This window comes from Euprymna scolopes, chromosome 21, assembly GCF_053919585.1.
Source record: "Euprymna scolopes isolate OS-2025 chromosome 21, ASM5391958v1, whole genome shotgun sequence".
Taxonomy (NCBI): Eukaryota; Metazoa; Mollusca; class Cephalopoda; order Sepiida; family Sepiolidae; genus Euprymna; species Euprymna scolopes.
Genome location: NC_136502.1, coordinates 35,667,477 through 35,811,655, shown reverse-complemented (window position 1 = coordinate 35,811,655; position 144,179 = coordinate 35,667,477). Strand labels below are relative to the sequence as shown.

The 144,179-nt window shown below is 32.6% G+C and overlaps 2 protein-coding genes and 1 long non-coding RNA gene across 3 annotated transcripts in view; 2 read left to right on the top strand and 1 right to left on the bottom strand.

The window, feature by feature from the left end:
- The window catches only part of LOC145242101 (uncharacterized), a 12,192-nt gene extending 474 nt beyond the window's left edge, over positions 1–11,718 (top strand). The window contains exon 2 of the mRNA XM_080105017.1: positions 5,634–11,718. Within this exon, the coding sequence (XP_079961143.1) occupies positions 10,466–11,650 (1,185 nt within the window). The 5' untranslated portion in view covers positions 5,634–10,465 and the 3' untranslated portion in view covers positions 11,651–11,718. The remainder of the gene's footprint in view (positions 1–5,633) is intronic.
- A 20,696-nt stretch (positions 11,719–32,414) lies between these two features.
- LOC145242099 (uncharacterized) lies at positions 32,415–44,704 on the bottom strand. Its single transcript, XM_080105016.1, has 2 exons — positions 44,621–44,704; positions 32,415–33,191 (listed from the first exon to the last, which is right to left on the bottom strand). The coding sequence occupies exon 2, from the start codon at positions 33,092–33,094 to the stop codon at positions 32,519–32,521; it is 576 nt and encodes a 191-aa protein (XP_079961142.1). The 5' UTR covers positions 33,095–33,191; positions 44,621–44,704; the 3' UTR covers positions 32,415–32,518.
- LOC145242100 (uncharacterized) lies at positions 41,785–110,832 on the top strand. Its single transcript, XR_013862654.1, has 3 exons — positions 41,785–42,009; positions 103,410–103,478; positions 109,050–110,832. It is a non-coding gene; the product is annotated as an uncharacterized LOC145242100 (long non-coding RNA).
- Positions 110,833–144,179: the final 33,347 nt, after the last annotated feature.

Below are 144,179 nucleotides of genomic sequence, written 5' to 3'. Positions count from 1 at the left end.
ACGTTCTATTTAGTAACCGATGCGTTCTTGTTTTTGAAGAAAATACATTGTGATTCTAAAATGGGGTGTTACTATAAGGTAGTTAAAGTATTATAAAATGATCCCCCAGTTCTTGACCGGTCTTTCGCTATGTTTATGACATCTTTGTGATGAGTTCAAGGTTCGTCAGGACAAGAGTGTTTTTTTTTTTGGAAACCTTAAAAATGTTTTCTAACATTTTTTACTTTTTAATATTTTTTAACGTTTCGTATTTTTCCCGTTTTGTATTTTTTTTTTTTTTTTTTTTTTACCGTTTTGTCTTTCGAAAGATGAAGAATACTTTTAATTCATTTATTTTTGAAGACGCTCGCATTAGATTATCTTGGAGATAACTGCACACTGCACAGCTTCTAAAAATCTGGGGGTTAAGGTCCGGTAAATGTGAACCCATTCAGAATAACGAATGCCGATGCTCAAAATGTATAAACATTTTGACCTCTCCATTCACTTAAAAATTCACCAAAAATCAGGAAATTAACCAATTTTAATAAAATTTTCAGTATTTATCAAATAATGATCGCGGAATATAATGAACTAATTATCTTTATTTAAATCTTAGTGGAAATGTATTATTTTGTTTAAACAAAAAATACCTTCACCAAAGTTATAATTTTCAGTAGTAAATAAAAAACGAAAGAATTTATTTTTGCTTTTTTTATATTTAACAATAAAAAAAAAAATTTTTTTACAGGAACATTAAAAAAAAAAAAGCCCCCTTAAGTCCGTATTAATGAATTCGATATAACCCGAAGAAAAATTAATTTCTTGAACTACCATTGAATTAAGCGTTGTTTAATATTTTCACACACAAAAAAAAAATTATAATAGCAAAAATATTTCTACATTTTTTTTAAATTACAGATTTCGCATAATTTTTATATGCAAGATTTTAATAATTTCCTTGCTCGTAAGAATGTGAAACTTTCGGCGTAACATAATATTTTATATAATCTCGAACAATAATTAAAAAAAAAAATAATTTTAAAACAGGAACATAAAAAATGATTAAATTAAAAAATGATAAAAATTGATACAAACGTCCAGAATAGGAATGTGTGGATGCACGTCTGGGAAGAAAAAAAAAAGAAATCTGATACCCCCCCCCCTACCTTCTTTTACTATCATGACTTCATTTTGAAATAACGTTTCGATTGGCTGAAGTTTTTGGCCTCCTTATAATCGTGTTTACATTTTTTTTAGTTTGTTGCGTTTTGGGCGAACGGTAAATTACTTGCTTTTTGAGGGCTAATTAATTTTTTTTTTACACAAACAAGGTGGTTTTTTTTTTTAATATTTTATTCAATATCTTAGGACTTTACTTTACTAATTATCTTTGAAATAGACCCAGAAAACTAATATTTATCTTTTAAAGGATTTTTACAATGAATTTATTTAACTTCAAAATTTAGCTGAATTGGTTAGCTCGCCGTGAAAACATTTTTCATAACTTGTTTTTTTTCACGTGTACAAATTTTTTTTCTTTTAGGAAATTAAGTTTAGTCCTTAATCTTTCAAATACAATCAAAAAGTAGTCGGAAACCTACAAAAAAATTATGATAAATCGGCTTTCAAAACTAGGTCCCCCTATTTTTGCCCACATCTAATTGACGAAGACAATCACCAAAATGTCGCTGAAGGTCCTTATTTACTTTGCCTCCCTACGAAGGCAGGGTTAGATACGCGGTCAGTTTTTAATGCCGTGAAAAAGCAGCTCCTCTAAAAACAGTAAAAAAAAATAGCACCAGTCTAAAAGGATTTCTTTCCTTCACTGACAGGAAAGATGAAGTGCAGTTTCAGAATAGATTCTGCACTTTCATCTCAACCAAAAATCACTTAAATAGATTTCTTGAATTAAATTTTATTTATTTACAGCATACTTTTTATTTGTTTTTACATAAGCAATAATATGTTTCTACGAAAGCAAAAACTGCAAACTTTGCTTCTGTATAAGCTGTGTCGCCTGAAGAGATCTCTAGTTACTAATAACTAGCTGACCGAAACATGCTCATGACTGTGTAACAACATATTACTGCTTATGTAAAAACAAATAAAAAGTATATCTTGCTCTACTTCGGTATTGAGCACTCTTGTATTAACCTCATTAAACTTCATTGGTTACTTTATCTCTGGAAAATAATAATCTTGGATTATACATTCATTCAAGTGGTGTTCTGTCTGGTACAGGCATTGACAGCTATGGCTCTTGTGGGGATTGATGAGAGTTGACTGCAAACTGAAGGTGGACACATCCACGGTCGGAGACTGGAGAAGAAGCTTTTCATGCGCACTGGCTGGATGCGGGGCTTCTGATGGAAAAGGAGGGTTTTTGGCACCTTTTTAAGAAAAAAAAAAGAAAAGGACCATCGACTTCCACCGCCGCCAGAGGAGCCCTGGAAAAAAGATGAAAGCTGAAGATTGGACGAACCCGAGAGAGCCATATATTAACAACTTGTTCAGAAAACAAAAGATAAAGAGTTTGTAGGATATGAAAGTTAAAAGACGTCTCCTTTCACACCCCGGTCAACGCCAAGCACAGCTACTTCCACCTGAAGACATACTGATCAAGAAAATACTCTCAGCGGTAAACCTTTCTTACCTCATTATTGCCTTCTTCACTATGACACTATATTAACATTTAACAACCTACACCCAATAGTGTAGGTCAATTAGATGAATACCTTTATTGTTATCTAAAGAAGGGTTTTGTTTTCCTTTCATTTGATGATCCTTTTGTAACAAAATATTATAAGAGTTGATTTTACAATTCATGCAAAGACCAAACCACCACCATACTCTCCATCCATCTCTCCCTCGAGACATTCATGAATTCATTGTTGTTCATCTCTACCGAGCAAGGTGTTCTAATTCAGAAACCTATTCACTCTATTTCTCAAATAGAGTCTTAGCTTTCTTTGCAGTTTTACAGACAATAAGCTGCAGATTCCTTCTGTCTGAGCAGTGCTCATACTAGGTGATTGTCATGACCATTGTACCGAAAGGTATCTGCTGCTCAGCACAATGAAATACAAAACCATGAACAGAATTATTTCTGTTTGCTTCTGTATTACACCAGTCATCTACTTTCCATGAACTCACATTACCCTGCATGAGGGGGAGGGATGGAGGATTGCTAAGTGGGTTCTTGACCTTGTACTTAAAAGGTCATTGATTGATTGAGCTTCACCTCTGGAAAATATTAACATGGAATAATATATATATATATATATATATATATATATATGTGTCTGTCTGTGGAAATAGGATTTTTGTTTTCAATTATATTTCACTTTTTTTTATATACTAATCCTTAATTTATAAAGCTCAATGTAATTACAGAGAATATAACAAACAACAAAAGTCTATATTCCAAATTTCATGATGTTAACCGTCTTACAATTTATTCTTTAATTACATTGTAAATGTCAACGTAATTAAAGGAATGAATTGTAAGATGGTCAACATCATGAAATTTGGAATATAGACTTTTGTCATTTATTATATATATATATATATATATATATATATATATATTATTATTATTATTATTATTAAAAAATAATTAACCTCATTTTAAATATATTAAAAGTTTGCTTTTGTTTGGCAAACCAGAAGAAGGCAAACCAGAAGAATCCCCGATTCAAAGGCAGCAGCAAACAATGTTCGATCAGATCTAGTTCCTGATATTAAACTTCATCTTTAATTTCTGGCAGGAGTTTCAGTTTCACAAATTAATTTTGTTAGTTGAAAGTACAGAATAGTTAACAAAGTCCTCCATCCCATGTTAAGAATAACTATTCTAAATAATAACGTTATTATTTCGGTTGGATCTGTAAACCGCAGAAGATTGTTTAGAAAGCCCTTCTCAACATGTGGAGTAGGAGTTTTGTTAACTATTCTGTGCATTCAGGGCCCTGTCGGTGGGGCATTAGAATATGCCGACTGCCCCCCTGCAGAGAGTAAAAGGGGATGAGGGATTGGAGCTCAGACGAGCACCTGCCATGGAAATAACGATAAAACAAAGACAGGCTCGCAACGTCTCTTCTATGAAAGAGAGGTTGCAGGGAAGAGAAAAGGACATCCCCCACTAAACCACAAAGTCTATTTTGTACTCTGTCAAGGCAGGATAGGCTGTTTTTAACAGCTCCTGCCCAGATGTGGCAGCAGTACTCCATCCTTGGATGTACTTGGCTTTTATACATTAGTTAAATAAAGGGTTCTGTTTTAAATTTCATGCAGATCCCACAGTTCAACAAGATATACCTGAAGAAGGTCGAAGGTTACCTCAAGTCAAAACACTGTGAGAATAACAGCCAAGATCAGAACAGTAGTCGGCAATCATGAAGAAAGACCTGTTCGTCTAAGGGACGTAACTCTGCTTTTACTATGGACATTCGAGTAAATGCAAGAAAAAATGTAAAATATAAAATTAGCTTTTTCAAACAAAAAAATGTTTTTTTCAACTGCTTTATGTAAAACGGTGAATAAAATAGATAATTTTTTTTTACATTTATTTATTTATTTATTCGAATGTTCTTAGTAATCGTAGAGTTACGTTCTTTAAGCAAACAGATATTTCTTCATGATTGCCTAAATGCAACTAATACAAGCTATCAATTCCCATCTTGAAAATTCTGCTGAAAAATGTCAATTGTGAACTATGACTTTGTGCAGTATGACCACGGACATTGGAATCTCGACTTGGCTAGAATAAGAAAATGAAAACGGAAAAAATATGACACATTTGTTCCTATCTACTTGCGTCCCCGCGTGGGCAGGTAGATACAAGATCAGTTTTTAATGTGGGGAAATCTGGCTCCCCAAAAAGGTGCACTCAGGATAGGAACTAGAATAAAAATTGTCTCAGTCATGAAGGATATCTTCTCCACTGACTGAGGACAGAAAAGGTGAAGTGTAGCATCAGATCAGATACTACACTGTGATCTTGGCCCGAAAGCCTTGGGGTAAAGAGCACTAAAGCAGTCACTCAAGGTAAGCTTCGTAGATTTAAGGAAGTATTTCTTATTAAGAAGTTGCCAATGGTTTGGGCACACCTTTTGTTTTCCACCAATGAAAAATAACTTTTTTTCAACTGATTTATTTGATGTAACAAAAAAATATGTAATATCTGGCCTTCGGGTCAAGATCAAAGTGTAGTATCTGTTCTTCAGATCTACACTTCAATTTCTTGTTCTCTGTCAGTGGAGGAGAAATCCTTCATGACTGAGACAATTTTAATTTTTGTTCCTTTTCTCCACATTAAAAAACGACCCTGGTGTCTAACTCTGTCCCGTGGGGAGGCATTGTAAATAGGAACAAAAAAATATGTAAATATAAATAGATAATTTTATTTATTTTTTGTTTGTTTGTACGTTTCTTTTGACATTTACTCGAATGTTCTTAGTAAAAGTAGAGTTACGTCCCTTAGACGAACAGGTCATTCTTCATGATTGCTCAGTAGTCTAAATAATATAGCTATTACAAACTACCAATACTCATCTCGAAAATTCTGAAAAATAATTCTTTTGTATATGTCCACCATTATTCTAAGACAAATTATTTTTAGTAACATGCATTTTTTTTTCTATTTCTTTCAGCTAACAACGACGCCACTGACGTTGTGGCGCATCATGCATACAATTTGTGAAGCAAAAACATCGACAACAAAATCTGCATTGAAAACAAAATTAAGGAATTGTGACCAGAATTATGAAAGTTTAAAAATTTTGAATACATTTGTTATTTCATCAGATAATCGCAAAGATTTCAAGATGGTCGGAAGGAAGACAGGGATAATTCTAATCTGAGACAATTCTGATATCACCATCATTGATTTGTGTCTTGTTACAAAACAATGTTTTCTCAAAGATTTTGTGATACAATTTGTTAGAATTTTTTGTTGTTATTGCTTGTGTGTGGTTTACAACTTCGATGACGTAATATAATATCAGATCTATGATATGGAATTGAACAATTAGCGGTAAAAGAATTATTGCCAAAAAAAGCAGAAGTCACAAAAAAATCTGTTTTCAAATTATTTTTCTAATAGCTAGAACAACAAAAATAACAATATTAATAGCAATAACATTGCTAAGTAGGGATTAAGGGCTGAACACATTAACTTCATTAAAATATATAAGTTTTATTTGAATATTTTTTTTTATCTTTGTTATCATATAACATAAAAATATTCAACAAAGTTATGCAAACATGTTTAATGTGAATTTTATGTAAAGAATTCTTCTCCTTAGCTGATTTTTCATTTTAGGTGTTCATTTAAGAATGCCCAAGTATTAGCAAACTAACAAACCAAATTACATATTTTCTTAAATTAATTGCTACAAAGTAATTTTTAGCAATAATAAGTAAATAATAAAAACTTTAAAAATAAATAATAAATAAATATAATAAAAAATAAATAATAATAAATTGCAGGAACATTTATTGCCAATAACATGGTACAAAAATAACAAATCAAAATTGGCTAACCAAAACCAAAGTTTACTTTGTCAGCTTAAATACTATTTAAGTCTAACTGTTTTAAAAAAAAACATCTTACATAATTTAATATATTAGAAGACAATAGAAGATATGTTTATGAAAACATAGAAATGATAGATAAATTAATTATATATATACTAGCCTACATGCCAAACGTTGGATTAACTCTTGTATAACCATTTGCATAATTCTATGGAGCAACTGCTATTTATCTATCTTAGTTTGTGGGTTGTTGGTTCTCATGATACTTAAATGTGAGATTTCATGATTTCGTTGGTTTCTCTCCCAAGATTCTCACCTTGAACACCCTCAGAATATAATAATAATAATATTCTGTGGAGACTTGTCATTCAGATTCATAGGAACACTAGTTGATTACTGATGATTAACCATGTGAGAATCCCTATCGGGTAAGTGATATATCATCACAGGCTAGATCCAAATAAAAAAAGCTTACATATTTGAAGATTCTTATATGCATAAAGAAGAATCCATTGTATTTGGCAAAGGTATGAACCCATCCCCCTCCCTCTAGCTAGAGATGTAATACTAATAGAAAGGATTGGCAGGGCAACTAATCATCATCATCATCATCATCATCATCATATTCGGTTTAATGTCTGTTTTACATGCTGGCATGTGTTGGACGGCTTCTACAAATTGACTTTCAAATTAACCTATCTCTGGCCAGGTCTTTATTTATATTTTCTCTTAAGTCAATCTTTATTGTTTCTTCCCATATTTTCCCTTAGACTTCCCCTGTGGGCTGACCTTGTTACCTCAACTGTTCTACATCTCTGATGTATCGTTATTTTCATGGAAAGTGTTCGACTAAGCTTCAATCTATGGTCCCCCCTCGCCAAACTTTCACAAGAAACACTCGTCTAGCTGTAAACACTATCAATAATTCCCCCCCACTCTTTATCTGTGCCTAAACCTCAACGTAGATTCCATGAACAAAGCTTCTTTCTTAGAACTGCACGCCTGTGGAATTGTCTTCCGTTTTCCTGCTTTCCGGCTGACTACAATATGGTTGTGTTCAAGTCTAACGTAAATAAGTTCTTGATGAGCCGTTCCATATAAGTTATCAAATTTACCAAATTTTCATTACTAATGGTTACTATATTGTCCAATTTCTAGTGTACACTCTTTAACCCTTATCCTTGAGTGGCCTCTTGGCCTTGATAATGTGGTGATGCCTATGTAAAAAAAAAAAGAAGCGTAGTAAAGCTTGTCAATCAAGCGTCAAAAGCACAAAAATTGATATTAACAACATAGGGGAAAGTAACTGTCCGAAGAAAAGAATAGCATACGTACGACCAAAACAACAACTAGAATTATAATAACACGCTGCAAACTGTTATCGTTATAATTGTTTTTATTTTTGTTCATCATATCTTTTTCCAATTATTAGAATCCAGTTTTATTATTTAAAGGAAATTAATATTACTGCCGTTAGAATTTTTACAAAAAAATTATTATTTGATTAATCAAGCATTTACATCTTTAATAATTAATATTATCATTCTGTATTAATAAATTAACATTACTATTATTGTAAACATTAAAAACAATTATTCTTTTAATATTAATCAAAAGTTTACCTCTAATTAATGTTATTGTTCTGTTAAAGTTTATAACTACTTATATTTTTCTATTTGTATATTTATAGATAATATTTTATGTTATTTGTATGTCCGTCCTGACAGTAAGAAGAGCATTTTACCAAGTTTAATGAAAAAAAAAAATTAATTTTAAATGAGTTTTTTTGTGCCACTAAAATATTATCTGCTGGTAGCTTAAAAAAATGCATTTTTGTCAGAAAATAAATAAATAAATTTTAATTTTAAATGAGTTTTTTTTTTTTTTTTTTGTGCCACTAAAATATTATCTGCTAGTGGCTTAAAAAAATGCATCTTTCTCAGAAAAGATAACATTTTTATCAATAGTTGTTTCATGATTTAACAATTAATTTAATATTACTGATTATTTAGAAACTATTTATTATTACTTGCAATTCAAAAAGTGTTTACTAATTTTTATTTGTTTGCATATTTTTTAACTTATACAGAAGAAGAAATAAAATTTTAGTTGTAAGGTAGACACTTCTTTTTTGATTAAATATATGAGTTATTTCCCTTGCTGTTTTTTTTTTAGTTTTAATTGATTATTTAAAAATGTTTCATATTATCAATCGTCTGGATTGCACTAAATAATTTTTTTAAAATAAATTTTAATAAAGTGTGTTATCTTATTGTTAATAACTTTAATAGTGAAAATTGATTAGGCAGAAACAACGTTCGACTCGCCAACATAAATACTATTAAACTTTCAAAATTCAACAAGATAAATTTGTATGTGAGATACAAAGTTATTATAATCAATAATAATTGCTTTTCAAAGTTAGAATAAAACTATCCATAAATTTTCCCAGTTTATCTAATATTTTAGGTAAATTTTACGCCATTACATAAATGTTGGTATTATTGTAAATGCCTTTTAGATTTGATTATCTCCCTTAAGAAAGTCAAAATCTTATCCGCAAAACGAGATATTTCACTATGTTTTGTTGAATTTGATCCGTTCTTTTAGTGATTAGCTTTGTTGAAAACACAACAGTTTTGCTAGTTTGCAATTGATTCATAAAGTTCTTAAAATACATGAAAAAAAAGTTTTAAACGATAAACATTTCATTGCTGTAAAGACAAACACTTTCTCATTTTATTCGCATCGATAAGTCGATATTAACATTTTGGTAATTTTGGCATAAATTTATTTATCTTTTAAATGTGACCGTAAAGAAAAGAAAGAAAAAAAAAAGGAAATCAATTTACTTGGGCAATAGTGAATGTGTGGAAGTGGTTTATTTTTAACTTACTATTTATAAATATACAACTTGTTAAAAAAACAAAGTCGGTTGCTACAAAGAACAGGCTGGAAAGGAATGCAATAGTTGTGCATAAACAACAATCCTACCATCATAATCAAGACGGAGAACTCATCATCGTTGGAATTTCTGAATTCTATATATTCTATTGATTTGCTAAACAATTTGTTCACGAAATATTACAATATTATTTCTAAACAACTATTTTTTATTAAAATCAAAACAATCATTAAATCAAGGATAAAAATAACAAATTATAGTTAATTAATAAGATATTTTTTGCAAAGCAGTATGCAAATTAGTTAACCTTACTATCGAGATCATAGTATATAAAACAGGTAGGGTGCTGCTATTTTAATTTTCTGATCCGTGTACATACTACAATTCGCTTGCACAGTTCTTAGTGGATTACTTTTCCCACCCATTCACATCGACTATTTTGTGTTCTGCATTTTTCTTGTGTTAGTTTCGCACTGTGGTCTGTGAATTTTGGAAATTTGGTCAACCTGCTTTTTTGTCCATGTAGATATAAAAAATACAAAAAAACCTAAGTAGTTATCAAATTTTTTGTTTAACTTTGATGAAATCTATGATAATCCAAATGGATAAATATCATCTAAATGAATATGTCTTTTTCACTAAATTATCACATATTCTATATTAACATCAAAACGACTCACCGTTATTTTAACTAATAATACAACATGGTCTTTTGAAAATGCTATTCTTATTTTTTCACCAATTACATAAAAACTATAAACATATAAATGTATACGTACATTGAATAATAAACTAATATAGATAAAACTATATATAATAACATAAATAATTATTTCTATTGTTCAGTATTACTTTTATCATGATAAAAAAAATTATAAATAAAATTTTGTTATTGTAAAATGATTCCCTTTAAATTTTATTAAATTTAACTGCCCATTTTTTTTTTTACTTCAATTCATGTCAAAAACTCTTGCAAGCAGTAATTTAAATTTTATTTTCAAAATATTTATTTAAAAAGAAAGAATTTTTTTTCATTACGTCATGAACCATATGATTGTATCCTCAAATATGACCAGTTACGAACTGTCCGAAGCGATCCCATCAGTGGAGCGCTCCCATAGCTGTGATATTTGCGGGAAGGGGTTCACTCGCTACGACAACCTTGAGCGACACAAACTGTCGCACTGTGTCGACAAGCCATTCCGCTGTGAAACCTGCAGTAAATCTTTCTCACAGAAGTCTCACCTCAAGCAGCATACGGTGATTCATACTGGCATTAAGCCGTTCAAGTGTCACCTGTGTGGCGTTGCATTCAGCCAAAATGGGAATCTCACACGTCATATGAAAACCCATGGCGTCATTACGCAAATCGACACACAGCACATTGAGCAAGGTAACCAGGAATATGAACACACCGCGTCGCAGATCTACGCAAAAGAGAAACCATTCAAATGTAATGTCTGTGGAGTTGCCTTTTCTCGAAACGGAGACCTCACGCGTCACTTCCGATCCCACGAAGAATCCCTTCTACCCGAAAACACATCAAATTACACACCAAATTATATTGAAGAATCCGCTGGCAATGTTGATGAAGCCGAAGGAGTCGGGGGCGATGATGGTGGAGGTGGAACAATTAACTATTCGTCTTTAGCGTCGTTCGATGATGACAACAATCCTTTTAACTGTAAGGCATGCTGGAAGGCGTTCACTGAGCGTACGGACGCTGGCCTCCATGAACGTATCCACGCTGCTCTCCTACCCCATCGATGTGACTACTGCGGGAAGGCATTCGCGGAAAATAGTTACCTGATCCGCCACAAGAGATCACATACCCAAGAGAAGCTCTTCACGTGTGAGGTGTGTTCGAAGGCGTTCGGCCAGAAGTCGCACCTGAAAGTGCACCATCGGATTCATACGGGAGAGCGTCCCTACCGATGCGGCTTGTGTGGGTACGCATTCGCGAGGAAGGACCACCTCGAGAGGCATCATCGCAACAACAAGAATGGTGGTAAACTGAGCTGCGTGCCTCGCCGACAGCACGGCATGAACAATACCACAGTGATCACCACAGTGGCATCCACAGAGGAAGATGCTGCTGTGGAGGAAGTACAGGTTCATCCCCCACCAGTCAGTGCTGTGCTTGAGGTGTCGCAGCAACACGACCAAGAGCAGGAAGAGGCCGAAGGTCAACAGGAAACCGATGTTCCCCAGTACATGAACATTTGACCCTGTGAAGAAGTGAAATGCATTCTGGGAAAATGGTCATAGATATAAAAATAAAAATGCTTGTTCAATTCTGTCTTTATCAATTTATTACCAAAAACACACCCATTTATATATATATATATATATATATATATATATATATATATATATATATATATACACACACTTATATATATATATATACACACACACTTATATATATATATATATATATATATATATATATATATACATATATATATATATATATATATACACACACTTCAGAATAAAGTTATCCAACAAATCAACTGGTATAGCAACCTGTGATTATAGGTTGTACAAATTATTACTGGCAGTAATATTCTATAAGGATAATCCCATCTAAATAAAAATTGCTCAATATACAAGATAGAGCAAATAAATCAAATTTTAGTAATTCAATAAATTTAAAATTTATGACATGACATAAAATTCAACATCCTTTTCATTAACTTCTCTTACTCTATGATATTTAAACGCTTAAAACACTTTTAATTGTGATTTTCGATGTCTTACTGGTTTTAGCAAATAAGGTGTAAACCATTATAATTATTTGCTAATATTTTCTCCTCTGAAGAGATGGTAGGCATCGAAATCCTATAGGATAAGGAGATATAATATTTCAAATGTATTCTTTGTCTTACATATAATAATAAAAAAAATTTTGATTTGAAATTTAACCATTTCACGTCATGAATTTTAAATTTATTGAATTACTAAAATTTTATATATATATATATATATACATATATATATATAAATCCTTTTTGATTTGTGCCTGCCTACAATGTGATTACATCAGAAAAAAGTGAGATTTATGTATCGATAAGAAACACTGATACAAATATTGACGTATATAAATTAAATTTATTATTTGGATTTTTTAGATGAGGATTAGTTATTCATATTATTTAGATTCTTAGGACTACTGTTCTCGTCTTTAATGCTATTTTCACATTTCACTCGATGTAACTTTTGACTTTCAGGTGTATTTTGTCAGACTCTAGAATCCAACACAGGAATCTATGCAGAATTTGGAAGGGTTTTCCCCACATGGATCAAGGCTAATTGCTTTAAAGACATCCCAGCATGAGCAGCCGCTGACGCCTTTGCATCGGTAACTTTCACTTTATTTATATGAGAAAGTCGAACAAACACACGACAGAACAAAATAGTGTGAATTTTGTAAAAGTTGCTCAAATAAAAGATATAGACGATCTCTGTTTGCAAATCATAGATATTACAATCTAGGGAGTATATAAAAAGTTCTAAAATATAGTAATATTTAATAAACAGTAGAATTCTCATCTAGAGAATGTTACCCCCATGGATTTTAAGTAAAGGGTTCCATTTTTCCATGCAGATTCCCAAGTTCAACAAGATAGACCTGAAGAAGGTCAAAGGTTACATTGACTGAAACATTGTGAAAATAACACTTAAGATGAGAACACTAGTTCAAAGAATCCCTAAAAATACAAATAATCAATCCTTATCTCAAAAATCCAGAAACGTAAATCAAATGATCGGATTATGAATCTCATTGCTGATCATAATTAACTCTGGAGAAGTTATAAACAAGCCACGACTTTAGTTGTCCAACAGTTAGACGAATGCAGAAATCCGAGGCCCACAGTATCAATGCTAGAATCCCCCAGGGGTCCATCCTGGGCCCAACTCTCTTCCTGATCTACATCAATGATCTCCCAAAACACATACTTAAATCATTCATTGACATCTATGCTGATGACATGACCATCTATGGCAACACATCAAAGACTGTAAATGACAAAGTTCTCTCTGATTCTCTCTCCTCTGATCTTGAGCGTGTGGTACAATGGGGAACGAGGTGGCTGGTCACTTTTCATGCATCCAAAACCAAGCTTCTATCTTTACATCATCAACGCTCTGATCCCCGTCTGGTATGAATTGAAATGGATGGCTCTCGTCTTGGGAAGGCTCCATGTTTTGACAAGCTTCTAGGTTTGACCTTTACTCCTGATATGAAATGGAACACGTACATCAAATCTGTTGCCAGGGACGCTGGGAAAATGGTGGTATCCTTCTACCGCTCCAGAAGATATTTCACTACTAATGCAATTCTCTATCTGTATAAAAGCCAAGTACGTCCAAGGATGGAGTACTGCTGCCACATCTGGGCAGGAGCTGCTAAAAACAGCCTATCCTGCCTTGACAGAGTACAAAATAGACTTTGTTGTTTAGTGGGGGATGCCCTTTCTCTTCTCTGCAACCTCTCTCCCACAGAAGAGACGTTGTGAGCCTGTCTTTGTTTTATCGTTATTTCCATGGCAGGTGCTCGTCTGATCTCCAATCCCTCGTTCCCCCTCGTCAATCTTTCACGAGAAACACCCGTCTGGCTGAAACTACTGTCAATAATTTTCCCCACTCTTTATCTGTCTAAATCCAAACGTAGATTCCATGAGCAAAGCTTCTTTCTTAGAACTGCACGCCAGTGAAACTCTCTGCCGCTTGCCTGTTTCCCACCTGACTACAACTTGGACGTCTTCAAGTCCAACATAAACAAACTCCTGACAAAGTGCCCCCTTAAGTTAGACACTCTATCAAAACCCCCAATACTAATGATTACTACAATACTATCTCATTGATTACTGTACACGCAATAACCCTTATCCCTGAGTGGCCTTCGGGCCTTGATAAGTGGTGACCCCCATGTAAAAAATTAAAAAAAGAAGCTTCATGAGTGTTTCAATATGAAGTGTCATCAACAGTCACGATAAATGTGCTTTAATACGACATTATGAAAATGAAAAGATGGACATACACTGCTTTTTTTTTTTCTTTTTTTTTTTTTCTAAATAACTCTGTCCAGTAGGAAAAGCTGCCAGCGTTTGCATTACCACCTTAGTACTGAAACTGTGTTACTACCTCTGGTTGGCAACTAACAAGAACAGACAATCACACGTATGTTAAAAACAACATATATATATATATATATATATATATATATATATATATATATATATATATATATATATATATATATATATATATAAAAGCAATCAGTAAAGATTAAGTTCAGAAGCCTAAAGATTCTGTAAACTTGGAGTAAATATAAATATTAATATTTATATAGTAATTTCAACCAAATAAAAAAGCTCAATACAACCAAGAAAGGAAATAGAGCTTGTTATAGGAGAATAAAAATTTAAGTATATAAATGGACTCTCCTGTCGATTTTGGCGTATAGGGTTCTGCCACAACTAAGTTGTTCAGAAATCCACACAGATGATTTGTTTATAGTGGTGAAGGTTTTGTGTAGAACCAACCATCTGGGATTACTGCTAATCTATGTAATGGCTGCCACAAGACAAAGTATACAGTAGACTGCAGGTTTATACATCAGAGTTTCCTTCTAGATGCATCTCTTCCAGTGAATTAATGCGCCCCAAATACCAACCTGGAAATTTTTACGACTCAATATGGTACATACAACGCCTGGCCTTCCCAAATGGTCACCCATCTAGTACTGGCCAGGCTCATATATATATATATATTTAGGCAGCATTCTTTCCTTTAGGCATATTTTGGTCAATAACATAGACGATTCCTGTCTATATTGGTTTGGATCCTTTCCAGCCTTCTTATTAATTTTCTTGCTTCAGGCAAGAACTGGCTGATCTAAGTACTTTCGAATCTGTCTGGATCCATCGTCATGCACATCAGCTAGTTTTTACCTGAAGCAAGAAATTTAAATTAATAAAATTAATAAGGTTGGAAAGGATCCAAACCAAAATATGTAGATAAGAATTGTCTATGTTATTTAATCATATATATATGTGTGTGTGTGTGTGTGTGTATGTGTGTGTGTGTGTGTGTGTGTGTGTGTAATTCGGTGTTATATCGAAAATAACATGAGTGCTCAATTACTTGTGCATTACTTTTATTGAATGGACACTGTACAATATTTTGATCATCCATTGGTATCGTCAGTTTCACAGACACACTAGAAATTCAATCCACAGGGTCAAAGATACTAAATACAACCAATTCATCAGGCAATCTATTGATAGTGTGGCTGTAGCTCATGCCATAGATAGATTGGCAGATGAACTGGCCATATTTGGTATCTTTAGCCCTACGGGTAGAATTTTTAGTGTTTCTGTTCTGGAACTCGCGGCAGTTATTCCTCAGAATCTTGCTTTCAGGTACCTAGAATACCGTCCAGCAGTCAAACTTCAGAAAGCGTGCGTTGGGCAGACAAATAAACTCAAATTAACATAATGAAAACAACTATTACGTTGAAAACGCTTTATTAATTAGGTAAAAAAAATCTGAAACAAAAACAAAACAAATAGTTAAAAGGAGAAAGCATAATTAAACAAAAGGAAATAATACATGAAAATAATGATGTTTTGGACAGGCTTCCAAATTAACAGATTCTGGGATATCTTATCTTTTTCAATCAACTGTTAGGTGAAAGTCCGTAACAGTTAGAAAAGTGTCTTTTCTCCATTAAATTGTTAGGTGAAAGTCTGGAGTGGTTAGAAAATGTCTTTTCTTTTTTTTATTAAATCCTTAGGTGAAAGTATGGAGTGGTTAGAAAATGTCTTTTCTTTTTCTACAAAAGTTGTTATTCTAGTACGGCGCATAAACTACACAAGCGCCCACAAAATAAAAATAGGAATAGAAATCTGAGAAAAGATATAAGTTCTGTGCGAGCGAAGAAGGAGAGAATAAATTAGAATTTCTCCAAATTGAATATAGAAGTCACACACTAGATTAATTAAACAGAAATAGGGTTTCAAGTTTTTCAAAGAAGGAATAGGCAGGTAAAGGAATAATGGGATGTTCTGAACGTACCTCATGGTTTAGAACAAGGGAAGCCCAGTTCATGGAGTCGAGTAAAGTCCGTGCGTATCATTTCAAATTCCGCGGTTAAAAAGGAGGAAGGACAGAATCGCAAAATGAGACTAGGACGAGATCGCGTGGGAACTCGGAGTTCTCGAAGGATGGCGACATGAAGTCTTTTCCTTTACCTTATATCCTTTTTTTTTTTGAATGCCTAAACGGTTAAGTTTTTTGGATAAGAAAGATCAGGAAGGGAAGAAATAAGAAAGAAAACTATATAAGAAAAAACTCGCACAGAGATGAATGAGAACGAGGCACGAGGCCCGGTGTTCTTAAAGCGTGTGTCCCTTGTTAAAAAAGAGCCCGGTCTGAAGACAGAACAGTTTCCGTGAAACTGAATTTACTAATGGATTATTAAGATCATGTATACTTGGAATTGAATATATATATATATATATATATATATATATATGGTTGCATCATTTTACCAACTTTTCCAGAAATCTAATAAAAAATCTGAATTCATAAAAAAATCAATAAAAATAATCAGTTAAAAATTCACCACGTGTTGTTTCATTATTAGCCAAAATTTTTACTTACATTTTCTTTTGCTTCTAACTGTTGGTGCCCTCACTTAGCAAAGCCGAGCTACTTGTAGATGAGATTTAATGAAACAAAAATGAATGCCAGCTGAAAGATGAGGAACACCATGACAGTACTAACACTGATCAAAGGTATGAACTGTGGTTTGGTTACTTTTATAACAATCTATGACAAGAATTTGTTGACATGTGAATTTGAAGATGACCAAAACCCATACTGCAAAGAAGGAAAAAAACGTGATGTCTTTGCCGTTGTGTCCATCGCAAAACCAGAAGTGGCGAATGTCAAAATTAAGGCTAGTCAATCGAAAAGAGTGGATGACCTATGAAAATATATGTGGAAAAAAGCGACCCCTCTTTGTAGAAAACTGCCCAGTTGAGAGTGAAGGAATTAATGTTTTTGGCTAATTTTTTTTATATTTGTCCGAAAGTTTGAGGTTTAAAACAATACCATTTTTGTCACGTTCCGACGCGTCTCAAAAGTTTTAGGCAAACATACATACATACATACATTCAAACAGACAGGTGAGATTTATATACTAGATGTCTTACAAAGAGGAATAAAAAATTAGAGCTTAGTCGAGCACCTTCCATCGCCGACTCCCAATGTCGTGTACTGTGGATTTTTTCAGTTCATGGCCGGATCGTCATTTTCTCGCTGGCGACTGTCGGTGGGGACACCCGCGTGGTTTAACAAAAGTACAAATATGAACAAAGAAAGGAAAAACACAAACGCCAATGTTCACGTATAAATTGACTGTTGGACTTGTGAGTGTTTGTGTGTGTCTTCTCCCCGTCCTATTGATGTTACATTTGTCTATCTCTGTTTCAAAGTCAACTCTAAAATTGTCCACGACTCTATTTCACAGTCAATTCTATAACTGTTCAACTGTAGTCGTTATCAACTCCCATACGTCGTCTAGCGCATCCAGATCTCAACTGCCTGTCTCCCCTGTCTTGGTCTCTCAGGTTGCCCACCCCACCTTGGCTACCGGAAGCTGTCCTTTCCTGTTTTATTAGTAGGTTGCTATTGTTATTGTTTGCTATTTCCTATCTATTTTTGATTGTAGGATATTTCCGATTTCTTTGTTTATTCTAAGCTACTTCTCATCTATTGTTGATTGTAGGATGTTTCCGATTTCTTTGTTTATTCTAAGCTACTTCTCATCTATTGTTGATTGTAGGATATTTCCGATTTCTTTGTTTATTCTTAGCTATTTCCTATCTACTGTTGATTGTTGGATATTTCCGATTTCCTTGTTTATTCTAAGCTATTTCCTCTTCCTTTGTCGATTCCCCCACTCTCAGCACTTAGTGGCTCAAATCCACTCCAGGGCCACTTTATAGTAACACACAGGCATGGACATTTATCTCAATTAAAAACTTTTTTTTAATCATGTTATTTGGATTCTTCGGACTACTGTTATCATCTTGAGTGTCATTTTGACAACATTTCGGTCAATGTAATCTCCCGCCTTCTTCAGGTGTATCTTGTCGAACTCAGGAATTTCGAACGGAACCCTTTATTTACTTCACGGAAATAGCATGCTCTTGTTCCATCATCCATGACTGGATAGAGGTCCTAAGTAATTCGTAATTGTATTCTTTGGTCGCCCACGCTGAGAATTGAACCTTTAACCTTCAGGAGAATATTACTTACAATTGATTTTTTTCTAAATACTCTAACTTTTGCGCCACAGGTTTCAAGATGAGAACAGTAGTCCGAAGATTCTAAATAATACGAATAAAGAATCCGCATCTAAAAAATTCAGAAACCTATTTTTTTGCATTCATTTTGTAATAGAAGAAATTTTAATCATCAAGGAAACAGTCCTATCGTATCAGAGTCCATGTGTGTCAGTGGTTGGAAACCTTTGCAAATAAACTCTGTCCATGAAAATTTTGCCTGATACTAGACACATGAAGAGAGAATGGAAAGTTTTGTTTTCATTATGGTAGAAGACGAGTTCTTGCTATGAATGTTTTGCTATGAACTGGCTCTGCTACCTCAACTGTTCTACATCTACAAAACCAGGAAGACCTCTCATCCATTCTTTCAATGTGACCATACGATCAAAGTTTCCCTATGCTGTGCAGATCGGACTTAGTAGATAATCACTTAGAGATGTTTTTTCTTTGTACTAATGAGTCATCGCTTATCAAGGCCCAAAGGCCACTCAAGGATAAGGGTTTGTCAGGTGAATGGTGAAACAACACCTTAAGAATTAGTAACTTGTTTAAACTGGGCAGAATTTGATTTTCAAAAATACAGCTCAACAAGAATTTGTTAACATTGTTAACATTGGACTTGAAAATGACCATGTTATAGTCATCTGGGAAGCAGCCCTGTGGTATTGTGTTCAACAGATGTAGAGTTCTTGGAAAAAACTTTGTTCATGGAAGTTCCGTTTAGTTTAAGATACCCAGAGGAAGAAAGGAAAATTATTTACTGCGATTGTAGACGCGTAGTTGTTGTGAATGGGCAAAACATAGATTAGAGCTCAGTCGAGTACCTTTAATGCTGGTTGACTTTTGGATTTTTGTAGATCCTTGCTTACTTGCCTCCTCAAGAGGGCAGAGTTAGACACAAGGTCGGTTTTAAATGTGGGGAAAATCTGGTATCTCAATATAAACATTAGTCCACATCACTTTACTGGGTCGACGTAAGAAAGGATATCTGATACATAGAAAATCTTGCCTCAACTAAGTAAATGGCTTCCAAATTATGAAAATCAGTCACATTTTGGGCTGTGTAGTTTAAATGCTTGGAGCTTGCATGGAAGATTCAGTGAGATTGTTAAGTTTCTTGAGAGAAGATGTATTGCTCTCTGATATGTCTCGGAAACTCCTGGGACAGGTAAATCTGCTACAAGGCAAAATATAAGCTGTATTGGATTGGAAGTCGTCATCATCATTATATAAATCCAAAGATTCTGTTGTTGGCCTTAGTCTCCCTAATACTTTTCTAGTCAGAATTCTTTCTAGAACAGGGATTTTCAACCTTGCTTGACCCATGCAGCCCTTTCACCATTTGTAAGAAAGTTATTCTACCACCCCCATTTCCTGTCCTTTCCAAGATTGCCTGCCTAAAAAAGTGCACTATTTTGCTATTTCAAGTGCTCTAGTAATTTTTTTGGTTTTCTTCTTTAAAATCTTGTGTTGGAAACAGTTTCATCTTTTTGAGAGCATTTCTATGGTGTTCAAAAAAATTATTTTCTTGTCTTTGTGATGAAGATGAACATTTTGCAAATGTTGCTTCATCTTTGCTGGTTTCATAGAGTCATTTGTGAAAACTTTACTATCAATAACACACTGGGGCGTTTCTTCTCCATTTATAATGATGAATGTGAATCCATATTCAATATATGAATGATCGTATTTTATTTTTATTTTTTTATACTTATGATGGGCTTGGAATTTTGTAAATAAAAACAAGAAAAAGTTAAAACTAAAAATGGGTTGAAATTTCACCTCATGAGAACCTAAAATTCACCTCTGGGGGTGAATTTCACCTCCATTGAAAACCTATGTTCTAGAAAGACAAAAATTTGACCTGAAAGTGTTTCTAAAATGGGAGATCGATTTACTAGAATGTTGGGTTAGAAACTGAGCACCCCTACAAATATTTAAATATTGAGTTTTTTGGGGTGTTTTTTTTTAAATTTCTTTCGATAATCTGGTACATTAGTATCTGTTCGATAATAATCTACTGAAAAAATTGAAAAAAAAAAAAGAAATTTAATAAAATAGAGGGGGTCTGTCCCCTCTCCACAATGAGCACTGAACAAAAATACAAAGTAAAAACCGTAAAATGATGATAAAAAATGGTTACTTGTCTTTGACAAAGTTTTCTTGTTTGTAAATAGAGATCTACAAAAAGCCAAAGGTCAACCAGCCTGTGATTGACTTTAAAAAAGGGCTCTAAATTTTCAATGAACACCGCCTTTAGTGAACGCCATTCATTGCAACAGGGAACATTTTTTTCACATTCAAACTGACTGAATAAATTAAATGTTTACATTGAGCCCAAAATTGTATTGATTTATCAACAAAACAAATCATTTGAATAAGTGGACATGGCTCACTTCACTTTCCAAGATATCCGTAAACAATCTATTGTTTGGAATAACCACTACCCTCTTCCCACCACAGACACAGCACTTAAACACATGATAGACGTTTTGGAGCTTCTGCATTTACCAACCCATGATTTCCACAAAGTTGGCTCAGGCTCGTTCAGCAGCTGACGGGCTCAACCAAAAAAGTCAGCCAAACGTTCCTTAATTTTTAACGAACGCGCTATCTGTTTTTAGCTAATACAAATCTATAAAGGTTACTTTTTATAAATTGGAAGAAATAAAAAATTAATTCTATTCATGCAGTTTAAGGTTGGGATTTAGGGTTAGGATTTAGGGTTAGGATTTAGGGTTGTGACATTGGTTTTTGTCCTTTCATTAAACTTTCAACCTTTTGTTCTTATTTCAAAACAACTTCGTCTTGTTGCTTCACTATTTGTAAAGTTTTTCTTATATGTGGACTATTCAAGCTGCATATTTCTCAAGTTATGTTTTATTCTTTTCTAGATTTTCTGTACGAGCTTCATTTGATAAGTCTTTGGTTGTTTTTCTAAGACAATTGATTTCGAAGAAAGTTCATATGGTACTTTTTTCACTTCTTGAAATTCCAAGGATGGAATACTGCTGCCATATCTGGGCAGTAGCTGCTAAAAACAGCCTATCCTGCCTTGACAGAGTACAAAATAGACTTTGTGGCTTAGTGGGGGATGCCCTTTTCTCTACCCTGCAACCTCTCTCCCACAGAAGAGATGTTGCGAGCCTATCCTTGTTTTATCGTTATTTCCATGGCAGGTGTTCGTCTGATCTCCAATCCCTCGTTCCCCCTCGCCAATCTTTCACAAAAAACACCCGTCTAGCTGAAACTACTGTGAAAAATTTCCCCCACTCTTTATCTGTGCCTAAATCAAAACGTAGATTCCATGAACAAAGCTTTCTCTTAGAACTGCACGCCTGTGGAACTCTGTTCCGTCTGCCTGCTTCCCACCTGACTACAACTTGGATGTCTTCAAGTCCAACGTTAACAAATTCCTAATGAACCGCCCCCTTAAGTAAACACTTCATCAAATCTCCATAATAACGTAATGTACTTGCAATAACCCTTATCCCTGAGTGGCTTCCGGGCCTTGATAAGTGGTGACCACTGTGTAAAAAAAAAAAAAAAAATTTCTGGCAAAACATGTTCATTGGTAAATCTCGAAGATTGAGCTCTTACATTCAGTCTATGCCAAATAAATTGTTGGTAACGTTCAGATTTTCAATTTTTTAGTAATTCCTTTTAACATCATGTAACATTGGCAATAATTTCACCCTTGAATTTAATTTTTGTACCTGTCACTGCTCTGGCGATTTTGTTGGGTTTTATCATGGTTAATTTATTCAACCTTTTCCATGTATGCAAATTAATTATGGAAATGTCAGACCTATTTTTATTCGGGAATTTTACTCATATACACTTTCTTATACTTTTGCTGTCCTGTTCCTCTGTTCTTGTGGATTTAATGAAAGTTTTATTTCCTTTATTTGTTCCGCAATGTGTACTCTTATGTCTAATATTCTTACAAGTTAGACTGGTTTTGAAACAGTAACGGAAATTGAGGTGACTTGTTTTTGTAGGAGAGTGAAAAAAATCTTTCATTTTGTTTGACTTATTTTTGAAAGAGAGTTGCTTTCTGACCTATCCTTCTGATGTGAGCAATGCCTAACTCTTCAATATTTTTAGAGTTTTGTCTGATACTTATAAGATTTTTTTGCAATTTTTAGTTTTGTAATGCTAAATTTGGATCTTTTTCGAACTTGGTTGACATTCTTCATCTAATTTCTGCATCTTTTTCAGATACAAGTTGTAGGGAAAATTTTAGTGTGCATGATTAGTGCGGATGTCATTTGCTTAAGAAAAGAAAGAGAAAAGTGTTAAGCTCAAAACCTGACCGACACAAGACAAAAATGTGCAAATTGAGATGCAGTCGGTTTTGACAATATAAAAAGCTAGTATTTCTTCAGTTGAAGATGATTCTTTTTGGTACGGTGTACTTTGCAATCTGATTTCAGTTGAAGAAAGCTTGCTTTGTTGTAGTGAACTTGGCGATCTCAAAATCGTTCTTCTAATTCGTTAACTCAAACATTCAATGATTAGAGAATTAGCGGTTTCAATCCCACCCAAAGCGTGCCAGAGGTTAATTGGTCAAAATGTGGTGAAACGACAACAACTACGGATGGCAGTGATGGCTGAGAATGCAGTTAGGAGATTTGAAGTTCCTATCCGTCGCGGTTACCACCTGACGAAGGCCAGAGGAATAGTTGGCCGAAACGTTGTGAATAAACAAACCAATCAAAAAACAACTAATAAAGATGAGGACTAATAGTCCGAAATAAAAATAAATTAATTAGAGAAGTCATTGCATAAATATTAAGCATTTAAAGTTGTTTGTGCTAATTTCAGAAACTTTGAACTCTTCAGTGTTTATTAACGATTGATATGAATGTTGAGAAGACTTCATTGTCCTTTCTGATCAAGTTTAGATATTTCCACCTCTTGTGGTACAGGGAAGCTTTAAGACTAAATATTTATTAGAAGTTTAAAAGCTTCAGCAAAAGTTAAGTCGCAAGATTTTTAATTAAAATATAATCCACAAACTTTTTTTCAGTGATCTTTTTTGAAATAGTAGGTGAACTTTTTTAGAGCCCATTTTTCGCAATCTATTTTTATATATATTTTTTTCATCCCTCCTGAAATATCTAGGAAATAAATGAAATCGTCCATTGCCCTCCAAACAGCATTTTGAAGAAAAATAATTTTATTCCCTGTATTTTGACCCATATTCAACAATGTTTGTAGCAATAATTCTTCAAACTTTTACTGTCTTTCTTCGTTTTTTTATTTGTTTGTTTGTTATTGTTCCAATAGTTGTCTTCATTGTTTGCTCCTGTTGCCATAGAAGTTTTTGCAATATTTCTTCGTTTTTCAGTTGTTTCATTTGGTATTTAATCAGTTCTACCATAGTAGGCTTTACGTCTTCAATTTTAAAAGTGCCTTTATAAGTGTCCTTATGGGTTTATAAGTTTTAAGCTTACGCTGTTAATGTAAGAAATGAAACAAGGCATAAAACTTTTTTGCCAAGAAAAAAAATCAATGTTTAGTATGTTTTTTTGTGTAATGATTTTTATTGTTAAACTTTTAGTCAACAGTAAAATAAAAGTTTATAATTTCGACTTAGAAAAAAATTCCTTTCTTGTTAAAAGTTAACACAGTGCCAGAATAAGATAATGAAATCATTTACTACTTCTTTAAGAGAAAAGAGAAAGAATTCATTCTAGCTTAAAAAAACTTAACTTGCTGATATTTATTTTTCAATTGTGCCAATAAAATCTGTTTTTCTAAGACAATTGAGTTATCAGAAAGATTCATCATTTATTTCTCCACGTTTGTTCTTTTTAAGGTTCTCGAATAAAAGTTATGTAATAATCTGTGTTAACCATGCTATGCCATCCTTTGTTAGGTTCCTGAATAAAAGTTTCTTAATATTAGGTTGGTGCAAAAATAATGTTGTTTTTATATATATAGTTGAATGTTAAAAAAAAAACAACATTATTTTTGCCCCAACCTAATAATTTTTGGTGAGGATAGTTATTTTTACATGATACATAAGTATATCGAAGAGTTTTTACTTGGAATGTGATTTTTGCCTGTGCTCCATATTGTATAGGAAATCTCATTAAACAAAGGGAGATAAGTCAGTCTGCTATTTAACCAAGTAATAATGAATGGCAGATCAATTACAGACAATTGATTTTTATCTTTAATCAAAATTCTACTCAACAATTTTTACTATTAAGCTGGTTCAAAAATAATGTCGGTATATATATATATATATATATATATATATATATATATATATATATATATAGTCATCCACATACAGTACTGTTTCGCAGCTCATCAGTGTGGCTAGACAAGCAACTACCTCAAGCCAGGATCGAGACCCGACCACCCAAACAATAGTCGGAGCTTTTAACCGTTGCGCTATTCGGTTGCTGCTATGCGGGCTGTGAATTAACAATGTTTTGACATTGTCCAAATACCTAACACAAACAGCATAGCTTAATATGCTAATGGTAATTTGTATATCATTTCCCAATATGCTCAACACAAGATAGGGAGCATTATATATATATATATATATATATATATATATATATATATATATATATAATATTTAGTAATGTGATTGATGATTTAAAAATCAAATTATAATTAAATTAAAAATCCGTTTCATAAGAAGGAACAACAACAAAATCAATTATTTGTACGATCGTTTCGGAAAACAATGTTTTTATTGTGGTAGACATCAAGTTACGGACAATAATTATTACATATAGTTTTTTATTAAACAAGGTTTCCTCATCAGCAAATATTGGAAAGGGTTTTTATTCATAAGCTGAAAAGCTATAGCAAGCATCTATATGAGTACTTTAACCATAGTTCCTGATTTCAAAAGGCGAAAAATTAAAAGATACATCTGGTTCAAAAATAATTTCGTTATATACTTACTTTAATGCTAGGTTTATTTATGGTGTCTTTTACATTTAATAAAAACCCTTTCCAATATTTGCTGATGAGGAAACCTTGTTTAATAAAAAACTATATGTAATAATTATTGTCCGTAACTTGATGTCTACCACAATAAAAACATTGTTTTCCGAAACGATCGTACAAATAATTGATTTTGTTGTTGTTCCTTCTTATGAAACGGATTTTTAATTTAATTATAATTTGATTTTTAAATTATCAATCGCATTACTAAATATTAAATTAGCTCTAGGATATTTACCTATCGAGCTTATTATATATCTAAATTACAACGAGCACCTTTTCTTTCCCTGTATTTTAATTAAACTAGTAATTTTACTATTACGTGAAAATACTCTTTGCTCTTTAGACTATTGTTCTAATCTCCTTTAAATATATATATATATATATATATATATATATATATATATATATATATATATATATATATATATATATATATATATATAGTTGAACATCAAAAAACGTCATTACTTTTGCACCAACCTAATATATCCTTTAGCACAAGGTTTGTAGACTGGTACGTTTCCAGAAGAAAGACACAAGTCTTCATGTTAGTGGAAACAAAATATTGTGATGAGAAAAGCAACTGCGACAAATTAAGAAAGTGGTTATACATCAGTCCGACTGCCAAGTGTGCATTAACTTTTGTATAATGGCAAGAGACATATTTTCTTGTCTTTTTATGTTATTCATAGGATGGGCACTGCAACAGTTTGTCAAGTAACTAACAGATAATAAAGGATGTTAAGTATCCTTGGTAGAGAACGAGGTATAGTGCTTTTATTCTCGGTACTTTCCCAGGAAAGAGACTGAACTCAGGGATGACTCCTTAAGAGGCTTCTTCATCACCATTCGCTAAATTCTAAAGTGCCATGTTGTGCATGGATTTGTGACCCTTGAAGTATTTCCGATGTGGATGGCTGCACTTTTATTTTGAGGTGATTCTATCTTTCTTTCGCTTTTTGTTATTATGAAACTTAATCATCATTCGTTCATTTTTTTAGCTTCTTCCATTAAGTAGCTTTATCCCTTGTTAGGAGCGATTTCTGTTAAAACATGGTCCCTTATGAGTGCACAGTAAACGAGGCATAAAAAGAATTACTAAGTTCAGCATTTGTCCCCCCCCCCCCGCAATTTAGCCCCAAAAGTCCTCAGGAGACGTCAAATTCTGGTAAAAATGAACAAACAGTGCAGTTTTAGGCCTTAACATATGTAAATTTGAGTTTTGCATCATGCAAAAAAAAGAAATGACTAAGTCCATCATTTACCCCCACCCCCATTTTGCCCCAAAAGTCTCCAAGGCCTTAACATATTTAAATTTGAATTCAGCACCATGCAAAACTGCTAAATAGGCATACACAGGGAAAATTTTTGTCAAATATGGTAAAATAGTCTCAAAAATGGAGTGTTTTTATTAGCTCTAAAAGAGCTTCTGGAGCACATCCAAAAGTTATCGCCAAGTATAGAAAAACAAAATTATACAAAAATCAGTTAGTTACAACTTTTCAGAGAGTTTCATAAAAATCCAAGGCATCAACTTTTTTTTAATAAGCACAATAGTGTCAATTTTAGCCATTTTAACCTGAAACGCACGCCAAGGGGAGCAACCAGAGTTTTCCCGGAAAATCCATTCTGTTACTTTTTACTCATATCATGTCTAATGTTTGTGCAAAATTCCAAAAAATTCCAAGGTGTAGTTATTGAGAAAAGTGTGGACAGACGAACGGGCAAGGGTGAGTTTATAGGTCCACTCTCCTTTTGTCGAGGGACCAAAAATAGTTTCTGGGCTACGTTCACTTAAAATATCCCCAATTTTGTAAGTTTTGGCTTTGGAATTAAATTATCTAAATTCAAACAAGTTGTTCTCCTTGTATCAAGTTAACCTTTCATCTGTTTTTTTTTTGTTTTTGTTTAAAGACTGATTTATTAACACAAAAAACGATCAGAATCTCTAGCAGGCATTCAAGCGATTCTACCTACCTCTTTTTTCTTGTTATTATGCAACTTAATCATCTTTGTTCTGTTTTAGCTTCTTAAATGAAATGGCTTCATGCCTTGTCAGGAGCGATAGGAGCGATTTGTATTTTAAAAAATACTCTATGGGCTACCCCTACTTGAAATATCCCCAAATTTTGTAGGTTTTGGCTTTGAAATTAAATAAAATTATATAAATTCAAGCAAGTTGTTCCCTCGGGGTCAAGGTAACCTTTCATTTTTTTCATAATTTTCCTCTCCCTAATTGACCATTACATATTTTATAGTCTATCTTTCTTGTGGTTTCTTGGTCTATTGGATTCCAGGACAAGAATTCATCTATTCTGGTGGAGTATTCAATTTTATATTGTTATTTGAAGTAACATCGTAAAATTCGTATCTTTATTTATATTTTTATTCATATTTTATTCGTATTTTGATCCATATTTTTATTCATATTTTTATTCATATTTTTATTCATATTTTTAATATTTTTTTATTCATATTTTCATCCATATTTTTATTCATATTTTTATTCATATTTTTATTCGTATTTTTATTTATATTTTTATTCATATTTTTATTAATATTTTTATTCATATTTTTATTCATATTTTTAATCGTATTTTTATTTATATTTTTATTCATATTTTTATTCGTATTTTTATTCATATTTTAAATCGTATTTTTATTTATATTTTTATTCATATTTTTATTCATATTTTATTCATATTTTTATTCATATTTTTATTCATATTTTTAATTAAATTTTTATTTATATTTTTATTCATATTTTTATTCGTATTTTTATTTATATTTTTATTCATATTTTTATTCATATTTTTATTCATACTTTTAATCGGATTTTTATTTATATTTTTATTAATATTTTTATTCATATTTTTATTCGTATTTTTATTCATATTTTTATTGATATTTTTATTGATATTTTTATTCATATTTTTTTTTTCGTATTTTTATTTATATTTTTATTCATATTTTTATTCATACTTTTATTCATATTTTTATTTATATTTTTATTCATATTTTTATTCATATTTTATTCATATTTTTATTCATATTTTTATTCATATTTTTATTCATATTTTTATTCATGTTTTTATTCGTATTTTTATTAATATTTACATCCATATTTTTATTCATATTTTTATTCGTATTTTTATTCATATTTTTATTATTATTTTTATCATTATTTTTATTCATATTTTTATTCACATTTTCATCCATATTTTAATCCATATTTTTATTCATATTTTTATTCATATTTTTATTCGTATTTTTATTATTATTTTTATTCATATTTTTATTTATATTTTTATTGATATTTTTATTGATATTTTTATTCGTATTTTTATTCATATTTTTATTCGTATTTTTATTCATATTTTTATTCATATTTTTATTCGTATTTTCATCCATATTTTTATTCATATTTTTATTTATATTTTTATTCATATTTATAATCGTATTTTTATTCATATTTTTATTCATATTTTTATTCGTATCTTTATTCATGTTTTTATTTTTAATTATATTTTTAATTATATTTTTTATTATATTTTTATTTGTATTTTTATTCATATTTTATTCATATTTTTATTCATATTTTTAATGATATTTTTATTCATTTTTGTATTCATATTTTTATTCATATTTTTAATCGTATTTTTATTCATATTTTTATTGATATTTTTATTCATATTTTTATTCGTATTTTTATTTATATTTTTATTGATATTTTTATTCATATTTTTATTTATATTTTTATTCATATTTTTATTCATATTTTTATTCATATTTTTATTCATATTGTTATTCGTATTTTCATCCATATTTTTATTCATATTTTTATTGAAATTTTTATTCATATTTTTATTCATATTTTTATTCATATTTTTATTCATATTTTTATTCATATTGTTATTCGTATTTTCATCCATATTTTTATTCATATTTTTATTCGTATTTTAATTCATATTTTTATTGAAATTTTTATTCATATTTTTATTCATATTTTTATTCGTATTTTTATTTATATTTTTATTCATATTTTTATTCATATTTTTATTCATACTTTTATTCATATGTTTATTTATATTTTTATTAATAATTTTATTCATATTTTTATTCGTATTTTTATTCATATTTTTATTATTATTTTTATTATTATTTTTATTAATATTTTTATTCATATTTTCATCCATATTTTTATTCAAATTTAATTCGTATTTTTATTATTTTTTTTATACATATTTTTATTCATATTTTTATTCTGTATTTTCATCCATATTTTTATTCATATTTTTATTCATATTTTTATTAATATTTTTATTAATATTTTTAATCGTATTTTTATTTATAATTATATTCATATTTTTATTCATGTTTTAATCGTATTTTTATTCATATGTTTATTCATATTTTCATTCATACTTTTATTCATATTTTTATTCATATTTTTATTCATAATGTTTTCATATTTTTATTCATATTGTTATTCGTATTTTTATTCATATTTTTATTCTAATTTTTATTAATTTTTTTATTCGTATTTTAATTCAGATTTGTATTCAGATTTTAATTCATATTTATTCATATTTTTTTATATTTTTATTCATATTTTTATTTAATATTTTTATTTGTATTTTTATTCATATTTTATACATATTTTTATTCGTATTTTTATTCTTATTTTTAATTATATTTTTATTCGTATTTTTATTCATATTTTTATTCATACCTTTAATTATATTTTTAATTATATTTTTAATTATATTTTTATTCGTAATTTTATTCATATTTTATTCATATTTGATATTATATTTTTAATGATATTTTCATTCATATTTTTATTCATATTTTTATTAATATATTTAATCGTATTTTTATTCATATTTTTTTCATATATTTATTCATATTTTTAATTATATTTTTATTTGTATTTTTAATTATATTTTTATTCGTATTTGTATTCATATTTTTTTCATATTTTTATTTATATTTTTATTTGTATTTTTATTCATATTTTCATTCATATTTTTATTTATATTTTAATTTTTATTTTTAATCATGTTTTTATTCATATTTTTATTAATATTTTATTCATATTTTTATTCATATTTTTATTCGTATTTTTATTCATATTTTTATTCATATTTTTATTCGTATTTTCATTCATATTTTTATTCATTTTTCATTCGTATTTTTGGTCATATTTATATTCACATTTTTAATCATATTGTTATTCATATTTTTATTAATATTTTTATTCGTATTTTTATTCATATTTTTATTCATATGTTTTTAATATTTTTATTCCTATTTTTTTCTTATTCTTCTTCATATTTTTATTCGTATTTTTAATCGTATTTTTAATCGTATTTTTATCGTATTGGATTCTCTAATGGACGCATGCTCTTACTACCAACTTCAACATGTATCCACCGAACACTTTTCTCTTTCAACAGGTTTGTATAATCATCAACGTCTCAATACGGAAACTCTTTCAATGACTAATCCGTTTCATTATTCTTACTCATCAATAAAGTTGCTTTTAAGTGTTAGAATTTTACAAACGACTATATTTTAATTTCTTATTAATTTAATTTCTTATTTTAATTTCTTAATTTAATTTCTTAATTAAATTTCTTATTTTAATTTCTAAATTTTTTATTTTATTTTCTTAATTTAATTTCTTATTTTAATTTCCTGGTTTCTTATTTTAATTTCTTAATTTAATTCCTTATTTTAATTCCTTATTTTAATTTCTTAATTTCATTTCTTAATTTAATTTCTTATTTTAATTTCTTGATTTAAGGATACATGCAAATATCTTATTTCACAATATGCGAATCATATTTTTAATTATCCGTTTGTATTGGCCGAAACATACCAAAGATTAAAAATAAATTAATATCACCTTGCATAGCACTCACTATTATAAGGTCAAGATGAAGGGTAAGTGGAGCAATCCAGATAAAATAGTTGCGCTCTCCCCTACATCTCAGTGTATAGCTAATGAAAAGTGAGTCTTTGGATCGCTCTTAACTATGGTCGATCAATTCATTTATTTATATTTATTGGTCGTTAATCAATAATTATCTTTTGTTCCTTAAACTCACTGGGGCCTATACAGACAGAAACTCTTTCAGTGACTAACTCATTTCATTATTCTTACTGACGAACATAACCAATAAAGTTGTTTTTTAAATGTTAGAATAACACTTTATCATTTCTATTCTACAAAAGCCCCCCTATCTATATAAATAAAACAGTTGATGTCTGTGTCTGTCTGTGTGTAAATATTCAACCGATAAACTCTTAAACTACTGATCAAATAACACTGAAATTAACAGGAAATAGAAATCATACACCAAGGATGGTTTATAATGAGTAAAATCTTTGTTTGGATGGATGAATAATGCATAGACATATATTGGCAAGTTAGAAATGCAAAATGTTCTCAATAGAGAATTTGCTTTTTAATAATAAATGCCAACTCTGCATGAATTAATATATATTTAAGCATATTTTATGAACTGGCAAAGCCAGGTGCTCCTAACTAGTTAAGAATAATTCCTGTTGACAGTGAGAGCTATGGAACAATAGGGTAGAACGATAAAATTGTCGCCTTAAAGAAAACAACACTACAGTTTTATTTTAAAACTTTTAATGAAAAAAATCAATTAAGGTAACTTGATTATGTAGTAGAGCTGACATCTATTCAATGTAGCCGCCTTCAGCTTCAATCACTGCCTCAATACGGGTCCAAAACTGGGAGCATGTTTTTTCCACAAGTACCAACAGGAGCTCGGCGAATACTCGGTGGATGGTGACAATCAGGTTGGTTTTGGTGTTGTGGGAGGTCATGTTGGTGATGTTCTCGATGTATGACCAAATGAAGTAGTCCAGTGGGTTCAGTTTGAAGGAGGAAAGGAGGAGGGCCGTGAGAGACGAGTAGGAAGTCGTAGATCTCCTTCTGATGCCAAACCTGGATCTTCTTGAACTTGTGGGCCAGCCCTGAATCCTGCTGCCATACCCAGGGTCTGCCAGTGGCCACCTGATTGCAGTAGAAAATCACCACATTCTTCAGCACATCCAGGTACACTTTTGTTTTGACTTGTAAGCTAATTTCGATGATGTGAGGTGGCATGATGTGGCTCTCACTTGTAATCACACCAAAGACCATAACCGTGGCTGGAAACTTTGCTTTCATCACCCTGGGAACACCCTCAAGCATAGAACCATGCAGATTTGCATTTTGAAGGTGCTGGCAATGGTCCTGTTGTGATAACTTGGATCGGTAGAAAGCATGAGTTGTCCAACAGCACATCTCTGATCTCACTCGTTGAACAGTGTGTCACTTTCAAACAAGATAGAAAGCTCCTATCGTACACTATTTGTACACAACTGGCCAACTAGTAGATGGTCTGCAACGAAAAAAAAAAAAAAAAAGAAAACCGGCTTTTATCTAATGGAAATGGAATCATGTCGTCTTTTCTATGGCGACGATTTTATCGTTCCACTTTGTAGATATTGGCACAAGAGTAAAATTACCTATGAATGAGTGTTTGAAAAGAAGTTGTTTAACTGAATAAAAATGTAAAAAAATTTGAAAGAGAATAAAATGAATTTTCTGAAAAAAATTGCTTCAGGAATTGGCATAAGTGGCTGGTGGAACGGAATGATGTAATATAGCAATAATAAAGGAAAAGAAGAAATTCAACTCGCTTTTTCAGTTTAAAAAAAAAAAAGCATTTATTCTTTGTATTTCCAACAACATTTTCTTTAGTTTATATCATCTGCCATGTCTTTTTAATACACTCTCATCATCCACGCATCACTCGCTGTTATTTTCCAAACATGTGCTTCTCCATCGCTTCTCCGTCCACATGTGTTCCTTTGTCTCTACTGTGACATCACTTTGCATAGCCGGCTTGGTCATTTGCATATCTTTATGTGGTATACGATTGCTGCTACTGCTGCTGCTGCTGCTGCTAACAATGCTAGTCGCTCTGTTACATTAGTATATTAACTGTTTGATTCAAAAGCTATACTGGGCAATGGAATAGAGGTAAAATTGACTTTACTTTGTTATAAAGATTTTAAAACTGAATCTTACTGCATAGTAAATTTAATTTTTTACTCACGTTCACCACTAGCAATTGCCATTTGGACTACTACAGGGGCAACTAGTTGGGACCATGCCTCGGAAAGATTAACAAGATGTTGGTTTACGTTACATTCAAACTTCTGCATATCAGTACAGTCAGGGAAGCAGGTAGCCTGAAGGGAATTCCATAGTCTAGCTGTTCAACTATTAGAGTAAAAAGCTTTTTGACATTTAGGAACCTCAATAGTGAAGGGGTGTGATTTTGTTGCTAAGCAAGTTTGTTGGAGATATGTACATCGAGGAGGCACAAGTGCAACGAGTTCAACAGAGCACATTCCATTAAAATACTTATAAAACAGGCACAAAGATGCAACATTGTGGCAATGGGACAGAGGTTGGAACAGTTGACACAGTAGAACTTATTAGATTGAAGACCTTTTACAGGAAAGACTGTCCCCTTTCCATGTAAATAAGAAGAACATTAGATAAATGAAAATGAGATTAGGATAAGCCTAGAATCGAACCCTGGAAGCAAGGTTCAGAAATTGGAATGTTAGAAATTAGCTATTGTTAAATTCCATATAAAATAGTTAGATATTGTTTGTATTGTAAAAAGAACTGATTGTTCGTTCTTTTATGAACACTGAATTAAAAATGTCAACTAAAAAGAATGAACAATATAAATTAAAAATATATTGTAAAAAAAATAGGTTACTTGAGAATTCTTTGTTGCAGAAGTGTGTTTTGGACAAACGTGTGCTTAGGCACATGAGTTGGTCACGTTTTGGAACCACACATCTGACATCATAACAAAAAGGGAATTCTCAATATAAGAGCTAGTCAGATGAGAGCATCCGGGCAGTCAAGTTTGAGAGTCAGCAGAGTCGGTTGGAAAAAGCTGACATGGTCAGAGGAGGGTCTCCTTAGAGGCGAAGGAGTAGAAGTTTAACCATGTAGAACAAATGTGAATTCCTGATATCATCATCATCATTTGACCGGTCCAATGAAATAAAGAATCACCATCGATATTTGTAACTGTTGCCTTCGTGTCATCATTCCACAAATTGAAGGTAATGTGTTAATCATCTTAATATGAACTTTATGTAACCCTTACAAGAAATGGTCTTAGATTTGTATATATCCATTCTTCCTTCATGTATATTATAGAATGTTGTATTATCAGCAAATATACCCATCTCAGACACAATATTATTATTAGGGAGGTTGTTAATGAATATGACTAATAATAATGAGAGATGACTATTAAAATAACTGCAGTAGAACGACATTGCCTGAATCCATACTGTTTGTCAGAGAGAAAATTAGTTTTTGCGAGGTAGTATACTAGTGCTTGATTAATTCATTTAATTCATTTTCAAAGATTTTAGTTAAGAGGGGGAGGAGACTGATAGGACGATAACTGAGAATCAGTCCTTTCACCAGAATTCTTGTACACGGGTACCACAGAGGCAATCTTCCAGCTATTAGGGAAGTAAGATTCAGTAAGGTATTTATTGTAAAACATGGAAAGTATGAGGACTAGCTCAGCTGAACATTTCTTAATTAATATAGCAGGGATGACATTATTAGGCTCGCATGCCTTGGAGGTGTCTAAGTTTTTTATGATATTGCGGACATGAGAAAGGGGTGATTTTCATATCATCTAATGAGGCTTCAATCCGCATAGTGAAATTTGGGAGGGAGTTGTCTGTTGGATCTAAGGTTGAGTTGGAGGCGAATTGCCAAGCAAGCAGTTCCACCTTCTCGGTTACCGTGCATGCAACCTTCTGGTTGTTGGATAGTGGGGGAATTACTGATTACTCTTTATTCAGTACACTATTATAAATTTTCCAGAAATCACAAATTCCTATCTTTTGTTATTCTATGTGTTCCCTGGTTATTTCAGCATGCCTTTTTTTGGCTGTAACTGCCACATCTGGGCAGGAGCTGCTAGAAAGGACTTGTCCTGCCTTGATAGAGTTCAAAATAGACTTCCTAGCCTCGTAGGAGATGCCCTTTTCTCTTCCCTGCAACCTCTATCTCACAGAAGAGATGTTGCGAGTTTGTCTCTGATGTATCGTCATTTTCATGGAAAGTGTTCGACTGAGCTTCAGTCTATGGTCCCCCCTCGCCTAACTTTCACAAGAAACACTCGTCTAGCTGAAAACGCTATCAATAATTCCCCCCTACTCTTTATCTGTGCCTAAACTTAAACGTAGATTCCATGAACAAAGCTTCTTTGTTAGAATTGCACGCCTGTGGAATTGTCTTCCGTTTTCCTGCTTTCTGGCTGACTACAGTATGGTTGTGTTCAAGTCTAACGTAAATAAGTTCTTGATGAGCCGTTCCATATAAGTTAACAAATTTACCGAATTTTCATTACTAATAATTACTATATTGTCCAATCTCTACTGTACACTCTTTAACCCTTATCCTTGAGTGGCCTCTTGGCCTTGATAATGTGGTGATGCCTGTGTAACCCCCCCCCCCAAAAAAAAAACCTATTTCTCTCTTACAATGATTTCTAGCATCTATAAATGTTTGCTTATTTATATTTGACTTATGACGTATGAACCAGCAGAATGCATGCTGTCTTTGTGCAATGGCAGCTGCACAATTTATAGTGAACCATGGAGGTGAGGGGGGGGGGGCTTATTATAATCCTTCCGTGTGTGAACATGTGCTTCAATGCTCACTTTGCACCATTCAATTATCTCATTGGAACACTGTTCAGCAGGGAGAGAGAAGATATTAGTCTATGGGACATCTCTGATGTGTTCTCTGATGGCTTCCCAGTCAGCCCTTTTGTAGTATCTCGTCGTTTTCAGTAATTACTCCTTACCTTGGGGTTGAGATTTAAATGTGATGCCCATTAATACCCCTAGGTGGTCTGCGTTTCCAAGTGGACTGTGAACATTAGCCACACAATCCTCCGATACTGTTGTGAGGAATAGGTCTTGAAGTAAAGCCTCCTGGTGTTCGTGATCTGGGAAATGAGTTGAAAACATTACTGACTGTGTGAGGGAAAAGTCTATAAAGAAGCTATAAGTAGAGTGTCCAGCTGCATCTGTGCAACCTGAGAAACCAAGCCAATTTTTATGGTGGACATTAAAGTTACCAAACACATTTATTTGGGTGTTACTATCTAAGGAGAATGCTGCATCTATACTCTCAGAGACATGATCGATTACGGTACAATCCTGACTTGAGGGAGAACGGTAGAGAAAATGTAATTAACGCAGTGATGAAAGGCTAGTAGAAAGCACATAAAAGACTGGTCATCTGATTCAAGACATTGCTCTCTAGTTAAGGGGGAGGGTGCTATGAATATAAACTCCAAGCTCATGCATATATCTATCCAAGTCCTTATGTCAGAGAGGGAGGTATCCTGCCATGTTAAAGTAGTTGGAGGGAATTGAGGAGTATAGGTTTGTTTCATTTAATGCTAAGATATCCGGAGAATTTACTAAAAGGTAAGATCATCATCTAGATTATTTCTAAGCTCAAAGATATTTGCGAATGTAAGCTTCAAGAGAGGAGGCAAATTGGTTTTGTTTGGGTAGTTGTCTGGTTTGATCATGATATTTGTTTGGGTTATCATTTCATTACGCTTTTGTTTAATTTCAGGTTGGGGAGAAGAGTGTTGGGCAAAGTAGGTCAGTTTTGATGACAACTATACACACACAATTTCCTATTTTGCTGAGTCTTGTCTAGAAAGTTGTGGCCTTGTGAAAGCCCACCAGAGATAGCATCAGGGCCCCTTTCCATGCGCAACATGGCACTACAACTATCCCAATGCAACCAAAAAGTTAGGGCTCTTTTATTGTCAGTCATAAACAGCAGCCAGACAAACTGTTAATCAGGTACCCTCAAACTCTCAGACAAGACCGACCCAGCGAGTGAGGACAAGTTGCATGCAAGCAAACCCAATTTGCTCAGTTTGTGAGAGAAAAAAGTTGGGGATAGGGAAACAGCATTCAATGTTCTAGTCAGGAAACAAGGCCACGCACAGGGTGGCTCTGGTGAGTCCTTTGTATTGTACTTCTGTGCCTAGCTATTAGACAAAGAAGGAATGTGAAAGCCTGTGATAGGCAGAGCCTATCTACTCCTTAAGCCTCTTACTAACAAATTACTCATACCATGAGAGATAGTAATTGTCTGTATATTTGAGATGAGATGTTTTCATTGATTGAGATTGTTTTTTTTTTTGTTAGGAGTCTTGAACCCAACCCTTTATTATTATTATGGGGGTACCGTGTTTGGACTCCAGCTAGGCTGTGGGACATAGTTGCTGATTCTGTTTTGAATGTTACTTTTCACTGCCTTCGTTCAGGATTGAACTCAACACCTTTGGGTAACTGTAAACTTTGATACAACGTCTAGGACCACTCGGCCATATGTCACTAGGCCAATTCTTAGTTGGTTTTTGTTAATGTTAAACCTATGTTGTTATTCAAGGTTTTCTCTCTCTATCAGAGGTGTCCAAATTGCATTCAGCTCTATGCTTGGTTTGCTCAGTAGCTTGTTATGTCCGAGCATGTGAGCTGTTTCTTTAAGTTTCCTCACTTTCCAGTGGGTCTCTCTGTTTATTATTTTTACTTCATCCCATAGGGGGCGATGGTCCCCCCTCTCCATCTAGACATGGTTGGCTATACCCGATTTTTCCGTCTCCCCTTTAGTTACCACTTTTCGGTGTTCTTCCACCCTTACTTTAAGGAGCCGGCATGTTTCACCCTTGTAAACCTTTCTGCAACTCCATGGGATGCAGTTCTTGGTCATGTTCTCCTCCATGCGGGGCTTCACTCGTACCAGGTGTCGTCTGAGTGTTGACTCGCTCTTGAATACCATCCTGATGTTGTAGGGGGCACATATTCTCTGAATCTTTTCAAAGGCCGGAGGGCAAAAATGGCCAAAATGTTGTGACTATAACAACCAAGATGAGAAAGTCAGTCCAACAATCTCAACGATGAGAGATATATAATAAATTTTGAAATTTCATTATTTTAATAGTCCCAATTAAGTCATCCATTATCCTTCGTTCTAGTAGTTGGGCAAATTAAGCACTTAGACTCAAAGGGGCTACTATGAATAAGGAAACATGTCGACTTTAAGTGGGGAGTTGAACAGCGAATTGTCTGTTCGCATGACACTTAAATATTTCTATGTTAGTACATTTGGGGAAGCTGGATACAGGGAGGGAATTCTAAAATCTAGCAATTTTAGAGAAGAAAGTTTCAGAGCAGAAAGCTCTCTGACATGCGGAGACTTCAGCAGTGAAAACGTGGGATTTTGCTGCTTGCCGAATTAGTTGACTAGTACTACAAGTTCATCAGAGCACATTCCAATGAAGTACTTGTAAAAAAAAAGTATAACTGACCAATGTTATTACACCCATAGTGTTCCTCAGTTTCAGCTGATAATCATTCTTTAACTCCAAACAAGTCATATTGCCATTTGGAATACATGCGGCTACTATTCGAGATTCTGTCTAACAAGGAACTGAGGGGAGTTGAGCAGCGAGATTTCTGTCCATATCATATTTAAACTTCTGCAAATTAGTATAATCAAGGAAGCAGGAAATATGGGGGTGGGAGAATTCCAAAGTTTAGGGAAGAAACTATTAGAGTAGAAGGCTTTTTCTCAACAATGAAGGGGTGAGATTTTGCTGCCTGCAAGGCTAGTTGGAAATATGTACATCAAGAGGGAACAAACTTGGGATATGTATGCTGACGGGACACAAGTACTATGCGTTATTCTGCATTATTTAACTTTATCCTTGAGTGACTCTTGGCCTTGATATGTGGTGACCCAATATCAAATAAATATTTATGCTTCTTTAATAGCTTAACCTCTTTTCTTTGTAGACCTTTTAATTCTAATATGAGCAGGGAGACCTGGCATTGCCTGGAACTGATTTAGGATCAACAAATGTTCAATACTTCTAATATTTTTATTGTAATCAAAATTGGAGAAATCTCCCCTTTGTCAATCAAATCGATTGATTGCTTGCTCTGTTCAGGAACCCGCCATGGTGCACGGAGCGGAAGCTTAACATGCCTCCCTGCAGTTACTTAGTCTACAATACATTGTAATCTATAGGGTGGAATGATAAAATTGTCACCCTAGAAAAGACAACAGGATTCCATTTCTGTTTGATGAAAACTGTTTTTCTTTTTTTTTTTTGTTGCAGACCATCTACTAGTTGGCCAGTTATGTACAACTCCCAAGAGTGTTAGAAGCCTTCTATCATGTCTGAAGATTGACACCATGTTCAACGAGTGAGGTCGGAGATGCGCCGCTGTACAACTCATGCTCTCTACCAATCCAAGTTATGACAACAAGACCATTGCCAGCACCCTCAAAATGCATCGCTGGATTTCCATGAATAACAGGGACATGTCCAGGGTGATGAAAACAAAGTTTTCAACCACGGTTATGGTCTTTGGTGTGGTTTCAAGTGAGGGCCACATCATGAAACCCTAAATCTTTGAAGTTGGCTTGAAAGTCAACACCAAAGTATACCTGGATGTGCTGAAGAGTGTGGTGATCTCTTGGTGCAATCAGTTGGCCGCTGGCAGAACGAAGGTATGACAGCCACAAGTCCAAAGAGACCCAGCCTTGGCTTCAGAAGAGTGTTACGACTTTGTACCCTTCTATCAATAGCCCTCTCTTCTCTCGACCTGAACCTGCTGGACTACGTCGAGAACATCACCAACATAACCTCCCACAACACCAAAGCCAGCCTGATCGGTGCCATCCGCCGAGTATTTGCCAAGCTCCCACCAGCACTGGTGGAAAAGGTATAATCCTAGTTCCAAACCCGTATTGAAGCAACGATTGAGGCTGAAGGCTGCTACATTGAATAGATGTCAGCTCTACTACATAATCAAGTTACTGGAATTGATTTTTTCAATAAAAGTTTTAAAATAAAGCTGTAGTGTTTGCTTAAGTGCGACACTTTTATCGTTCAACCTTATACATCACGTCGTAGAAAACCTGCTGCTGATGTTATGAAATTATTTTCACATTATGTATTAATGTTTGAAATGCAAAAGTTAAGTACCATAGTTCAATTGTGATCTAAACAGAAATTTTTATTTCAAACACACTTGTCTTACCAAAGAACCTATTTGTTGATTTTATAGTCTGCGACTTTCTGCTTGTACAGTGATAAAACTTCTTAAATGCACTTATGATGTTAGGTTGTATAAAAATGTTAACTTTGGTTAAAATCAGACTGTATCTTACGAATCAAATTTTTTTTCGAATACCAAGTTTCGATACTTATCGACTGTACATATTATTTGGGTTCTTTTGGACTACTGTTCTCATCTTGAGTGTTATTTTCTCAATGTTTCGGTCGATGTAGCCTGCGACTTTATCCAGGTGTATCGTGTCAAACTCGAGAATGTTTCTGTTGACACGCAAGATGAGAACAGTAGTCTGAAGAATACAAATAATACAAATAACCAATCCTCCTCTAAAAAATTTAGAAACATGTTATCGGCTATATTTCGATACAAAACCTATCTAAGAACACCCTCAGACATATAAAGTACATTTATGTGAAATTAAAAAAAATCAGCCCAGCTATTTTGGAGTCCATAGGGAACTCTCTGTCTCTCTCACACACACACACACACACACACACACACACACACACACACACACACACAAAAAGTGCTTTTTATATATAAATAGAGATTAGTTAAAAGTATACTCTTCTGAATTTTTTAATAATATATCATTAAAATGTCTGTCTTTTAATTCAATTTTTATTACTATAAAAAAAGATGATGCGTCTTATTTGATTTTCTGTTGAATAAAAATTGTGATTTATTAATATTTAAAATTTATATATTTTATTTGAATGTTTATACCGCCCACCCACACCCCGCCTCATTCCATTCGCAACAGAAACCCAAATCTCTTGGAAGGAGGGATCTACTAGTCGAGTTCGGAAGTATCCGAGCTCCTCCGTATTGTCTCCCTTACACAAGGAGAAGTGATTCCTTCTCTTGTCATCCATGTAGTGCGTCTCTCTCCGGAGAGAGAGGATGATGGAACTTCTATTTCTCCTATCTATTCGGCGGGGAAAAAAATAGGACTTTATCATGAATCATCATAAAAACTAGGTAAGAAAGCTCCCCACGCGGATTCTTCTTCTTTCGTTGATGTATATGTATATACGCAGGTGCGTCTTTAGGAAGGATAATTGGGACCCCGACGCGGATTTTTTTTTTTTTGCGCGTACACACACACACACACACACACACACACGCACACGCGCGTGCACACACACACACACACACACACACACAAACTCTCTCTGTCCCTTTTTCTCCGCGATTTTAATAATAATAATAATAATAATAATATATTTTTATTAAGTACTTTCGTTTCAAAAATCATAATTCTTTGACATCGGGGTTGTGGGCGCCTTTTGTATTTCTTCGCTCTCTACTCTATAGAATTCATAATAATGGCCCCTTTCGTGTTTACATTACGAAGTGGTCGAAAAGTGGGGGAACGGTCCTCTGTGTATAGCTATATATAGATTGATCACCCACTTTTTGAATTGAGAATGCGGTCACGAATTGGGGGCTGATTTTAGCACATTAAATGCATCAATAATCGGACCCTTATTTTGTGTCCAGTGCTGTCGCAAGGAAAGGGTTATCACACACACACACACACACACACACACACACACACACACACACATATGCAATTTATATATATTTTTTTACGACTTAAAAAAAAATATTTACATATATGTGTTTGTTTATTGGTATATATTGTTGTGATCCATGAAGTATCTTTATGTTGTCCGTGTTTGATGTTTGTTTAAATTTGGCCAATGGTTGCGGGCAAATATCACTCTTGCTGGGAGACCTTTTTTTATTTTGCAGGGAGGTAGATATCTTCCAAAAGAAGGACACGCATGCAATATTTAAATGACAGGTGTAAGAATTATTTATTTATAAAGGGTCTTAAACACAAACATTTATTTTAATATTTGCGTGTTTTAGAGTTTCATTTCATTTCAATAACATTACATTCAAATTAGCGGAATCTTAACAACAGGACTCTTGGATTAGTCCAGGATTTTTGTCCTCCCCCATGAAAAGGTGTCAAAATTGGTCAATTAAAAAAAAAAAAATAATAAATAAATAAATAAAATAAAAAGAAATTAAATATCAAATAAATAAAATTTTTAAAACATTATTTTATTTATAGTACTTTTTTCTTTTCTTTGAATTAATTTCATACTTAAAAAATAATAAAAACCCACTTTCACCCATTAATCAAAATTTGTTTTATTTATTCATTTTTTTCATTTTTAAATACAATTGTACCAGTTATTAAATTATACTATTTATTTCAGCAAATTAATTTTCTATTAAATCAGTTTTTCTTTTTTTTTTTTTTTTTTTTTTTTTTAAGATGTATATTTTCTTCTTTATTCTTTGGTACTATTTATATTTATTTGCCTCCCCTCGAGGGTAGAATTAGACACAAAGTCGGTTTTTAATGTGTGTGTGGGGGGAGGGGGGAATCGAGCTCCCCAAAAAGGAGCAAACTGAATAGAAACAAAAATTTTAAATTGTCTCAGTCATGAAGGATTTCTCCTCCACTGACCGAAGGTGAAGTGTAGAATTAGAACAGATACTACACTGTGATTTTGGCCCGGAGGCCAAGAAAAATTTGTTGAGATGTTGATGGGTTGTTTCATATAATTAATCAATTTAATTTTAATTTCATGTAAAATAAGAAAATAATGTCTTTTTAAACAAGATTTATAATTTCTTAAATTTATTATTTTTTTTTTAATTCTGGGGTAAAACAAAATTATAATTTAACAAATTATAATAAAAAAAATAAAAAATAACATAAACAAATGAAAAGAGTTAAATTAAGTCTGTGACAATAAAAATAAAACGAACAACAGATTTTATCTTAGAATCCAGAAATTCAAAAATGTTTCCCTTTTTAAAATCCCATTTTTAAAACCGATTTACAGCTTTTAAATGTTTCAGAATATCTTTTTAGGTCTTAAGTTGATTTAAACATCGTTTTAAACGTTCATGCCATATACAATATGCGTTTTTATGTTTGAAAAACAGGTTCTTCGATTTCATAATTTATGCGAAAAAAAGGGTCCGTTTTTTGTTTTGTTTTTTAAATGGAAATAAAAATGAGAACAAGGAAGGAAGGATAGGATTTTTAGAAACAAAAAAAGTATATGGGGGGAAAAAACAACCCCTAAAATACATTTTTGCAACATACACACATACATACATGCATATGAAAACATATGTTGTCATATATATATATATATATATATATATATATCATATATATATATATGTATATATGATTCGAATTTTATTCATGGCTTCATTAAAATAAAAAGTAACGAAAAAAAAAATGTTACGCATTTATTTTAAGTTTGATAATTCTGTCTTAGTCATTTTATTTTTAATCTTCAATTTTGTTTCGACTTAAAAAGACGTTTATTTATTTTCCAAAATTTGTTTATTTCGTTTTACGTTTTTATTAAAGAACAGTCTAATGTCCGCGTTTTAGTTTGAAACGTTTTCGGCGAATATTTTCCAAAATAAAATTTGCCGTAAAAAAAAAAAAAAAGGTGTAATTAATTAATTAATTAATTATTGACGCAAACATTATAAACAAAACAAAACATATTGTCAACATTGTTCTACTTTTTTCTTTCTTTTTTACCTCTTAGGAACCGGGTTGGTGATGTTCATTATTAAACACAGTTTTGCTGAGCCTTTTCTTTCTTTCTTTCTTTCTTCTTCACCCTTTTTTTTTTTTTTTTTTTTAAAAAGAGAAAGTTGAAATATACGTGAAGGTGCGCGAAAAAAAAAAACTGTCCGTTTCTATTTTTATAAAAGTGCTGTCGTTCTAATTTAACGAAAATGGTACGAATTATTATTTTTAAATTTGAGATGGGATTTTGGTTTAAGAAAAAAAAAACAATTAAAAAAAGCAAAGAAAATAAATGTTTTCTAATTAGCCGTGCTACTACATAATGTCGACATTTTAATTATTATTGTTGTTATTATTATTACTTCATCAAGAAAGACTTGTTACTATTTAGTAGCATCATTCATTCCATTCAGAGGAGTGAAGAAGAAGAAGAAGAAGAAAAGAAAATGTAGAAGAGAAAGATGAGGAAGAACTAGACGAAAAGAAGAGAGACGAAGAAAGGGCGGGGCGAAAAAAAAGCTAGTAGAAGAAACACAGCAAGAGATAGAAAGAGAAAGAGAGAAGAAAACGAGAAGGAGAGAGAGAGAGAGAGAGAGGGAGAGAGAGAGAGAGAGAGAGAGAGAGATTTTTTCTTCCATCTCAAAAGCAGGTCAATGTGCCCTTTCACGTCAAATAATACTATTGGTCATTCTTAATTTTATGAAAAAATGGTTAATAATATTAATCGTTTTAATCAACATCGTTACAACTACTATTACTACTGTACTTATCCAATGTTCCAGGAATTTAAAATTTCGAATGGTTACCTTTTTTTTTTTAAACTAATAACAAAAGATTATAATGGCTGACTTGTTTGCGTACAAATCGAAATGCATTCTGATGGAATTAATTTTGTAATTAAATTCATTTATTTAATGTTAATTTTGGTACTTTACAATATTGAATTTTTTTAACTTCAATAATTGACTATTGGTAAATAAAAAGGAGTTATGTATAAGTCACGTAAAGGCGAGAAACACAAACATACAGGTAACGATCGCAGCAGTGAGCAGCACAACACAACACAACCACAATCTTTTTGATAAATTTGTACATTAATATTCTCAGTTCCACTTCTAGCCAGTTTTCTTTCTACTTTTTGTAGGCGTTTACATGTGAATATCCTGGAACAACTTGGAGGAAAGACGAAAGAAAAACATTTTAGAATTTAGAGTCGGTGATCATATATACGTTTAGCGTTAAATGATCCCCCATTTCTTGACCATTTAAGGAAAGTTAGTCCATTTTTTTTTTCACTATAAGAGATAAATTATACACGTTTTTGCAATGATCTATCTTTTTAGGCGATCACGTCTTATTTTACAATCTTGCCAGTCAGACGAGGTTAATGGTAAAAAAGAAAAAGAAAGTTTACTGCCCTATAACGGCTTGGAAATTTGGGGTATCATTTTACGTTAAAAAAAGGTAACCATTCGAACTCACTCCCTCCCTCTACAATCTAAGTCAATGATATTGTTTTGTGTTTTTTTTTTTATTCTTTTCGCCAAGCTTTTCATGGTGTTCAGTGTTCACACTAATCGCCTAATTTTTTTTTTTTTTTTTACTTAATGGAGGACTGGAGGAGCATACCCATATTTAAAAATTTTTAAGATAGAGAGACTACTGAAGAGCTGAAGAAAGCATTTGTCCTGAAATGAAAATCTCTTCATCTTTCATTCAATCGCTTTGCGGCCGCCGAAGTCGCCGATAACGGTAACAGTTGGAAGTCGATGTTCAGATCGACTAAATAGAACAGTTTCTATTGTTGCGCTAGAGGGTGGGGGGGGGGGAGAAAAAAAAGAAAAAGAAAATGTGATAGAAACCCCAGCGAGCACCTCATCCACTTCCGGGTCGGTGAGAATTCTTACAATAAGTGATGAATGTTGCTAATCTTTACAACGAAACGGCCTCCATAACATGTCTTATTAAAAATGTTGACGCAGGTCACAGTGCCCTTTCTTACTTATTGCTAAAAAAAAAAAAAAAAACACTGGTACCAAAAAACTATCAGACAAGATCTCGTGTTTGTGTGTGTGTGTGTGTGTGTGTGTTTCCCGCCTATTCGTAACTTATAAATAAATACGCCTATTGAATTATTCGTGGAATTCAATGACCTCAGTTAAATCACTTCAAACGAGGAGATTCTACTTATTTTTAGGTAATTACGTGTGAGCACCTTGAAAAATAATCATCTATTTCCGAATCATTCTAGCGGTTTAGGACAGTTAACCAACATTTTTTTTTTCTTTTTATCTATGGGAGATACATCCTGTGCGTGTTTTTTTTTTTGAGGGGGGGGGGGTCTACCTTTTTATGCGCTTACGTTAAAAAACGACCCTGGTGTCTAACTCTGTCCCGTGGGGAGGCATAGTAAATAGGTACATGTGATTTTACGACCTTGCTACTCGGACTTAGAGTTAGTGGTATAAAAAAAAATTAAATTTAGTCTACTGCCCTATAAGGTTAGAATGGCATGAAAATGGGGAATAACTTTGCGTTAATTTATATATGAAACTGATTCCTTAATTCTAAATTTCTAAAGCTTTTCCTTATTTTATAAAATTCTAAATGTTGTAGCTCGGAAGGGTCATTAAGGAAGACATGGGCACGGATATGAGTTAAAACAAGACACTTGTATTGATAACAAAACAGAACCCTAACCCTAACCCTAACCCCTACACAGTAGAGATCCTTAGATGTAAGAAAACCTTCTACTCTAATAATTTCTTCCCCAGAACTGCTAGACTTTGGAATTCCCTTCTAGGTTCCTGCTTCCTCAACTGTACTGACATGCAGAAGTTCAAGTTTAATGTGAACAGACATCTTGCTGCTCAACTCCCTTCATAGTATCCCTGCAACTTATGTCCCTGATAGTAGCTCCCTACATCAAAGTGGCACTGTGCCTTGTTTGGGGTGAAAATGCAATTAAAAAAAAGAGGGGTGCCTCAAACAACAAGCAATAAACTTGATTCTCAAAAAACTGGGAGGCAAGGCCTGGGAAGGTGGACCTCCTAGGTCTACTAAGAACATTTGCATCAGTGTGATAGCAAAAGGCCATCGAAATGGCGCAGTTTCTGTCGGACTGATTGTTGAGGTTGGAACCTTGACTGGCATACTACGAAGTACACACACCACCTCAAGAGTCGGTATCATTCGGTCTGTTTATACAGTTTGAAAGAGTTCATAACTTGTGCATTGGTGAGTCTCAAACCCCCATCATCGCCACCACCACCAAGTCTTTTTTGCATCGAAAAAAAGCTTGTTAATATCTTTCCCATTTTAGGTCGATAGTCAGTGGGTAGGTGAAATTTCTTTCTGCTTCAACATCACTCAAAAATGGTGTTGATTGGCTCTGCTTCTACTGATAATGTTTCTCTAGTGTCATCTGAGTGAATTTTTTTTTTTTAAATTAGTTTTGGTGTTTATGAGTGTCTTGTACCTTATATGATATACCCGATATTGCTAATCCTTTACAATTTGATATAATGTCCACGTTTCTTTAGTAATATCATTCATTAGTTTCTGAATGACATCTAACTGTATAGTCAAACCATCTTCGTATTTGTCAATCCTACTTACTGCAGGGGGTGGTTTTTGCTTTTTCCTTAACGCTTCAACCTTTTTTGTTTGCGTTTAAACATAACTTCCTTTTTATGTAACTCTGTGGCCCTTTTTGATTCTGTTCACTTTTTAACTGTTGCTGCATTATTTTTTGACGTATTTTTGAATTATATGTAAATTCTTTTTAATGTCTTCTTTGATTTGCTGTATGCAATTTATTTTATAAACAGCTTGGTTTCGAAAGGGATTTCATTCGGTATGTTTTTTTTGTTTCTTTGACTTCATTCAGCTTACATATTTTCTGATTAAAAATGTTAGCTGATAAATTTCAAAGTTTAAAACTGTTCATCCAGTTCAAACCAGATATATTTTTAGATTTTATTTTTAGGACGAACACTTTTAATTTTTAATAGTACTGTTTAAATTTACTGGTAAATATAATTTTCCAATAAAATTAATCTTATTGTCAGTCAAACTGTGGACTGCCTTTAGTGTTTTCTTCAATGCCAGTTTGTTGAGTTTCTTCCACATATGCAAATTTATAATTGCAAGGTCCAACTCAGTGTCCAACTGTAATTTCATAGTTTTATTAAATATCTTGACGATTATGTATTTGTGTAAACTTCATCTGACTTTTTGTTGGATTTTTTGTTTGATTATACTTTTTTGTTTTGTGTTTGAATCTATTTGCCACAATTTTGATAATTTTTATTTAAAAATAGATAGAATTTTTTCCAAAGCACATCATTTTCATGGTCTCAGGGGTAATTTCTTTTGTTTCTACCTGCTCGCTTTGAAAGTGTGGCTAGCCACTTGTTTTTTTTTTTCCTTTTGGAGAGAAGTAATTCTTTGATTTATGCTGAGAATGTGATTAGACATAATTTTTTCTCAGTTTTTAAGGGAATAACATTTAGATGCATACTTTACTTTCCTAACTCGATTCTTCTATGTTTTTGGAATCGCTTCTCATTCTTATAACTCTTTGGCAATCCTCGACCAGTTTCTGTAGAATGAGATTATGTTTGCTTTTGAGTTTAGCTAGCACTCGTCATCTAATCTCAGCATATTTTGCAGACATTAGCCCTTAAGCAAAAATGAGATATTTAAAATCATCTGTTGATAATTCTTCTAGTCTAAAGTCGTTAATATGCTTGTGACATAAACGCTAAATAGTCTTTGTCATCCCACTTAGCTAAATTAAAACATTTCCACCTTTTGTGGAACAGTGACATATTGGGACCAAAAAGTTTTGATAGTCACTTCATGGTTTCTGCAAACTCCAGATCAATGGTCTTTTTTAGATAGGGTGTAGTCTATGTATCTACCACACTCAGCAGTTCCTAACTTTTGTAAAAGCTATCAAACTTTTTCACATCAGACCAATTTTTGCAATTACCTTCTAAAGAAAGCATCAAACGTTTGGTCTTGCTCAAATATTTCCAGTGTGTTCCATATCGTGTTTTGTGAAAATGCTGCGTTACTGTTCATGTTTGGTGTATTGCTCAAGCTTTTGAAAAGTAATTCCTTATTTTTTTGTAGATGTTCTTCCATTTGCGACCATTGTTTTTGTAGTTCTTGTTGCTGTTTGAACATCCTTTCTTCCATTTTCTTTTGTTGTTCTCTAGTTCATGTTGTTGTTATTATTGCAACATCTAAAGAATAATTTGTTTAAAGTTGTCCATCTCGTCGACTTTTTCAAGAGCGAAATTTACTTACTCGAGACAAAAAACGTAATATCACTAACTTATTACTAACACCATTACTAACGGTTACTATATTGTCCAATTTCTACTGCACACTCTTTAACCCTTATCCTCGAGTGGACTCTGGGCCTTGATAAGTGGTGATGCCTATGTAAAAAAAAAAAAAACAAAAAAAAAAAACTATATTTGATTAGTTTCCTGTTTTTGAAACGTTGGTGAATTGGAAATTAAATAGAAACACCTAAGTAAAATATGTTTAGGAAGACACCCAATGCAAAGATTGTTAAACAGACAATATGAAAGAATGTTTATCTAATTTGAATCAATATATTTCAGCAGAATCTCACCTTTATCAAGATGTTTTTCTTATGCCGCATGATGACACTGTTAGGTGGGATAACTTTGTTCAGTGTTGTTCAACTGTTTTTTTTTTATATAAAGTCCAGGAATGCACTTGGCATGTGCTGAAAGGAATATTTGATTAGTTTCCTGTTTTTGAAACGTTGGTGACTTGGAAATTAAATAGAAACATGTATGTAAAATATGTTTAGAAAACTATCCATTATTATTAAACAAACAATAAAAAAAATGTTTATCTAACTTGAATCAATTAGACTCAATATATTTAGGCAGAAACTCACCTTTATCAAGATTTTTTTTACACCACATGGTGACACTCTAAGATGGGATAACTCCGTTCGGTGTTGTTCAACGCTGTAATTACTAATTATAGTTAAACGCTGTATGCTGAAACAGTTTACATTTTTTATGAGAGGAAAATTAAAACAATTTGATTAGAGAAAATCGTGCTTACCGTTTTATTCTTTTTAGTTTTAAATGCAAATGTCTTCAAGCACAGTTTTGAGAACTTATTCAGTATCCCACAAAACCATTCTTTTTATACCATTAATCGAAAGACTTTTGAGATATTTTGTAGTTCCAGTTGAAAGAATATCTTGTTCATTGGGAATCCTACTTCATTGTCTGATAACCTCAGTGTGTAATTACTGATATAGTTTTATATTTTTCCTTTTTTGTTGTTGTTGGTCCTTTCTGAATTTGAATTTTTCATCGCCAAGTTATTGTAAGTATCCCATTTGTGAATTTGAATTTCTTGTCGTCAAGTTGTTGTGGCCTGGAAAGGTCATTAAGGAAAGTCCAGACATAGATATGGGTTAAAACGAGGTATTTGTATTGGGAATAAAACAGAATCTACAGAGAACAACAGTTGTAGCACTTAACATCAAGATGGTGTATCATGAAGTACACAAACTGCCACAAGAGTCAGTATCTCTCAGTCTATTTATGCAGTTCAGAAGAGTTCATATTTTGTGAAGGGGTGAGTCCCCACAACACTAAAACAATCGTGTTTCTTTTTCTTTTTTCTTTTTTTTACATGGAGGTCACCACTTATCAAGGCCTGGAAGCCACTCGGGGATAAGGGTTATTGCATGTACAGCAATTAATGGGATAGTATCGTAGTAATCGTTAGTATTGGAGATTTGATAAAGTGTCTTACTTAAGGGAGCGATTCATCAGGAATTTGTTTATGTTGGACTTGAAGACATCCAAGTTGTAGTCAGATGGGAAACAGGTAAACGGAAGAGAGTTCCACAGGTGTGCACTTCTAAGAAAGAATCTTTGTTCGTGGAATGTACGTTTTGATTTAGGCACAGATAAAGAGTGGGGAAAATTACTGACAGTGGTTTCAGCTAGATGGGTGTTTTTTGTGAAAGATTGGCGAGGGGGGACCAGAGATTGGAGCTCAGACAAGCACTTGTCATGGAAATAACGATAAAATAAAGACAGGCTCGCAATGTCTTTTTATTTTTATTTTTATGACAAGTTTTTTAAAAAGTTTTTGTGCATAATCGTCTAAAAAAGTAGAATCTCATTGTTTTAGTTTTTTTGTGAGGATCCCTATTGACTTGCCTCTCCATGAGGGCAGAGTTAGACATAAGGTCGATTTTTAATGTGGGGGAAAATTTAGCTCTACAAAAAGGAGCACTCTGGATTGGAACCAAAATTAAAATTGCCTCGGTCTAGAAGGATTTCTCCTCCACTGGCCAAGGGCCAAATAGACAAAGTGCAGCATCAGGACAGATACTACACTTTGCTATGACTATATGACATTAACGCTTATAATATAAAAACTGACTTAATCAACGTTTGTTTTCCCAAGGCTTTTTTCCTATATAGTTTAATCACACAAAATACATGTAAAAGCATAATTATTTCCATAGACGATGCTGTAGTTCAAACAAACCACAAAAGCTGCAGACCAGAAATTCGAAACTCGAGTTTTGCTCTCCTTTGAGCTTTCTCTTATATATACATTTAGCGTAAAATGATCCGCAACTTCCTGGCTATTCTAGCATTTAAAGGCAGTTGGGTCCATTTTTTTTTTTTTCATTTAACTCTTATTTCATCAAAGAATGACTTCCACGTCATCCAAGTTGTTTTATGTTGTCTTTCACACAAACGAAAATGGCGTCCCCAGTTTGGAAAATTCATTCAGATTTCTGCTTTTTTTTTGTCATTGTTTAATCATATCGCTGAGTAAATGTTTGGCGAGACTTATTCACTTGGTCTTGTCAGGGTGGAGATTATATTGCTGGTCGGAAAGTTTGTTTTTTTTAGGAAAAATAACTTTGAATGTTCCTGAATTTTTGAGATGAGGATTGATTATGTATAATCTTTGGATTCTTAGGACTACTGTTCTCATCTTGTGTGTTATTTTCTCAACGTTTCGGCTGATGTAAATAAAATTGAATAAAGAGTTCTTTTCAAAATTCCATATAGATTCCCAAGTTCGACAAGAAATACCTGAAGATGATCGGATGTTAGATCAACTGAAATATTGTGAAAATAACACTCAAGATGAGAACAGTAATTTGAATAATCCAAATAATATGAATTATTAATCCTCATCTCTAAACAATTACAAAAGAAAAGTTAAATTAAAATATTTGTAATATGTCGTGATAAGTCATAACAAAACTGTTATTGCAATGTTGTTACAAAAAAAAATAATATTAATGATAATAGTGCCAGAGGAGGGGGGGTATTGTCATTCGGAAGTAGGGTTAGGGCTAGAGTTAAAGATAAGTGTTTTGTAAGAAACAAATAATTAGTGATGGGACGATTCCAAAACTTTTTCTGATTCTGATACAATTACTGATTCTGTTTTAAATTCCCAATTCTGATACACTTACCAATTCCGATTCTTTTAAAATCACTGAATATTTATTTACAGAGTTTTTTTTTCTTTAGATGACTGTAAAAATCCATTATATATATTTTCGTGAACATAAAAAAACACCTGTGTGGGTGATCTATACATTTTAATTTTGTTTGTAGATTAAAACCAGAACACACTCATTTTTTATCTTTAGTAGCAGTAATGAAAAATAAAGTTTTAAACAAAAACAAACCAAATAATAAACAATTACAAGAATTGTTTTGGGCGTCAGAAAGTAGGCATAGTCCCCCCCCCCCCCGATACCTTAAAAAGTTAAGCTTTTCTCAATTTCGATTAATTGTCTGAATACTAATATATATTTATCGTGTTTAACACATTTTGACATGAAATGACGATCAAGTTTGAAATGCTGTTAAAATTAATCAAGTGTGAAGCAAATGTAGTCAGCAATAATTTTTTTTTTCTGAACTTTAAAGCCATGTTCTGACAGTTCTGCAGTCATTGCAGACAGCTCTTGAAAATCTTCCAAGATAAACATTTTAATGGTGTCATATTGAAAGAGATAGTCTGTATTATTTTGTTAAATAAACTTTTTTACTGTATAAATAAAGCACAAAAAATATTAAATTTAAATTAAAAAACAAAAAAAAAACATTTATTTGTAAAAATAGATTTTATTGTGTGAAGTTTATTTTCCCCATTCTTGATTGGACTTGACGCCAGGATTCAATGTTTAGATTAAAAATTCACTTCATCACTGCTTGGATTAGATCTGCTGCCTTCTTGCTAGAATGCAAGAGGTTTTTTTTTTTTTTTGGTTTTTTTTTTTTATACAGTGGTCACCACTTATCAAGGCCCGGAAGCCACTCAGAGATAAGGGTTATTGCAAGTACATTACGTTAGTGTGGAGATTTGATGAAGTGTTTACTTAAGGGGGCGGTTCATTAGAAATTTGTTAACGTTGGATTTGAACACATCCAAGTTGTAGTCAGGTGGGAAGCAGGCAGACGGAACAGAGTTCCACAGGCGCGCAGTTCTAAGAAAGAAGCTTTGTTCATGGAATCCACGTTTTGATTTAGGCACAGATAAAGAGTGGGGGAAATTTTTCACAATGGATTCGGCTAGACGGGTGTTTTTCGTGAAAGATTGGCGAGGGGGGACCAGAGATTGGAGTTCAGACGAGCACCTGCCATGGAAATATTGATAAAACAAGGATATGCTCGCAACGTCTCTTCTGTGGGAGAGAGGTTGCAAGGTAGAGAAAAGGGCATCCCCCACTAAGCCACAAAGTCTATTTTGTACTCTGTCAAGGCAGGATAGGCTGTTTTTAGCAGCTCCTGCCCAGATATGGCAGCAGTATTCCATGCTTCTGTTGTCTGCAGATCATTTCAATTTCATGGTTCTTACCCCGCCACAATGCTTAAATACCGCCTGTGCTGCGTCTGAACAAACCAAACCTGTGATGATATACATTCACAATACCACACCGGTGTTTGTGTTGGTGATCTATACATTTTCATTTTGTTTGTAGCTTAAAACCATTACACATTTACCATTTTATTTTAAGCAGCAGTAATGAAAATAAAGTTTTAAACAATAACAACTAAACAAGTACAAGGCGCAATTTTCTCGAATTTCAATACCTGAAAAGGTTCCGATTTTCTTGATTCTGGTTAATTGTCCCAGCACTATAAATAATAAAACCAAACAATGTCTATCCAAAATTAAATTGAAATGTAACAGATTATACTTGATAATAATGGTATATCCAATATAGAATATCGCTCAAGAAATTGCTTATTATATATATAATGACAAAAAGGAATTCCTTAAAGTGACAATTGAAATTTGCTGTTTTATTTCCTTTCATTGGATGTGTTTTACTAAAAATATACGACCAAAATTATGTCCGATCAATGTACAACTGACTGCTCCTGCTGTTTATCATGTAGAAACAATGTGTAAAGTTGCTTTAATCCGCAGGAACTGAATTGGACATTTAGCTGTGCAGAATTTTAGTAATACATAAGAGCCAGGTACATCCAAGGATGGAGTACTGTTGCCACATTTGGGCAGGAGCTGCTAGAAAGGACTTATCCTGCCTTGATAGAGCTCAAAATAGACTTCGTAGCCTCGTAGAGGATGTCCTTTTCTCTTCCCTGCAACCTCTTTCTCACAGAAGAGATGTTGCGAGTTTGTCTCTGCTTTATTGTTATTTTCATGGCAAGTGCTCGACTGAGCTCCAATCTATGGTCCCCCCCCCTCGCCAAATTTTCACAAGAAACACCCGTCTAGCAAAAAACGCTATCACTAATTTCCCCCACTCTTTATCTGTGCCTAAACCTAAACGTAGATTCCATGAGCAAAGCTTCTTTCTTAGAACTGCACGCATATGGAACTGTCTTCCATTTTCCTGCTTTCTGGCTGACTGCAATATGGTTGTCTTCAAGTCTAACGTAAACAAGTTTTTGGTGAGCTGTTCCATATAAGTTAATAAATTTACCGAATTTCCATTACTAACGATTACTTTATTGTCCAATTTCTACTGTACACTCTTTAACCCTTATTCTCGAGTGGTCTCTTGGCCTTGATAAGTGGTGATGCCTATGAAAAAAAAAAAAAAAGGCACTTTACTAAAATCGTACGACTAAATAATGTACGATTATTTGCTCCTGCTGCTAATTTACTATTAAATCAACTTCGACACTATTGGATTTATCAGCACAAAATATCGTAAAAATCTGTTATAGTATTATTAAAATAATATCGTAAAAATCTGTTATAGTATTATTAAAATAAACAATAAAATGAATTTACTCACAAGTTTCAGTCAAGAGGTTAATTTTTGGGAAAATATATTTTTAGATTCATATAAAAAGTATTTACAAAAAATAAATTATTTTTTATAAATATTCTTTATTAAGGCAGAAAGTAAATGGATGCATAAGTCTTTATTTACATAATGAACTCCTTAAAAACTTATTTTTTTCAATTTTCAGTGCCACTTTTTTCTTTTCTTTTTTTTTTTGTTAAAAATCTAGTTTATTTTTTAGATTAATTGTGCCTTGATTTTACTAATTATGCACGGTTAAAAATTAAACACGGTTTCATGTACGTCTAATTAAATCCTAAAAGACTGGGACAATTATTTGGCACACTGTATAGGAAAAAAATAATTCTCAGTCGTTAAGGGTTTTATTAATTAACGCAAATTTAATTTAAAAAAAAAAACAAGCAATAGTCGATAATAATGATAAGGATTTCTTCTACATTTTACAAAGATTTTCTAGTGTTACATTTTTATTGTGTTACATTTTTATTGTGTTACATTTTTATTGTGTTACAAAATTGAAATTTTAAAGAAAATGATCACTTGTAAAATTTAATTTGCCAAAAAAAAAAAAATTCTCTGCTGAAAGTTGTGACTTTGACTAAATTCGTTTTATTTTTTATTTCAATAATAAAGAAATAAACTTGTTTATTATTATTATTATTATTATTATTATTATTATTATTATTTTATTTTTTTTTGACAAATGGGTGACCCTGGCAAAATTCTGGTTCACGTCCAACCATTTATCACTATGTCTAGTGTTACATCTTCGATCCAGTTTTGAGTATTTGGGTTCATTTCAGTTCTAGCACTCAGACTTGTGATTAGTTTGCTCTGCTCTGGCTTGGTTAAAGACCGGGGAGTTTGCCATCAAAAATGTGCCACCCAACTGTCTCCCATCAAATGTTGGACTCGGGGGGAGGGGAGACTTCCATATGATATTGTTTATTTATTTACTTTTTTTTTAATCAATTTTCACCCCAAACAAGGCACAGTGCCACTTTGAAGTAGGGGGCTACTATCAGGGACATAATAGCAAAATGTTTGTTCACATTACACTTGAATTTCTGCATATCAGTACTGTTGGGAAAGCAGAATCCCGGAAGGGAGTTCCAAAGACCTGCAGTTCTGGGGAAGAAACTATTGGAGTAAAAGGCTTTCTTACACCTAGGGATCTCTACTGTAAAGGGGTGGGACTTAGTTGCTTGTCGGGTTTGTCGGGGGTAGTCACGTCAAGGAGGTATAAGTGCTTGTAGTTCGTCAGAACATTCACCATTAAAGTATTTGTAGATATTGGTTCGGTTATAAGCAAAAGAAAGAAAACAAATACCTGTATCCTCATTAAATCTTCCGTGCACACGGTTAACAACTGAAATGAGAATGGTAAAAGGCTCGGCAGGTTAGCGGAAAGCAGAAAGATTTAACAAAGCGACAAAAATAGAAAGGAGCACATAAAAATCCAGATAATTGAGTTTTATCATTTTTTTCTTTTGGTGGGGGGTGGGGGGCTGTTTTTTTTTATTTTTCTGTAGAACAATTAATAACTGAACGATGCTGTAATAAAGACGTGTAACGAACAGAAATAAATAAAAGAAGCATGCGTCAGAAAAGAGTCCTTCAATATTTCCATTATTGGAAGGCCCGTTGGGGCTTAAAAGACAAGAGGGCTCTTCGGGTTGAATATTCATCAGCAGACCAGTCGGGGCTTGAAACACAAGAAAGCTCCTTGCACTGAATGGTTTCCCGATAAGCTAAACACAATGCAAGAAGGAACACTTTACATGAAGGACGGGGGGGGGGGGGAATCAAAAATATGGCATGAACATATTAGCTGTAAAGTCATTTAAACCCAATTTACAGGTGTCGGGAACAATATCGGGTTTTCTCCGACCATCTGCCTTTCTTCTAGAACAGAGGCAGCGAGAAATAGAAAATCACCTTGACCTTGGGTAGTCCGCAGAGAAGGTTTTAATTCAGGCATACATGTGTAAATAGTTCATAGAAGACAGGCAAATAGAGTTCATCCGACAGCGATCCTCGTGCAAAACATGACATAGCATGTGTCAGCTAACCTTCATGGGAAGGCAAGTTGTTTGTTTTGGGGTGGAACAAATCCAGTCTCATAAGATCCTTCGGATGGAAGACTTTGTCTTGTATATTTGTTTCCATCAACCACTAGTCTTTCCCTCTTAGACAAAGTAAAAAAAAAAGAAAAAAAAAGTCTCCCATTTAATCGATTCCAAACTTTCAACCAAACTCCAACCTTTGTTCTATCGCCAAAATGTTGTTGCCTGTACTTGTTTTACATGTACTTTAAAGGAATGTTCTCTGATGAACTTGTAGGACTTGTGCCCCCCCTAAATGTAAATACCCCCCCCCCCGACTAACTTGGCAAGTAGCAAAATCCTTGTGAGTTAAACACTCCTCCAAATACCAGTCTGGAAATTTCTATGACTCTGTGCAGTACATACAGCATCTAGCTTTCCCAAATGGTCACCCATCTGGTATTGGCCAGGCTCATTGTTGCTTAACTTCAGTGATCTGGCAAGAACTGGTGTGTCACCGTGATTGTTTTGTATATTTATGCTGTATAATTTTGCCGTGATTGCAAGAGTAGATTGGAATTACCAACAGACTGAGAGATGATAACCAGTTTGTGTGCATGTAGCGTAAGACAATGAAGATGGATAAGAACTCAGATGTGGAGAAAGTATATCACTGCTCTTCATGCAACACATTTCCTCAACTTTCACTGGCTAGGTTTCACTTCCATATCACACTGCATACACATGTCAGGTCGTGCGGTGGAATTTGTATATTCGGATGGCGATTATTGGGACTTTTGAAGATGAACCATGATAGGAAGGTTTCTTAGCAAACAAGGTGGAAAGGGTATGTTGAATAAACCCCAAAAAAAAGAAAGAAATATCCGGAAATATTTGGTTAAACGTCCATTTTACATGCTGACATGTACTGGACTGCTTAATCAACTTCCAAAGTAACGTTTCTCTCTTTATTTCAAGTTCATCCTTATTACTTCCTCCCACGTTTTTCTTAGACTTTTCATGTGAACTGACCCTGCTGCCTCAACTGTTCTACATCTAATGACCCAAGAACTCTCATCTGTTCTTTCAACGTGGCCATACCATTGAATTCTTCTGTTCTACACACATCTTTCTATACTGTCCAGATTTAATCTTTCTCTGTGGTCATCAGATCTAAGACAGTCTTTAGGGTTCACATTACACATCCATCGTATCATTCTCATATTATTGCACTCCATGCAACGCATGTCTTCAACCCTCACTGGCCAGGTTTTGCTTATATATCACCCTACGTACACATGTCTAGTTGTGTAATGGAGTTAGTGTTAGGTTGAGAAATGATAACTAGTTTATGTGCAAGAAGTGTAAGATGATGGGGATGGATGCAAACTCAGATGAGGAGAAAGTATATTTGGATGGCAAAGCTATTTTAGATTATCGAGAAGTTTTGTTTCCTTGGTGACATTATTGGAACACAGAGTGGATAAAGTAAGTTCAAAGAACAAAGGAAGAGTCTATCAGGCATGATAATGTATGGAAGTGAAACCTTGGCCAGTGAGGGTTGAGGAAATGCGTTGCATGGAGAGAAATGATATGAAAATGATACAATGGATGTGTAATATGAATGTTAAAGTCACGCGTGGATTTGATGACCTCAAACAGAGATATATTTTGACAGTCTAAGGAGATATATGCAAAACAGTAAACTTTGATGGTATGGCCTCAGAAGAATTAATGAGTTTTTGGCTTAGTAGATGTAGGACAGTTGAAGCAGCAGGAGACAGCCAAGGAAAACATGGGATGAAGTGATAAGAATGGACTTGAGAGAAACAAAGACCTTTTTTTTTTACAGGGAGGTCACCGCTTATCAAGGCCCAGAAGCCACTTGGGGATAAGGGTTATTACGTGTACAGTAATCAATGGGATAGTATCGTAGTAATCGTTAGTATTGGAGATTTGATAAAGTGTCTTACTTAAGGGGGCGGTTCATCAGGAATTTGTTTATGTTGGACTTAAAAACATCCAAGTTGTAGTCAGGTGGGAAACAGGCAAACGGAAGAGAGTTCCACAGGCGTGCACTTCTGAGAAAGAAGCTTTGTTCATGGAATGTACGTTTTGATTTAAGCACAGATAAAGAGTGGGGAAAATTATTGACAGTGGTTTCAGCTAGACGCGTGTTTATTGTGAAAGATTAGCCAGAGATAGTTTAGTCAATTTCTAGAAGTCGTCCCACACCTGTCAGCATGTAAAATGGATGTTAAACCAAATAGTGAACACATGTCAGCCATTTTAACTATTGTGACACTTTATAATTCTTTTATGCACCTAAACATAAACATTAGTCATTACAATACGGGACGATTCTAATATTTTTTTCCGATGCCAATACAATTTTCTGATTCCGATAAAATTATCAATTCTGATGCTGATTCTTTTTGACTCTCTAAATACTTATTTATACAGTTATTTTTTTTATATTTGCATTACCATAAAACCTGTGTAATGTGTAAATATATTTTTTGCAAAAGTAAAACAACACTTGTGGAAGACTGCATATACTGGACAAGTAGGTTTTTTTTTTATCTATTTTATTCTGAAACTAGTAGGGTGGCGGCAACCGGTCTTACTGGATCATAAAATATATTTTAATTCATGCACATTTCACATTTATTATGACAGTGTCAATTTTTTATTGAATATTATATTGTACCTAATGTATAGCACTAGGAGTATCAGAAGGCGCCATTGAAAACTTGAATAAACATCTGATTATAAAGACTGTCTCTGTTTCGAAGCTTATAATCAATATGAAAATGTAATTTCAAACTGTAATTTTTTTTTCAATAAAATGAGGAAAGACCAAATTTTAAAATAATGAAAGGTTTAATCGAAAAAAATACAATTTTTTTTTTCATCGGTATTCTTAAAAAAAGATTTCACGAAATTCAACAAATTTTAACTGATACCAAAATCTATTAAATATATATAAATGCCAAAAAATCACTTACCTGTAAAAAAAACAAATTAAGCAATGGCTGCTTCAATTCTTCATTTATAAGAATTGTCTATATTTATATTTTATATTCCATGTATTTTTTAAATAAAAGGATTTTTTAAAGCAAGGGTCTCAGAAAATTGCATTTTCATAACTTGTTTTGCACCATTAGCTTAAAGCAGTGCTGCTACTAATTTGCAACTTATCAAATACGGATTTGTCAAAGGGACATAATTAATGTCTCTTTTTTATTGCGTGCTGTTAACTAAAATTAGCATTTTTGGACCTCCGTAGGTAAGAAAAGCACATATTCACTCATAAGTTTTTGCCGTTAAACAAAACATCCAGTCAACCAATTTTTTTTTTTAATTCTCTTAATGAAATACACGAGTTTTGGATTATTATATTTTCTTTTTACTTTATTGAGTGAATTTTTTTTTTTAAATATCTAAAAATAGAAAACATTGAATGAAATAGAAAAATTCTCGTCAGCGTCCGGTATTTACTTGACGATATAAGCATAACAATGAGCTTTCGTTAAAAAAAAAAAAAAAAAAAAAAAAAATCAACCTGGTTTTAAAAAGAAAAGGTTTTACACTTTGGACTTTACAGGTGAATTTCCAAAAAACACTTCTTTTTTTTTTGTTTTAAATTAGAATATTTTATTTATTGTTCTTTTATCTTCAATTTGTGATATATAAAACTTTGGTGAGTAAATTAATTATTTAAATTTTAATAGACATTTCAAAATGGGGGGGGGGTTAAAAAAAAACAACGTTTGTCTAAAATATTATATTCGATTTATTGGAAAGAGCATAAAATTTCACATTGACTCTGAAAATATCGTAAAAATTAAACCAATAGAAAAATTTTGATAGATTTTTAAAGTTTAAAAATTGAAAAAATTTTCACTCGTAAAATTCAATTGATTTCGTACGTAAAAAAATTGGCTGGTTGAACGCGCACCACACCGGCACTTTGTAAACACTGTTTGTTTTTTGTTTTTTTAAAATAATATTTCTATTAGTTTTTAAACAACTTTAATAGTTTATTTTGGAAGTATATTCCATAGAGAAAATGAACAACCCACCTTAAAAAGAGAAATTACGAGTTTTTTTAAATATTTTATTCGCAGTTTTCTGTTAGGGGTGTCAAAAATTCCCCCAAACTTCTGATACACCTAGTACAGCACTGATTTTCAGAAGTTTAAAAAAAAGTGACTTGGGTGCCATCAGCTAGAATCCAAAAACCAAAACATTTAGTGCTCCATCCGCGTCTCCTACCGATGTAGGTATTGAGAAATTAAACGATTTGAAAAAAAAAAAAAAAAAAAAATGAATTGAATTCGAGCATTCTCATAAAGAAGTAAATATATGTCGGCAAGTTGAAATGAACATTTTTCATTTCAACTTGCTGATATATTTCTGTGCGTTATTCATCCATCCAAACAAAGATTTTACTCGTTATAAACTACCCTTGATGTATGATAACTATTTCCTGATAATTTCAGTGTTATGTGACCAGTAGTTTAAGAGTTTAATATTCACACACACACACACACACACACACACACACCTATTGTTTTATATAAATAAACAACTTCTGGGCCTGATATAGCATCTATAATAAGGACAATACATCCAGTGTTTTCTAAGAACCATGACAATAGTCAGAAGTTGAACATTTTTACTGTTTACTGTTATTTCATCCCAAATAATAAGGTACAGTCCTCTTTTGACGTAACAGGCTAATATTTGGGACACGATTTGCAGAGATACTATGTAGAGAACTGAGCATTGAGCAGCAAGATGTCTATTCACATTACACTTGAACTTCTGGGTACTTCTGCACTTTAGTGCCCGTTTTTCCATGAATCTTGCTCGGCAACGCCCGGCGAACGATGGGAATCGCTGGATTATAACGAGCGAGCAAAAAGGGACGCAAGCTAGCAGACGATAAAAATTGGAAGAAAAAAAAGAAAGGAAATAAAAGAGTTTAACAGGGGGGAAAAAAAGAGAAAAAGACAGAGTATCATTTTATTGCGCTTCTTCAAGTAAAATAAATAAAAAAAATAACGAACGAAAAATGAATAATTCTAGGCTGGAATTTATTTGTAAATCTCCAAAAACGGTCCTCGCATTTTGTCAGGAAGACCGGCTTTTGGCAACGGAGAGGAGGTGCAGATGCATATCGTCGAAAGCGCACCTTGAAACAACGAAGCGTAACCGACCGTTTCGGATCGGGTCGGATCACACTCTAACTGACTAAAAAAAAACTTCTTGAGGGATATTTGTCAAGACTATTTTCTTAGGAATCTCCGGCAAATAAAAATTTAAAAAAAAGTATACCTGTTTCATTGAAAAAAAAAAAAAAAAAATTATATACCCCTAAACCAAAAATATGTGTGAATACTTTTTCATTACTTTAATGAATACAATATCAAAAAATAACTTTTCCTAAACAAACAAAACAAAAAATATATCTGTTCAACTAATTCAAAGAAACAAAGCTTTTATTATCCCCACCAAATAAAAAAAAAAGAGAAAAAAAATACAGTTGCCATAAAAAATATAAATAAAACAGTAAAATTTATGAAATTATTACGATAGGTTTTTTGTTTTATTTTCTTTGTTTTTGTTTTTTTGTTTTTTTTTTTTGTCTTTTTTTTTTACTTCCGTTTGCTCGTTATATAATCTGGTAGTTTCCGTCATTCGCCGGGGGTTGCCAAGCAAGACTCACGGAAAAACGGGCACTAAAGTGCAGAAGTACCATGATATATTCTGCATATCAGTACAGACAGGGACCCGGAATGGAATTCCAAAGTTTAGAAATTCGAGGGAAGAAGCTATTTGAGTAAAAGGCTTTCCAGCATCGAAAGATCTACAGTTATGAGGTGGGATTTTGCTGCTTGTTGGGTTAGTTAAAAGTATTAACGTTGACGTTGCACAAGTGCTTTGTGTTCGCCGGAGCACATTTCACTGAAATAGTTGTAAATCAGGCACAGAGATGCAACATTTTGGTGATGGGACAAAGGTTGGAGTTTAGTTGCTCATGCGAGACTTATTATTTTAGAACCGTCAATACATTCCTTTATAGACGAATATTTCTGTGTGTTATTCATCCAAACAAAGATTTTACTCGTTTGTATATGTTTTGGAATTTCGGGATTTTTGAGATGAGGATTGTTTATTTGTTTTATTTCATTCAGATTACTGTTCTCATCTTGGACGTTATTGTCACAATGTTTCGACCGTTGCGACCTTCGACCTTCTTAAGGTTTATCTTATCGAACTAAAGAATCTTTATGTCGAACTCGGGAACCTGTACGGGATTTAGAATAGAACCTTTTATTTGATCCACAAGGGTAGCTTGCTCTTGTTCCGTCAGCCAGGACCGGGTACAAGTTTTTAGTCATTCGTAATTGTATTTTTAGGATTGTCCACACTAAGAACTAAACCTTCAACTTCTAGAAGATTTTCACTTAGGTTTTTTTTTTTTTTTTTTTTTACATAGGCGTCACCACTTATCAAGGTCGATTATAGTAATCGATAGTAATGGAAGTTCGGTAAATTTGTTAACAAGTGGAACGGCTCATCAGAAACTTGTTCACGTTGGACTTGAAGACAACCATATTATAGACAGCTGGAAAGCAGGAAAACGGAAGACAATTCCACAGGCGTGCAGTTCTAAGAAAGAAGCTTTGATCATGGAATCTATGTTTAGGTTTAGACACAGATAAAGAGTGGGGAAAATTATTGATAATGTTTTCAGCTAGTCGAGTGTTTTTTGTGAAAGTTTGGCGAGGGGGGACCATAGATTGAAGCTCAGTCAAACACTTTCCATGAAAATAACGATAAAGCAGAGACAAACTCGCAACATGCAAAGACAATTGTAAACATGATATTTTGTATAATTTATATATTAATACGATAACGTGTGTTATTTTCTGTGTCACGCTTACATCCGGGTCATTCAATTGTTATGTACTTCCATTTTTTGTAATAAATAATTTTACCAAAAATTCTTCATAAGTTTTTGGTTTCAGCCATAGATGATGGCACTCAAGTCATTAAATTTTTTTATAAATAATTTTGCTAAGAATTCTTCATAATTTTGGTTTTGATTTCGATTATAGCTGATGGCATTTAAGTCATATATTTTTTTTATAAATAATTTTACCAATAATTTCTCATAAGTTTTGGTTTCGGTTTCGATTATAGCTAATGGTACTCCAATAATCTATTACTTAAAAATAAATAATTTTATCAAAAATTCTTCATAAGTCTTGGTTTTGGTTTCGATTTTAGCTAATGGCACCTTAGTAATCTATTTTTTTTTTTATAAATAATTTTATCAAGAATTCTTCATAAGTTTTGGTTTCAGTTTCGATTATAACTGAAGGAACTAAGTTTGGGATTCAGTTTCGATTCAAGCTGATGAACCCAAGTCATATAGATATATTTTTTATTTTTGAAATCGTAACTTTATAATATATAAAAATCGATAAAACATTAACTCTATAATAATATATATGAAATCTACAAGAATTAAAATATCATATTTAAGCGTATTTTATGACCTGACTATGCACGGCGTCCCTGATAGCTTGGATAAATACTTTTGCAGTTTTAACAAAATAGCTATAATAATATCAGAGCGTCTCCATTTATGCTAAATATCTACAGAATGCTGACATCAATATATTACATATGAATGAGTCCCCTGTGGAATTTCCACAGGTCCTGCTAGTTTGGATTATTCGGACTACTGTTCTCATTGAAGAAACCTCCGACCTTCTTCATGTGTATCTTGTTGAACTTGTGGCACAACGGATAAAATACTGAGTAGAAGGCAGTTCTAAATGACACTCTTCTGGAGGTTGAACATTCAGTCCTGAAATCCGGGTGATACTAAGAACATAACTGCAAATTATTTGAAACTTCTACCTAGTTGTGGCTGATGGAATTAGGGCAGGAAACTCACGTAGATTTAATTATGGGTTTTGTTTAAAATTCCATGCAGATTCCTGAGTTCAACAAGATACTCCTAAAAAAGGTCAAAGGTTACATTGACAAAAACTTGCGGAAATAACATCCAAGATGAGAACAGTAGTTCAAATAATACAAATTATCAATCTATCGTTAACCTGTAAAGCATCCAAAGCAAAAACTCGACTAGCTACAACCACTGTCAATAATTTCCCTTTTACCCCCTGTGTATTTAAAGCCGAACAGAATTTTCATGATTAAAGTTTCTTTACTAGAACTGCCTGTTTGTGGAGCACAAATACTACAAAGGTTTTTTTTTTCAGCTGACTACAACATGGTCGTTTTGAAGTTCAATGTAAACAAATTCTTGCTTACCCGTCATCTTAAATAATCATATTCTGACTAGTTGTAACAAAACATGGATGTATGTATGGCAACAGCAGCTGTACAACAGCCAACATATGCAAATAACTGAGTCGTGTGCGAAAGTGACGTCACAGCAAGGGAGAAGGAAAGAAAAATTATAAAAAGTTTGGTTTGAGAATATATAAAAATGTGGTCCGAGAAGGACAGAAATAGACGTGTTACACACATGGCCCGAGAGCAACAAGGAAAGATGTGTCCTAAACATGTCTGAACAAAGACAGAATATCACATGTTCGACACAGTAGAGTCTTTTAAGCACATTGGAGTACCAGAAAACTTTTGAACAGGAGACAAGGCGTTATTCTGAAAGTACCTGTAAATAAATGTCTGTTGTTCCAGCTGTAAGAAGCGAGTCGAATTCTTTCCTTATCTTTGTTTCCTTGCGACCGTCTTCTCATACTCCAATTAACTCTTTCATACAATGTGTGAGTTCTGAGTGTTGATATGTAACAGCTATGTTATGTAGTTACAACAATCATCACTAATTCTTATAATATTGTCTCATCGTTCATGAGTGGCTTTTGGGCCTTGATAAACAGTGACTCATTAAAAACAAAAATATAGCCCAAGTCCTATATTTAAACAATAGGAGATTAAGGAGTCATCATTTGATTCAGTAATTCATCATAAGGATGAACTTTATCAAGAATAAACATAATCAACAGAGTCATTAGTTATACATTGAATGTTATGGTGAGAATAATGTCCACATCACTAGCAAATTACTACAAAACTTTACAACAATTTCGTGTTGAAACTCACAGTCTTCCCCCTCTCTAAAACGTCTCTTCAACCCTGCTACGTCACATTCTTTATTTCCAACTCTAACGACAGCATCCAGTGCATAAATAATGACTGTTAATTCACCATGTTTTTTTTTATGATAAAGTATATGCTTAAGGTGAAATATTGAATTAAATCATATTATTCTCTTTTTATTCAAATTAGTCTTTCTTTTTCTCTATTTCCATGTTTTTCACCTATATGTTCTGTTGCACTGTCATTCTCTAAATATAGCTCATATATATATATATATATATATATATATATATATATATATATATATATATATATATATATATACACACACACACACACACACACACACACACACACTTTGTTCTATGATTTTCGCCTTTTTTGTGCCCTTTCTTGCCTCCCCTCCATATACTCACTCATCTCCCCCCATTATCTCTGTGAACATAGTCTCCCTTTATTTCTGCTAAGATAATAACCTCATTCACATATATCTCCCACTCCCTCTTTTCCATAAGACACTATTTTTAATTGCTCCCCATTATATCTATTATATCTTACCAATATTCACCTTCATTCTGGCCCCTAGGTACATCTCCTACCTTATCATGAGAAACTTCTATATATTTATCCTATCTCCACACTCCTCAATCTGACTGCAATGCACCCTCTCCCTAATATTATCAACCACCCAGGTCCTTCCCATACCCTCTTGCTGTCCTTTTCCCCCCTATTTTCAAATATTTTAATATTTATTTCCTAATATTTATTTCCTAATATTTATTTCCTAATATTTCCTTCCTAATATTTATTTCCTAATATTTTTTCCTAATATTTATTTCTTAATATTTATTTCCTAATGTAGCCTAAGCTAGATGTTGCATTCCTTCATATGTAACCTAGCTTTGGCATAATCACATCGACACACTGGTTCTCGCCAGATCATCAAAGCTCCCAAACACATTATATTATCAAATACTTGAGTCATGATGTTCGGGAAACAAATATTTAATAATGTCACTTCAGACGTATGTGCATTTCTGAAAAGCACTTATATTAGTAAAACTAGCCTGGATGCCCGGCGTTGCCCTGGTGTTTCGAGGTGTGTGTAGAACAAAAAAAGAAAAAAAGGCAGGCAGGCAGGCTAGAACTCGTACCACAAAGGAGGAAAAGAATGTGAGTAAAAAAAAATGAGATGTCTTTGCCGTTGCACCCATCGCAAAACTGGAAGTGGCGAAGGTTTAAATTAAGGCTAGTCAATCGAAAAGAGGGGATGACATGAAAATATTGGTGACAAAATCGACCTCTCTCTGTAGAAAAGTGCCCAGTTGAGGGTGAAAGAATTAATGTTTTCGGCCAATTTTTCGATATTTGTTGTCCATAAAGTTGAGCTTAAAAGCCAATCTCGTGAAAATCCGTTGCCTTTGTTGAAAGTTTTTGGCAGACATACATACATGATGATTGCAACGTCTTGTCAGACGAGTGCCACTCCCTCAGACACTTAAAGTCCATGAGCCCAAAAACGACTTCCATCACCACAGGACCATTTTAATAGACAAATGCCTAAGGGAGTATCTATACACAGATGGTGTTACAGAGTCTTAGCTTTGTATGACAGCTAAGTCTCTTTCTTGGTTCAAAATGTTGACATCCAGCAACAAGCAAGAGAAAGATAGCCAGCAACAAGTTAAACTGCAGACCAGCTTAATGCGGGTACTGGTCTCCTGCTTTATGGTTTTTTAAATCAGAGATTTGCTTCTCCTAGAAAGGTTTCCTTTATCAAGGCTTACAGGAGCACTCTCCACCCCAACACACACATACATACACACAAACACACACGGTGCTAGTTGGTCGTTGACTCCGAAAAAGGGTTCATTCGCCCTTTGGAAGGTCTTGTTTTTAATCCTTCAAGGAGACTAGCCATCCTCCTCACCAAACAAGTCTGGTGGGGGAACCAGTTTAGTCGCCGGAGACTCGACCATAAGGCAGGTAGTACTGGGTTACATGGTACCAGTAGCATATGACATGACCTGACATGCATACATACATACATGATGATTGATGATTGCAACGTCTTGTCAGACGAGTGCCACTCCCTCAGACATTTAAAATCCATGAGCCCAAATGCCTGAGGGAGTATCTATACAAATATGATGTTACAGAGTCTTAGCTTTGTACGACAGCTAAGTCTCTCTCTCTCTCGGTTCAAAATGTTAAGATCCAGCAACAAGCAAGAGCAAGATAGCCAGCAACAAATTAAACTGCAGACCAGCTTAATGCGGGTAATGGTCTTCCGCTTTATGGTTTTTTAAATCAGAGATTTGCTTCTCCTAGAAAGGCTGCCTTCACCACGGCTTATGGGAGCCCTCTCCACCCCAACATACATACATACATACATACATTTAAACAGACAGGTGAGATTTATATTATAGATTATATGGAAGTATAGTTACAACTAATGATGGTAAAACAGCTGCAAATCAAAGAATTGGTTTAGACTGTCTGCACAAGAAACAAAAGACCGTAACTTCTAAATATGTGCCATACAAAATTATAGCGAAAATCTATAACGCATATGCACTTCCTGTAGTCTGAAAGGACTTGAATGTGTCAACTAGACTGTAAAACTATGTCAGAATCTAAAAGAAAACTAAAATTTCCATTATACACTTTTTTATTGACTAACAGGGTTACCTGGCATTGCCAGGGTCAAAAGTGTAACATATTTGTATTAAAACTTCTATCTCTTTTCCCCTTCAGTTTCCTTCTTCGCCCAGATTATTCCTCTCCCTAGGCATACACACTGGCAATTCTACCTTATATAGATTTCTGGTTATAATCAGCTAACATACTTCCTAACGGTGACAAGGCAAATCAGTTCCGTTGCTTTTTTTCTTTCATGCCTATATTTGCCCTGTACATGTGTACTCTTTTTTATTTTATTACGTTTTTCCGATCATTCTTTTTTTAGTTTTATACTTTCGTAAAAATATATTTATTATATAAATTCAAATAAAAATCTTTTATTTTTAAAATAAAAAAAACAAAATCATTTTCATAATTTTATAAACATATTTCCTATGAAATTTCAAATAAGGTAAAAACTTTTATTTTTTTAATTTTATTATTAAAAGTGCAAATAAAGACTTAATTGTGTTATTTTTATCTTTTTATAATTTTGTTAATTTTTATTTTATACTTTTCAATAATGACCTTTTCTTATATTTTATTTCAATAAATCGCTTCACAATAGAAATACTGAATAACGATAAAAGTGAAAGAACTGATTTGCCGGAAATTAGGAAGTGCATTAGCTGACTATAACCAGGTTTCTCTAGGAATGAGTTGGCATAAGGGAATTAACTCATTGATTAAAATATCAGAGTTACTTTCCTTTAGTTAGTACATAACCTGGCTGGAAAATGAACCTCCTTCCCTTACAAAATCTGCGCTAATTTAGGGTCAAACAATTAATTTTTTTTATATATTTTAGATATTATTCATCCGAGCCAACACCGATCAAAAAAATATTCACTTTGTGGGTGTTTGTTTTCTGATTGTTTAGTTTTAGCCGGGCATAAAAACATGCATACATACACACAGACAACTGCCTTTTATATTATTGATTATAAACTATTTGATCACATTAGTATTGCAGAGTTGCAAAAATTCATTGGCATTCCATCAATGTCCTCGGTAATCAAACGCAAAAGTCTTTGATTGGTCACATTAAGTGTTCCAATGTAAGACTATCCAAAATATGCGTTGGAAACATAATACAGGGAAGGTGATCAAAAGTTAGACAAAAGAAAAGAAACGTTTATGAATGGACGAATATGAACATAAACCAACCAAACATCTTAGCTCAAGATCATAAAACTTGGAGGACACTCAACCATGTTAATGTGTATTCTGCAGTATAGAAAACGTTTAATAATAAAATGACAAAATGTATATGACTTTTCTCATCAGTATAGTAACATTTATCGATTACAATCTTAGGTCGTCGTCGTGTTCTTGTTTGTCTTGAATTAAAAGTTATGTTTAATTTCAGAAGAGTTTTCAACGGCTAGATATTCTGTACAAATTCTGGACTTTATAATTTTGCAGGCAAAGAGCAAAAGATCCTTCCCGTGTTGACACGAAAAATTATGTGCTGAAATGCTAAAAGATTCAATATTTTTATTGAGCAATTCTCGTTTCTGATTGGTTGCTAGCAAAACATGGCTCCATTTGATTGGTCAGTTTCTATCACGATTGTCTATAAAAAGAACCTAACTTTTGGTGATCATACCCTTTTTTTAATTCACTTTTAAACAGAAAATAAATATTTACCCTTTTATTTTTTTAATAAAAAATATTGCAATAGTATGAATCCAAAGATTTTATTGTTGACATTGGTGTCCCTGATATTTTTCTAGTCAGAATTATTTCTTGAAAGAGACATTAGGGATTACGGCAAGAATCACATGAAAGTTGTGAACATCCTAAGAGTTTTGTGGAACGAATTGATTTTTTTTTTTTTTTTTTTTTTTTTGCTAACAGAATAATTTGGTAAAAAATTGCCAGAATTAAGAACAACAATAGCATAGTGGAATCACTGGTAGGTTGAGATAAGATAACCAGTTTATATGCAAATATTGTAACACAAGGGAGATATATGAGAACTTGGCTGTGGAGAAAGTATATCTGGATGGCTATGTTAATGAGGTTGTTGAGAAGTTTTATAACCTTTGTACCATTGTAATGTTGTGACCCTTTGGCTTTGATCACAGCATAGTATCTCTGTTAATTGTGGCAGGCAGTGCCAAGAGTTAAAACATTATTATTGAGTCAAAACATTATTGCTAGATTGATTATTATGATTAGAAAAATAAAAACAATTACATTGGAAAAATGTGAGTGACAGCTGAAATAAAAAATAAAGGCCGCAAAAGAATGTTAACTTGGAAAATAAAGGTGAACAAAGTTCTGGAGGAATTTTAGTTCTTGCAAATGAAATAACTTGATTTAGGTTTACGTCAGTGTTGGGTTTTGAACACGTGAGGATACATAAATTTGAGTAGATTTTAATCAGCCGTTAGCTGAATGCCAGGGAAAACGGACAACTCAAGGGGAAGTTGGTCTATCCTCATTATGCAGGGAGCAAAAGAATGTAAAAACGTTGTAGGATAAGTTTATAAAAGAAGGAAATAGTTTGGCAAACTGTTGATTTTTTTTTTTTTTATTCAAATAAATATCCTTATTTTCACACATTTTTTTAAAGAAAATATATTGCTTTCAAATATAATTAATGAGAACATTTGTAGACATTTTGGTGCTTCTTCGTTATTGTGGAGAAATTCGGAAATCAAAATATTCATTTTCAAGTGAAACCAATAGTATCTACTGAATTGCCATGTCACATCCAAAACTTACAAAAAAAGATAAGGTAGAAATTAATTATTAAAGAAAATAGTTTTTGAAAAAATTAGAAATTTTAGCTATTTCCCTTGTCACGTGACAAAACAAACATAGCCTAAATTATTTTTTCATTGAATCATGGAATTGTGACATAGCAATTAGGTAGATAACGTTGCTTATTGTTGAAATTGACAAAAAATATAAGTAGTTATCGTGTTTTTTTTAATTAAAGATCAATTTTTTTGCATGTTGAATTTCGCTACAATAATGAAGAAGCACCCTTTACAATGAACACCCCATATATATTTTTTGGTACTCTTGCAGAATTTGACTCGAATCCTCAAGATTTTTCATCAATTATTGTTCAGGCTTGACTGGCAGTCACCAGATTAAAGTTGAGCAAAGTAACAGATGCAGACGAATTTCAAAACAAACCAGAAAAAAAAAATACAATAAATAAAAAATAACAAAAACCTACCGTAAATTTATTGAATATATATATTTATTTATTTTCCTCTTATATTGTTTATTTACTTTTATTAATTTTTTTGCAATTTTTTTATCAACAAAAATTTGTTTTTTTCAAGAAAAGATTAATTTTATTGTTAATTGTAAATTGTTAGGTGACAGTTTTTTTTCAAGAAAACTTACATTTCTTTTAAAAGAAAATTGCCAGTAAGCGTTTTTTTTTGTAAACAGAAGTTTTTTTTAAAAGAAAAGATAAATGCTTTTTATGAAAACCTTAAATTGTTAGGTGAAAGTACAGAAATTCTTTTCAAGAAAATTTACAAATTATTTTTTGTCAACAGATGTTAAAAAATAAGCAGAAAAATTACCCTCGATCATCCAAGAAATAATAAAAAAAATGATATTTTTTATACATAAACTACAAAAAAATTCCATTTAGTGTTTCAACATTTGAACAACTCTCGGCTTAATCCAGTAATTGCCGGTTAAGCCCTAACCATAATTGATGGAAAATACCGAGTATCCGGGTCAAATTCTGCAAGAGTACCGTTCTTTTTAATTTCGCTTTTTTTTTCAATTATTTGAGTGGATTATTAGCGATTGCAAACTAACAAATTTAACCAAAATGCAAAAAATTCAATATTTTAAGATTTTGAAGGGGTGCTTAGTTTCTAATACAAAGTTCTAGTAAATCGACCCTCCTTATTGAAAACACTCAAAGGAAACATGAAACCAAATTATTGCTCGTATTATTGGGAGAAGTTCTTTTTGGGTTTTTTTCAATATTTTCAGCAGATTCTGCAAATTTTTCTTTTAAATTCCAAAAATTCAATATTTCAAGATTTTTAGGGTTCGCTCAGTTTCTACTATAACATAAATAGATATAGATGTTTGTGGTGGTTTCACGATGATGCTTGTTATAACTTAGTGTATTAATGTTATTTTTTAAGAAAAAATAATATTTATGTTTGGATATAAATTCCAAAACTCATTTCACCCTAAATAATTTAGATGACTGAAATAGGAATCTCATTAGTCACTGAACAAATATACATCATATTCCATTTGAAACTTTAATTTCCTGAATAATAAAAACATGATCCATAATGGTCGCTTTGCTGCTAATATCAATTTTCGAAGACTAATTAACTGGAAAGTGACCACACGTGGTTAATTTAAATTAAATTTTAATCACATGATTACATTTTCAATAATAACGTGATTAAATTTTACACATTTAAAATTTGTGAAACATTTCTAATATACCCATATTGTTCATTTCATAAATGTAAACAAATTCTGTTTACATAAAGTGAGATAATGATGTTGACTGAAAGAGTTCCTTTTAGTGATTACATGGTTCGAGGATATTTGTACAACTAAATGGTAAATCTGCTTACACAACTAAATAAACATAATAAAAAAAATGGTTTACTGATATTCTGCAGTCATTTATTATTTGTGAAAATTTGCCTGCATATATTCATCCTACAGCCTAAACAAATGTTGTGAAAGTTTAATGGTTTATCGATGTCACATGACTAGTGAATCACCGGCGGTGATATTTCCCCATATAAAAAAAAATGGCAACATCGCTACAAAGAAAACCACCTAATTTATTAAATAAAAATCATATATAGTTAAAAAGAGATATATAAAAACAGGCATGGATATGATTGATCCAGTGGTTATTTAGTCACAAACATACTTTCATATGTATGATAGATAGATAGATAGATAGATAGATCTAATATCATAACACACGATGCAAATATTCTTTGGATGTTTTCGGAGATATGTGATCATACCTATTTCTTTTTATTTTCTTTTTAAAGAATCAGTGCGGAAAATATTCAATATTGACATAATAATTATATGATTGTTTCTGTGCTACGACACAGGTGTTGTTAAAAAGTGGACGCTTTGGCATGTTGAAATAAATAAATGGTAAGATGAATAACATATTGGTATTTGAAATATAGACCTTTTGTCATTTATTTGTATATGCTCTGTAGTTATATTAAACATACATTGAGCTTCATAAAAAAGGATTGGTATAAATTAAACAGTGAAGTATAATTGGAAACTCATATTTACTCCCTCCCCCCATATATATATATATATATATATATATATATATATATATATATTAATGTGATTGATAATTTAAAATTCAAATTAGAATTAAAAATTAAAAATCTGCTTCATAAGAAGGAACAACAACAAAGTCAATAATTTGTACGATCGTTTCGGAAACAATGTTTTTATTGTGGTAAACATTAAGCCACGGACAATAATTATATATATATATATATATATATATATATATATATATATATATATATATAACTACTTAATTTACTCACATAAATTTATATACGAAAGTATAGATTTATGCGTAAACTTTAAGTATTTACTTCAAAAGAAAAGTGCTCAATATGTAGGTAGAGCTAGTTAGTAAGTTGTAAAATGTATATGGCGATTAAGCTACACTGAATATTCCGCGTTTCATCCACCCTGGGACTCTTCAGGCTTATGCGCATAAGCCTGAAGAATCCTAGAGTGGATAAAACGCGGAATATTCAGCGTAACTTAATCGCCATATACATTTTATAACTTACTATATACATATATATATATACACAATTATTTACTATACTAATTATCATATTCCTACAGACACTAGTGTTTCATGCTTTCGGGAATCATCAGTGCAGATTGTTCTGATTAACACTGGCTGATAGATTTGAACCCGGCAACAGAAGCCAACTCTGGCTAAAAAACAAATTGAAAATTTATATATATTATATAATTATAAAACTCAAACGACCTTGTAACAGGTGTTGTAACCCAACATTCGGTTTACGACTTCCAGTTGTGCATGCGTACATAAACATAAACCCATAACAGCATAAGCAAATAAACACAAATCACCGTTTATTTATTTAATTTATTCTCCATTTTTTAATACATCTTTCTTCAAAATATTCATACATTTTCTTCTACTCTACCAACATAAATAAATAACCCCGAAAATATGTTTTTTTTAATTTGCATTACAAATAAATAATCAACACGACAATAAAATGTATTGTTTTACTGTGTACGTTTTCAGTGTCCCAATTTTTTTTCCGCGTTTAAATTATCCAAATAAACAATTGTTAATACTGTCTGCTTTTTTTTCTTTTTACATCGTTCATTTCCACATTGTCTTAATTAGTTTTATTGACGTTATTATTCACATATAAATTAAATATTTGACCCAATGGGTCATGAATGTTTGTTTAAAATAAATGAAAAAGTTACATTTTATTTTCATTTTCTATTTAAAAAGCCATTCTTAACATGGGGAGAGTGTTTTTAACTATTCTGTACTTTCAACTAACAATTTCATTTAAAAAAGATATATCAAAATTTGAATTTAACTTTAAGTATTATAGTATCTGTTCAGTGCACATTTCCCTATTAGTATGGCAAACCACTTACAGGGTGAACAGAAAGTCCTTGGACCAATTCAAAAGTGGTTTATTAATAGAAAATTACAAAAATATAAATTAAACATGAATGAAAATTATAAGTTAGGAAACCAAGAATAAATTCCAATTATTTATTTTCAATGTGATGTCCCTTCCTTTCGATTAGACGTTCAATTCTCTGTCTGAAGTTACCAACCGAGGCACGCAGCGTTTCCTGAGGTATTTTAGCCCATTCACTCAGAAGAGATGTCTTCAAAGCATCAACACTTGGATGAGCAACAGAACAGACCTTTGCCTCCAACAAAGACCACACCGAAAAATCCATGGGATTCAAATCAGGCGACGCAGGAGGCCACATCTCCTTACTCCAGAATCTTGGAAAATGACGTTGGCACCAGTCCTGAGTTTTTCTGGAGGTGTGGGATGATGCTCCATCTTGTTGGAAGGTGAAAGGCTGATCTTTGAAGTGTTTCTTCATCTCTTCAAATGCTAGAAACAAAATATCGTTAATGTAGTGATCTGTGTTGATCTTAACCCCCTGCTCCACGAAAATCAGAGGCGACTTCCAAGATTTGGAGACTGCAGCCCACACCATGAGGGAAGACGGCTTTTGTCGGTGGAAAACTATTCTCATGGAGTCATCAATGTCTGCTGAAGATTTTGCGTAAACTCTGTCGTTCTGATTGTTAACAGTCGCTTCAATTGTGAAGAGTTTTTCATCAGAAAAAACGATCTCTCGCTCTGCCGTGCTAGCCTTCAGTTCTCCAAGAAGAAGCTTTGCTCTTTCAAGTCTCTTGTGCTTTTGGGCAGGTGTGAGGTACTGTCTCTTTTTCATCTTGTAGGGGGACAACTGGAGATCGTTTTTTACGATGGTTCTCATCGGGGTCACGCTCACATTCATGTCTTTAGCCATTTGTCTTGCAGATCTCTTCGGGTTCCTCCTTACCCTCTCTCGGACAACTTTAATCACCTTCTTTGTTCGAGCAGTGCGAGGTCTTCCACTCCTAGGACGGTCTTCAGATGTACCAAGTTCCTTAAATCTGTTCACAGCATGGTACACTGTGGATTTAGCCACTTTCAATAGCCTAATAATCTCTGAGTTTGTTCTTCCCGCGCAATGAAGCTGAATTATGGCCTCTCGTTTGCTCATTTTTCTGAAAGTTTAAATAAAATTATTTTAATATTTTTGTTGAAAATAATTAGATCCATAGTTAGACTAAATACTTACTTTATTCGAAAAGAGAAAAAGCGATTTGAACAATATTTAATTATAAAACTAAAAATGGTCCAAGGACTTTCTGTTCACCCTGTATAATTCAATGGTTGTAATTTTTTTGTTTATAAAATAATCAATTATAATAAACAGAACGACTCATAGAAATCTATCTATATTCTTTTTACATTTTAATATACTTTCATAGAAATGTTTCTGTTATGTCACAAAAAACTATTTTCTTTACATCACAAGTGTCACGCTCACACATTAATTCCATAGCTAATATAACATACTGACCCAACGGGTCACGGGTAGTCTAGTATATATATAAATTTTCAATTATCTATATATCTATAAAAGTGACCTATCTGTGTGTGTGTACATTTCCCTATGCAATAACTCTGTCAATTTTAAGTCTACAGACTCGAAATTTGATATACAGGGTACTGAGATTTGAGAAAATCTTTGTGATCGGTTTTCAGCCCGAAATTTGGCTGTTAAGAGGTCAAAGTTCAACGATTTAACCTTTGAGAACTCTACCAAACTCCTCCGAGAATTTTGGGTCTAAACACTTGAAATTTTAGATATAGTTTCCTTGTACATGGATCTAACTTAATAAATAAAAAAACACTACTACTTTTAATACTTAAAAAACAATAAATTTTAAGGGGTCATAATAGGGGTCAAATTTAAAAAAATTTACCACTTTTTTTTTGCTCATCATACACCTCCAAACACACAGGAAACGCCGGGTACCCATGCTAGTATATATATAATAACACAAAAATAATACACTCGAAAATAAATGTAAAAGTGCTAAAAAATACTTGAAACTATCTACATAAAAGCTCAACAACCTAGGATTAACAATATTGTCTTTCAAACCAGTAATAATATTCTAAATTGCTTGTCATAATATTATTTTGTCCATGACTCAAATTCTGACCACCGGAATATAACTTGTTAATGGTCCTCCCAACACACTGCTACTAAGATTTTATCCTTGTAGCCTACTCCTCCATTTGCCTCCTCACCTGATGATGATTTGATGCGGAATCAGAAACATTTGTGAAACCTATGGAATTTACATTAATTCTTTTTGATTTTCACACCAAAACTATAAGTAAAATAAACAAATTTTTTTTTAATTATAATTAAAGAGAAACTCTGTATTTTTACCAATGTTTGTTTAAATGAAAAAATGCTGTCTAAATATACACAATACACAAATAGTAATGGGACGATTCCAATATTTTTCCCCCCGATTCTGACACAATTACTGATCTCTTTCTAAATTCCAAATTCTGATACCATTACTGATTCTGGTATAAATTCTTTTAAAATATCCAACTATTAAGCGATACGACATAATCACAAAGTTAAGCAATGATGAACCTGGTCAGTACAAAATGGGTGACCATTTGCGACTTCCAAGTGCTGTATGTGCTCTCCACTTATCTCAGAATTGTTACCAGTCGTTCTGGACTTCTCTTAGCCACTGGACTCAAGCAGTGCCGATTCAGGAGAGGTGTGATTGGGGATTGCATAACCCTTGCCTCACAATTATATGCGCAGCTGCCCCTACAAGGGGTATCCTTTGTCTTTTGAGACTGAATGGAGGCATGGATATTAAACGATAGAGTTGCTCTTTTTTTTTTCTAATTATTGTAAAACCTCAAACACACTTGTATGTCCAATATCTATAAGTTATAGTATTACTGGTAGTTTAAAATCAATAACTATTTATCATTAATACAAACAACGGAGGATTAATTTTAATAATGAAAAAAAAAGAAAAAACAATTTAAAAAATTGTTTTTGGCATCAAAAAAGAGACATAAGTCTTTCCAACTCTAATATACATATATACATACACACACACACATTCATATATACATACACACACACATTCATATATTAGGTTGTTGCATAAATTCCCACCATTTTATTTAAAGAAAATCAAAGAATTTTAACAGCAAAAGTAAGTTTGTGTGGAACCCAAGCTCCAAGTTTTTGTGTGAATCCCATTAACTGAAGGTTGTGTGAAATTGTCGTAAAATCACACGTTATCTTTTCACGCAATTCTCGACTTGTCTGATGGCCATCTTCCTTCAAAAGAACCCTAAGTTGGTCTTCGTTTATCTTGATTGATCTTCCGGAACGAGGAGTGTAATTGAGGTCAAAATTTCTGTGTTTGAATCTGGTTAACCAACCCTGAACAGTCCTTTCAGCTATAGCGTTTGCTCCATATATGCCACGAATATCCGTGGTCACTTCACTCGCTTTTTGGCCTCTATTAAAAGCAAAAAGAAGGTGGTGTCAGAAAATGTGATTTTTTATCTACTTGACAATCCATTTGATGGTTCTGAAAAACAAGAAAAATCATATGAACAAAAAACGATGACCATTATAGAACAGAATGCGTGCTTTCTAATGATATTTAGCCGGCACTATATATATATATATATATATATATATATATATATATATATATATATATATATATAGCACAATCATGTTGACACACAAGTTCTTGCCAGATCATCAAAGTTAAGCAACATTGAGCCTGACCAGTACCAGATGGGTAACCATTTGGGAAGGCTAGGCGCTGTATGTACTACACCGTTATAGAAATTTCAAGTTGGTATCTGGGGGGCACATTAATTCACTGGGAGAGATGCACCCCCAGTCTTTGTTAAGACAAGCATCTAGGAGACGGAAACTGATGTAAAAACCTGCGGTCTACTGTATACTCTGCCCTGTTGGAGTCATCTGCACCGACAAAGGTTAGCAGTAATACCAAAAAGTGTGGTTGGTTTTACACAAAACCTTCACTGCTATAAACAAATCGTCTGTGTGGATTTCCGAGTAACTTAGTTGTTGTGGCAGACGCCCCTACATCAAAATCGACAGGAGAGTCCATTATTATATATATATATATATATATATATATATATATATATAAAATAATTTGGAATTTAATACCAACGTTCCATTCTTATTCTATTTGGATACTAAAATCTCATATCCTTTTTTATTTCAACCCTTATTTTCTTTTTCTATGTCCCTTAAAAAAATTTGATCTTTTATATATTTTCTATGTATGTGCTGAATAGCAAAATTATTTTGCTAATGACTTCCCTCTGAGGAGATGAGCCTACATCGAAAATCCATGGATTAAGGAAATTACTTTGAATATTGTATTTTTTGTTCAAATAATAAAGTTTTGTTTTGAAAAATTATATTTTTCTAGATGAAATTTAAATATAAAAACTGTAAATTTTTAATTTGCTCTATCTTGTATATTGAGCAATTTTATTTGGCTGGGATTGTCTTATATAAAAATACTAGCCTGGGTGCCCGGTGTTGCCTGGGTGTATCAAGGTGTGTGTAAGGGAGTCGGTTGAGCAACCAAAGCCCTTAAAAAAAATTAATTAAAACAACTCAAAATAGCAGCAAGTACCAGTGCAAACGCAAAAAGAAAAAATTAGGAATAGTAGGCAGGCTCAAACTTGTAACACAGACGTGGAAAAGGAGGTGAAAAAAAAAAAGCAAACGGTCTTTTCGGTGCACCCACTGCGATTGTGACATCACAGGCATTCAAAATAACCTGTTTTATGTGACGTTGTTCACGTGAGGCTTGAATGACTTACAAAAATGTTGACGAAAAAATTGATTCTCCTTGTAAAAAACAACCCGGTTGACGGTGAAAGAATGAATGTTTTTGGATATTATTTGGCCGAGAAACTGAGCTTTCAAACAATACCAATTTTGTCAGTGTTGGTCGCGTGTGTCGAAAGTTTTAGCGAGACATACAAACATACGTACACACAGACGTTTGAGATTTATATAATAGGCTAGTGGGGGTATCTGGTGTTGCTTGGGTGTAAAAAGGTGGTGTAGTAAGAATACTGAGCAAGGGCCAGGTGTAAAAAAAGAGAACGGCTACTCGATGGAAAAATAAAAGGAATAAAACAATGGGAAAAAATCACATAAATAACCCTGTTTAAACGTTAAAACTTTTTTTAAAAATCAATATATATAGGGTAGAGCACTGTCGTAAATAATCTCACCCACTAGTTAATTGGCTGAAAAATGCAAGGCTCGCTGTTTGTTTGTAAACAAGCGGTTTAAGCACTATAAAAGTGGTGGATTAATGTTTGTTTAATATAGACATTTGTAGAGGTTAATTACGGGCGCCGTTCTTGAGGTGGATAAGTTGAACTGCCGACTGTCAACATGATGGCTAAAGGTTCAATCCTCACTTGGATTTTTTGGGCGCGAACATGATGGAAAAATAAAAGAAGGGAAAATAAAGAAGAAGCAAACGAAAAAAATGGCATAAATAACTCTGTTTAAATGTTAAAACTTTTTTTAAAAAATCGGAAAAAAAAGTACTTTATATGAACGTGAACGTGGACGATGCGGCCCCAATAACCACTGCTCCACGATGTAGTCAGCGAAGTAACGTGTTCTTTTTTTTTTGCTATTCAAATCAATTTAGGAAAGAACATCATTCGCGCATGCTCGCTTGTCTAATCATTATGAAGGAATGAATTTTTGCTACCCTCCCTCATTGCAAACGTCTATTTCTATAGGAAATAATTAACTGATTTTTCTAATTCTCACATATTATTCAACCGATGATATTGGTTTGGACCCGGTCTGATGCCGCTGAGAAAAGTTTTAGTGAGACATACAAACATACATATACATAAACAGACGTTTGAGATTTATATTATAGTACTAACCTGGGTGCCCGGCATTGCTTTGGTGATTGGAAGTGTGTGTCGAGGAAAAAAAAAAAAAGTTGCAGTAGGCAGGCAGGCTCGAACCCGTGACGCGAAGGTGCAAAAGAAAGTGGAGATGTATGTAAGCTTATGTTGGTTGAGAAAAAACAAAGGAAAATTGCAAGCGCAAAAAAAAAAAAATAGGAGTAGCAAGCAGGCTCGAACCTGTAACGCGCCAGAGGAAAAAGAGGTAAAGAAAAATTGTGATGTCACGGGCTGTCGAAATAACGCCTTTTAAACGACGTCGTGAATGCAAGGGTTGAATGACTTGCAAGAAATATTAGCGAAAAAAAATCGACCCTCCCTGTGGAAAACTGCCCAGTTGAGGGTGAAGGAATTAATGTTTTTGGCCAATTTTTCGATATTTGTCGTCCAAAGGGTCAAGCTTCAAAATGATACTAATCTCGTGAAAATCTGTCGCCTCTGTCAAAAGTTCTAGGCAGACATATATACATACATACATACATACATACATACATACATACATACATACATTTAAACAGACAGGTGAGATTTATATTATAGATTACCTCCCAAAAATATTTTTTAAGACTTGATACAAGATTCATCGATCTGTGATCTAAGTCATCATTATTCTGATATCTATCGATCTATCTCTCTCTCTCTCTCTCTCTCTCTATATATATATATATATATATATATATATATATATATATAAATAACCAAGGATAGTGTACGATCGTTTGAGAGAAGACATTGTGTTTATTTAAATATTACAACCTAATTACTTAAAACCTAATTAATTAATTTAAAATCTAATTAATAAGTTTAAACCAAATTAACATGAAATAATTTCAAAGAAAGTATCCAAATAAAAGTACTATGAAAAAAATACAAATAATATATATATATATATATATATATATATATATATATATATATATATATATATATATATATATATATATATATATGTTGTAGTTTGCTTGAAGCATTGTTTATCGAATAAAAGGTGTGTTTGAAGGCTTGTCAATGCAGGAATTATTCAGTCGTTATAAACATAAATAAATAAACAATGATAAATAATTCAATAGTTTTTCAATAAATATTCAGTTATTTACCTGACTGTAGATAGTATATTCCTCAAATATTCTCAAGAGGTAGAAAATGTATATTCACTCTTTACATTGCCACTTTCGGTTTAAACATATATATTAGTATTGGAGTGATTAATCGGAATCTGAAAAATCAGAACTTTTGTGGGTATCAGAATTGAAAAATTTTGTGTCTCTTTTCCGATGTCAAAAGTGATTCTTTTAAATTGCTCATTTTATTTTGGTACTAATGAAAAAATAATAAATATTGATTTTAAAATAAATAAATAAATAAAATTCAAATCTATACATCATCTACCGTTTGTAAAAATAAATGCATATATTATATGCGTTTTACATTAATATAAAAAAATAATAATACTCCCCCTCCCCTAAAAAAAGACAACAACAACTCTACAACTAAATATTTAGAGATATTTAAAAAATCAGAATCGGTAATTGTATCAGGATCAGGAAATATCGGAAGATAGAAGATATAGCAGAAAAACCAAGAAATTAAAAAAAAAAAAAAGGTAAAAAAATCGGTGAAAGTGCACTGGGGGACCACCCGAAGACGATCAATGCATGGTTTCCGCACTGGTTGTTCAATCTGCAAAGGGTGTTTATTCCGAAAGCCGTTCTTAACATGGGGAGGTTGGGGGTATTTATTCCGAAAGGCATTTTCTCATTTTCAACCTCCTCGTAATCAACTTTTTAAAGGTAAATCTTCGGGTGGTCCCACAGTGCACTTTCACCAAAAAATCAAATATACAATAAGTAAATGTTACTGTAGTCAATAAAAGTTACTTTTATACCTAGCTGGTTCATTTTTTTGTGTTTTAATTCAGTTTTTACGAGCGAATTTAAAACAATATGGCGACAAATTCTTGTTGGGAAGGAAGCATCATTTTGAAATTCGTGATTTATATGTTCCTTGTTGGGAGGGGGTCACGTGCAGTTAAACATTCCGAACAAATTCTGTGTTTACATTTTATTATTTTTGTTATCAGAATTTATTTGGAATGTTAAACTATACAAGTGCTAAAATGGAATACTCCTCTCCCGAACCCCAAAATAACAAAATGTAAACACAGAATTTGTTTGGAATGCTAAACTGCACAAGTGCCAAAACTAAATACCATTCTCCCCCCCCCCAAGAAAAACGCACACGTTTGAGATGTAAGAAGAAAAAAAGTTTTTAAAAAAATTCCAAGGAACATAGAAATCGTGAATTTCCAAATGATGCCCCCACCCCCGACAAGAATTTGTCGCCATATTGTCTCATATTCGCTCGCAAACACTGAATTTTTGAGATCAAAGAAAGAGCATAAAAAAAAAAATGACCCAGGTAGGTATAAAAATAACTTTCATTGGCTGCGGTAACATTTATTTATCGTAAATTTTTTGGCTTCTCTGCTAACTACCCGTATTTATGTGTGTGTGTGTGTGTGTGTGTGTGTGTGTGTGTGTGTGTGAGAGAGAGAGAAAAGAGAGGATGAGAGACACCATAATCCCGAAGGTATGCCATCGATTTTCCAAAAAGCCTGTAGTATAGATTTTGCAATTTTGCTGTAAGGCCAAGAACGCCACCTCAATTTTCTTGGCTTTTCTTCTATCCTCAGTGTTCAGATAAAAGAACGCCTCGAATCAATCAATATCTAACGTACTGTCAACGTCCATCCATTAAACAAAAAAGAAAGAGGAAAATGAATGACAACTAAAAAAAAAAAAATGAAAAACACGTGGGAAAGACATCCTTTTTTCTTTTTTTTTTTTTAATTCTAACTTGACTGCTGCAACATTTTCTATGGCGCCCAAGTGAAATGAGCCGAGAGTGAAGCCAATATGGACTCTCAAAATGCCTGAAGGGAAAAGAAGCCTATTCTCATTAGACCACCATGATGACACAGCAGAAAATGACAAAAGGAGAAGGAGGAGGCGGAGATATTGATTTTTATATATTTTAATAAAAGGAGATTAATTTAGAAATGTCTTGAAATGCACCCCCCTTCCTTAATCCAACTCCACTACCATCTCTTTCCATTTTTTCTCTTTTCTTTCCCTTTTCTTCTTCTTCTTCTTCTTCTTCTTCTTCTTCTTCTTCTTCTTCTTCTTCTTCTTCTATCACTATAATGGACAACTTTTTACTGGAGATGAGTAAATGTCCCTGTCTTAACAGACAACAAAACCGACTACAAAATCCTTTGGTGGATGATCCCTTTTCTTCCTTACAATGCCTTTCTCACAGTAGGGACGTAGCTAGTCTCTCTCAACTGTATCCTTATTTCCATTAAAGGTGCTCGACTGAGCTCCAATCTTTGATTCCTCCTCGTAAGTTATTCACAGTAAGAACTAGTATTACTACCACAAGCAAAAAAAAAAAAAAAAAACAATACAAAGCAAAAACAAAAATTTCCTGTCTCCCTTCATGCATCAATCAGGCAGAATTTCCATAAACAGAGCTTTTTCGCCAGTCTCTTTCTACTCTATTTTTATTTCCATGAAAAGTACTCGACTGAGCTACAATCTTTGGTTCTTCATTGTAAGCTATTCACAGTAAGAACTCATATTGCTACCACAATGGAAGAAAAAGACTTTTTCTTCCTGCAGATGCCTAGCATCAGGCGGATTTCCATGGACAGAGTTTCTTTCCTGTCTATGAGACATATTACAACTAGATTGCTTCCCTGCTGATTGCAACTTGGTAAAATCTAATATAAAAAAATTAAGCCATACCATAAGTAATCAAACGTAGTTTATACTATTAATTAATGTTGGTACTTCCATCGTGTTCCTTATCTTTCGGCTGATAATCATCCTATCTTATTAATCCTTATCCTTGAGTCGCTTTTGGTCTTGATACATGATGATTCAATAGTGAAAAAAAAATGTTCAACTGAAACTCAAATACTTTATTATAATATTAGATTAAAATCATTTTAAAATGATTGTGCCTTTCCAACGTTGCCTGGGAGTCTTGTAAATTTTATTTTTGTTTTTAATTACACCATTTTAAAAAATTTTTTTTTTTGTCGTTGTCATTGAATTATTATTTTTTTAAATAGATTTTGGAAATATGTGCATTTTATTAGTGTTGTATACCCAGCATAATCACGTTAACACCAAAGTTAAGCAACATTGAGCCTGGCCAGTACCAGATAAGTAACCATTTGGGAATAGCTGGTGCTGTATTTAGAAGGGCGTCAGCAGCTCCTGCATCTCACTTAAGCTCCAGCTGTCTCAGCTCTATCCTACCGCTGGGTCAGGCTGATTTGGACAATGAGTGGGTCTGACTCTACACAGATCAGTTTCATTTTAAACAAACACCTTGCGCATGTTATCTATCATCCATAGATGGACGAACTGTTATTAGTTTTGCAGATCAATCTAAAAACTCCACACGTGTTTTATATTTTTTCTTCATTTGATTCAAAGCTTGCATTTCATTTCCTTCCATATCAATGTACGATGAATGGATCAGCAGATTATCACGCAATTTGATAATGATACGTGAATATTATTTAAGCATACGCATTTGCTATTAACAAAGAGTTCTCAGCATGTTTAAAGAATTCCACTTTCTTTAAAATTAAAAACAAAAAACAACATATTTTTGCTTAAGTCACTAGAAACTCTGACGGATGTGAGTTCTTCACTTATTAGTCAATTTTTTTTTTTAATGAGAAAAAGTTGATTTCTGTAAAGTCCTTATATTTTTGTTGCTGTTTGACTGGATTCTTTTCTATTTTTCATTCTTTATTTTTTTTTTTTTTTCCTACTTTTTCTCTTTTCCTCTTCTTTGCCTTCTCTTGTCTTGCCTTCCTTTTCCCTCTTATGACAGTTCTCTCTGAAAACTGAAAATGTTAATTTTGCCATGAAGGCTAAGATTTGGTAGTGGAGTAAGATGGCATTTTAATTCATCAAAGAATGAATTCCTTTCTCCTCACCTCCATATACGCACACACAGTGTCTTTCCTTTGATTTCGACTTTCTTCAGAAACATAAGAAAGTCAAAATCAAAATCGAAAGAAAGACACTGTGTGTGCACATATGGACGTGAGGAGACAGGAAGTCATTCTTTGATGAATTAAAATGTCATGTGTCTGCACATGGATTTTGAGATGAGGATTAGTATCATATTGCTTGTATTACTTGGACTACTATTCTCATTCTGAGTATAATTTTCACAATGTTTCAGCCAATGTAACCTCTGACCTTCTCCAGGTGTATCTTGTTGAACTCTGCAGTCTGTACAGAATCTTGAATGCAACTCTTTATTTAATTCTGTTGGGAGTAATTTCGTCAGCCATGTCTGGGTAGAAGTTCTAATGTATTTTTAGTATTGCCTGCACTGAGGATTGAACCTTCAACCTCTAGAAAAATGTATCCTATAACTGAATTTTACCAAGTATTTTATTCTTGCAGGCAATTCTAATGTGACTTTTAAGTACCAGAGACCTATTTTTGTTTTTACATTTCTATTACTTATCACTGTACGTCATTATTTATTAATATTTATGTTACACCCATGGATTAAATAAAGGGTTCTGTTTTAAGTTTTGTGTAGATTTCTAAGTTAGACAAAAAGATTCCCGAGTTCGACAAGATATGTCTGTAGGAGGCTGCATTAACCGAAACGTTGTGAAAATAACATTCAAGATGAGAACTGTGGTCTGAATAATCTAAATAATACAACTTTCTTGTTTTGATATTTTCACTGATTCAACATTTTTCAAATTATCGTAAATGTGTTTTACTAGTTTTCACTAGCACATCATCATCCAAGTTGTTTATAGTTGTATTTTTTTAATGCTGTCTCATCCTAGATACGCAGAAAAAAGGTGTGCTCCCAATGTAGCAACATTTATGACTTTTTTGCTTTATTTGGATTGTTTGGACTATTGTTCTTATCTTGGTTGTTTTTCTCTCAACGTTTCGGCTGATATTATCTCCAATTATATTCAGGTACATTCACACTGGATGTTATTGGTGAATGGGGGAGAAACAAAAAAAAAGAAATAGAGTTGGCGCTATTTGTGTTTTTAATTTCTAATGGCGGTGTTCGTTGGGGAAACCAAAAGTAACAAACAAACATTTTTCACCATTCACTAATAACATCCAGTGTGAATGCACCTGAAGATGGAGGTTACATCGGCCGAAACGTTGTGAGAAAAATAACCAAGATGAGAACAATAGTCCAAATGATCTGAGGAATACAAAAATAATTTTCAATCCTCATCTCAAAAATATACAAACATTTATGGCTTTGTTGCTGTCATATGGTTCTGTTCAGTTCTAGGAGAGCCACTCCTAGGCTTTACTAACTCTTTTGAGAAGGTGCTGACTGTTAAGATCTCCTGTGGAAGAATGACAATGGGGCTGCTCAGACATTTTTTGTGGGCCACAATGTGCTTTAACTAGTGTGTTGGTTTTTCAAAACTTCACCTGACTCTGTGTCACACCTTTCCTGGAGAGATGGTAAGTCAACACTCAGATCCTTGTGTTAGATTTCAGAGAATTAAAATCCGGACAGAACTTATGGGATATATGTGATGCATTTGACGACGAAGTGCGGACGTACATCATAGTATTGCATGCGGCTGCACACGCATTGTGAAGGCAAGGGAAACGGTGACTCTGACATTGCCTGCTGCTTCTTCCTGCAAGAATACAATTTTGAAAGCAGCTCGACATCGTTGTATTGATTAGTCGTAGAACCGTGTTTGTTAAAGATGTCAATAATTGGAAAAAAAAAATAAATAAAATAAAAAAAATAGCAACTTCATTTCTACTGCTTTTGTTACACAACGAAAGACACTGTCCCCTTTCGTCCCCCTTCTCATTCTATTTCTCTCTCTCTCTCTCTCTCTCTCTCTCTCTCTCTCTCTCTCTCTCTCTCTTTATATATATATATATCCCTTCACTCTCTCTATATCACCCCCTCTCTCCCTATGTCACCCTCTCTCTCTGTGCTTCCATCACCTTGTTACAAAACACAACGAAGGACACTGTCCTCGTTGGTCTCCCTTCTCATTCTCTCTATGTCGCCCCCCCCCCACTTTCTCTCTATATATCTGCCCCCACCTCTCTATGTCTCCCCCTTTCTCTCTGTCTCTCATCAACTTTACATCTTTTACAATTAACTGTCTTCATTCTCTTTCTTTCGTCATTGCCTTTTATTAGATCTTGTCGGCTATGGCCTACACAGCATTACCTGCATATCAAATATGCTGAACATTTAAATATTAATAAAACTCAAAGAATACCCGCCTAAGCACGTGTAAAATTATCCAAACTGAACAGTTTTACACCACTTTTATGACAAAAATTAAAATCAAGATATAATGTCTAAAATCCTTATTCCAATTTTTGTCTGAAATCCTTATTCCAATTTTTGTCTAAAATCCTTATTCCAATTTTTGTCTAAAATCCTTAGTCCAATTTTTGTCTTAAATCCTTAGTCCAATTATTGTTTAAAATCTTTAGTCCAATTTTTGTTTAAAATCCTTAATCCAATTTTTGTCTAAAATCCTGAATCCAATTTTTGGTACTTATGCAATATAAGAACTGTTCTATCATCAGAATCGTTTGGTTTATGAAAAAGCCAGAAGGTGCTGAAACACTGAGCACTTTAACCGTAAGATGGCTTTATATTGCGAGTGAAACAGCTGCATTTACGAGTGATTTTCCTAAGTGACAACTAGAAATAATAAAACGCTTATTTTTTAACAATTGTCTTTTTTTTTACCAACAATCTTCCAAAGCTCATTACTGAGTGAAAAAATCATTTCAACCATTATTTTTTTTCTTAATAAAAGGAGAAAAGTCTAATTATTTAAACAATAAAAGGTTTAATAGAACTATATACTCTTTATTTTTTAACGAAGACTGGTTAAAAAACATCTAAAGAAATTTGCATGTTTATACCTTCAAGTTTCAACATAAAATTTGGTGTATATTTAGAACTACAGTTAATTAAAAAAAAAATACAGAAAAATCTTTATGATATATGTACACGTCACAGAACAGAAATGTCATATTCCAAAAATCGTATGGATTTGTCTGGTAACATTTCTATTTGGCTAGTAAGCGAAAATATTTAGTTGTGAAAGGTCAATTAAAGATAAATTTGTTCATAGAGCCTTGCATAACGCAATAATATCATAAAGAAAACGTTTGTTTGCTATTATTTATTATAAAAAGAAATCTAGATACTAGATATTTATCTTGATTTGAACAAAAAAAATTCATAAAAACAAAAAGATCATATAAATAAAAAAAATCAAAGAATTTTTTTTTTGTATCAGTTGTTTATTATTCAAAAAATATTTATTCCTGAAACTTACCTCATAATATGTTTTTTTTTAATTTAAAATTTTTAAAAGTTTAGTAAAAGTTATCCAAGAATATTGTTTTCATTTTTCAATTAATTTTTCCTTGAATAAACTTCATACTGACAGAAATAATTTATTTTTCATTGGTGAGCGTTTGCATGGAGAAAAAAAATTCACAAAACTTTTGTTCGGCACCTTCCAGCATTTTTCGAAAACGGCTTGAACGATTTCACCAATAGCATGGTCCTTATATGGCATAGGTACCCAATGAAATTATAATATATAAATTACATGATTTTGATTCTAAAAAGTCTAAAATGTAAAGCTTAATTTCAAAGGGTCTCATACAGAAATTAAAATTCAGAGAATCTTGTTAAATGGCTAAATGGTTAAATTCAATGCAGATCTGAATTATGGGAATTTTCAAATGAGATTGTCGTATCCCTATTGTAGCTGCTAAAAACCCTTAGAAACAGGAATTTGGAGAATATTTGTTAATGGATATTTCCCCAAATTTGAAGTGACGCTCACCAAGTTTTATAGGAATATTCAGTTCACAAGCGATTCCTAGTTACATGTATATCCTTCACAGGGGAGATGACAATGACAAACTTTTGCAGTTCTTGCAAGGTGGTATTGATGTTTTCTTACATACAGTACATAGTATTCCTAAATGGTCACCCATCTCATACTGGTCAATGTTGCTTAACTACGGTGACCTAATGAGAACTGGTGTGTTAATGTGATTATATTTAACACCTAATGTTAAAATTTCACAAAAACTAGAGGTATCTGAATTTTCATGGAGATGCTTCCCTTTACGTGAAACTAAATGCGTCCTACAATATGACCCTTTATGCCTAGCAGTTGTGTTCCATAATTCATAATGATCGTTAATTAATTTAGAAGATAATCCTATACATGGTAGCTTCTTCCAGTCTTGACAGACAATGGATACCTACAGTAAGGGTGCCTGCACATAAAATTTTTATGGCAAGAGTTGCACAATCTCCAACCACACCTCTCCTGAGTTGGCATTGTTAAATACCAGTGGCAAGTGGAGGTTCAGGACAACTGGAAACAATGCTGAGATAAGCAGAGAGTACATACAGCACCTAGAATTTCTAAATAGTCACCCATCTGGTAATAGCCAGGCTCAGCATTGTTTAACTTAATGATCTGACGAGAACTGGTGTGTCATCGTGATATACTGAACATTGAAACAAATAAACATGTACAAATATCTAACTTTATATGAATAGAGATAATAGTATATTATTCAACTAGTATTTAGTAATTAACTGGTAAAAACTAGATCATCATCATCATCATAGGCCCTTAACGTCGAGGACGACGATTGGCAAGGCGCTTCAGTCTTCTACAGTTCAGGAAGTCTGTGTATTGCTGGCAGGATCTTTTGGCACCAGATCTTATAGCAGCTTGCCACTTTGCTCGGTTGCCGGCAGAGGTTTCCCAAGTGTTGTGAGGGATGCCGAAGACCTGGAGGTCACGTTTCAGGACATCCTTGTAGCGGAGGCGTGGCCTGCCAGCACAGCGAGGGGCATCAGCTATCTCTCCAAAGAGAAGTGCTTTTGGTAGCCGGCTGTCGTCCATGCGGCAGGTGTGGCCAGCCCAACGTAAGCGACGGATGCGCAGCACTGTGTATATCCATAGTAGTTGCCTGAAACGTCAAGCGCCGGGGCAGGGAAGTAGTGGATGAGTGCATGCCCAGAACAGAACATCCACCTCTGGACCCAACATTGCGGACCCCAGCGGAGCACAGGAGTGCGACAGCTGGAGCAGTGGTAGGTTGCCCCGCAGTACCCGCTAACTGGGTGTTGATCCCTGACCGTTGATCGTTCTTGATTCATCCGCTCAGTGATCCGCCATGGGAGACCGGTGGTTGAAAAATATATCAGCTGCGCTCATACCATGACTGCCAACTCCTGCTGCCGAGATGACATTTTGCTATTTGACCACATAGCTGGGGTCTGGATTGGTGTAAGCCAGGGCGTGTCCTCACGCCGGAGGGCCATGCACTCAACACCTCTGGGGCTCCAGACTACTCCGAGATCCCACATACACTTAGCCTGGGGCCGCAAGGTACCCAGTTAAACCGTGATGTACCACGAGGAGGTGGCATGCGAGTCTTGACCAGTGAGACGCTCTAACCACCAGTGGGCAGGGCTTACTAAACTGCCTCCCCTTCACTCTTGCGAGTATAGGTGGCGGTTACAGCTGGAAGCAAGAGGAGCAAAGCACCTGAAAGCCAAGCAGCTAAGCACTCTACACATTCACTAAGCTACAACACTACACGCTCAAAGGCCCTGTGTGCAACACACCACATCACAAAAAACTAGATAATTACGTAAGAACTGCACGCCTGTGGAACTCTGTTCCGTCTGCCTGCTTCCCACCTGACTACAACTTGGATGTCTTTAAGTCCAACGTTAACAAATTCCTAATGAACCGCCCTCTTAAGTAAACACTTCATTAAATCTCCACACTAACGTACTGTACTTGCAATAACCCTTATCCCTGAGTGGCTTCCGGGCCTTGATAAGTGGTGACCACCGTGTAAAAAAAAAAAAAAAAGAAAAAAAAAAGGAGTTTTGTGTGAAAATGTGTCAAACCAGGATGTTATTGTGGTGTTATGTTCTTTGAATTTTTGAAGTATACCTCATCTTCAGAAAGAAGAAAATTTTTTTTAAATATATACAACCACTCGGTGGAGGTATGTTTAGAGAACGTAACACTGTGATATTATCCTGGTTCGACACACTATGTTGATAAATAAACATTTTACAATTGAAAATTATTTAAATCTTTCAATAATGTCATTACTCTTTTTACTTTGTCTCATACCCAACACTGTTTTTCTACAAGGCTGAATCTGTTAAGGAGATGATCTCTTCTGCTTTCAGCCTCTTTCTCACAGAAAAAAAATCATTACTAGTCTCTCTCTACTCTATCACACAGAAAGTGTTCAACTGTTTTAATCTCTTGTTCTTGATTGTAAGGCATTCACAGCAAAAACTCGCACAACCATTCAGTGGTATTAGCTCATTCATTCATATCATACTAGCTGGACCTGTGAAAATTCCACGGCAGATTCATTCATATATAATAAATTGATGTTAGCATTCTGTGGATGTTCAGCATAACTGGAAACGTTTTGATATGATTGTAGCTCTTTTGTTAAAACTGCAAATGTATTTATCTAAGCTAACAAGAATGCCAGCATAGTCCAGTCGTAAAATATGTTTAAATATGGTATTTTAATTAATGCAGATTTTGTATATATTATTATAAAGTCCATTTTCTATTGATTCTTATATATTATAAAGTTATGATTTCCAAAACAAAAAAAAAACTATATCCGTATGACTTGAGTGCATCAGCTTGAATCCAAACCGAATCCAACACTTATGAAGAAAAAAAAAAAAAAAAAATATATATATATATATATATATATATATATATATATATATATATATATATATATATATATATATATATATATATATATATAACTTGAGTTCCTTCAGTTATAATCGAAATCGAAACTTATGAAGAATTCTTGGTAAAATTATTTATTACAAGAAATGGAAAGTCATAACAATTAAACGACAGTCACTTGGAAGAAAAAAGATGCAAGTGATACACACAAAATAACACATACGCACTCAGCATATACATCGTCGTCTGTCCGTGTCGTTAACCATTGAACCACCGTCAACTCCCGTTTAGATAATAGTATAATATTTAATTAATCTTTAGTAATTAACACTCCCATCAGTGGACACTCTGGGGCAGCAATTGATAAAGCTGTATCCTTATTTACAGGAAAACAAAGAAACATTTTTCATTTCACATTTTGATAATTTGATAAAAAACAACAAGATGATGATTTTGACGTTTCAGGATTTTTGAGATGAGGATTAGTTATTCATATTATTTGGATTCATCAGACTACTGTTCTCATCTTGTTTCAGCCGATGTAACTTACGATGTGATGTTCTCCAGGTGTATCTTGTTGAACTCAGGAATGTTTCTGTCAAATTTCGTCCAAATTTCCGAATTCAACAGAAACATTCATGAGTTCGACAGAAACATTTCCGAGTTCAACAAGATACACCTGAAGAAGGTCGGAGGTATTTTGCTTATGTGAAAGTTACGTGCGTAATCTATGATAAGCGGTGTGGACATGCACGAAAAATTGAAAAGAAATAATGTAAATGCTAGTCGCAGCATTAACAATGAGTGGCCAAAAAGTTGACGTTCACTGTAGTAGGACATTATAATTCCAAATACAAGCCTGTAAGTGCTGATAATCGCTTGGATAATTTATGAATAAGTGAAAAATTTTAAAAATTAAATGGTAGAGGCAACATTGTTCAGGTTCACCAATTCTTTGTTTGTTTTTTTTAATTATCTGAAAGTTATGTGTCTTTTAAAGGTTTTAAAAAGGCTAAACGTGCTCAATAGCCGGCCCTAATTGGGTTGGCATATTCTACTAAATATTTAAAGCCAAATATTTCAGAAAAAAGGCCAAATTGATAATTATAGCCAGATTTACACGAATAAAAATCTAAAATTGTAAAAACAAAGAAAGTCTGCATAAGTATTTTTTTGTGCTTCTGTATATGGGTAGAGTTAGAAACTGATGTATTTCATACATATTTGTATATTTAAGAGTTTAGATTCCAAATAATCGTGTCTTATTTATTATAATTGGTTTTGAAAGAAAAAGAAATGAGATTGTATGAAAAGAAATATGTCGCAGAAAAAAAATCGTTTGCAAAAAATAAGTTTGTTGCATTTCGCTCAGGAATTTTTTTCAGCATAATAATATTAAAAAGAATTTTTTTCAGCATAACAATATTAAAAAGAATTTTTTTCAGCATAACAATATTAAAAAACGCAAATATTTGGGAGCTTTAGTTTACAGTTAACATCTTCAATATAGCCATATTCTCTATATAGCATTAATAAAGGTAATGTTCAAGTTTCAAAAAAGTTAAATTAGTTGTTTCTCACTGCCTTTCACATTCACCTTACTGTGACAACATTTCTAGGTTTTCGGGTAATCTGTAAATGAATACCAAATAGTATTGTCATAAGCCATTGTAAGCATAATGTTCTTACATAAAACAAATATCCTCAAACCAGGTAATCACTAAAAGGTATCCTTAAAAGTCGAACAAAAGTTTGTTTACATGTTTTACAAATTTTAAATGGATAAAATATAATCACATAATTATTGAAAATGTGATCATGCGATTAAAATTTAATTTAAATTAACCATGTTGTTTAACAAAGTAAAAAAATATAATGCAAGATGAAGTTTTAAAATGGGATAATATCGTAGTAATAGTTGGTATTGGAGATTTGATAAAGTTTCTTACTTAAGGGGGCGATTAATCAGGAATTTGTTTATGTTGAACTTGAAGACGTCCAAGTTGTAGTCAGGTGGGAAACAGGCAAACGGAAGAGAATTCGACAGGTGTGCACTTCTCAGAAAGAAGCTTTGTTCATGGAATCTACGTTTTGATTTAGGCACTGATAAAGAGTGGGGTAAATTACTGACAGTGGTTTTAACTAGACGGGTGTTTATCGTGAAAGATTGGTGAGGGGGAGGCCAGAGATTAGAGCTCGGACGAGCACTTGCCATGGAAATAACGATAAAACAAAGACAGGCTCGCAATATCTCTTCTGTGGGAGAGAGGTTGCAGGGAAGAGAAAAGGGCATCCCTCACTAAGCCTCGAAGTCTATTTTGTACTTTGTCAAGGCAGGATATACTGTTTTTAGAAGCTCCAGCCCAGATGTGGCAGCAGTACTCCATCTTTGGACGTACTTGGCTTTTATACAGATAAAGAATTGCATCAGTAGTGAGATATCTTCTGGAGCGATAGAAGGATCCCACCATTTTCCCAGCGGCCCGGGCAACAGACTTGATATACGTGTTCCATTTTAGATCAGGACTAAAGGTCAAACCCAGGAGCTTGTCAAAACATTAAGCCTCCCCAAGACGAGAGCCACCCATTTCAATTGATGCTAGATGAGGATCAGAGCGTTGATGATGTAAAGATAATAAGCTTCGTTTTAGATGCATTAAAAGTAACAAGCCACCTCTTCCACCACTCTACCACGTGCTCAAGGTCAGAGGAGAGAGAATCAGAGAGAGCTTTGTCATTTACGGCCTTTGATGTGTTAGCATACATGTCAACGAATGATTTAAGTATGTGTTTTGGAAGATCATTGATGTAGATCAGGAAAAGAGTTGGGCCCAGGATGGACACCTGAGTGACTCCAGCATTAATACTGTGGACCTCTGATTGCTGCCCATCAACCACTACTCTTATGAGTCTATCAGAGAGAAATGATTTAATTATCGAGAAAACATTTCCAGTTATACTGTAGCTGGAAATCTTGTGAAGTAGGGCCTTATGCCATACCGTATCGAAGGCTTTTGATATGTCAGGGTGTTGGAAAGCACTTCTCCTTAAGGCAACCCTTAAACAGTTTTGTAAGTATGGGGGCAAGTTCTGGTCGAAGCTTTTTCAACACTATAATTGGAATGCCGTCTGGGCCAGTTGCTTTACTGGAATCAAGGTTCTTGATTAGTTTGGCGACCTTATGCACAGATACTTGTATGTTGAATAGTATGTTGTCTGTTGTAGGAGGAAATACAGGGAGTTGATGACCTTCGTCGCAGAGGGTAGAGTTAGCTGCAAAGTTCTTGGCAAATAGTTTGGCCTTGTCTGATACAAGGTTCTTGGCAAATAGTTTGGCCTTGTCTATATATATATATTATAAAGTAACTGTGTGTTGTTTGTGATAAAGAACTCTAGCAAAGTACTCGATCGTAAAAAAAAAATCAATACATGAAAATTATATATATATATATATAAATAATAAAAGACTATATTACTAACAGTAAGATGGACAACATCTTGAATTTTGGAATAAAGACTTTTTGTCATTTATTTGTTATATGCTCTGTAATTACATTGAGCTTAATAAATTAAACGATTGGTATAAATAAGATGCGAATTATAATTGAATAAGCATATTTTTCCCATTATATCTATCTCTCTATCTATCTATATATATTGGACAGACACTACCACTAATACAGAAAGGTATTGAACTGGCTGAAAAATTCCAATAGACCAACTAAGAACCTCAAAAGAACACAACAAAGAACAAATTCTCGCATACGTCTCTACACACAACAAAAACAACCCAGAACTATTCACACAGATAACAAAAAACCTTATCCTCCTCAATCAGAACGACAAACTAAACAACATACTTAAAACAACCAAAATAATAAAAAGCAAATGCCAACCCAAAAACTTAAAACACATCCTAACTTCCTCAAAACTCGTCCCACATACTACAAAAGGAGTTACAAAATGCTACAAACCGCGATGTGGAGTATGTGACATAATAATAGAAGGTAACACATACACATTCAAAAACCCAGCACAAACATTCAAAATAAAAAAGGATCTAAATTGCACCTCCAGAAATGTAGTATATGCACTAAGATGCACAACATGCAACAAATCCTACATAGGCGCCACCAAAAATTTCAGCAATAGAGTGGCCTTACATAAGAGCAACATCAAAATTGCAGATAACAGACACCTCTATGTTTCAAAACACGTACACACATGCAGTGGAAACAGCTTCAAAATAATGCCAATCTTCCAAACAGACAATTATTTTTATTTACTTACACAGGAAAAAAACTTCATCACCAGATTCACTCCTGAACTGAACAGAACCTAATACCATCACACAAAAACATGAAATGCAAGGTACACTCGCATGCACACCCATACACATACACATATACACACCCACACATAAATCAGAACCGACACATTAAAACACACACACGTGCGCGCATACAACCACACACAGACATAACACCCCTATCTCTAATACAACACACTGAACAATACCAACCCTACTTAATCTCGAAACCAACAACACTAGGAGACACCTAGAACCATAGTATAATATCTGTTCCAACACCTCGCTCCCTCCTCAGTCAGTGGAGGAGAACCCCCTCATGACTGAAACGACTATCATCCCTTCTATCATCCCTCTCCCATACCTATACCCCCTCCAATGCCCCCCCCCCCTCTGGGGAACAAAATCTTCCCCACACTAGGAACCGATCCTGGGTCTGGCCATACCCACATGGGGAGGCAAATAAATAGAAATATTAAAAAATCCCCTATTTTAAATACACCCCTCTTTCTAAACAAACATAATATAAGACTAAAACGAAAAATCACAATACTAAAATCCAAGAATCCAAGAAATAAATATCAAAATAGAATGAAAGCACCCCTACCCTTATTTCAGAAGAGCCAGTCCCCCCCTCCCCACACATACACATTAGTAACGACCTCAGACCACAGCCGCCTTCCTAAGGAAGCAAATAACCCCAAAATACTATAAAACAATATACACATTCCCAAACCAATAAAAGCAAACACACACACACGCACACACACGCGCGCACACACACACACACAAACACACACACTACCCCACCCTAAAGGAAAAGAAAAAAAAACATTAGCAGAAAGAGATAGCGACTACAGTGAGGTCAACATCTCCCTGGACAAGCCCAATAAAAAAGCAATAAAAATTCAGCATACCAATGAATAATAAACACTTACAAGCCTCCACCCCTTGGAAAAACTTCAAATTAACTACGAAAATCGCCATTTTTACACATTTGAAAATAATTTCTGACGAGGACACATCACAGACCGTCTGAAACGCGCGTAAACGATTTCAATGACTTAAAAACATTATTACAATGATCCAAACATAATTATCAATGAAAAACCAAGACACGGAATAATAAAATAATGTTAAAAAATACACATTGTTGGTGACTACTCCCTTATTTAAATATATATATATGATGTATATATATATATATATATATATATATCCTCTGCTTAACTTATTTTGTTTTCAAGTAAGATCTTTGACTTATTTGTTGTTTCATCAAATACTTCTGCATGCAAAATCCGATCCCGCATTTTGCTAATTCCTACCCTCTGATGAGAAGGAGAGTATTTCTTTGAAACTCCGCAGATTAAGGACTATCCATTTATCTAGTGTTTCCTTTTCAGATTAAATATGTTTTTACCTCATTTCAAAGTGTTTTTTAACATATTTCATTAACTGTTTGCTCATATATATATATATATATATATATATATATATATATATACACACACACACACACTGTGTGTCAAATTATTAACGAGATAACATTTTTTACCAGTTTCAGAAACTTACCGGTAGTTTTGTATCAAAAGCTTTGGAAACGTTGGCAATGCTGAGCTGTGCGTACTCTGAAACTTTAGTACTGTTGCGTGCAATGTAAACAACTTGTCATCGTAATTGCTGAATCCACAGTATTTGAGGTGTGTCAAATTATTAACAAGGCAGTTTGTTTCGTCAATAAAATGGGTTGTAAAGGTGGATTGAGGAGTTCTAAAAAGAGTCCTATTACAGAACAGCTAGCAAAAGTTAAAACTACCCTCGGAATATCGAAAATGATAGGAAGGTACCATCAAACTGTGAAAAACTTTGTCAAGGACTTTACAAAGGTACGTAAGAGAGCTGATAAAGGTAAATCTAGAGTTATTTCACGCCGTTCTCTACTCCAAATTAAACGTGAAGTTGTTAAGAACCCTGGGCAGACAAGTCGAGAAGTCTTTGATCATGCCAGATTAAAGAATGTCTCAAAAAGTACTCAATGTCACTTTCTGAAATAAGTGGCAAAGTCTGTTAAGCCGTGACAAAGCCTACGTTAAAGCAATATCACATACAAAACCGATAGAAATGGGCAGAGGACAACATGAAAACTGATTTTTCCAAAGTTTTGTTCACGGATGAAGTGCGTGTGACTCTTGATGGCTCAGATGGCTGGAGCAAGGGATGGGTCCTAGATGGATGACATCGTCATCAGCGTTTAAGGTGCCAACAAGGTGGTAGTGGGATAATGATTTGAGCTGGGATAATCGGTCCATGGAGAGTCCCAGAAGGCGTAAAAATGACGTCAAATGCTTACATAGCTTTTCTGAAGGAGCACTTTGGACCATGACTGAAGAAGCAAAGGTTGACGTTCCGAAGAACCATTATTTTTATGTAGAATAATGCTCCCTCGCATGCAGCAAACAAAAGCAAAGAGTATTTGCAACAACTGGGGTTCTCTGGGCGACGGAAGATGGAGTGGCCTGTAAATTCACCAGATTTGAATCCAATTGAGAAGCTTTGGAGTATCATGAAGTGACGCCTCTATGCAAGTGGTTGTCAATTTAAGAGCAAAAATGAGTTGTGGGATGCTCTCCAAGAGGTATCATGAGGAATAACTGTTGACAAAATCACAAATTGGACTAATTCTGTGGACCAACGTCTTTTACAAGTCATTCATAGAAAAGGATCGCATATGCTAATTATGTCAACATAGAAATCGCTATACTGCTTTAAATACTTTCATTTTCGGACTGGAGTAGCTGAATAGTATTGTAAGCACTTTTTCAAAGTTTCATGGATTTTTATTGACTCGTTCCTTAAATATCTAAAAAAATGTAAACTCGTTAATAATTTGATACGTAGTGTATATACACTGAATTTTTTTCGTCCATCCATCTATAAAGAAAAATTATTTTGGATAACCACATTATTTTTATTGTTTTTACCTCCATCAATGTATATCTTGGATAAGAGTGTTTCTGTTAAGTATATATATATATTTTAATGCATAATTGTATTAAAGAAACCTGAGGTGTTTCTATATAAATATTATTTGAATAAACAGGGGGGGGGAACTATCATTTATTTGTTTAGATAATTTTTATAATCTTGTATTCTATTTATTTTTATTATTTATTTATTCTATTGATAGATAGAGCAGGGGATAGAGAGAAAGGAGAGAAAGAGAGAAAGAAATGGTAAAGTTTTAAAAGAAATACATTGCACACACTTTTTAACTCTTCTGTCTTGTTGTCCATACCCCCAGGCAACACCGGATAACCATTCTATTCTTAATTTAAGTTGTTAAGTTTTGAGACATCTTGCTGCCCCTAATAGTAGCCCCTACACCAAAGTGGCAATTTGCCTTGGTTGGTGTGAAAATGTAATAAAAAAAAAACAAAAAAAACAAAAAAACATTGTGTTGAACAAAGATGGCGGCATAGTTCAGATCAGTAACCAAGATGGCGACCAAGAATCAAATGCGGTCCGTGGCGTAGTTAACCTCTTAAGTTCTGAGATATTATGTTGAACAAAGATGGCAGCGTAGTTCAGATCAGTAACCAAGATGGCGGTGTAGTTCAGATCAGTAACCAAGATGGCGGCGAAGAATTAAATGCGGTCCGTGACGTAGCAAACGGCGAACTGATTGAATCCAAAATTCGACAATTTTTATAATAATTTTGCAACGTTTTCATTGGTTGTTTAGCACAGCCGTTGGTTATAAAAATGATTGGCGAATCTATTCGTCTCATATCCCCATCACAAGTCAAAAAACATTTTACATAAGTATAGAAGTATTGATAGATGTCCTGTTTGGGTTTTCTTTTGTCCCTCCCACCTGCATTCACCTTTCTGGTTGATTGTTTTCTCTGATGATTAAATGGGATTCATTATAATTCTTGTGTTTTTGAATCAGTCTCTCCATGGAAGCCATGTGAATAAGACACTGCCAGTAATGGAGAAATAATCTAAGCAGCAGAATGTTGCCTCAATGTTTCTGACCATATGAGTCACTAATCTCAGTAGATTAGGTTGGTTGGTTGGTTGTTTTGTTTTACGGCATATCAACCCTTTTCAGGTTATTTAATGCCGAATCTGGTGATTTTGAAGAACGATTTTTTTAATATAGTATATTTGTTTTTTAAGTCGTATTCTATTTAACCCATAGTTGGGACCCTAACAGGTGCTACCACTCCGGGTCAGAGTGGACCTTGGAGCAATGGCAATTAAAGGGTGGCTCCACACTCCCTAAGGCCTGCAAGCTGGGGCTCTCACTATCGGATATAGTTTTAGGTCATATCCAGGACCCAGTAGATTAGGAAGTTAACCCTTTTCCGCCGAATTGTACTTTGGAAGTTAAGAAGGAAATAATTAGCTACGAGAATATTAGTCTCTCTTTCCTGCATCAATTCTCTCTGAATTAAAACCACTTATGAAAACTCTCAGTGAACGTCTCTTTATGCCCTCTTTCTTCGTGAAAAGAAGCATTTTCCTATAACAACCACTAGACGAAACAGTGACAATAAAGTATTCTTGATATAAAGTATGTAAGTATTGATAGATGTTTCATTTGGATTTCCTTTGGTTCCTCCCCCTTGCATTCACCTTTCTGGTTGACTGTTTTCTCCGATGGTTGAATGGTATTTATTTTAATTCTTGAAAATGCATAATCATAATCTTAACTCTCTTTTTTTCTATTCACAGGTACCCTAAACCTGTAGCAACAAGGATAATGGGTCATCAAGTCTCATAAGGGAATCTGCTGAATAAGAAGTAAGTATCTACCAAATAACAACATAGTCTATCTCTATTGATACAAAGTTAGGCATGTGTACACATTTATATATTTGTATGGAATATATATTCTCGGCAACACAGTGACTAACATAGTGTTACATAATACTATTATATATTATGGACCCTACCTCGGTGACGATTAAGTTAGCTAGTGTGAATTTTGACAAGGGTTAAAATAAATGCGTGATAACCCAGATCTGTAAAACGGAATCGTTCCCAAGGTTGAATAAAAGATAGATGATGTAAAATTGAGGCAGAGGTCACAGGGTCAAATGGTAAGCAAAACACTGTCGAACGATGATGGATGACGTCACATTTTGAACTGATAGAAGCAAATGTCTTCAAATCACTCTGTCTGTGGAAGCTGTGTGAATAAGATGCCAAGAATAGCATAAAAAGATCTAAGTTGAATATTGCCTTGATGTCTGTCCGTGTGAGTCATTCATTAAGTTAGGAAATTAAGAATGGAAATTTTTTGAGTTATAAGCCATGTTTTTAGGCAACCAAGACTGGTAAACAATCGTGTCATAAAACAAATTTATTTTAAGATAATTTTTTTCAATTGTTATTTTTTCAGTTGTACGCCATTTTAGTTGTAGAAGAGATAAGAAATGTTGTTCCAAATAAAATGACAGTATCAATACAAAAAAGCTTTGAATTGTAAAAACTTGCAGATGAAGATGAAGAATAGAGTTTTCCATTGGATATCCATTCTGTAAAAGTCTTGAATTGTAAAAGTTTGCAGACGAAGAGCAAAATTCCTTCTCGTATGGCACCAAAAAATTATGTGTGTGAATTCTAAAATATCCAGTATGTTTTATAGATTTATAGAGTGATTCCAGTTTTTGATTCGTCAATAACAGAACGTTGTTTGATTTGATTGGTCAGTTCCTATCACACTTGTCTATAAATAGAACCTTCCAATTTTTGTAACCATACCCTCATCATATTCTTTGGAATTGTGAGGATGAGTCTCCTTGCTGCTTCCATTGCTTGGAGACTTGGGTAGAAAGTACCAGTCAAGAATCTGTTTTTGACAATCAGCCCAGCAGGTGCGGGGCGAGGAACTGGCCCCGTACCTGTCCAACTGATGTATGCCGCCTGGATATCACCTAGGAGGTCCATTTCCCCAGGCTTTGCCACCTGATATTCAGGTGGGGTAAGCTTATTGTTTGCTATTTGAGACACCCTTACTAGGGAATGCCAACGAGGATGCTTAGGCAATTTTTGCTAGGCAAGAGTGCCCCTCCTTTAGGGGAGCTTGCTTGACATCTCCACTTTCCCAACCTTGTGTCTCATCTTGCTGAGGTGGACAGTATTTAAATCTCTATTCTCATTATATTCTTTTGAATTATGAGGATGTCTCCTTGCTGCTCTGGTTGCTTGAAGACTTGTGTAGAAAGTACCAGTCAAAAAATCTGTTCTTAACAATCAACCCGACAAGTGCAGGGCCAGGAATTGGCTCTGTACCTGTCAGACTGAGGTACACTGCCTAGGTATTTTTATATAGGGAGGGATCTCTTTTTTCGCCAATATTTTCGAAAGTCATCCTCTCTTTTCGATTGACTAGCCTTGATTTAAACCTACGTCACTTCCAGTTTGGCGATGGGCGCAACAGCAAAGATGTCACTTTTTTTTTTCACGTTCTTTTCCTCCTTCGCAGTACAGGTTTGGCCCTGCCTGCCTACTGCCAATTTTTTTTTTTTTTTCTCAGTTGCTCAACACACACCTCCAAACCCCAGGCAACGCCGGGCACCTAGACTAGTTGTGTATAATCTTGCTCCATTTTAGTTATCATATTGTGTGTCTGTGTGTGTATGGTAGTCTTGCTTCTCTCTCTCTCTCTCTCTCTCTCTCTCTCTCTCTCTCTCTCTCTCTCTCTCTCTTCCTTGCATACATCCCGTAGGCTATCACTCGTAATTTTTTTATTGTTTTTATTAACATTTATTATTATATATCAGTTTCGGTGTCATTACTGTTGTATTTATTTTTCTTTAGTGATTGTTCAGTGCAATGTGAACATAATTTGAGATTGTTTTGGGTAAATTTCTTAACCTTGCAATGAATTAATCCTGTTTCTTTTAATTCAAATAGGAATAATTACTTGAGATACAATTTGTTTTTAGATACGTTGGCAGTTATGGAACGAATTAACTTTGTATCTCAAGGTATTTCTGTATAGGGAATGTGGTTGGTGGAAAGATAATGCAGAGGAAGTTATTCATCAAGGAACACAAAAGGAAGCTGAGATGGGATTGTTAGTCAAGGTGTAGCAATGATTGGGATAAGGAAGGCCAATATATTTTAGAGTTTGTTTTAGGAGTTTTGTGAGTTGGATACAGTTTTAGAACAGTAGTGGATTTGTGACGGTTGGCGACAATTAGAGTTGGGAGTTGGACAGTTGACCACAGATTGCGGCTTGGACAGGATCAAGGCATCTTTTGGAGGTGAGATGAGAAAATGAATTGATCTTACCATTGTTGAATAACTGAGTGAATCAATGGAAACAAGATTCAAATTTAAATTAAAAAAAAATGACATGGAAAACAATTGGATTCTACATCTACTTTTTACTGATGCTAATGAAACATAATCAGCAGGATACCCTTCTTCAAGCTCTGTTGAAGGTTAAGAAGATCAAAGTGAAAGTAAAACTGTACCTCTTTCAAAACTGTTTGATGAATTAGCTTCAAATAAATCTACAGTAACAAGCCAAAAACAAAAAAGAGCAGGTAGAAGCTGAATTAATGTATTTATTTGCTTCCCCACCAAAGCAAATTAGGCACAAGGCCATTTTTAATGTGGGGTAAAAACCAGCTCCCCTAAAAGTAGGCAAAAAGGGGGCACTCTGGTTACCAAAATAATAATTGTCCCAGTATAGAGGGTTTCCCCTCCATTGACGGGTACAAATTATCTTAAGTGCAGCATCTGCAGAACAGATACTACACTTTGAGATATTAAATCTTTTATTCATGTTAAAAAATACAGTCAAAATCAACGATGAACAAAAAACTTAGGCACATGGCCAACTCAAAAGGGGGGATTGTGGGGGTTGTTGGTCATCCTTGTCACTCCAGAACTAAACAAAGTCAAAAGTTTCTCCCAGCTAGTATCTTCTTTCACCATAATACCGCATTCACCCTTTCATATTGGGGGATGTCCTACTTAACTCCCAAACTTTGATCCCGGCCCGAAGGCCAAGAACAGAAAAAACTGAATTAAACCTGGAAACTACAACTGTAAATACAACTGAAATACAAGAAGGACAATCTAAACTCAAAAGGAGTAAATCCATTATTCATAAGTGCACATAAGAACTTGATCATTATGTAGTTTTTTGTTTTTTTTTACATAGGCGTCACTACTTATCAAGGCCGAGAAGCTACTCAAGGATAAGGGTTAAAGAGTGTACAGTAGTCAAAAGGACAATATAGTAATCGATAGTAATGGAAATTCGGTAAATTTGTTAACTTAAGTGGAACGGCTCATCAGAAACTTGTTTACTTTGGACTTGAAGACAACCATATTGTAGTCAGCTGGAAAGCAGGAAAACGGAAGACAATTCCACAGGCGTGCAGTTCTCAGAAAGAAGCTTTGTTCATGGAATCTACGTTTAGGTTTAGGCACAGATAAAGAATGGGGGTGATTATTGATAGTGTTTTCAGCTAGACGGGTGTTTCTTGTGAAAGTTTGGCAAGGGGGGACCATAGATTGAAGCTTCGCAATAGATGATGATACAGTTTAGTGGTGGAAAAAGACAGGAGACCTTACCACTGCTGAGTAAACTGGCTTCAAAATATTTAAGCGTACCAACTTCATCCGTACAACTAGAAATGTGTATGAACCTTCAAGGAACAGGCTGTGTCCTGAGAATGGAGAAACTCTAATATTTCTACTTTACAGCTTAAGAGTATTCAACTTTGAATACTGAGGAGTATGAGAGCAGAGGAGGAAGGAAGCAAGAATAGGAGTAGTAGTAGAGCACCAGCAGAGATAATCACTGCAGCACGCTCTGGTGAAAGCAGAACTTCAGCTTTATAGTTATTCATTTAAGAACTGTAATTTGTACTTTGTAGTTTATTTGTAACTTCTCTTTTTCTTATCTAGTTGTTTAATTATATTCATTTGAGCATTCTCACTTTATGTTTCGTAATTTCATTTAATAATGCAAAAAAAAAAAAAAATGCAAAAAGACAAAATAGCAGCTAGACTTAACAAATGGCAAGTTAAATTGGCAGTTACTGTGTTAATCTGTCAAAGCTATCTGATGAGTCACTTGGCATTGATGGAATGGTTTAAATTTGATAGAAAAGAGGAAAGTAATTAATAAGGTGATTACTGATTAATCGATAAAGTGGCTGAGGGGGCCGATTACCGATTACCTGCTGATTATTTGGTGCATAATAAAGATTTTTTGGTACTCTTGCATAATTTGACCCGAATTCTCGTGAATTCCCGTCAAGCATGGATCAGGCGAGATCGGTAATTATCAGTGTCAGCCGAGTGTCGTAACAGACGCAGACTAATAAAAAAAACAAAAAAAAACGGAAAAATTTAAAATGCAAATAATCAAAAATAACAAAAAACCTACCTTGAAAAATGAAAATATGTTCATTTCATTTTAGCATTTATTTTTATTTATTTTTTTTTTTGCAAGATATTTATCAACAGAAAGTTTTGTTTTTTTTTCTCCAAGAAAAGATTTTTAACCGTATAATTGTTAGGTGTACGTACAAGTTTTTGTTTTGTTTTGTATTCTGTAACCGTATTTTTTTTCTTGTTTTTTTTTATTTTCAAGACTTGTTGTTCAGTCAAGTTCTTTTGGTGGCACTATCTATTTGTACATCTCCAGGAGAAACCATCCTTTATACATGATCTTTTTTTAAGTAAACATTTGTATGTTGCACCTCATTTTTGGGGGACAGCAATTTCTTCTGGCAATATGAGATTGTCTGTATCAATGTTTTCATTTCTTTTTCTAACATGTATAGGTTTATTTTCTTGCCTGTCATTTTTCTGTTTGGCGAGTTTGAAAATATATTTGTTTGTCAGCTTTTCTTTTCTTTTTTTTTGTTGGTTTAGTCGCTTTCTTCCAATTCGAATGTCGTCTGCTTCCATTTAGATAGCGCTTTTCATTGACTAATCAAACTCCCAAAAATTCAATTAAAAAAATAATAAATAAGTACCTAATCAGAACATAAAAAGTCACCCCGCCCCCCCTTAATATCACCTTAAAATTTACTAAAAACATAACAGAAAAAAAAAATTAAATAAGTAAAATAAAAAGTCGAGTTAGCGTTTCAACATTTGAACAACGCTCGTGGCTGACACCGATGATTGCCGGTCTCACCCGATCCATGCTTGATGGGAATTCATGAGAATTCGGATCAAATTATGCAAGAGTTCCGATTTTTACATTTTTTTTTTTTTTTAATTGGTTGAGTTTTAAGAAGCGAAATAAAAAGTAAATCCTATTGTCTTTAATTTTCTTCGGACCAAATTTGTACATATTATCATAGATGTTTTTTTTTTTGTTTGTTTTTCCAGTTATTTCTGTTCCTGAAGGATCTTTCCCAAACCCCGGATGCAACATATCCTCCTTCTGTTCCATTGTTCTGTTGTTTCAGCAGCAGCAGTAGCAGCAGCAGCAGCAGCAGCAGCAGCAGCAGCCTCTTCAGCCAATTTCCCATGATCCTCTTGTCTTCTTTCATTACATCAGCATGTAACCTCTGACAGGTGCATGTAACAGAGGTCAAGTTTTTTTTTTTTTTTCACTGTTACATGTAACACAGAGGGAGAGGATTTTCTCGTTTCTCTTTTGTTTTGTTTTTATTTTTTTTTTTAATCTTTTTTCAGAAAACTTTATTGGCTTTGTGACCTGACTGTGACTGACCTGCATTTCGTCCACACGAGAAGGAAGTGGCCATCAAACATAGTTGCAAAAAAGATACACACACATGCATGCACGCACACAAATATATATATGTAGTAGTCATCCTTAAACAGATTGTTTCACTGTATCGCAGCTCTTCAGTGTGGCTAGACATACAAGTACTTCAAGCTGAGATGAAAACTTGAGTGGAAAATAGAATTTCTTATCCACTATGTCATCAGCACAAGTTATAAAGTAAGGGAAATCTTAATATTTATATACGCATCAGCTGTTTTGAGTGCTCTATTCTTTTACAAAGAGCTATGCATAATTACTAGCAGAAGCCGTCGATCGTCGATTAAGAAAGTGCTAAACTCACAATTGTGGGTGGCATATTCAAATATAGTTTTCTAATAGATTTCGTTACAGCTTTTTCTCTTCAGAGTTGTCTGCCCATGAATTGTTGATTTTCTTATTGAAAACATAAGCTAGAAACAAGCTTTATTTTGTCAGGGAGATTAAAAAAAAAATGAGAGAGTCCATATTTTTGTTACCTTTTGATATATTTATTTTATTTTAATCGTGCAATTATTATTTGTCACACGAATTTCTAATAATCAATTTTCTCATTTGAGATTAAAAACATTTTGTGTGTTATTTAATTAAAAAAAAAAATAAATAAACAAACAGGCGAAAAAAAAATTGTTCTATTTGAGAACTCATTTTTTTCACCAACCTTGAAGTACTCCTGATAAGTTTTTTGGGTTTTTTTTTTTTTTTGCAAATATTGCAAATATTTAATTTTTACCAGAATTAAATCTATGTGTTTTTAAAAAGTCCATCCTAAAATTAAAAAAAAAAAAAATGTCTGCCAAAGTATGATCAATTTATAATTTAAAATTCATTAATGTTTGTGTATACCAAGAACATACAGTCATCCGCAGGGACAAATCGAAAAAGAAAGAAAAAAAAAGAAGGAAGATTATCAAAATATTTAAATTGATAAAATATTTTTTTTTTAAATTTGTTTACAGAAATAATCCTAAAACAGTATCAAGTTTCAAATCAGTAAACATCAACAAAACCAAACAAGATTCCAAAAGTAAAAAAAAAAAATTGGGGCAGCCATTTTGACTAATTCTAATACTGAATTGAGTTTCTCATTCAGAATTTGCCATTCAAACAAACATTCATTTATTTTCTATTTTCTGCTTTTTTGTTTAATCTTATTTTTTTGTAAATGATATATATGATATTCAGTATTTTATTAATTTTTCCATTCCGTTCCTTATGAAAACTGCTGCGACATTTTTTGTCACATTTGATACCAAGGAAGAAATGTTTCTTTTGTTTTTCTAAAAAAGACTTGTTGAGCCGTTCGTGACATTGTGTAATATGTATTTGTGTCGATACAAAAACCAGATTTCTCTTGTTTAATAAATACCTGTACAAACAGAAGATTCATTTCTAGCTCTCAGAGGATTTTTATTGACTTAAATCTTGAAAGATTTCCTGACACTGCCCTGAAATACATTTTTCTTTTCCAAGTCAAGCACACTGCATCCTACGTTTCCGTAATAATGCAAATATAATGTGAATGGATAAAGAGGGTTGTTTTCGGGTGAAACATTTTTTTAAAAACAAGTCAGATATTAAAGAAAAAAATAAAAGCTGGAGGTTCAATTAAATTTTTTTTAAATATCATTTGTTATCATAAAGTTAAAAATTTACCACCACCCCCTCAAAAAAAAAAAATTATCGTTTAAAATGTCATTTAACTTATCTTTACTTATAGTATGTATTTCATTGTCTAACTTGCTTTTTAGCAAAGAAACTAATTTTACATAATTAATGTTGTCATTTTTTTTTTTTTTTTTGGTGATATCCATGGACTAAGTAAAACTTTTACAAAGCTGCAGACATCTTAATTATATAAGGTTTACATTTTTCTTAAAATACATTTGGAGAAAGAAAAATAAAGAACTATGATGATAATGAGGCCATGTAAATTTCACCCTAAAAAAAGGAAACGTTTTTGATGATAGATGATGACATGAAACTGCAGAAAAATATATTTTAAAAAAGTAAACTTTGGTATATAGTGGAGCATCACTTGTGAAGAGATCTTCCTTCAATAAACATATATACTAACTCAACAATACACCCGGAAAATCAATAATAAAATCAACCCCACAACCTAAAGCGAGGCAAATTACACTAAGAATAAACACAAATTTCTCAAACAAATCATCTGAGATTATTTACTGATTTTCTCTGAAAGACTACACAGAAATCTAATCTCTAATTATTTTAGAAATTTCATTAACCTTTTTGAAATAATTGCTTGTTTGTTTACACATAGAATATTTTATTTATTTTGCATTTTATATTTTGTTACCTTGACTGAATCATTTTGCCCTCATATTAAACTCAAACAGAACTCTTATTCCATCTAAAAACAATCGTATTTCGTAACCTACCAGTCTTTACTCTATTTAGCCATATATCGGATCCAGTTATTTAAAATTTTATTTATTTAAAATAACTTCCAGTATACTTAAACCTGTTGGTTTATATATCACATCTGTTATGGTTAATTAATTAATCCTATTAATTTAACTGGAAGTAAACAAAGCACAACATCCTAGAATGTATGAGTCATCTGAGGAATAGCTCATGGCATGAAACTAATGGTCATAACTGATTAAAAAACGCATTTTATTTTATTTTATTATATATAGATATATTATATTCAATAAGAATATTTAAAATTTAATTAATTAATTTTATTAGTTAAAATTTTAATTCTGTCATAAGTAATAATATGTATAGTATTATTTAACATGTTAATTAATCATGTCATCACTTTTGCAATCTACCAAATTAGATAAGCTGATGACCACTCAGCTTATATTTATATGGAGTATTTAATCTATATTCTGTGGATTTAATATATTCTGTGGATTTAATATATTCTGTGGATTTGTTTGTAAATAAACTTTTTAATTGTTTTATCTCATCAGAATATTTTGAATAGTTTTCGTTCTTAAACTTCAACTTTTTCATATATATATATATATATATATATATATATATATATATATATATATATGGTGATGCCTATGTAAAAAAAAAAAATATATATATATATATATATGCTCTGTTGTTATATCTTAACAGCCATCGAGCTTCTGATTTAAAAAAGGATTGGCATACATAAAGAATAGAAAATATTCGCAAAAGGATACATTTTCACAAACCCATATATATCTATATAGAGAGAGGGAGAGAGCAAGAGAAACTTGTATACACAAATTCATTAAATTTATTTCTGTTTCAGTTGTAATAAATAATAATAATAATAATAATAATAATGATAATAAATTACAAGAACATTTAAAAAAAAACAAATGATTTATCTTTAATCAAAAAATAGCTGATATCATAGTTCAACTAAATTTGGCTCTGCATGTTGCGTACCTGACATATTTCTTTTGTATCTACCTTAGTGTATTTGTCCACATGTACACCTATGCGATCACATTACAATCTCTTTACTAATTTCTACACTTAATTTAATTTAACTGAGGTGACTTAGTCTTTGTTTATTCTTCTGGCATTATTTTTCGAATGGGAGATGCTTATGATGATTTGTAATGCTATGAAACTGCAGTGAAGTGTTTAAGCTAAGTACATTTTGTTACAATTATATATATCATTGATATTTATTTACTGATTTTTATTTTTACCCTGTTCATATTATTTTCTCAGTGATTTTGATTTTTATTGTTTTAGGAGATCCAAATTACTTTATAAAACATTTATTCATAGTCATTTTGTTTTTGTCCCTTATAATTTTTGATACTTGTGTTTTATTTTTGATTTTGATTTTCTACCAATTTGTCAACCAGTTTTAGTTGGTTTAACTTTTTCTTTTATCTTTTCTGTGCCAAGTTGTCTAACACTTTTTTTTATTATTATTTCTATCGCATTAGACTGTTCAGATCTTTAAGATATCTATTTGAATTTCTTACAAATCTCTATCCAAATTTATTGAAAATCTCTCACTAGGATCTATTGTTCTCTCTCTCTTTCTCTCTTTAATTTTCTAAAAAAAACTCTTACTGTCTTTCTCTCTATATATAAATTAAAAAAAAATCTTTCTCTCTCTAAATTTATTCCCTTTCTAAATTTTATAAAATTCTTCCCTATCTCTCTCTCTAAATTTTGTGAACATTCTATTTGTAAATTTCTCAAAAAATCTCTCCAAATTTCTTGAGAATCTAACACTATCTCTCTAAATTTTGTTAAAAATCCCTCACTCTAAATTTTCTGAAAAACTCTCTCTCTCTCTCTCTCTCTCTCTCTCTCTCTCTCTCTCTCTCTCTCTCTCTCTCTCTTTCTTTAAACTTCTACAAAATCTTTATCTCTCTCTTCATTTCTCATTAACTTTCTGGAAAATCTATCACTTAATCCCTTTCTTTCCTATCACACACACACACGTACACATATGTATATAAGATTGTCTTACAAACATTAGTATTAATATTTATATACTGTCTTTAAGTGTCTAAAATTCTTCAGTTTATAAACTTGAATTCATATACGAGTATATTTGAATTCATATACGAGTATATATATATATATATATATATATATATATATATATATATATATATATATATCCCAATTTCTCTGTTTATCCATCCAGCCTGATTTCACTTTTTTTCTGTTAATGTTGTAGTGAACCATCTAACAACATCTGCAATTTCTATGATTGTAACAATTTCTTTTATTAAAGTTCTTTGAATTATTTGTCAAATTTTAGGATTTCCAATCCCACATTTTAGAAGTCCCTATCACAATTTCATTAAACTAATCCGACCCTATAAAATCCCTATTTTTCTATCTTAATATCTTTAACATCTCCATGAAACCATATTAAGCTTTTGTCCTATGAAAATCCTAACTAATTCTCTTTATAATGTAATGTATATTAATTTAACCGGAAGCATACAAAGCATAGCATTCTTAAAAGTCTGACAGTCATCTGATGAATTATTCACTGTGTGAAACCTATGGTTATGGCTGATTACAAAACACATTTTCATTAATTTATATGTATCTACATATAGTCGTATAACCATCCCATATAAATTGTTTTTTTTTTTGGTTATACTAATTAACTGTCACATATTCTTATTCCTAAACGTCTCTGTTGTCTCCCTTGAATTAGAAACTATATAAGGAATAACAAAATTTGCCATAATGTTCCCTATGCAACCTATGTACGGTGGCAGTGGCATGGGCCACCACCACGGACACCATCATCACCACCACCATCATGGACATCATGGTGGTAATGGAGGCCACCATAGTCACCATGGTAACACGAGTAGCGGTCACCATGGTAACACAAGTAGTCATCACGGTAACTCCAATAGTAGCAGTCATCATGGTCATCATAGCAACCACAACCACAATCATAACCATAATCATAACCATAATCATAATCACAACCATAATCACAATAATAGTAATAATAATAGTAGTAATAATAATAATATTAGCGGCACAAATAATAGTAATAATAGTAATAATAATAATCAAAGTAGCAATTCTGGGGGTAGTTCTCAGCACCAGCAACATTTATCTCCCCAGCAGCAGCAACCTCCGCACCAGTTTAGCTGCGACGTCTGCTGCGAAAACTTCCCGACCTTCGACCAGCTGCGGGCGCACAAAAGGGACCACTTTGAGTCGCGGACGTTCAAGTGCGACGTCTGCGGAGAAAACTTTCCGCTGTATGACCAGCTGAAAGCGCACAAGCGGTCCGCGCACGCCGAGTCGAAGACGTACGCGTGCGACACGTGCAAGAAGATGTTCAACCACGTGTCGACGCTGCGCAACCATGTTCGAACCCATACGGGCGAGAAGCCGTTTCAGTGCGAGGTGTGCCAGAAATGCTTCAGCCAGCGCGGCAACCTGAAGATCCACCGGAGGCGCCACACCGGCGAGCGTCCTTTCCAGTGCGACATCTGCTGGAAGTCGTTCAGCCAGAAGGGCAACCTCAAGACCCACGTCCGCAACCACGCACATAAGAAAAGCTTCGGCTGCGACCTCTGCGGCAAGGTGTTCTTGCACCGTTCCATCCTAAAATGCCACGAGAAGGCTCACCAAGTTCAGCGCCTGTCGTCCCTCTCGCCGTCGAACAACAACAGCGGCGGCAGCAGTGGACACCCAGCATCGTCGCCTACATCACCAGCACTTCCCCTACCCATACCCCTGCCACTCGCCTCCTCGTCCTCGCCGGCTCGTTCGGCAAGTACTGGCACAGGCGGCGGCTCATCCACTGGGGTTGCTGGTGATAAGGGGACAGGTTTTTATTCGAATACCACTTCAGGCTACAGCGGTAATGGTGGGCCCCACGGTCACGGTAGTGGTCAATCTGGGCCGACAAACCCAGTGCCACCGACCAATCAACCTCCTCCACATCCTAGTTCTAATCCGAATGCTAATAATCCGAGCAATTCTGTTTTTGTGTGAACGGGGGGTACCACCCTGAAATTAGACGGGCTATATTATACACACCTCACATCTCCCCATGAATTCTAAGACTCGCAACAGGATTTTTTTTTTTTTTATTGGTGGGGGAGGTAGAGAAATTTCTGGGTTACAGTCAACCAAAAACCACTTTGAATATTATTAATGTTGTGGTCACATTAGCGTTCGGAAGAAAGACACAACTCGGTAATTAGTAAAAAAAAAAAAAAAAGTTTGAACAGAAAAGCAAATACAACAAATGAAGAGTTCATTATTATCTGTAAGATGAACACCACAACAATTATAATAAAGATAGTTTCTGCCTTCGACAGGTGCCATGTTGGCAGTTTCTTTTCTTTTAAAATAAAAAAATATCAAAATTAACTGATACATTTAAGTGTTTTGAACTAATAATCACTCCAACTGATGCATTTAAAAAAAATTCAGTGGATTTTTGGATGAAAATTTATTTTTGTTTACCATCTCCCTCCTCTTCTTCCCCTGGTCTAAAAAAAAACAACAAAAATGAAAACCCTGTAAGATTCTATGTTATTTGGGAGTTGACACTAGTAAAGTAGCCAGTTTATCTGAAATTTCACAAATACGTGTGTGTTTAATGTGGGAGTTTGAACAGAACTGCAACGAGTTGACTTTTTGTTGTAGAGGGCGGTTTATGGGTGTGCAGCAAACCAGGATTTGTTGGGTGTTTTGATTGCATATCCACTTAGAAAAAAAAAAATCAAAATGAAATCATACAAATTTAAAAAATAGAAATAAAATTCTATTTTATTTAAAATAAAATATCAATCAATCTGCTATAAAAATAATATCACATTCAATGTCCTAATTCAGCCATTTTGAAATATTAAAAGAATGGATGGTTATTGTACACTAACGTCTGCCCTTGTTTTCTACGTGCCTGTTACCGGAACCGGTGACGGCTTAAAATAGTCACTTATGTTTGTTTGTTTTTTTAATGGCGTATTTGTATTTTGAAACAATTTATTGAAATTATAAAAACAAAAAACACATTATTGAAAAGTATACAAAAATAACAAAATTAGCCTTTATTTGCATTTTTAATAACAAACTTATAAAAATAAAGATTTTTTTATAAATAAAATTGGGTAAATTTTTAGATTAGGTCCACCTCCACAATTTTCTTTTAAATGACGACTTGCATAGGTTTTTGACTATGCTAAATACGGAAATCGCATTGAGATTTTGCAGAAATAAGTAGTTATCGAGATATAAGAAGTTGTATTATGCATTGTATTCTTTGGCGGCCATCTTTTTTACGCGCGTGTGCGCGCCATAAAAAAATCTACACGCATAATAAAGATGGCCGAGAAAGAATACAATGCATAAAACAACTTTTTATATCTCGATAACTACTTATTTCTGCAAAATTTCAATGCGATTTCCATATTCAGCAATAGTCAAAAACTTTCAAAAGTCGTCATTTAAAAGAAAATTGTAAAGGTGGACCTAATCTAAAAAAAAAAATACCTAAAATTCTTTATTTAAAATTTTATAATGAATATATGCTTATGAAATTATAGAAATAAAAATAACAAAATTAACTTTGGGCAGATTTATTTGTTGACGATTAGACCATGCCATGCCAACCACTGCGTGTCTGAAGTTTCGTTTAATAAGTCTTTTATTACTGTTTTGGTGATACGTGCGCAAGTTGCCTTTTAAGGAGATTGCAAAAAAGCGTTTTCAATAATTCTTAATAATAAAGAAAAAATTGCAAAAAAGTGTTTTCGATGATACTTAATAAAAAAAAGATTACAAAAATGTGTTTTCAATAATTCTTAATAATAAAAAAAAAGATTTCAAAAAAAGTGTTTTCAGTAATTATTAATAATAAAAATAGATTGCAAAAGGTGTTTTCAATAATTCTTAATACTAAAAACAAAAAAGAAGGATCGCAAAAAGTGTTTTCGATAATTCTTAATAATAAAAAAGATTGCAAAAAGTGTTTTCAATATAATTTAATAAAAATTTAAAAAAATGAAGTGACTATTTTGAGTGATTACCAATTCCAGTAACAGGCATGTGGAAAAGAAAGGAAGACTTTAGTTAACTATAATTGAATGAACATATTTTATGAAAACGACAAAAAAAAAAAAAAAAAAAAAAAAAAAAAAAAACAGGAGATCACTAATGCTCTATTTCAACTTGGATAACAAACAGGTCATTTGCTTGGTTATCTTTACTAAACTTCATTTTCAACTGTTCCTTCATTTTTTATTGATTTTTATTTTACGGGAACTTTTGTTTATTTAATTATCAGGTGAAAGTACAGAATAGTTAAAGGGTTTTTCTAAATAATAACGTTATTATAAAATAAAAACATTCTTAACATGTGGATGGGCAACCGGAAGGGAAGTGGAAACAGTAATTGTAAAGATAACCTATTGTTTCAACCACAATGCCAATCTGCTCATCAGAATAGAGATTGATTAACTCTTAATGTTTTGACAAATAAAATAAAGATAATTCTCTTCTTCAGGAAAATATCAAGTTTAGTGATTGTGTTAAAAAAATAATTTTGTTCACACACCTTTCACATTTCAGAATTATTAGTGCCATCCATCCAGCATTGTCTGGGAGTCTTTCCATTTTCATTTTTTGTTTCATTTTTCTTTTTCTTTTTTTTTTTTTTTTTTTATCCAAGCCTGTTCTTTTTAATATGATTTTGAAAGTAAAATTTAATCGTTACCATGTTGTTTGGTCATTAAATTATTCCTTGAACCAAATTGTTATCAAAGAACTAATTTTGTTAAGATAATCTTGCTGGAATTGCTATAGAATGATTAGATGTTAAAAAAAAAAAGCTTCCAAAACTTTAAATCTTTTAATACTAAGGATTTAATAAGAATTTTAAAGCCAGAAATGATTTTTTTATTCGCTAGTTTGAATGCTTTCAAATTCCTTTCAAAGTTAAACGTCAAGAAGATTTTTTTTTCTTTTTCTTTTTTTGCAACTCGAAAAAAAAGATTTAAAAATTTTCATTTTATTTCACACTATTGCATTTTTTTTTTAATTCAATAAGATAATCACTAGAGAGTAAATTAAAATAATAATAATTCAATGTGAAATTATTAAATTTACGTTTACACAAGAAATATGACGCTCTGGTTATAGTCAGCTAATATACTTCCTAACTTCTGACGTTGCTGCTACCAGAAGTGGTGACAAGGCAAATCAGTTCTTCTTTCGCTTTTTTCTCTCACGCCTATATCTCCCCTGTGCATGTACTCTTTTTTTATTACCTTTTTTTTATTTAATATTCATTGGAAATTTTTTTGGTCTTATTTAAATTAAGAATTATTGAAATTACTTTTATTTTTTGAAAGAATTATTGAAAACACTTTTTGCACTCTCTTTTTAAAAAGAATTATTTAAACCACTTTTTAAAATCTTTTAAAACTATTTTGAGAATTGGATACAATTTTTTATGACGCTTGAAATTTTGTTATTTTGATTTCAATAATTTCATTTGTTATTTTGATTTCAACAATTTTATTTTTATACTTTCATAAACATATATTTATTATATAAATTCAAACAAAAAAAATCTTTTATTTTTAAAATCAAAAGAAAACATATTTTTATAATTTCGTAAACATATTTCTTATAAAATTTCAAATAAAATAAAAACTTTTATTTTTTGATTTTATTAGTAAAAGTGCAAATAAAGACTAATGGTGTGATTTTTATCTGTGTAATTTTGTTAATTTTTATTGTATATTTTTCAATAATGTCCTTTTTCTTATATTATATTTCAATAAATCGTTTCACAATAGAAATACTGAAGAACAATAAAAGTGAAGGAACTGATTTACCTTGTCAATGCTTCCGGTAGCAGCCATGTCGAAAGTTAGGAAGTACGTTAGCTGATTATAATTGACACTCTCTCCTCAAAAAGTCTGTAATAACTATAAATACCGATAGAAATTCACCCAATAAATGTCATGGTGATATTTATTGGATGGATTTCTGTCATTATTTTTATTTATTATTGGTTTTTTGACCGATCGTGGATCTCCACAATGGAAAAAGCATCATGACGCCATTTTTGTTTTCATTTAAACTTAAGCATTCAACACTACTTGCTTTTCACACTTTAAAATCAGTTAAAACACCAAGAACTTATCCAAGTAGGTAGAAGAATAGTAACTTATCTTGTCTTTGATAACATTTATTTGTTATATATTTGTTTCTTTACAACTTTGTTGTTTTGTTGTCTATTCTAAAACCAATCTGAATAATGATATTATATGAACTGAAAATAGTTAATTGATGAAAATAAAAAACAAACATCTTGGACATTAATTATTTCTGGTAATATCTCGTAATGTTCTCGCAATAAGAAATGTCTTGTAATCACATTAAGATAGAGAAATGCATAAACTGAGAGTAAATTAATTGATGAAAAAAAAAAAAAAAACATCTTGAAAATAACTTATTTTTCTAGGAAATGTCTTCTAGAAATTTTAATTTCGCTTCATCATCAAGGAATTGACTGATTAATGAGAAATATTTTCGTAGCACCAAATTCTCATGTTGAAATTGGGGAGTCCCGTTTATATAAGGGTGTCACTCTTCTCCTCGTATATTTATAAATAAATGTTGATTCGATCAATGCTACATTTTTTTTCTATGAAATAAAACTTGTGAATGCATGGTTTGCCGATTCCAAAACGAAAAGGATTTAAAGTAGTTTTAGATCAAATTATCTGCAAGAGCTTTTGATGGCTCCTCCCTTTGCCAAATACGAGCAAATAACATGGAAAATAAAATGGCAATGTTTTACATGAAGGGGGGAAAAAAAAAAAATCACAAAGTGAATGGCACACTTTTTGGTGCATATTTAAAATTACACTTATTCAATAAAAAGAAAACAAAATACATAAAAAATTTTATGGTGTCATGGAATGAAGGTGTTATATTCCAAAAATCAGATAAATTGATCAAGTAGTTTTGTTTTTTTATTGAAGAAAATCAAATTTTATGATTTTTAACGATTAAGTATTTTTGGCAACCATTGATGATTTCTTACAAAGAAATAGATAAATCTTGTTAGTCGAATTGAGTTATCCATTCTTGAATTTAAATGCATCCTAAACAAATATGGCGATTGGCTGCCCTCCCATCTGCCATATCATAATTTAATTTTCTTAAATAAAAAAAAAACATACTTGATCAATTTATATGATTTTTGGAATATGACATCTTCGTTCCATGACAGGTACATACACCATTAAAATTTTTTTCTGCATTTTCTGTATATTAATTTTTCAATATAAGTATAATTCTAAATAATCATCTACTTTTCATCTTTTGATAAACCATACATTTTTAAAATTTTGATTTGATTTTTGTTTCTATTTAATTTAATTTTATTTTTATTTTCTTAAATATTTTTTGCTTACTCAGAAGAAGTTCTCACACACGACATTATTAGTCTTCTTTCACTAGTAAGCACGGATGTTGCTCCCTGGAATCTGAGTGACAACGAGTCTCCTAAAATTTCTTTTGTGTTGTATTTTTAAATTAATATAACCAAAATTGGTTCTTGTCCAGAATTCCTCCTATATTAAAAAAAAACAAAAATAAAGAAAAAAAATCTGTATGATGTATGTACCTGTGACAAAACAAAAATATAATTCCAAAAATCACGTAAATTGATCTAGTGGTTTGACTTTTAAATAAGAAAATAAAATTTTATGAGTATCTGAGGAGTGACTGTTTCATCCACCATTTTGAAAGAAAAAAAAAACTCAATTAACAAGGGAGATAACTCAATAATTCAAAACTTGCAAGATTTATGTTGCAATGCCTATGAATTCCTATTAATCGCTTAAAAATGATTTTCGTTATAAAAATAAAACTACTTGATTGACGAGATTTTTGGAATAGGATATTTTTGTTTTGTCACGAGTACATACATCATACAGATCTTTCTTTATTTTTGTTTTCTTAACATGGAAGGAATTTTTGGACAAAAACCCCATGATTAGTTTGAATTTTCAAAGATTAACATCTTAATTTTTCGTGTTGTGTTTTTTTTAGCAATATCTTTCTTTTGTTTGCAAAATGAATTTATATTCGATTGAGATGCTGAGATTCAACTTCAGAAATTCTGATATGGACAATTATCAGGTTTTATTTGAAACTAATTTTATGGCCGCAATAAAATGGTGTTCGATGAAAAGAGTCCCCTTTTTTTTTTACTCTGTGCATTTTGCCATTCACTAATTTCGACATTGCCAAAAAGAATCATGTATTCACAATCAAAGGTACATATTAACTAAACCTACTTAGAATTGTACCAGTAGTTTTTTGGTGAAGATAAATTTAATATGCTCAACTCCAAAAACAGTTGATCCTTTATTTGTCAGCAATGGCTCTTGCCATCCAAACCCGTCATATTATCATATCGTCGACAAAAGAACAAAAATCGTTAAAGGAAAATTTTTTTTGGTTCTTGTCCAGAACTCCATCATGTTAAAAAAAAACAAAAATAAAAAAAATCTACATAATGTATGTACCTGAAACGAAAATATATTTCATATTCCAAACATCATATTAATTGATCAAGTAGTTTTATTTTTATAAAGAGAATCATTTTTAAGCGATTAATGGGAATTCGTAGGCATTACAACATAAATCTTACAAGTTGGAATTATTGTTGAGTTATCTCCGGTTTCAAAATGGTGGTCAAGACAGCTGCTCTTATGTTAATCATAAAATTTTTATGTTCTTATTTACATCAAACAGATTTTTCTTAAATTTTGTTTTTTTGTATAGGAGGAATTCTGGATAAGAACCAGCAATTTTTATGGTTAATGTCGTAATTCAAGGCCACATATTTGGACAAGTTTAAAATCTGAAACAAAATTTCAATTTTTTTTTTTTACCATTAATTGAAGAGCCCGAATGCAAAAAGTGATAAATCTAATTTCTTAAAATTAAAAAATTAGACAAATTATAAAGAAAGTGTTGCTTGAAACATTGTGTGTAGTGTTAAGAGTGTTTTTTATCTGAAAGTTTATAAAAGCCAAGCGCAAAATGGAAAACTGGAAAAGAGAAAGGAAAAAGAAAAATAAACAAACAAATAGACAGGTATGGCCATGTAGCAACAACGGTAGAGAAATGCCTACATTTATTCATTTCAATCTCCTCCTCTCACTATACAAACATCAGTAAACTTGCAAAGTTGCTGGCATGTCCGGGGCAAATATAAAGTCCGTTGGTGGTATGGAACTTTAATTAATTTCTGGAGAACTCTTCTGCTTAGCAAAAAGAAAACAAAAGTGTTGTCCAAAATGAGTGTTTTTTTATTTATTTTTTTTGAAGGCAAGACAATGTAATGCCTCTGCCACTTGTGTGTTTTTATAAGTATTTGAAAATATTAAAAATATATATATATATATATATACTTGTTTATTGTTATATAAACATGCTCACATCCCGCTGCTACAAATAGCCACTTGTTTCAATCAAACAACAGATATCATCAGGCAGTGACTTGACTATTCAAAAGTTCAAGAACAAGAGCAGCGGGATGTGAGCATGTTTATATAACAATAAACAAGTATTATCAGCTCTTTTTATTGAGCACTATCTAACAACCTCGTTGAATTCATTAGTCCATTACTTTTGAATATAAAAAAACCCGAGTATATATATATATATATATATATATATATATATATATATATATATATATGATCAAACATCTTTTTCTAACGTCATCATCAACAATGAGATTTTAATCCTGAAAATTCAGATTCCACGCTATAAACACCCTGTACACTCAACAAGTAATAAAAGAAAATTATTGAAAAACAAAAAATTGTTATTCAATATTTTCAAATACTTGTAGAAGCGTCAGTGAAATTACATTGTATTGCCTTCAAAAAAACACAAAATCCGTTTTATTACCTTCATAATACTATTGGAGCACAAAGTGGAGCAGGTTCTAGTGTGATTGCAAGAAATAGGAGCAGATGAAAATTCTGCCTTTATAAACCAGCAGACCGTTGGTCGACCAGACATGTCTATGTAGTCTGATATGAAAGTGAAACCTGAGTAGTGAGGGTTGAGGACATGCGTTGCATGGAGAGTAATAATATGAGAATAATATAAGGGATATGTAATGTGAATCTTACAAATAGGCTTTGATCTGATGACCTCAGAGAAAGATTAAATCTGGACAGTATAGGAAGCTGTGTGCAAACCAGAAGAATTCAACGGTATGGACACGTTGAAAAGAAAAGATGAGTTCTTGGGTCATTAGATGTAGAACAGTTGAGATAGCAGGGTCAGTTCACATGAAAAGTCTAAGAAAAACATGGAAGCGAGTGATAAGGATGAACTTGAAATAAAGAGAGAAATTTTACTTTGGAAGCAGATTAAGCGGTCCAACACATGTCAGCATTTAAAATGAACATTTAACTGAATATGATGATGTTGATGAAAAATAAACATTTCAAATGGAAAATTTGACTGGAAAAGTTTATTTTAATTAAAAGAAAAGAACATTAGACAAATATTGCATTTATCAATAGCTTCGTCTTCCAAATATACTTTCTCCACATCTGAGTTTGTATCCATCTCCATTGTCTTACATTTCTTGGATACAAACTGGTTAGCCTTTCTCAACCTACCAGTAATTCCACTGCACGACGTGACATGTGCACGCAGTGTGATATGGAAGTGAAACCTGACCAGTGAGAGTTGAGGACATGCGTTGCATGGAGAGTAATGATATACTTTCTCCACATCTGACTTCTCATCCCTCTCCATTGTCTTACATTTCACGCACACAAACTTGTTATCATTTCTCTTAACCTACCAGTAATTCCAGTGAACTTTGATGTACTTAACGGTTACAAATAGCACAAAAGAAATTGACGTGCACACCAATTCCCTTTTCATAAACTGAGCAGAAATTTCCTCCTTTCGGAAGTAATTCCAACACTACGACCACTGATCATCATTGTGGTCTTGGTGACATTCACTTTCAGACTTTTACTTTAACGAAATAATTTGCAGTATTTATGTGATGAAATTCGTTGTGGCAATGTAAACAATTTTTAAAAATGACGTTTAACACATTTTGCATTTGAAATTTTTAATTATAAACTTTGGCACTTATTCAGATTGGCACTTATGTTGGCATTTAAAAGTAAAGAATATACAGAAATGCTTGTATGATGTACATAGCAGTCACGTGGCGAAGATGAAAAATTCCAAAAAATCACATAATTTGATCAACTAGTTTCATTTTAATTCAAGAAAATAAAATTTTACTTTGTTTCGATGCGGGTGAAAAAACAGTGGTCAACCAATCAGTAGCCAAAGGCAGACAGCCCTAATACATGTGGAAACTGTCAAAATAATCTCTGATTACCTCCCATTATTATGTTCTCTAGAAAAACATGGCCCTGTTTCTCACTTATTGGTAAAAATCGGCAAATTTGTTTTTCATAAACTTTGATTACAAACTTTTTTTTTTCTTGTTCTTTCATTGGTTTGCTCGACACACCCTTTCCCCCTGCTCAACAAGAAACCCTCCTACCATGGTTCTTCTTCAAAACTCCCAACACACACATTAATCTATTATAGTGATATATATTCCCACCTTCATCCCACCGACCCCTGAAAACAATTCTCCCCATCTGAAAATTTTACATTTCTAATAAAAGACATTTTTATTTGTATATAAAAAACATAGAAGATACGATCTTCCTTCATCTCGTTTTTTGAAAATGTCTTTTTTTTTTAAAAAATACTTTATTTTTGCATGCATTTTATTCATTTCATTTGAAATTCACACTTACTGTAATTGCTGATGCTTGAAATAATACACAATCGTTTATATCCACTGTATGCACACACACATATATATGTATGTATATACACGTACATACATACATATATATATATATATATATATATATATATATACATACGTATGTATATACATACATACATACATATACATGCATGCATATGCATACATATACATGCATGCATATGCATACATATACATGCATGCATATGCATACATACATACACGTACGTATATGCATACATACATACATATACGTATGTATATGCATACATACATATACGTATGTATATGCATGCATACATATGCATACATGCATATGCATACATACATACATATACATGCATACATATATATATACACACACATACATATACGTATGTATATGCATGCATACATATGCATATGCATACATACATACATATACATGCATACATATATATATACACACATACATATGTATATGCATACATGCATATATATATGCATATATATATGCATATATGCATATATATATACATATATATGCATATATGCATATATATATACATATATATGCATATATATATATACATATATATGCATATATATATATATACATACACATACATATATGCATACATATATATATGCATACATACATATATGCATACATACATATATGCATACATACATATACATGCATGCATATATATATGCATACATACATATATGCATACATACATATATATATGCATATATATAAACACATATACATATGTATATGCATACATACATACATATATATATATATGCACATATATACGGACACATGTATACACACACATGCACATACGTGCATGCACATATGTACACGTACACACACACACACACATATATATATATGTACACACACACACACACGGTAGTTTCCTTCAGTCTTGACCGACTATGGATATCCACTGTAAGGATGCTTGCCCATGAAATTTTTGTGGCAAGAGTTGCGCAACCTCCAACCACACCTCTCCGTAGTTGGTATTGTTAAATACCAATAGAAAGTGGAGGTTAAGAATAAGTGGAAATAATGCTTAGATAAGCGGAGAGCACATACAACCCCTAGAATTCCTAAATAATAATCTATCTGGTACTAGCCAGGCTCAACATTGCTTAACTTTGGTGATCTGACGAGGACTGGTGTGTCAACATATACATGACTTCAATACATATATATCTCTACATTGGCCATATTCACATATATACACACATTAAATATAAATATACAAATATGCATGTACACACATATGTAAACAGCTGTAATATATATATAAAATACTCATAAGGAAAATTAAACAGATATGAACTAAAGTATGTAGAAAGAAATTATCTATGATGTTTAATGTTATATAATATATATATATATATATATATATATATATATATATATATTAGATAATTTATTTCTACATACTTTAGTTCATGTCTGTTTTACTTTCCTAATGAGTATTTTTGTTTCTGGCAAGAACTGGCTGATGTATCTGCCATAATCGCTTTTTTTATCTGAGTACTTTCTGATCCATCCTCAGAGGTGCCTATCAGTGAAGATGCTAAGATATTCATAATGGATACATTTCGGCCCGTTCTTGCCAGAAACAACAACAACAAAAAAAAAATAATTAGGAAACTAAAACAGTTCAAAACTCAAGTATAAAATTGTCAGTATTTAATGAAATATGTTTAAAGGAAAGAATACTGCTGAAATATACATGTATATCTTGTACCTCCCGTCGGGAGAAGATATAAACCAAAGTGCTCAATAGTAAAACAAGAGCTGAATACATGTTTTACATATAATACAATTAAGAATTCATGAAATCATAACAGAGTTTCATGTAATTAATCTTCTGGCAATTTAAAAAAAACTATGCACATACTGTATATTATATATATATATATATATATATATATATATATATATAATTAGTTTATATTTAAAACCTATGTTACTCATTTCAGAGACATACCATGGTTTCATTGGCTTGGCTTAATCTTTTACTGTTTAGAAAAGGCTGTTAAAAAACACCCTGATTCCTTGCCAACTTACGAAATGAAAAGGAATAAAAGATGGTGCATCTCTAAAATCTGTAAAATATAGGTTTTAAATAAAGAATTTGTATTTTAGCTCTCACATTTATATGATCTAGCTATTGATTTCTTTTCAACATGCCTGGTCACACTCATATATATATATATATATATATATATATATATATAAAATTAATGTAAGTTTTATTAAAGATGACATATCTTTTGTTGTTTTTATATTCTTGTCTCTGTGAGCTAGTTTTCGAGTTTCTGGTGTCAATCCATACAGTATGGAATAAGAGTTATTTTTTTGTCCATATTTCACAAATTTACATAAGAAACCTTGAAAACTATCTTGCAGGGTTGAAAAAAATAATTTTCAAAATTAAAATCTTTAATCAGATCTACATTAATAACGATTTTTTTCATTATATATATATATATATATATATATACAGGAATGTGTGAGGAGGATGTTGTAGTTTGCTTTAAGCATTGTTTAGTGTTTAAGGAGTTGTGCTTGAAGGCTATGACAATGCAGTGTTGTAGAAAAATATCGCTATTTACAAGACAAGGTAAAAAGAATGATGACAATATTGAAAGATTTAAATAAATATTTTTATAATTGAAAATTATTGAAAATCTTCAATACTGTCATTATTATTCTTTACCTTGTTTTATACCGATAGTGTTTTTCTACCAGACTGCACTGCCATAGCCTTCAAACACAACTTATATATATATATATATATATATATATATATATATATATATATATATATATATATATATATATTACATTAATTATAATTCCAAATATAACTCATACATATTCATTTTTTTCCTAGTTATTAGTCCAGTCGGTTTGGGTTTTTTTCCCACCTAGGCATTACCTTTATTCAAATTGACATATACCACTGTAAAAATTCAACAATTCCTTTTAAACTTTGGACATATTTTGGACCATCGTGCATTTCTTTTCCAACTCAAGCGTCATGATTGAGTTTTTTCACGTAATCCTGGATTTTACTAATAGCACACCATAACACCGCAGCTGGACATATATTTTTCGCTATGTGGACTGAAATGTGTGTTTCATGTTTTTTGTTGTTTTTTTTTTGTCTTTTTAATCACTCTCTCATTTAACCATTTTATTTTTTTAAATAAATATTTACACTTAAAAAAAAAAATCGTACATATCCCTAATCAGTCCAGTAAAGATATGCACTCTCTTATGTATGTGTGTGTGTGTGTGAGTGCGTGTATAATTTTACACATATGGTTGTGAGTGTAGGTGAATCATGTCTTACATCTATGGTTGTATGTTTGCGTGTGTGCTAGGTTATATATTATATATATATATATATATATATATATATATATTATATATATATACATATATAAACAATAACGGAAACATGTATAATATATATATATTTTGACAATTTAAATCATTTTTCAAATCAAGTTTTAAATAAAGAATATACATCAAAGTATTATAATTTTTTACAGCTGTTTACAGGCAGTGTTTATTTTAAGTCACATTGAAGTAGGAATATTATATATATATATATATATATAAATGACAAAAGTCTATATTCCAAATTTCCTGATGTTGACCATCATACAATTTATTTAATTCCGTTGACACTTACGATTCTTGACAGTAACTGTTTTGTATTGCAAAATCATTTAATTACTATATCAATCAATGAATCTATTTTGCCCTTAACTCATCAGAGGAAATAGTAACTATCAACCTACCAAAAGAAAATAAAATGCATTTTGGCATGATTACAAAATCCGAAAAGTGGAGGAGAAACTGTAGTTACCTGACTGTTAGCTTACGTTATGCCATTTTGAACTTAGAAAAATAGATTGTATGATTTATAATAAACACTGCCTTGAAACAGTTGTAAACAGCCATAATACGTTTATATATGTCCTTTATTTGATAAATGATTTAAATCGTCAAAAATATATGCATCATATGTGTATGTGTGTGTGTGTCTGGCTGTATGTTTTACCATTGAGTGCTAAACAACATTCGTAAGAGCCTAATTTGTTTCTGTAAGTATAAAGTATAATATCATAGAATTATGTGACTGACAGCCCAGCCACCCGAAAAAGGGACAGTATTCAACAAACACCTATTGGCCCAGAAACCGCCGGAACGGATGGCTAATTAGCACATAATTTTATGATTGATTATATATATATATATATATATATATATATATATATATATATATATATATATATATATATATTTATATAATGATGCTTACTTCTGAGAAATTGTTTATATGTACATTACATTTTTTTTTTTTTTTGCACACCATTTAACTTTTTGTACAAATTACAAAGAAATGTGTGCCCATCCCTCCATCATTTGTATACTTCTAAAGTACCTTTAATCCAGAGGATCGTTAATGCACCTTTAATGGCCTGCTGACCGAGTTACATGTTCATCATGAGGTGTTTCAGGCAATTACTCTCTCTGACCTTTTCAGTGGCATTTTAGGACATATCATGCAACCCGTCTTCTGGTACATTTAATGAATTTGTTTTGTTTTTTTATAGATTGTTCGGACTACTACTCTCATCCTACATGTTACTTCTACAACGTTTCGGCTGATGTAACCTCCAACATTCTTCAGGTGCATTTTATCGGACTTGCAAATTTGCATGGAATTTTGAAATGGAACTGTTTATTTAATCCACCAGGAGTAGCTTGCTCTTGTTCTGTCAACCATAACCAGATAGGTTTTAAGTGATTTATAATTGTGTTCTTAATATAATCTGCACCAAGGATCGAATCTGAAATCTAGAGAAGCTCATCACTTAGACACTTAGACCTGATTATTACTTAAAACTCATATCTGGAGGTTGAAGGGTCTGTCCTCAGAAGAAAGCCAAGAATACAATTACGAATGACTTAAAATTTCTACCTGGTCGTGGCTGACCGAGCGGGAAAAAGCTACCTCCCCCATGAATTAAATACCATATATTTTGGCATATAAGATGACCGTCAGATAAGATGAGGTACAAAATTGAAGCAAATTTTAATAAATTTATCATATATTGGTTGTATAAGACGACTGCTAAATCGTGAAACCATGTTTGTTTTACATAGGCTAGAGATTGCAACACCCGGTATCTTATAAAGTACCAGTTTTTAAAGATGATTTTTTTAACTTTAAGGGATGTTTTATATGCCAAAATATACGGTAAATATTTCCATTTAAAATTCCATACAGATCTCTAAATTCAATAAAATGGACCTGAACAATGTCGGAGTTTACTTGGTCTGAAACGTTGCTAGAATAACATTCAAGATGTGAATACTTGTCCTAATAATACAAATTAAAAACATGAAAATTCGTTTTTATCAGCTTGGGTTCAAGTCTCGGAGCGGGCATCTAGACCGTGGCTCATTTGGAGAAACTGCTTGATATTACGTTTCTTCAGAGTGGGCCCCATTTCTAATGATGAAGAAAAAAAAAAAAAGACAAAAATGAACAAAGAAAGACAAGAAAGGAAAAATTACCAAATATTTAGTTTTGTATATTTCTTCTCAGTGATTTATTGTCAACAAGCCGCATGGACCCTTAAAACTGCAGATTAAAATAAAATTTGTGAACTCGTCTTGTAATACCAAGAAACAATGACTGAATTACTTCATTTATATAGTTATATTTAAGTGATTTGCTCCCAAAATGGCTGTCAAATTTTATTGACTAGTTATGTCTGATTTCCAAGCAGTGACAGGGCAAATTAATATCATTATGTATTAATTTATTGCCTGATTTTTTTAAAACTTTTTTTTAATAAACACTGTTTGATTTTATTAATTGTTTCTTTAAAAAAAATACTCTTCATTGGTCGTAAATCATGGTGGCAATAATATTTTTTCAAAAACGATGTTCGGATTTATTTGTTAATAATTATATTTGCAAAATAAATATGAAAAAAAAAGAAGAAAATCCTTCAAAATCAGAAAACAAATTAATATTTGTAAATTAGAATAAAAGAAAGAAATCTAGCAACAATATGGTGAATTAATTTGCCCTGTCACTGTTTGACAAATCAGATATAACTAATCAATATTTTAGCAGGTATATTGAGAGCTAAGCGCTTTAATATAACCGTTTCATTTTTAAAACGTTTTGTTTTCTTTTTATTTTGTAAGATTTTTTTATTTATTTTTTTATTTTGTAATGTTTTTATTATTATTTATTTTTATTTTGCAATGATTTTATTATTTTGTAATATTTATTAGTATTATTTTCTTTTTGTTTTGTAATATTTATTATTTTTTTCTTTTTAGTTTGTAATATTTTTTAATTGTTTTTTTAGTTTATAATATTTTTATTATTATTTTATTTTTATTTTGTAATATTTTTTATTATTTTTTAGTTTATAATATTTTTTATTATCATTTTCTTTTTATTTTGTAATGTTTTTTTTATTATTTTCTTTTTAGTTTATATTTTTATTATTATTTTCTTTTTATTTTGTAATATTTTTTATTATTATTTCCTTGATATATTTTTTTTTTGTAATAAACCTCCTCAAGATTCCAATACTCTGTGTGCCTTTCCAGTGGAGGTCTGGATGGTACTCTCTCTCTCTCTCTCTCTCTCTCTCTCTCTATCTCTATCTCTATCTCTCTCTCTTCAATCTTTATATCCTCCTTGACCCTTTACGACCATTTCGTGCGTTTGATACCAACCAAAGTTTTTTTTAAGGGGTGGAGTGAATGTCAGATTATTGGATTTCTGGCAGTTTCAGTTTTGTTAGATTATTTATTCATGATTATTTATGTAATGATACACTAAGGCTATGTTCATACATAGGTTATCACCTTGTCCACTTTTTTTTAACAGATAGGATCGTCCGTTTGGAAAAGTTGCAATGCCAAAAAAAAAAAAGAAAAAGTGTAATATCTGTTCTGTCCAAAGATGGGAGAGAAATATTATGGGGGCAGCATTCATTCCAGATGTTTATAGAATGGAAATATGTCACAAATTCTTACAAGGATTTTGGATGACATACCGCAATAAGGATAGCAACAATAAACAACAGATAAAGAATAAAACTGGACTTTCCACAGGTCCCACAAGTTGGTATTAATGAGATAATATCCATTTTCCAAAGCACAAGGACAGATATTTTTAAGCCAAGTCGACTTAATGTGCGCATTTTGTGATAAATTTGACAGTGGAATGCAGCTCTCCTAAAAAAAGGGCATTCAGGTGCAAAATTTGCCATTATCAGAGCCCCATTGGTATTTCCTAATGGTGGCCCTCAGGCGATATGCAGTAAATCACCACTTCCCCTGAAGGAAGAGATAATGCCTAGGAAGATGGCTTCATGCTGTTTCAAACTTATGCATGATGGACTGACTGACCGTCCGGCAGGTAGATGTGATACCTTGTATGGAGATTGATGAACACATCTAAGAAAACAAAAAAAAACAAAAGTCAGCTGTGAGACTGCATACATCAGCTTGACAACGTAAGCTGAGACTCGTCAATCAAAATATCAAGCTTGACCTAGCTGTATAAAGTCATATCAGATGTGAGGCTTCGTTGGCTATAATATGGGCCAAGTAGCGAGTCTTTACAAAGTTATCACCATAAGTGTGACTTTCATCTATTCGGTGACCTTGACTTTTTCCCCCAAAATTAATTGAGCCAAAGTTATTCCATGACAGATATTTTGATTAAGTTTGGTAAGAATTAGTCAAGCAATGTGGTCACTGGGTTGTACACAAACATACATTGCAACAGTTTCGACTGATTACATAACTTTCTTTGCAGAAGTAAAATCAATTTTAGCGATGAAAATGTTATTCCAAGGGTGATATATAAACAAAGCCTCTTATAGAGGTGGAAACCTGGTGTGGGATTCATCCAGGTCAGTGGAGATGACAACATTAATTTTTGCAGAGAGAATTCGTTGTTCTCCTGCATACAGCGCCTGGTATCTCCAAATATTCATCGGTCTGATATTGGCCAGACTCAACATTGCTTAACTTCTGTGATCTAATAAGAAGCAGTGTGCCAACACGATTATGCAGTACAGAGATTCATGGACGCATCTAATAATCTTTTTGTGGTACAAAACTTTATGGTCAGGTGAAATACATTTAACTTCATTTTTTTTTTTCTTGCAGACGTACACAAAAGCCCCCTCCCTCCTCCCCATTCAATAATTTAGCTTTCTCTAAGTCAGTTATGTGGTTCTTTGATACAGAAGAGGATTGTAAGAGATTTAACGTTTTTCTTTTTTTAGGTATACAGCTGAACAAAAATACTTGACTGGAGTCTTTAAAATTTAATTTAAGCGATAAATTGTTATTTTACTAGTTTAAGATCATTAATTATTTCGGCTTTAGTAAATCACTAAGAAATTAAATTGAAGCAAATAATGAATAAATAAATTTTAATTACATCTACAAAAAATATATTTTAAATTGGATGAAAAAGCTCTAAGAATATAATGCATAGATATACATGACCCATTAACCATAATAATAAAATAAGATTCATTATTTATTATAAAAAATATTAAACATTAGCAAAAAAGCAGTAGAAAAAAACAATGCTATATCAGTTTCAATGCCTTAAGGAGAACATATCTTCAACTATAATAATAATAAACTAATTGTTATATCGATTATACTAAAACAACTCTTTCTTGTAGACTTACCATGCATACTTCTGATACTAATCTAATTTGTCAATACCTAAAAACAATGACTGATTCTTTTCTAAATATGGACACAGAAACAATATACTATAATACCAACATATCTGTAATCATGTACAGGTCAATAAAAATTCAGAAGATCCCAAATGTCTATCATATGCTGGGGGGTATCACTTTCCTGTTATGTGAGAACCAGATAATTTATTTGGTTTCAGTCTTTTTATATGTGCGTTATATATAAATATTCCATCTATTGGTTCTGGTCATGTCATGATGTAATTTATCATCCAATTGACAATCTCTGTAACTTTTATATTCAAGTGCCCTCCAGACCTTGATAATTTGTAAGCTAGCACGCATATGTGTGTGTGTGTGTGTGTGTGTGTGTGTGTGTGTGTGTGACTGTATATAAAGAGAGATTGTCTTGCTGTACCAAAGCTTTTCACTGTGGCTAGACAGGAAAACACTTCAAGTAGAAATCAAAACTTTATTGCTTGATCCATTATAACTATAAATGAGTAAGCAAAATCTCATTGTTTATATAAACACTGTTAATCACCTAAGTTTGCTCCATTCGGTTTTATGAAGTGCTTCGGTTTTATGAAGTGCGGTACAATATATATATATATCCTCACTATGACGCAAGAAAAGCCATAATACTTGTACCTACTATTACATTATGGTACAACGTGTTAATGAATTAACCATAATAGTGAAGATTATGGCGCTAATAATACTGAGAAGAAAATGGTAATGATGATGATGTTGTTGTTTATGTGTTGGATTGAGGTCATCTTTCTCTTGTGATTAGGCTCCGGTGATGCCTAACGGCAAAAGTAAAATAAGAACTGGACATTCTAAATGAATAATCGAAATGTAAAAAAAAGAAAAACATCCGAACACAAATCACGATTTTCATTCGGAAGAGAAAAAAAATTATAATCTGACATTAATAAATATTATAAGAATGCAAAAGATGTCAATTTTATCTTCGGGAAGCCTTGATTGCTAGGAGTCATAGAAAAAATTTTTTTTTTTAAATAAAATGCGTCACTCTGGTTGCAATACATGAAACCTAACCGTACTGTAGCTGTTGCTACTAAGACCGGTATAACTTTTATTTTGGGGGAGGAAGGGGGAGCATCCCACCCAAATCTATAAATATGTGCCCCAACTGAGTTTTAAGAACAAGCCTTCATGCTGAGCCATTAAAAAGCTAAACTCCAGATTCAGCCTTTATTCTAAATCATGAAAAAAAAATTTTTTTTAGATGAGCTAAACTAATCTCAGACACTAAAGAGATGAATTGCAGATACACTAAACTCCAAACTAAACCTCCATTCCAATTCTTTAAAAAGCTAAACTTCAGAATAAATCTTCATTTCAAGCTAAGTTCATTTCAAGTTTCTAAAATGAGAAATTTCATACTAAGTTTATAGAAAGCTAAACTGCAGGTCTAAGTTTCTCAAAAAAAAAAAAACTATCCTCCAGACAAAGTTAAGCTCCATTCTAAGTTACTGGTAAGTTAAACTCATTTCAAGTCTTCAAAATGTTAAATGTCAACTAAACCTTCATACTAGATAATCAAAACTAAACCCCAAACTAAGTCAATAAAATAAACTCTATCAAGCAAAAATGTAACATCAAAGCAACTTTGTTTATTTGATGCATATAACGTTTTTATTGGTGGCATCCTTGATCTGTTGGTACCCTAGACAAACGATCATCTAGTTTGGATATTGAATTGCACTGGCCTTGGATGCAGTTCCCCCATATCATCCCTAGCCTATAAAAACCTGGTCATCTTGAGAAGCTCTAGATACAATAAATGCCATTTGTCTTGGGGAGGAGGGTAGAATTAGCGTTAGTGTTAGAGGAAGCTTAAAAAGAAGATTTGATATGATGAGAGACGATATATATATATATATGAAAATGTATATAAAAAGAATTTGAAAAGTATAAAAGTTTATAACTTCTTTATTCATTTTCTATTGGCGGCGTGTAGGAATACAAAATATCATTGTGAAAACAAATTTTTAACTTTTTTTTTTACAAGTACATAATTTTCGACCGATCCTTTGGTCTTCATCATATATATATATATATTTCTTATGTTCTTACATCAGCATGACCAGTTCCGTATTGTATAATATTTCAGGAAAATCCTTTCATCAGACATGTTTGACTTAAGTTCAACTGTTGATATGGGAGTGGAGGGGGGGCATTTTAAATTTAGTTTTTACATCTGTAACTGGGTCATTAGAATAAAATTATTATTTTAGAACTTGAAAGATAATGAATGATGATTACGCATTAAATTAGATTTAATAAATAAAAATGGAATTTATAGGATTAAATGCAATGCAGAGGTGTAACAGACACAAACTGAAGCAAATTAAAAAATACAATTAAGTGGAATTAACAATAAAGATTCATCTTTATTAATATAATATATGTGAATTTTTTTTTATTTTATACTTGTATAGTGTTCTTGCCTTTATTAATATAATATACGTGCATTTTTTATATTTTATACTTTCATTGTGTTCTTACATCAGCATAATCAGATGGAAGTTCCATACTGTATAATATTTCAGAAAGATTCCTTTCGTCAGACATGTTCAACTTAAGCTCAACTGTTGATAGGGGGCTTATTGTAAATATACTTTTTACACCTGTAACTGGGTCATTTGAATAAAATTATTGTTTTAAAACTTGCATAATTGAAAAAATTAGATAAGAAGTGTTAAGGAATGCTTGATAATGATACACTTGTCAAACATTCCTTAATACTACTAATAATTTCTTAATTGAATAATTATATATATATATATATATATATATATATATTAAATGAGCATGATTTATCATTCTAATTCAGAAGATGTATTTAATTTACACTAATAAGTTTTATTCATTTTTGTAATGAAGTATGTATTACATATGTTTCATTAAATAGCAGAAACCACTAAACAATACATCAGAGACAAATGTATGTTCCTCAAAAAAAAAAAAAAAAAACTCTTGGAAAGTTTTTTTTATATGGAATGAAAAAGGATTGTGGGGGAGAAAAAATGTAGGTAAAAAGAAATGGAGATATTTAAAGTCTGCAGAAACATGAATAAAAAAAAAAACGTTTATTGTAATGTTTATAGGTGTACTCCACCCCAAATAATAATAATAATAATTGAATTCAAAGCATAAAGTTAAAAAAAGACACTTACTTATTGTAATTTTTATATAAATTGAATTCCAAGCACATTAGATTATGTATATATAGTAATTCTCTAATAATATAGGTAAATGTGCTTTTAAGATTTTTATTAAAATTACTTGAATTTATAATATTGCCAACCCTATAATATGCCGAAAGAGCTAACATTTTGAGTTAGCAGCAGATCTTTTTAGCGACTCACACTTCACGGTCATTGATCCTAGAATAGGATTCTAACCATGGCTATGATTAAGTACAATTGTAGGATCTGAAATAAAAATCACTCATTGAAATATGCATCTGCTATTGTTTACTAAAAGTTATCTGCATCTTCATTTATAGAAATTTGTCAATAATTGATCAATCAGCTCATGGTGGTTCGTGATCATTTGGAAATGTAAAAACAAAAAACAATAAAACTAATTTCACAGTGGAATTTTCCTTTGGTTTTTAACTGCTATATTAATTATCTATGAAAATTAACACCACTTCCATAAAAAAAAACTCCAGTTGTATGATCACCTGGCCTCTTATAGGAATAGCCATGGTTTAGTAATTGAGGAAATCAAGAATTAACAAAGGAATATTTAAAGATACTGTGTATGGCCAAATCATTTGACTGAAACAAGTACACACAAACTTTTTAAAGAGAAATTCTAAACCATATATTTACATTTTAACAGTTATTCTTGAAGAAAAAAAATAGATAAAATAATAAATTTAATTAAATGTAAAAAAAAAAAATAATAATCATCAGAAATGTACATCCCATGTGTTTATGAAAAATAAAACAAAAATTATTGATTCTTTTGATAAAATTTTCAAAGTTGATGTAGTTTACTTGAAGTATTGCATGTAATTTACATACATACATACATACATACATACATACATACATACATACATACATACATACATACGAATCATAGAAGTCTATCACAATGCAGGAAATAGAAATATATTGAAACGAAATTATTTAATAGTAAATCTTACTTACACAAGTATCTGGGTATTTGAAATACCTACCATTTTTAATGAAGAGGTCTTACCTTGAAATATATCACGGTTATACACATTACATGCCTGTGTAAAAGTTGTGATTAAATTCAAATGTATAAATTTTAAAAAATAAATGTTATTTTAAAATCACTTTGTTTTAGTCCTCCTTAGCATCAACAACAAATTTCCATTTCTTGCATTTTGATAGTCTTCTAGGACTTCTTGCTATACATATTAAATGCCATACTTCAAGCAAACTGTATCTTCTTATCGAAAAGTAGTGATCTTTTTGGTAGAATTTGAAAATTTTGCAAGAGTTTGATTTTACAGAATAATATTGTGTCACAGTTTTTTTTGGGTTTTTTTCCGCAAAAAAAAAAGTACTTATGAAATACAATAAAATAGATTCAAAGAAATAATTTCTATTTAAGACTTTTTTTCAGTCAGTCTTTTTCAAATTACATTGAATGATTTTTATTGTAAGAGATTTTAATTTTATCTTTTGTTGAGGGAAGGGGGGTTAAAAAGCGGGGAATTTTGGTCATACCTAGAAAAATACAGTTAAAAATACAAAAAAAAAAAAAAAAATAACCATGATTTATAATTAAAATTATGACGTTACTATTGTAGTCAAAAGAGGACAATAAAAATAATTTGAAAACATATACTGGTTGCTTATAACTTTCTTGTTCTGTATTTCATTCAATGTTTTATAATCTGCTTCTGTTTGTTTGTTTTTTTCTCTATATATACTACTGTCCTGACATGGCGCTAACCAGGAATCTTTTTTATTGCATTTTTTTCCCCACTATTTTTTAAAACTATGCTGTTTCTTTGTTTTACCAAATTATTACTGTTTTTTTTTTAATTAATAAGATTTTTGGAAGTTAAATTTAATTATTAACATATTGTTTCATCATCGGATTATTACCTGAACCAAATCTTTATTTATAAAATTATTGAGTGTAGATAGCTTTTCAGAACGTTCAATTCTTTTTAATACTTGAGGACATTTGCTAAGAATTTTAAAAACCTGCTTAAAATCTAGCAGAAAATACTATCAGTAATTACCCCCACTCTTTATCTGTGCTTAAACCTAAACATAGATTCCGTGAACAAAGCTTCTTTCTTAGAACTGCACGCCTGTGGAATTGTCTTCCGTTTTCCTGCTTTCCAGCTGACTACAATATGGTTGTCTTCAAGTTTAACGTAAACAAGTTTTTGATGAGCCGTTCCATATAAGTTTACAAATTTACTGAATATCGATTATTATATTATCCCATTTCTACTGTACACTCTTTAACCCTTATCTTCGAGTGGCCTCTTGGTCTTGATAAGTGGTGATGCCTATATATATATATATATATATATATATATATATATATATATATATATATATAAAAATTACTTTCTATTTGAGAATTTAAATGCTCCCAAATTTCAAAAGGTCACCAAGTAATTCATTTTCCCCAACTATTAACAAAAGATTAAAATGGCTGGCTTGTTCACAAAGAAACTGAAATGCATTCTGGGAGAAGAAAATTTCATGATTATATAATTTAAAAAAAATCTTTTGCTTATTACATTTTAGATTTCAATAAGTATTCAACTATTAGTGAATAAAAAGAAATTAATTGATAACAATCAAAGTCATGTAAATACATGTGAGCTTTTCTCATGTATAATTTTCTAATTAATCTCTTAATAAAATAAAATTACAATGAAATAGCAACTAAATGACTAACTTAGGAATCAATGTGTTCATTTTAAAGATGACCAGGTTGGAATTCATTTTTCGGCTTTGAAACCAATAGCAATGCTAATTGTGTAATTAAATCAAATAAATAAAAAAAAAAATTTACAGAAGGCAATACAACGCAGAGATGTAACAGATAGACATGAACTGAAACAAATTAAGATATAATGATGGAATTAATTAATTAATGCAGATTCATCTTTTTTTTCAGTCAGTCTTTTTCAAATTACATTGAATGATTTTTATTGTAAGAGATTTTAATTTTATCTTTTGTTGAAGGAAGGGGGGGGGTTAAAAAGCGGGGAATTTTGGTCATACCTAGAAAAATATATATAGTATATGTATATTTTTTTTTCTTATATTTTATACTTGCATTGTGTTCTTACTAGTGTTGGGACGATTAATGAGAATCTTAAAAATTGGAACATTAAGCATGTCGATATTGGAAAAAAAATTATGAATATTTTCCAATGCCAAAAACGATTCCTCCGATTATCTTTTTTTTTTTTTTATCTGATTTTGTTTAAAACAAAACACACCACTGCTTGTAGTAATAATAAAATAATAAATATTTATTGATTTAAAACTACCAGTAAAGCTAAAATCTGTAGATGACCTCCCCACAAGTGTGTTTTTAGATTCGATAAAATATGTACACATTTAACATGTATTTTTACAGTAATCGGGGGGGGGGGGATAGCATGGATTTATAAAGAATCAGAATCGGGAATTGTATCGGAATCGGAAAAAAATATTGGAATCATCCACTCACTAGTTCTTACGTCAGCATAATGAGATGGAAGTTCCGTATTGTAATATATATTTCGGAAAGATTCCTTTCATCAGACATGTTTGACTAAAGTTTAACTGTTGATATGGGGGGAAAGGTATTATAAATACAGTTTTTGCACCTGTAATTGGGTCATTTTATTTCTTTTCAACACAACAAGATACCTTTGTTAAAGTTGTGTGTTTGATGTCGCTTTGTCCTGTAAAGTAGTTCGACCAGTTATTTATATTAGTATCCTCTGCATAAGTCTTGACAAATCGGCATTTTGTCAGTTCTGAAACCAATACTAATGATATTAAACATGATTGTGTAGTAGATTGAATAAATCTATTTCTTACATCTAATTAGCTTCAAATCAGTCCACTTGAAAACGTCTTCAGACAATAAGAGACAAAACGTCGATGAAACGATTTTCGGTTTTCCTTTTTGCATTTTTTGTTTCTCAAATCTTATTAGTGAGCTCTTTACTTTAATTTTTCCATGCAATGAAATAATTTTACAAAAGCATAATTGGAATAAAAAAATGTAAATTTGATATGAATTGATATTTCACATAGAACAAACTTTCTCACAAATATTTAATAAAGCTCAAGTCATGATAAAGCCTTATATATATTATTTTATTTTTATTTTTTGGAAAACTTTGGGATGAGGTCTTCATAATTTATGTATTCATTTTTTTTTTTTTTTGTTGACTGTTATCCTCATCTTCATAGATGTTATTGCTTCGGTGCCTGTGGTATAATGGATAGAGGCATTGAGTTTCTGCGGTTCCAGGTAAGCATTGTCTGAAGATAGCGGTTTCAATCCTACCCAAAGCAAGCTAGAGGATTAGTTGGCCAAAACGTGGTTATTGATTGAGATTTTCGGACTGACTTCCTCATCTTGGTTGTTATCGTCACAACGTTTCGGCCGTTTTTCCCTCCGGCCTTCATCAGGTGTTTTGTATCGAACTGGGGAACCATTTGTTAGGAGTCTAGAACTCAACCCTTTATTATTATTACGGGGGTACCGTGTTCGGACTCCAGCTAGGCTCTGGGACATAGTTGCTGATTCTCTGTTTTGAATGTTACTTTTTCACTGCCTTCGTTCAGGATTGAACTCAGCACCTTTGGGTAACTGTAAACTTTGATACAACATCTAGGACCACTCGGCCATATGTCACTAGGACTAGGACTATATGTCACTAGGACTAGCACCACTCGACCATATGTCACTAGGACTAGGACAAAACACCTGATGAAGGCCGGAGGACAAAACACCTGATGAAGGCTGGAGGGCAAAACGGCCGAAACGTTGTGACTATTACAACCAAGATGAGGAAGTCAGTCCGATAATCTCAATCAATGAAAACATCTCATTTCAAAAATACAGACAATTAAAACGTGGTGAGACGACAACAACAACTATGGAAGGCAGTAATTACTGGGGATATGGTTACAAGGCTCAGCATTCCTATCTCGTTGCGGTAACTACCTGAGGATGAGTTGGCTGAAACATGGTGAAACAACAACAAAGATAAGGATAACAGTCTAAAAAAAAAATTAATACATTAATAAAGCCTGTTCTTCATGAAATATGGAATCAAATCATGAGTCTGTTAAATTCTTGGGAATTGTGCATTATAGTTGACAATCCTCCCCACTAAAAAAAAAATATTAAACAAATAATTTAAACACAAGTTACTTGTCTACCTACCTGCAAATTTTTTGTCTTTTTAAAATGTTTCCTCGTTTTATTCCAATTTTTGTTGAAATCGTCGAAAGCTACATTTCATCATGGCAACGCACTGGCTCTAGCTGAAATGCTGAATTCATTAAAGTTTTATTGAGTTTTTTTTTTTGTCTTTTTGAGTGAAAAAAACAAACAAATATAAAACATTTATTTTACTGCTAAATTGAAAAGAGAAAAATGATGAAAAAGGAAAAAGTAATCAAATTTTGTCCATTTCTGGAAAGTGACAGAAGCCATTTTGGGTTATTACTCTAACGAGAGACAATTTAAATGACATATTATATTAAAATAAAAATACTTTTAAACACTTTAAAACACTAACCCCCCCCCCCAAAAAAAAATGCAGGTATGTAAAAAGTAACTTTTCTTGAATATTTGTTCATTTTTTTTTCACGTCTTTTTTTTGTTGCAAACTATATTATTTCAATCAGCCCATCTTTCTGCTTATTCCCCATTTTAATTTTTGTTACTAATACATCCTTTGTTGGATTCTCATCCTCTAAATTTTCCTCCTTATTTTTTAAAAATTTTCTGTTCTTTATTGTCTACCTGTGTATATGGGGCATCCTACCGGATGCCAGACATTAACCCGCTCAAACCAAAATATTTTTTGTTTTAGACTCTAGCCCTCTGAATTTCTTCGGAAGTCATTTCCTTGTTTGAGGAGAGATTTTTATTGGCCATATGGCCCTTCTGATGCTAAATGAACTGATGGGCACATCATCTCTAGGTAATCGCTTACGAAGGTTAATGAGTGCTTCACTTACCCGTTTCGGTCTTTTTAAAAATTTGTTTTCCCATAAAGCAAAAAGAAAATTATTATTTTTCAGTGTGATGATGTATAGACGTGAAAACTGGCTAGTGAGGGTTGAGGACATGTGTTGCATGGAGAGCAATGTGAATGATACGATGGATGTGTAACGCGAGTCTAAAAGACAGGCTTACATCCGATGACCACAGGGGAAAATTAAATCTAGGCAGTAATATGGAGATGTGCGCAGAAGAGAAGACTTTGATGGTATAGCCACATTGAAAGAATGGGTGAAAGTTCTTGAGTTAGTAGATATAGAACAGTTGAGATAGCAAGTCCAGTTTACAGGGAAGGTGAAAGGAAACAAAA

Coding starts and splice junctions, on each gene's coding strand:
- LOC145242099 (XM_080105016.1), bottom strand. CDS start 33,094: ATGTGCTGTTGGACAACTCATGCTTTCTACCGATCCAAGTTATCACAA.